This window comes from Etheostoma spectabile, chromosome 18 (genome assembly GCF_008692095.1).
Source record: "Etheostoma spectabile isolate EspeVRDwgs_2016 chromosome 18, UIUC_Espe_1.0, whole genome shotgun sequence".
In the NCBI taxonomy this organism is placed as follows: domain Eukaryota; kingdom Metazoa; phylum Chordata; class Actinopteri; order Perciformes; family Percidae; genus Etheostoma; species Etheostoma spectabile.
Genome location: NC_045750.1, coordinates 7,640,191 through 7,744,802, shown reverse-complemented (window position 1 = coordinate 7,744,802; position 104,612 = coordinate 7,640,191). Strand labels below are relative to the sequence as shown.

The window sequence follows — 104,612 nt, the reverse complement described above, 5'->3', positions numbered from 1 at the left end:
TGTACTTTGATAAAATATGATGCAGGAAGTCAGGTTTGAGTGACAGATCCGGCACAAAGTTGATAATACAATGGGACAGGATTTTACAACTCTGGAAAGTATAATAATCATAAGCTGAACTTTAGAAATATGGTAAAATGATGGAATGTGCGCTTTGACTTATTTTATCAGCCAAAATTCTTGTGTTTTATCTATTTTATGAATTTATTTTAGTTAATTATTTTTAAAATTTTATTTTTATTTTTTGAGAATACTTGTGTTTTATCTGTTTAACTGAATTTGTGTAAAGCACTTTGAATTGCCCTGTTGCTGAAATGTGCTATACAAATAAAGCTGCCTTGTTGCCAGACATGGCAATGCTTTCCAAGAAAGTTGAGCTAGGTTCAACTGTTTTTCAAATGTTTTTAATGTTTATTTTTGTTTGTTTGTCATATTCCCGGAGCATGGTCTAATTGAAATTAGTGTCTCTTTGCCAGACCTTTCTCCACAGCCCTGCGGAGGAGGGTCTGAATACTCACTAGGTGCCGTATAGAGCAATGGCGGTGCTGCAAGATAGCCTCGGGAAAGAACCTGTGTACGTTTAAAGGTTGTTTTAGTCGTGCAACAGAAAACTCAGATTGGGCAGATAGTCTAGCTAGCTGTCTGGATTTCCCCTGCAGAGATCTGAGGAGCAGTTAACCATAGTCCTCAGAAATCCACCGGAGTTTAAAATCACAAGGTAATTAAACGTAATCACAAGGTAACGGACATCTGGCCGAAAGAGGGACATTCTGTGGAATTTCCGGTGGCACCTGAACAATCCCGGCAGTGGTACGTCGCGTATATAAACTACACTGAAATAATAAATAAAAGTTGGTCTCTTCTCTATCTGACAGAGTCTTGATCAGAGGGGCTACTGAGTTGCATCATTATAAATGTATGATCCACAGTGAATTATAAGTGAAGTAAATATCTCAAGCTATAGCTCAGTCACTGTAACATTTGTTTTTACATTTCATGGAAGTTCTTTTTTTCTGTTTGGTGAACACTGCACAAAGCATTGCCTTTGTTCCAGGAACATGAGACTGATCAACCTCTGCTGTGGGAATACTTAACAATAGCAAGTGGATTAAGAGCATGCTCCATCCCAAAAGCACCAAAAAGAATTTCCCAAAACAGCAGTCCTTGACTAACCTCGCGCTAAGTTCAATATTTCAAAGTGGAACACTGTTCTAATGAAAAATTCAGACCCCTGCAGAGAACAGATCTGATTGGTGATGCTGCACGAGCTCTCCATTCATGATCGATAAATGGATCTGTTGCCCGTGGTAACTTATATACCCTCCTGGGTGCCATGGTGACCTTGATTGACCTTGTTACCGACAATAAGGTTGTTTGGGTTGGAGTTTGTTTCAGATTGTGTTTGTTAGTCATTTGTTCTTTCTACTCTTTTTTTTCTCATCTGTCCGACAAAGCTTCTTTCATTTCTTTCTCTAAATTGAGACTTTTGCTGCGTTGCTGTTTTCTTGACGGTTTTGATTTTTGATAGAAAAAAAAAGGTTTTTTAAATAGCTCAGAGCAAAGAATATTCTCACTTACACAGAAAATCTTTCTCTTATTCCATCCTTTTTACCCTGTTTAATGCTATTCTTCTAATCCTTATGGCGGGAACTTTTTAATCAACTTCAGACTGTCTTGCTGAATGAAATGGGAAACGACAAGTAAAATACAAAAACAGGGCTGCAATGCAGCTGATTTGCTCTTCAAAGTTTAAAGCTGCTCTTGACAGGATTTTTCTTTTGCGTCCATTTTATCAGCATAACTCACAAAGAGCAGCAGTTTTTTAAACTAATTGAGATGGTGTTTGTTGCACACAATCCTAAAAGTTGCAGGGAGAAAATCCTCTCTACCCACGGAAAGTGAAACAATTAAACTTAAAATCTGCTTGTTGAGCAGAATCAAAGAAGGGTTCTGCCCCAAGGCAGCTGGATAAAGCTGGTCATGAGAATCTTTTGTCTCTAAAGCATCAGCAAACATTTGTGTCTGTAAATGTTTGCTGTGTGCAATGAACTGGAAGTACTTTATGTCATTTCTAAGTAGTGAAATTCCTAAATTTCAAATGCTGAACCTGGATTAGATTATTCTCTGGACATCTATGTGCAGGGTCTCCTACTTTATGTACAACAGAAATATATAATAGTTGATATTAGTAGTAGTGCTGTTGAACAATTCAAATATTCAATCGTGATTAATCGCATTAATGACAGTTAACTCGCAATTAATCAAAATTAAATGCCCTGGATTTCTTTTTGTCCCATAATTTTTTCTCATTTTAATGCTCTTATCAACATGGAAAAGTGGATTGGCTTTCTTTGTGCAAATGCTTTTTTTTATTGAAAACACCATTGGGATATAGTCTACTGTAGTGTTCAATTTCACATGTAACATTCTCACTTTGAGCAAATGATCTCTCACACAATGTAACACTGTCCATCAATAAAAGGGTGAAAAAATTTGATTGGGGGGGAGAATGGGCATCAGCTGTGGGCTTGGCCATTAAGTGGTATTTCAGACTGGACGTACTGCGATGATAGCTTAACGACCAAACAAAGATCACTTTGGTCTTGTCAACTGAACATTCGGCAACTTTAAAAAAGTTAACTTTCCATTCAGAATCTTATTGGCACTATTTCAGCGTCTCACGTTCGCCATCCACTCAAAACGTAACGTTACTACTCTTTAGCTGGCTCGCAAGCCCAAACAAGTATGTGCAGCGTGCCGCTTGTTTTGTTTCCTGTCTAGCTAGATCTGGTGTGGTGTTTTTCTAACATTACTAGTTGTTGCAACAGCATGTGAAAAAACTACAAAGTTTGCTACGCCAAAAAGAACGGTAATCTCACGATAAAAATTTTACGCCGTTAAAAAGGGTTTGCGTTAATGCCATTAATAACGCGTTTAACTGACAGCACTAATCAGAAGTAAAAATAATTACTGGTATTACTATATTAATCCTCACATCATACAGCAGGTGGTCCTTTTCCTTTTCAGCCGGATGTCCGATACCTACCACATTCTTTCTGTTGGAATTTAAACTCCGGTGGATTTCTGAGGACTAGGGTTAACCGCTCCTCAGATCTCTGCAGGGTAAATCCAGACAGCTAGCTAGACTATCTGTCCAATCTGAGCTTTCTGTTGCACGACTACAACAACTTTTGAACATAAACATGTTCCACAACAACAAGTTCCTTCCCAAGGCTATTTTTCAGCGGCACTGGGGATCTTTCCTGAATTTAGAGATCAGATTGTGATTGGTTTAAAGAAATGCCAATAAACCAGAGTATGCTCCTCTCCCATCCCGGAATGCTGTGTGGACTAGCCAGACCCTCCATTGCAGCGCTGTGGAGGAGGGTCTGGCAATGCGAGACTAGCCTGGTCCTACCAGACTCTCGTAGATTTCATTAGTCCAGAGAGTCTGGCCACTCTCCATTGACAAGCGTTAACTTCCTTGAAGGTGGGTACTCTGTTAAGGTTTAAAACTATTGGATCTGCCCGGAGCCACTCTGGATCTGCCATAACCAATCGCTAACATTTGGTTGTAATGTTGGCTTAGCATCGCTAGCGTTAGCCGTAGCCAACTCCTTCATCACTAACGGAGCGAGCTGGAAAATCAAACGTTTCCCGAACCCCGTGGGAAGGAGGGCCACAAAATCATGGCCCCCAAAAAGACTTAGCAAAGATTGTTCTTGCTCGGGGCTTTAACTTCTGGATATTCTGCAACGTTGCTACAACAAATCGAATGACTTCGCTGGCATCTTTCTCAGCCGCCATTACGGAACCCACCGAAGGTTACCAAACCTCAACATCATCGTTCTCTGCCACGCCCTCTGCTGATTGGACCGCCAAATATTTGGCCGGAGAAAACCAAGAATATACAGCAAACCCAGACGTAGTACTGGAGGAAAATGAAAATTGAGTGGAAGTATGTAGGAGGGCGGAGCCTGGCTAATGCGAGACACTACTTTTCTTTGCAGGTTTGTTGTTGCCCAAATGTATTTGTAAATTTGTCAACAACTGAGCTGGTTTTCTTTTTGGTGCAATTTCCTGATGTAATCTTAATTAAAAATATTTTTTTTAAAGTTCTCTGTATCAATATACTAGAACATGATCTCCAGAATCTCCCTTGACTGGGTCTTGCAGATCTACAGATTATCATACTTAAAAGAGGCGGCGGAGTGGTTTGGAGACAAAGTAAATTGGATTTGGTGGCAAGTCAGGAAGGAGGGGGCAGCTTTTGTCACAGCAAAAGTAATTTTTCATGTGGTAGCCTATAGCTGCAGGACTGTGTGCTACTGCTGTGTATGAAAATAATGGGAGAGGGAAAAAGAACAAGTATTTGCTCACTGGGCACATCCATATACTTTACCTTTTCCTTGACAAACTTTCATCGTAAAAAAGCTAGAAGGTATAGTCTCATCTTGCCACGCATCATTATGTTCGTGGAAACAGCAACAGTGAGGGGTGGGGAGGGTTGGTGTGCGTCCAATGAGGAGCCATAAAGGAAATGGACTCGACAAAGGATCCTCGAACAAGACTGCAGTCTCAATGAGCGATTTGAGACAGGAGAAAATACTTTGGTGTCTTAGGAGAAACTGTCAAGTCATTCTGGATTGCAGTAACTCACTTTGCCAATCTGAGACGTTAAATAGCTTTACATATTATATATATATTGTTGATATGTCTGTACACGCATTTCACCCCGATTCGATCTCTGTTTCTGAAGCTCCCTTGACGTTCCCTCTTATGAACAGACAATGCTGAATGCAGCCTCATTTAAAACCGCAGTCCACTCACCAGCCGGCTGATGTACAGTAGATCGGTCTCAATTTTACACTGATGCAGAATCAATGAAAAAAAGTGGAATGGAATTGCATGTTTGTCTAGCTCTGCATGACTAATTATCATATAAATGTATTCCTGCGTGTTTTATTATCAGTGCTGCAGACACAGCTTACCTGAGCCTCGTCACCAAATCACCAATAAATAGCCAGTGTTCCCATAAAACTGCCATTTGTGGTCAGATTGAATAGATTCATTATTCCACTTCATCATGTGCAGACACAGAAATGGTACTGCTCATGATTATTCCATTTACTGTCATGCATAAGTTTATGTGAGATTTATAAAAAATGCAGTATGCAGTATGTAGCTTCCATACCAAACTTTCACTTGCACTAAAATGACTCTATTACAAAACATTAAAGGGGGAATCTGCCCATTTTTTACATCTATTATGAACCTTGTTCTTAGTGATACTTATAACAGTTCTCAAAGGGATTATTTCTTTGTTATTTAGTAAAGCTGTTAACGTCACTTCCAAGTGCAAAGACCAAACATGAAAGATTACCTTACTTATTATTGAACAGTGTATTGAATGAAAGCTATCAGCTATAGAATCAGAATCAGAATCAGCTTTATTTGCTATGAGATATGAGGATACATACAAGGAATTTTGCATTGGATTATACATTGCTCACAATGTGCTTACTCATACAAAACAAACAATATATACACACTATAAACAGAAACATATGTATATATATATATATATATATATATATATATACACAAATATAGACGGGTTGAGGCAGTAGTGCAATGAAGAGTGCAAATTGTGCAGGAGTAAATTATGTTATGATAAATTATTATAATTTTTTGTGGAATAAATAAGTTTTATGCTAATAAGTAAGTATTATATTACAATATGAACAGTATGAACAGCGGGAAAAGTTTGTTTATGTGAATGTTTAGTAGTAGTAATTACTTCAGATGCAATGTGGTGGAGCCTCAAATTTTCATGCAATTCCCTCTTTTCCTACACAACAAGGATAATGTTTTGCTTTTAAACCTGCCCTGCTTCCATTAAACCATCCCAGCACCGATATCACCCACATGTGCCTGCAGCCAGAGCGAATGAATGTGCAACAAAATGTATTAAGACGTTAAAGTGCAAAAGTAATGACTATGGCTTTAGGAATTTAATAATATGAGTGTTAGTCATGAGGATTTGTAGAGCTGAGTGTTGTATCGTTACTCATGTGTTATCAGATCATTATTCCCAGTGTTAGCAGATCAAATTGTGAGCCCAAAACACTAAACAGGCATCACTCATTCTGCGGTACATTTAGTGTGTTCTCTTGGACTGGTCGAGGTGAGATGTTTTTATGGAGGTCTCGACTGGCTGGTGTACAATAGCTACACTCTTGGAAGACAGATTTTCAAAGCCTTTGCATCCTTTCTAGTTTTGTCTCATAACTTACAGCTGAAAGGGTGTTTGTTTTACTGCCCTGAACTTCAAAATGACAATGAGATCATTTTAGTATAACATGTAAGTATTTTGCTAATTAGTGTTGATACAAAGTAATTATCTAATAATGGTAAGTGCATAGAAAAAAACTACTCACACTTATTACAATTTGTCCTGAAAAGGGACGTTAATGTGTAAATCCAGGGCGATCCATTCAAATGTTGTTGAGACATTTCACTACAAAACACAAATGTAAACCTAATGGTGGCGCTAGTGGAAAAGTTAAGGGATCACTAAAGTCGGTAGGATTCATCATCTGGGGATCATCAACTTTTGCACAAAATTTCACCAAAAGTCCCTCCAATAGTAGGTGATTAGAAGAAATATCTTCTAATATCCTACTATTGGAGGGACTTTTGGTGAAATTTGGCTAAAATGGCCAAAGCGATCAGTATTAGTGTGTTTGTTGGGGACTATTTTAGCGGTGAATTAGTACACTTTTAATGTACTATTGAGGCATGTGCTGGATTGACTCAAAACAAACTTAACAGTGCCCATCATCATCATCATAATGAAGAAACATTTCGCCCAGGGCGACAGTGTGGCTCACTGATGGTGTTTTTAATAGTTTTGGACAATGATGGAGCTCTATGGCACAAAGAAGCTTTGACTACACAGACAATACGTGTTAGTAGTATCAATTCATTGGTGGTTTTGGTGATGTCATGAGTAACAAGAAAAATACAGAATATGATCAGACTAAGCCAAGAAAGCCATTAACTAACGGACAGACTTTGCCTGATGATGTGTCTTCCATTTACTGTTTCTGTTGAACCTCTAATCAGCTAGCTTGCTTGCCTCTAATTTGAAAATACAACTTTATTTCTGAAGTCAATTATAGGCCCATACTGCTCAAAGTGAGGGGACATTTTGGCCAATCCTGTCGTACTCACTCCCAGCTGCTTTCTAAATGAAATGTAGCAGCAGAAGTGTTGCTACAGAAGTGTCTTGGTGTTGCTGCGCTCAGCCTCTTACAGCTGTCACCACAGGGATCTTCGTGATTTCTAAAGGCTCCGCCTCTGATCGGCTTCCAGCTACACTAATGAGACGTGTCATTGGCGAAGCATTTAATAGCTGAGGATGAGACACTCCGAGCTTCATTCAGCCAACAGCCCTGCTTATATGACACTTTCCAAAAGGCCTGAAACAGAGCGATTGACATGTGAATGAAAATGTACAACAGTGTCTTTATTCTGTTATTCTGTCCTCCAGAACCACAAATTATGATTCACGCACACACACATACACACACATAAAGAAACACAATAGTAGTAACATGTTACAAATTGCTTTTCCGCTACGAAATTGGCCTTGAGGCTGTGTAGGAAAAAGATTAATCCCTAGCAGCTATTTGTCCAGGGTTTAAAGCTGTTGGATTTTTGAAATCCACGAGCAAAAAATCAAGTCAGGATTTAGTGTGAGTGGATGTTTGTAATTGATATGAGGGAGCTAGTTGGAAAGCTTTGAAATTAGAGCTTTAGCAGGAGCAGGGAAAGGACTTTGTGCTGCCGCACAGCTTCTTTGTCTATCCGAGCAGAGGCAACACAAAGCTGATCTGAGTTACAGCATTATTTTGTAAGAGGCTAGATTCTACAACAATATTGGCCTCTGCTACATCAAGGGGGATCCTCTAACTCAGAATTAACAGGATGAGTGTTGTTCGGCAACTGTGGTGGTTTAATAGTGCACAGCATTCATGACTGTCAGAACATCTTGGGATTACCACCTTCCTAGAACAACTAAATCCTTCAGATAAAGGACCACATATTATACAGTCAGTCGGCTCTGTTTCCAGCTGAGTGATGCTCTCAGATCTGAAACTGCTTTCGGATAACAGCAGTTGCATGCTGTTGGATGGTGGATAAATGGTTGGATCCCATCTGCAGCAATGATTGGTGTTGTGAAATACTGGATACTGCACTGAAAGTACTGATAAAAAGGAGTTGTGGTTAGGTCAAGGACATTAAATTACCAACAACTATTTGGGCTGTTCCAACAACTAACAGGCAACATGCACTGGGCCCTCAGTTATCAACAACAAGAAAGGGTGAAGGAAGAAGTGTTATCATTTATTGTCCATCACTGCCTCAACAAAATACTGTAGTTCCTCACGTCTGCCCTCTGACAGGATCATTTTTGGTAAGACCTGCGCTCTTAATGTCTGGCAACCACTGAAAAAGAGAAATGGCATCATGAAAAACCACATCGCTAAACAAAAATGCAGATTACATTTAATAACAACATAGTTGTAAGTCCAATGCCAGCATTTTTAAAATGTGTGCTTTCTACAATATCTGCACATGCCATCTGTATGGGTAAGATTTGTGGAAAAATCTTGGTTACAGTTAATTAAAAAAGTGAACACTGATTGCAGGTCTGTCGCCAACACTGTCTCCTAATAAAAACATCAACTGCATTTACAATTTTGTTTCAAGGGAAACATATTTTCCAGCAACCAGTGCACGTTATGAAACAGTCACTGTTTTAAATATGTGGTTAACAATGTGGATAAAAACTAAAGAACTTGGTTATTAGAAAAGATGATGGTTTGGGTTCAAAAAAGTATGTATGCAAGTTAAGTACGTCACGTAAAGTATGTAGACTAGGTTAAGTTACGTAGGTTATGCAGGTGAAGTGCGTTAAATAAACAAGTCAACGTTGACTATTGGTTTCATACAGGACAAGGCAAGGCAGCTTTATAGCACATTTCAGCAACAGGGCAATTCAAAGTGTTTTACACAAAATCTGTTAAAAAACAGTTAATAAAAAAGATAAACCACAAGAATAAACAGTTAAATATAAAATAAAATAAGAATAAAAGTTACAGTGCAGTTTAAGAAATTAAACATTAAAGAACAACGATGTAGGCTATTGGGTGAAAGTTTGACCCATCCATCCACCTGCAACTTCTCCCTATCTGGACTTTTTGCAGACTTTGATTAGAAACATAATCTGGACCTGACTAAGTTTCCCTAAGGAGTAATGCAGGTTTGGGAACGTAATATTTCGGAGGCTTCTGTAGCAGAACGAGAACTCGGGTATCCTGCTTAAAAGTTTAACACCCAGCACATCCTCCTCACCCTAACATCCAGATCCTTACTTTCAGCACACTACTTCTGTCATTGGCACTGAGTGTTAGCAATGCATTGTAGCCTACATAAACCAAGAGGTGAGGAATTGTCCAATATGACATAACTCCTAGGGACACTGCGCTGGGATATCACTTACCTCTAACTTAATAACTTCCCCGCCTCCAATAAAAAGCAGTGCTTCCCTGAGCTTTTCTCTGTGAAGCATCTGAGACTCACTCAGTGGATGAGACAGTGTAATGGGTCCGGACCACAGTACAGCTCAGACTTGTGATTGGGGGTCACAAGTTGATTTTGCTTCATTATAAGGCCAAAAAGGTTGGGAAGCCCTGCTGTGGTTACAGGCACAGAATAGCTTGGGAGAATGGGGAGAATTCCTGGTGGTTTGGCTGGCTGATTGGCCCAGAGTAAACTGAAAAAAGGTTTTAACAAAAAGGGTTACAGTATATCTGTTGTGAATGTGTGTAGCTTGGCTGTTTGGCTTTTAGCAAACTAAAAGGAAAACAGTCTGCAAGTAGGCCCTTCTAAAAAAAATTAAAGTTTGTTTTGTAGAAATAGAGGAATCTAAAAATCTGGACAGAGATGAAAAAAGGTTCTCACATGAGGGGAACGACAGTCAATTTTCATATCGAGAGCAGACGAAAGTCAAGTAGAGGGACCCAGGGGGTTGAGGCTCAACATGTTGTTGATGAGGCATGGCATGGCTGCATCTCTCCCCCCCCCCGAGGTTCAGTGCTGGGAGAGAGAAGAAAAAGGCAAAAGGAAAGGGAACACGGTTGAAGAGGGAAAGATGTGAGAGGGCAAAGTGAAGGAAAAAGGGATTATATACCTAAATACTGCAGGTTGATAGGGAAATGAGGCTGGTTTTTATGCCTAAACTCCGTTTATAAGCATGTTCTTTGTATTCATCTTGTGTAGATGCTAGAGGTTTTAACATACCACATAATCCAGAGTAATGAGATATTGACAGGGCTATGCTTTATCTCCTAAATTAGACAGTGCTTTAGATTACAAACACCTCAGAGCTCCTGTTTAACTTTATGCCTGATTCTGTACTTTAAGTACGGTGCCACGGTGTGTTAGGACACAGTCTCCTTATACTTCTGGACATGTTTGAGGATCAGATTGTCTGTCTACATGCATTTTTAAAAGCTGAAACTGTTAAAATTCCTTTTAACAGTTTCAGTTTCAGTTTTTATCCATTGCCAAGCCTGTACACTGTTACCTACTAATTGAATATCTGTGTATCTTCACTTTTTTCAACACGCTTTGATAACTGTGTGAAGCTTTCACTATAAGGATTTACAACATTATTTCTATCACAGTTTTTAGGTCTTCATTTTACCCTGAGCATAACATAAAAGTAGAAAGCAATCTCACTCTACACCGAGAGAGAGAGATTACTGTGTTGCTATATTTCATATTTCAAACTTTCAATTTCAGACTTTTTGAGTATCCGCCGCATGTTGTTCGGTTACTGTGTTCCCCTCACTAATACGTCTCTATCCTCGGATAACAAGGTGGCATCTTTCTTTGCAGAAAATTTTAATAAGCAGAAGCTATGGTGCTGGAGAACTTCAAATTTAAAATATATGCCTATACATGCCTTAATAATGGCTGACACTTCCTTTTCACAGATTTTCTGTTCAGAGTCTTGACAAATGAGCACCCTTGAGTTTTTTCACTCCTTGTCAGCTCAGTCAGAGCTCTTTGCATTATGTCAACCCTCCTCTTCCATTAAAAAAAGAAGAAATTAAAGAACGAAAAAATGACTTTATTGTGACAAGGTTAGTGTGCATAAATAGCCCAAGGGGGAGAGAGATGACAGTTGTCCCTCCCCTCCTCCATCTTGTCTGTCAGTCAACATGCTCAGGCTTCTTCCCACCGGCCTCCGTCAGCCTGCCTGCATCACTCAACATGAACTCCATTTTAGAAAACACCTCCCACCATCTGAGACAGTATGATGTTTTCTGATGCACCGCTTGTACAAACTGCTCTTTCTCTCTCTCTCGCTCTCTCTCTCTTGCCCCCTCCTTCTTTCTCCCTCACAACACACACACACACACACACACACACACACACACACACACACACACACTGCCGTTACAGGTCAGTGTTCTGGGTTCATCTGCAGACCAAACGAGTGCCTACTTTCTGAGCTGTGCTTAAGTTTGCATTTGTGTACATATTTGCACACCACTTGACCTCAAATTTATGATAATTTTAGTCATCTTTTGTTGTTTGTTTTGGTGGGATGCATTTATACACTAATTTGGATTTTAGACTTGTTGCTAAGCATTGTTGTTCCTCAGTAAATTCATGTCTTTCTACTAAATGATCCTGAGCTGAAGTTTTGTTACACTAGTCCACTTCCAAATAACCATAATTATTATTCATAGTTTTCTTTACAGTGTGGTATTATTGCGATAGCTGCGGCATTCAAGTTATACCCAAAGACGTTAAGTTTCCTCCTGTCTTATCTTCATCTGTTTTTTAGCGGAGAAAATTAAGATTTTAATGTGGATGTGTACGGTAAATGCAATCTGTGATAAATCAGGTCACAGTTGACGCAAAGTGAATACTAATGATGGTTGTGAAGATAAGCTGTAATGTCAGTGGAGATTAGATTTTCACATTTTTATCATCACAGATATACATTAATGGAGAGCTAACCTAAACAGTATTCTTAGGTTAAAATGTTAAATTTAAATGAATAGTTTGACATTTTGTGAAACATTTTGACTTTCTTGCAGAGAGTTAGATGAGAAGTTTTAAACCAGCAGGTGGTTAGCTTAGCATAAAGACTGTAATCGAGGGGAAAAGCTACCATGACGAAAGTAAAACAAATCGGCCTTCTTGCACCTTTAAAGCTCACTATTTGTCACCTTATCTGGTTAGTTGAATCCATAAAAAGGATCACATCCCAAACTATATCCTAATGTGTCAGTTTCTGTTTCTTTACATCGATTTGTAAGGAACAGTCAAATGATGTTGTCCTGCCGATAGGGGCGTAAGATCAGATCAGATTCCATGTGTCGTTCTGAGGGCACGAACAAATGGGGTATGTGGAATAAGAAAAATTGTAAGCAAAAACACAGCCTTTACTTCAAGGTGAGGCTGCAGCTGAGAGAAGCATCTCACCCCCAAATAGCTGACGTATCAAGCATTCATTCTCTTTTCCCAAATCTAATTCTGGATCTGGGTTTGAACAGCTGGTATAATGAAACTGAAACACAAAATGTCTCCCCACAGCAGTTACTGTGAGCACCGTCAACTAAAACCCGGTAAACATCAGCAGGTTGTGTGCATTTTGGGGGTACTGAACTCTGAAAATTACCCTCTCTTTGCCATTTTACAGCTGCCAAAGTGCAAATAATTATACTGTTCAGATTTGAAGCAAAAATGTGTGAAAGGGTTTTGGGCAAAGTTTAGAGTCAATGGTTTGATAATCACTGTGCCCACCTGTGTGTTCAAACTGAAAGCTTGTGTAAGTGTGAGTGAGCAGAGTCGTAGTGGGGAAGGGGATAAGTAAGTTGGTTTGCTAAATAACAAAAACTGAGAAGCATATGTGGAAATGACAGTTCCCTCTGTTAAACTGCCTTTTTCTCATTATATATTATTACCTGATGCTAATAAAGCAGCACATGTTTCTTGCATGTGTGTTACTGTATACAACACCACTCAACACACTGCAGTCTGAGCAGTGTTCTTTGCTATCAAATTAACTACGTTTGGGTTTTAGACTTTTGGTCGGACAAAACAAGCAATTTCAATGTGTTTACTTTCACTTTGGGAAATTGTTCGTTATTTTATTTTTTTAACACTTTGAACCAAAGAATGTCTTGAGTTAGTTGCACCCCGCATGTAATGATTAGTGGTTTGTCAAAGTTGGGAGAGGTTGTGCTGAGGGGATTTGGATTCCTGACCTCAGTATCTCCAAAATCATCCTGGCTAATGCCCTGATAGTAATGACAGACAAGCATGAACTTTACCTCCAGTAAGATTTTGCTTCAGCAGAGCTTCATTGATTTTTGTCCTTTTTAAGTTTCTGAAAAATAGAAAAAACTAAATTGCTCTGTAATGCACGGATAGACATTTACTTGTTTTTTCATGTTTGAAAAACAACAAAATCCACTCATTTCTATTCAGGATTGTGACCTGATGGCCACACTGTAGGTATTCAAGTTTAACCGAAGCGAGACAGGATGTAGCACCTTTTATGGACTGAAGGTCTCAGCCTGTCTCAGTAAAGGTTGTGTGTCTTGTTGCACAGGGTTGTCTGTCTCAGGGGACCGATGTCCAACAGTTGTGCACATGACTGCACCCCCTCAAACAATATGGACCGACCGCCTTATTTATATCTTATAGCTTTTTACACACAATACTTGCACTCATTTTAATGAGGCTTCGTAACCAACTGCATGAGTTTCTGATTTAGAAAGATCTGTACCATGATTAATCATATTAAGGCTTATACTATATCTTGCAAAAACAGAATTTCTTCCATGCATGTACAGACTATTTAGAAATCACACACACAACTATCTAGTAAATAAAAAGTATAAATTATACATTAACTGACACTAGTTTAAGTAGCCTTAATTTTTTAGTAAAACATATATTGGTGGTCAGCAACAGGAGTTTTAGCAATTGTACATTACTGCCACCTAATCATGGATGCTGCACCAACTGTATAACTGCGATGCATTGTGGGTGATAGCCACCTCTGGAGTTATCATCGTTGTTAACATGCTCCCTCAGCCCTCCGAGGATCGATCTCACCAAGTTTATTTCAGTTTTTCAGACAAGTGGAACGACACTTAAGATGGCAGCGGGGATTTCCCCAAGGGCGAGTGCTTAGGGTGCGTGAACGGGGTCGTGTTAAAACACTAATGAAACACAGCCCATATTTGTGCAGAGGCCTGCTATTCAGCCACATGATGCAGCAACATCTCATTCAGAGAGGGGATTCGAGGGATGCAGTTGCCATGACGCCCATGCTTAGCCTTGGTTCAGATAGCACCTGTTTACCTTTTTCTACTTATGTTTTCTGTTGTTGTTTGTCTTCTCGCCTTTCCTCAAGTCATGCACCATTTGAACGCGGCTCAGTAACAATTGTGGGATCAAGATGTGCTGGCCAGCCAAACGCACTTCAGCTCTGTTGGACAGCAGTGGAGGCATTGCTGGGGGTCCCTTTATTGGCACAAAAATCTTGTTACGGGCCCCCCCCTTTTCTTTTTGGTGCAGTGCTGTCTGTTGTGAAGTCTTTCCCAGTGGAAAAATCTTCATGTTCTCTTTGTCTGTGCTCAACCTTGGCTGTGTCATGTGACTAGTCATTTCAATCCTCACTGGTTGTCATGCCAACAGTATATCTGAGCGTGCCAGTTCAGTGGTGGAGAGATGAGATGTTTGCACTTTACAGACAGGCAGGTAGATGCTTAAGGTAGGTCATGGTGTATGCTTTGATATGGCTGGTACAGTCTTTTTTATTTCCTTTTCCAGTTTCATCATATTACAAAATATTTCATTATTATGATCTGGAGTACATTTACAAGCCTGCTGTCTGGCCTTAATAAGCCTGTGAATCTGCAGTGAGTTTTAAAATGATTCTTTTGTCTTCCTGATTGTCTGATGAACACTCTGTTTCCATTTGGACTTTTTTCTAATATTTTCCCCAGGAAGGGATGGGATGGAATGTCACCTCAAGGTCCATTTAGAAGCTGTTCTGGAGCTTTTGATATTATATCATACGAGCTTCATCAGCAAATGGAGTCTGCTCAGTCAACATGAAAAGGTAGATGTTTAAAAATGTCCATAATTTTCAGAGCATTTGTCCGAGATGATTAAAAAAAATGATTGAAAGCTCCAGAATTGCTAAATGGACATTGAGGTGACATATGTTGTGTGACACAAACACTGCACTGGTCATCTTAAACTTAATGTTAAACAAGTATTATATTTCATGTGTTGCATCCACTTCCTTAGGAAAATACAATTTGAAAACGAGAAATGCTTATTCACATTCTTGCCAACAGTAAGATAAGAAGATGTCTGTACATCAAATATGCTATAGCCAGCAGCATAAAGACTGAAAACCAAAAGGGGAAACAGCTAGACTGGCACAAAAGTCCAAAAGTTTAAAAAAAAAAATCCACAGCCAACTTTTAACATGAAAAAAAGTGTAAAAACTTACAATCCTGTAAAATACAGCAATCTTTCTGTACATTTACTTTATATTAGTTGCACACATGCTTCTTTCATTAGGATTAGGATGTACATACAGCCGATAAAGGCCTACACTTGATAACATTAAGTATGTATGAACCTTTTTTTGCTCAGTTCAAATGTTCAAGGATGCTTGCAAAGGCAGTAACATCCATCCACAGACTGCAGCAGAGAGCTGCAGTGTTCATCCATGTGAGACATTCCATATTATTGCATTTTGTATAAGTTTAGCAAGAACAGAGAGATAAACAAATGCTGACTTTCCTTTTTTCCTGTGTGCAGAGAGTTAACCCCCCCCCCCACCCCATTACCATTTGGGCCTACACTGTCAAACTTTCTGTCTGTGTTTTATTGTTTTTGTTTTGTCGTATTTTTTATTATTGTGAGAGCAAGGTCGCTTGGTTTGTACATTAAAAAACAAATAAACCCGACCGACAGAATTTCAATATGTGGTGTCCTTCTAAAATTACTGAGGCTTTTAAGGAGGAAGAACTAACAATGAAAACATCCATCCGCCAATAATTTCACACACAATGTGGTGGCGTTACTTTCCCAGCCACAGTAGACATAGATGTGATTCATTGAAAATTGACCCTTAAAACTAATCAAATATATTCATCACAATGCTGATAACTAGTCATTGTAATTAGTTATGAACCGATGATGCACATGTGGATAATTAGCTCTAACTTACTAGAACTGCATACTGGCAAAAGTATCTGCTTCAGCACATACTACATGGCCTATTTTCAGATGGGGTTGACTCAATCATAGAGAGGCCATGTGATAACCTTAATCACTAGCCTATTTAATAACAGCATGAGCAACTGAACTCTCATGTTTCTCAAGGAAGCCGTGATTTGAAACTTCAGATCAGGGGAATTCCGGTGGGAAGCAGAGCAGAGATGAATGCAGAAATCCTAGACAGATTTAGTTTTTTCAACCTTAGCCTATCATATTGACAAGCTTGTTACTGATCCATTAGTGAGGTATCTGGGAAATTCAGGTTCAGATTCTGTCAGTCAGAGCTCCTTCCTGAACAAGCCTTGAATGTGGAACAACTTGCAGGAAAGAGGCAGGATATTAGGCTGGTGCAAAATGCATTATGAGCCCTGAGTGAGCTCATGTTTGCCTCTCATCCAGGCAGCATCACTGTAACGTGAACCCTGTGAGGCATGGACGCACTCCCTTCACTGAGTCTATGTGTAAAGCCGTTCCTAAGTAGTTGCAAAGAAAAAGCTATCTACCATGTAAACAGGAAATCACTGCAGCAACAAGCTTGAACACAACTTTCAAAAATGATAGGGCAAACAAAATACACATATCGTCAATTGCCAATCCTTTGACTTTGCTTTTGCTTTATTCTATTAAATCTTCACTAGTACACTTAAATTCTAATGGCGCAACGGTTCTTGCACTTTAATGTGAACAGAAGGTACATTTGTCCTCTATGCATGTGCTTAAATGGCAAAAAGTGTGTCAAACAGCCCTAAACTGGGGAGTCTGACATTTGGCACTGAATAGTGATCAGTTAGTCAAATTACAACTGGAATAGATACTTCTTTCTGACTGCAAGTTTTTATTTCCCAACCCTGAGCTCTTTTCTCTGATCCATGGACTCAGTGTGAGTCACTGGAAGACAAAATGTTATGTACCACAACTAACACGCAGATGGCCATCAAGTCAGAGAAAACTGTCACAATACAGCAGTCAGTTTGGCCAGCCCTGCTGCCTAAAGTCTAACTGCTCCATGTGGTGGATATTACAAAGTCTCAGTAACTGGGATCAGAAAAAAAAGCGGATGAAATTCAATTACATTGTTACTGATGGCCAAAACAGTGAACTGCTGTTACTGATGTACTTGTTGAGTCCTGTTTTGTGATGAAAATGTTGGTCAGTCAGTCTGTTTCGGTTAGTCCACCACAATGGTATAGACTGAAATATCTCAAAAAAACATTCACTTATCTAGCAGAAAATAACATAATCTTCTGGATTCGTTGACAACTGATTTCATACGCACATTCCACACATTAATTGTAAATATTTGGTGACCACTGATCGTCAATCTCATATGGTCAACATTATAATACGTCCTATTATGGTTTTGTTGTTTTGTCTTATTTTGGTAGTCTGTTTTCTGTTTTTGTCTTTTGCTCAGTTTCCTGTTTTATTTTGACGGTCTGGTTTTCTGCATTGCTTTACTTCCTGTCTTTTGGTTTTCCCTGCTCTTGTGATTGCCTGATGTTTTTTACCTGTTTCCCAGCCCTTGTGTCACCTTCCTCCTGTTGCCTCGTTACCCTCTGGATTTAGGCTGCATCTTATTTCTCTGTCTTACCCCTAACCCTTCCCCCTTCCCCTAGGTTTTGCACGTTCACGCGAGAGTCTTTGTGTTCCCCTTGTCCTGTGTCAGATCATTGTGTTTTGTCTCCAGGTTGTAGTCCTGTGTGTTCCTCTTAGTGTTTCTGTGTTTCTATTTTTTTACTTGGATTTTATTTTGGGTTACCTTTTTGCCTCCCTTTTCTAGGACTCCTTTGGTTTTGTATATTTTTATGTTTCATAAAATCGTCATACTATCCCCTGCTTCCGTCTCTGCCATTCACCAACCTTCCATAACAGTCCAGTGCTTTGAGTTATGATCTAATACCTGTTAAACTAATTGTACTTTGTCTTCAGTGCTAAATAACACATTTTAGCATGCTAACATGCTAAACTATGATGGTAAATATGGTAAACATTATACCTGCTGAACATCAACATGTTAGCATTGTCACATTTTTGGTATGGTGGATTTGGCAGTGTGTGTATGTGTGTGTGTGTGTGTGTTTGTGTACATACATACATACATACAGTACATACATTTGGCAAGTTATGATGGTGAAAACAAAACAGCCTAATATTGTACAACACCATATACCATAAATACACATAATAGTGCTGTCAAAAGATTAACATATTTAATCACGATTAATTGCATTGTCATAGTAAACTCGCAATTAATCATACATTTTTATCTATTCTAAATGTCCCTTAATTTCTTTTTGTCCCATTATTTTTTCTCATTTTAATGCTCTTCTCAACATGGAAAAGTGGATCGGTTTGCTTTGTGCAAATGTTTTTTTATGGAAAACAACATTGGCATATAGTCTTGTATAATGTGCAATTTCCTAACATTCACCCTTGGTAGACACTGTGTAGAATGCCGACCGTAGTGGTCAACAAGTTTGGGTCCCCACAAAAGGGTTAATTGACTAAGCAATGAAAAGGGTAAATTATCATTATTGTCGGCTGAAACTAATATTGAAGGGAAGTGAGTGACTTGGTACCATTTGGGTTGGTTTTGGGAGATTAGGTTTGGGGCCATTCTGGGGTTATTTCTGAACAGGAAATCAATTTGTGAGAATTTCTCCAATGCAGGTGTGACATAGATTTTATGGTAAAATCTACAAGAAACACTTGAAGCTGTTCAGGATTTTGCAAAGTTTGCCGTGATTAAACTAAGCCTTATAGTGACGACTATATAGTAGAGAGAAGTTCTTCCACTCTTGGTTATGGGTAACCAAGAGTGATGTGACGTTACTACTCTTTGGCTGGCTCACAAGCCCAAACAAGAGTGTGCAGCGTTCCGCTTGTTTTGTTTCCGGTCTAGCTAGATCAGGTGTGGTGTTGTAGTTTTTCTAACCTTAATAGTTGTTGCAACAGCATGTGAAAAAAAGTACAAAGTTTGCTAGGCCAAAAAGAACGTTAATCTTGCGATAAAAAAAAATTAAGCAGTTGAAATGGGTTTGCGTTAACGCCATTAATAATGTCTTTAACTGACAGCACTAATATATTTATTGAAGTTAGGTATTATTCTCTTTCCACTGGTGGCGGCAGATGGCCGCACGCCTGTTAAAAGGAAGTTTTTCCTTACCGCTGTCACACCAAAATTGAAATTGAAGATAGAGGATAGAGTTCATTTTTACGTGATCTCATTTTGTTGTCAGTCCCTTATAAAACTTTTTTTTTTTTCAATAATCCAATTCAAAAATAACAAGGACCCTGACATATGATTAATAGAGAAATCCATCATGAAGGTGGCAGAGATATGGATTTCTTCATAAAGGTTAACTTGCATAGATACAGTGTTATTTGGCTTACTGGCTAGACTACACGTACCCACCTATGAAGTTAATTGCATGAAATTACCTCATGAACTTCACAACCCTTGCTCAGATAGTCCCAGAAATGTAGGAAACAGAAGTCGACACAAAACATTGAACTGGAAGATCATGACTTCAGGCTTCTGTTAAATCCGTGAAACTCTAAAGAAAGGAAGTGATCCAGTGTTTTTCTGTGCTCAGTCCTTTGATGTTTCCTAGAAGAAGGCATTTATCTGCCAGTTACTTTGCTGGAGCTAATCAGTCATCAACAAGGAGGGCTCTTATTTTTGGGCCGCTCTCAGGTTTGAATCAGTTTGTGGAGGGCTCAGCTTTTATCTGTATCTAGTCCTGCGGATCATGGCTGTAAATAATGTGCTCTTTCTCAGTTTGCCTCAAGATTGATGATAAGATTTAATAATCAACTCAGCTGCTTATTTTGCCACAAAGAGGAAACAAAATCAATTATAAATGAACCTGAAATTAGTCAAGTTTTATGTTTTGATAATAATAATAATAATACATTTTATTTATAATGCCCTTTACATTTCAAATGAAATCTCAAAGTGCTACAGTAGCAAGGAGTTAAAAAAAAGTTCCCAGAATATAACAAAATCAACAAATAACAATAAAACTCAAACTCAAACTATGACTGTTTTTGACGGCAAAGGTCGTCTGATTTTGGGCAGTAGAACATTTTGGTCATTTCAGACAGAGACAGCAGCCATGGCTGAACGATATTAATAATCACACCTGTGATGATGATAGAGTTATAGCCTCATTTCAGTCCCTGAAGTGGCATAAAAGTTTTATGTCATCTGTGGCCGCTAAATGTCACATTACTGAATCTATTCAGATTTTATCTATGACAATGCAGCCGCTCAACTCCTGCCTCCTTGGCCATTTATTCTGCCAATGTGGAAGACAGTGTGAAGAAAAAAAACATCACTCATGTTTGCAAGGATGTGGCGAAATGAATACATGCAAATTAGATCACTCATAATCAGTGAATTTAATCTGTTTTATTAAGGCCAGGCAAAGGCCGTATCAATGCTAATGTGAATCATAGCAGGATCTGACTCGTTAATTTGGTGGTGTATAATCTGATTGAATGTGCTGATAACTAACTGGTTCATCTGAGGGGAAGGGACATCAGAAAAAAAACACATAACAATATGCGTTAATCATCTTGTGTGGTCACATCACTGCTCAGCTCATTTCAATTTTAATTTCTTAGTGTATAAATGACACATTTGGCCTCTAAAATGCACTTTTCTTTTGTATTTTAATCCAAATACAAACACTGACTTAGTTTGAAGTACAGTAGGCTTCTCCAAATAATTGTTTTTTTATTTGACAATATCAGGGAAGTGAAAAACTTTATAGGTACAAAGTCAACAAACAGCTATTCAATGGCCAAAATTATAAAGTCTTTATTTACACAATAAACAGACATGCACTGACTAGCAATTAAGTCTGCAACCTCTATCTGCCTTTGAATGCATGAAAAGAAAAAGAAAAGCCTAGACAGAAAGTTACCTTTATGTGGGGATTGCATAGCAGAAATGTAGCTTTTTGTCCTGCAAAATGTAGAAATTGTCTTCACAATTACCTCATGAATTAGGAATATGATATTCAAAGCTATTGTTAATCTAGGTTTTTGTTGCTTTGTGCTGTGTTGAAGCCGGCTCTTTGTCCGAGCTTTGGGAATTCAAATCAGATCCTTTTTATACGCCTCCACCACGCACCACCACTGTCGTCTCCCTTGTTCATTTGCACCGCACTTGGCAGTTTCATGGGTTGGGCAGATGAAGCTATATGAAAACACGTCACAGAGCTTGTAGCAGCGACGCTTCATAAGTGAAGACACACAGAGAGAAAGAGTGGAGAGACGCGGGAGCAGCCTGTGTCCACTAAGCAGGAGCGCACCTCCAAAGCGAAGACACTTCAACAGCTGATAAACTTATGTTACGTATAGAATTTGAAAAAGAAACGAATAATGATGATGATAGTGGTGGTTTCATTCTAACACATGCACACTGGTGTGTCTCTCTTTTTTATGTGAGATCTGTGTTGGTTGGATGATGCGCTTCTGACTTGGAATAACGCGCGGTGATAAAGGACGATTCTGCGCACTTGGAAAAAATTATGTAAGGTAAAGATGCACTTTTCTTCTTTTAAATGTTTAAATGTTGCTTTCAATATTGTTTTCCTTCTTTTATTAGAAGTATAAAATGCTTTCTGTATTTTGTCCCAACACGAAGTATTTCGGATTCCTGAATGCAGTTTTGCTTTTCGCACCATATCAACGATAAATCGGCACTACTGCAAAAAAGACTTTCTAAAAAGACAAATATCTAAATCATTTTCCAAACCTGCATACATTTACATTATTTAAAAGTAATTATGCCGCTTTTATATCTTACTCTTACAGTAAATTAGCATGCGTATACTGTATAATCTTTTAATTAGATTTTAGTTGTGTATCTGTTTTGCAATAGTGTTCCAGTCTGTACGGGTAGAGATACATTGCATTGTCTAATTCTGCACCTCATAGAAAAAAAAAATAGGCGTTTTTATCATCACCCTCATGTTTTTTAAAATTGGTTTTCAGTTCTAAAAAGAAAATTGTATGTGTGTTGATAAGGTGCATGATGCGGTATTTAAGTAGCTACACCAGCTCTCAGAGAACAAATGTGGTTTATGCCCAATTCAGGCATTCTATAAAGTGTAATAAAATCCATATCTACAGTTGTACAAAATATTTCCAAATATTTGCATAATGTGAAGGTTATCTTAGGTTAAAGAATTTTTTTATATCAAGTGCTTGTCTTCCATTTGCAGGTTGTCTGGGCATCTGCAGCATTACCCTCAGACACAGCCATGAAATCTGTGCTGGATGGTGTGGCGGACACCACCTTCCGGACTATTACATCTGGTTTACAGTATCTGGGCTCCAACGACGCTAACTATGACGACCCCCTGAATGATGTAGACTTCAAGGTGGGTTTCTCTCTGCAGAAGCCCTTATCTGCTTTCCGCAGCAACTCCTTCCCAAACAAAGTACCTGCGGATGAGGAGCTCATTCTCAAGGGCATCCCCTTCTACCCCACCAATGCCACAGACTTGTTCGGCAACAGGAGCACATTCAGAGATGAGACTAACAATATACAATGTGGGGAGAACTTCATGGACATGGAGTGTTTCATGATTCTGACCCCCAGCCAGCAGCTGGCTGTGGCTGTGATGTCTCTGACTCTGGGTACCTTTACGGTGCTTGAGAACCTGGTGGTGCTCTGCGTCATCTTCCAGTCCCGCACCCTCCGCTGCAGGCCATCCTACCACTTCATCGGCAGTCTGGCTGTGGCTGACCTTCTTGGAAGTGTCATATTTGTCTACAGTTTTCTGGACTTCCATGTCTTTCACAGGAAGGACAGCCCCAACGTTTTTCTCTTCAAGCTGGGTGGAGTCACAGCGTCGTTCACTGCCTCTGTGGGGAGCCTCTTCCTCACTGCTATTGACCGCTACATCTCCATACACCGGCCTCTTTCCTACAGGCGCATTGTGACACGGACCAAGGCTGTCATTGCCTTTTGTGTGATGTGGACCATCTCCATCATCATCGCAGTGCTGCCTCTACTGGGCTGGAACTGTAAACGTCTCAATTCTGTTTGCTCAGACATATTCCCTCTGATTGACGAGAACTATCTGTTGTTCTGGATCGGTGTAACCAGCGTGCTGGTTCTTTTCATTATCTACGCCTACATATACATCCTGTGGAAAGCACACCACCATGCTGTGCGCATGCTGAGCCGCACCTCCCAAAAGAGCCTCGTTGTTTACTCAGCAGATGGGACCAAAGTGCAGACCACCCGCCCTGAGCAGACACGCATGGACATCCGTCTGGCAAAGACCCTGGTGCTCATCCTGGTGGTGCTGGTCATCTGCTGGGGCCCAGTGCTTGCCATCATGGTCTATGACCTCTTCTGGAGGATGGACGACGACATCAAGACAGTATTTGCATTCTGCAGCATGCTCTGCCTGCTCAACTCCACTGTCAACCCAATCATCTACGCCTTGAGGAGCAAGGACATGCGGCGTGCCTTCCTCAGCTCCTGCCATGCCTGCAAGGGCAGTGCCCAGCAGTTGGATAACAGCCTCGAGTCAGACTGCCAGAACAGAAATGCCAACATTTCTGCCAACAGGGCTGCAGAGAGCTGTGTGAAGACCACTGTGAAAATAGCCAAAGTAACAATGTCTGTATCAACTGAATCTTCTGCAGAGGCTGTCTAATTGGCCATCAAGGGAGAAACTGTGTAAATGTCATCCTCCCCAAACAATGCCATTCAACACAATAAAGCAGAAGTTAGATATCCCAGAAGAAAAAGAAAATCCTCTCCTGAAAGTATTGACTTACACATCCTCACATAGACGCTTTATTGGTTGCATTATTTTACATTGGTTTGTGAGTACATGGTTTGCCAAAGTGCCAAATGATATTGCAAGTTGATAGGAAGGACTCACGATTTGAAAGGATTTATCAGAGACTATCATAAGTCTGCTGTTTACCATAGACTTAGTGATATCCAGTTAGTGAAGGCATATTATATTTTTGTACTGTGAATTCAGGTTTTGAAAACAATATATCTTCATTTATGGGATAAGGGGCTATTGACATTTTTAATTCGAGATGTTTTACTGTGTCATCTAGAATACGTCTTGCACCAGACTTTCTACAGGCTTTATGTTGCATATAGACATTTCTACGAGGGAATGATAAAAAAAAGTTCAAATGACTGATTGTTTATCCAAACTTACCATTAAACATGTCACTTTTGTACTTATTTATGACAACACTCAGTGAGTGGCAAAATGTGTTATGAGATTTTGAAAAATGAAAGGTGATTCATGCTCAACATATAGAAAACAACAACAACAACCGTATTTATCACTATCTGACAAATGAGAGGTGATTCATGTTCAAGATAAGAAAACAACCATATGTATCACCATCACAAATAAACTCTAATAAGATGGAGGTAAAGGGATTTACAGCTTTTGAGTGTCAAATCTGGAATGGCAATTTCTGTGGCAGTGACGATTGTCCCTGTTGTCCATTTCTTTACACCGCTAGCTGTTAGACGTTTAGAGTAATGTGTCTTTGTTCAAATGTATACCTAACAATTGTACAGTGTTTTCTTGCTAAATAATGTGTTCAAATCCACTCCTTCAGCTATACAGCCAACACGACAACAACAACAACAACAACAACAACAACAACAACAACAACAAGCTCTTGACCAAAGCTTGAACACATCAAAACTGCATTTGGAAGCAGTGTGCTGGTCACTACTGTAACAAACTGAAGTGGTTTTTGACTATAGCTGCTTTCATCTAATGTGTGGTTTTACTGGATTCAGCCTTGTATGTGCGTGATACCTTGTGACTTGGTGATATATTTCCAACCCCAAGCCGTTTGATCAATGCAGTGAGTTGTCTAAGTGCTTCTGTTGCAGCGGGGCATCATTTCGGAAAATAAAAGCAACCCATGCACAGGCCTATTGAAGTACTTTTGGCATAACTCTAAATACAAATATGTCTGCTGTTAATTTTACTTATCTAAACAAATAAACAAGGGTCTTTTCATTGGCTGGCAACTTGGATGGACGTCTGTGTGTATGCATTGTGTGGATACTCGACAACAGACCTTGTAAAATAATCGGAGATGTGTTTTTTCTAATAGATGATGTAGTACTTTTAATCTAGAAATCTCACAGCACAATTGTTCTCTAGACATTTATCGTGTTGTAAAGTTATCCAGACAGCTGTTTATCAGTATGCTTTGCTGCCTCTTGTATTATTGAGTATTGAAGATCAAAATGTCAATTGTCAAGTGGCTTCTGTACAGTGGTGGCTTAATGAGGACTTAAAAACCACAATCAGTCAAGTGTTTTTATTAGTATTGCTGTTTTCAAACTTTTGAATAAAGTTGCAGCTGGTTGTCATTTCGCCTGCAGTTATTTGATTGACTTTTTGATGACGGGAAACAGGAGGTTGCAGTACATGATGCTTAATTCATCCAACAATCACTGATTCAAGAGAGAGGAAGCCAAATCCGACAGCAACCTAAAGTCATCAGTGAGGTTTTAGTGCCCTCATGTGGTAAATCGTACATTGTTTGTAGTGGCAGCCTTTCGGAGGAAAAAGAACATTTCTACACATTGATTTTAGCTTTCTTAGTATTACTGGGGTTACTTCTTGTAATCCCGACAATTTGCAAGAGAATGCTACATCTTCTGACACCACTATCTGCTTTGTTCTTTATTTTTTATTTTATTTTTCATCTCTTGTCTTAGAGAAGTAAGAAGATGCAACATCTGTTCCCACAGATGTCAACAGGGCTGTATTCATTTCTCTGCCAAATGCTTCCATCTGTGAAAAGCCATGAGGCGGATTTACTCCACCATGTGTGAAAGTCTTCAATTAAACTACTCACATTTTCTGAAATTGAACCTACCAAATGAATAACGGAGAAAACAATTGGCAGATTGATCAATGAAAATAATATTTTGTTGCAGGCCTAGTTGGGACCAAGATGCTGGACATTGCTGCAGTAGGCTATTCTGCACGTCAAAGTATCTCAAACCTTGACTTAACTTAAAATAAAAAATCACTTTGTTCATATAGTCCAATACATTTGGAAAACTTTCTAACTCCATCCTGCAGAATAATAACACAAAAAGTACAGTTTAGTATAGTCCTGAAATGTTTAGCTCTTTTTGGCTGGAGAACACCAATCATGGATGTATTAAGAGAACAAATATTATACGTAATGTCAAATTGTTGAAATACAAGCGGCACTCATATTCTCCTCCATTTTTGTACCTTTAAAAATACGTTTGTGTACAGGGGTGGTTGAGGAGGGGGTAATGATGGAAGGGAAAGGACTGGGTGGCTACTTCAAAACAAAAGCTACGACACAGACAGGGAGTTTTGCAGCCTTAAAACAGGCCTGGTAGCTACATGTCTAATCACGCCTGCTAAACATAGACAGTTAAAGAAAGCTACTAAATCATGCCTTGACTCACCCCCCCCCACCGCAGAACTGTCTTTACTTTATCTTTTGTAGAACTTTCATTTCCATTTTAAACTCGGACCATGTCTTTTCTTACGTTTTGTGCATTTGAAAAATACATTTTAACAACCGTTTACAGTGAAGTCAGATAAGGTATAGTTTAGTTTTAGAGAATCTTTAGTGAAACTGAAACCTAGAGGTGGTTTGCTGGATTTTGTTAGCAAACAAAACTAATTTAAAAAAGGGACCGTTTCAAGGTATTCGGGAAATGTAGTACTCAAGTTAATTAAACAATGGGCCCGAAGGGCACAAAAACTACAAATACCAACATACCACAATCTCTTTGCGCATGCTCATAGCCGATCATGTTGAAGGGAATGAAATATAAACCGTTGTGGGTGCTAGTACTCGGAACTTGTGCAGACAAATCTGCAATCATCCGATTTTATAGACAATTTACCCGAGATCATTTTAGCCAGATCATCTCAATATATATTCAGTAACGTGATCTATATGAGATTTATCAGCAGAAGGCAACGAGAGACGAAAATAGTGCGTATTTGTCTGCCGCACTGAATTGCAGCCGCCGTTTGACTTAGCTAACGTTAGCTAGCACTAGCAGCACAGGCGACGGGGCCCAGGTCACCGACTTTCCCAAATAACAGGGAGTTTTAGCTTTTGTGTTTTAGTTTTTTTTAAGACACATTTTAGCGTGATGGCTTGTGGGGCTACTCTGAAAAGGACTCTGGACTTTGATCCACTAATGAACCAGGCTTCACCTAAAAGAAGGAGGTGCGCCCCGATCATGTCTCCGGTCTCTTCACCTCAGAAGTATTTGCGTATGGAGCCCTCTCCGTTCGGGGAAGTGTCGTCCAGACTCACCACAGGTAACGTTAGGGATTTTAAATCCACATGTTATGTCAATGTCATCACATTCTGTATGGTAAAACAACTTCTATTGTAATCTGGACAATGTTAGCATCACCCCGTGTGGAACTTTACCGGTGTCTGTGGTAGTGGTGTTTAACCCTTGTGTTGTCCTCGGGTCAAATTTGAACCATTTTCAGTTTTTTCATCACAAAAAATGGCCGTAAAAAATAAGCTGAAAATGTCAACATTAGAAATATCAAATAACTTTGGAAAAAACATCAATAAAAGGACCCAAACATTGAAAAAGTGACAAATGTCCGAAAAAGCGATAACTTTTCTTCAAGGTTGACGGGAAGACATCACAAGGGTTAAAACAAGTTTAAAGTTATTTATTGTCAGATACACAACAGTTAAGTTACAGAAGCAATTATTGTCACCGTGGGTGTCCGCCTCCCCCCAACAATGCTAATTAAAGTAGTTTAAAAGCAGAAAATAACAGTTAAAAACTAGATGTGATTTTAAGACTTATGTCTAAGTGCATGTTAAAAATGCAAGTTAAAGTATAAAGATAAAAGTATACATAATGAAATGTGAAATAAGCTAAAATCAAATTTATGTAAGACCCTAATTGCATATGAATAAGATGAAATGATCAAAACTCCACACGTCTGCCAAGGTAATTGAGTGTTGTTAATTCTCCCTGTTGGTTTACATATATTGTTGATGTAATGTAGTATTTAGTGCCCTTTTTATAGGATTTCTTTAAATTTTATGTTTGGTTTTTAGTATTAGTTGACATTGGTTTGGGGAAGTAAAGTGTGGGAATAACAGGAAAGTCAGGTTTGGGATGCTTTTGTGATAGGCCTGCTTAATACATACAAGTATGCAGTATTTGATGCACACTGAACTTGAGAATGATTTACACTGCCTCTAAGGTCATGATGTACTGCATCAGCAAGGCCACATTAAATTGTCAAATTTGTGGATTATGGATTCTTCTCCATACAAGTGCAGCACCTATGTGTGAAGAGTTAACTGATATAATGGAGCTGATGTTATTCTTTCTGTTTCAGAGCAAATTCTACACAACATCAAACAGGAGTACAAGCGGCTGCAGAAACGAAGACACCTGGACACCTTCCAGCAGGCAGACAGCTGCTGTCCTCTGGACCTGCAGAATGTTCACAGTGGATCTGCTGTACCAGGTAGCTCCCATCTTAATGAGGATATTGACTAGTTTTCACAAATCATATTACTGATCAGCTCAAACACAAGTTTGTAATCTGGTTGGTTTAGTTCCTTGTTAGGACGACAACGTGCATACCATTAGCTAGCCACCGTACATGGTTACAAGCCTGATATTTTGACTAAATGTCCATCTTTTCACCACTTTGTAAGACTGACAATGCCTTCCTGTTAGCCATTTTCTCTTGAAGGGTCATTTGATTTTGGCTACTTAACATATCCATCCACATCAACAAGTTATGTTTTTTCAATTTTTGAATTTCTAACAATGGCTTGGCATTAAAGTTAGACAATTCAATTTCAATGTAATATCTTCTCCAATATGAGCATGACTATATTGCAATGCTGTTCCAGTGCATGTCCTGACTGTGGTATTAATAGTGTGATATTAACTCTTCTAACAGGTACGTCCTCAGGTGCCTCATCACCCACCAGAAAAGAGCAGCCTTTATTTTCCCTCAGACAAGTTGGGATGATTTGTGAAAGACTGCTGAAAGAACGAGAGGACAAAATCCGTGAGGAGTACGACGAGATACTGACAACAAAGCTTGCAGGTATGATTTTTTTTTTTTTTTTTAAATGGCATAGTAAACAATTTGTAGTGCGTAATCCATACCGTCTGCCAATATGTGTTTTACTCTTCCAACAGAGCAATATGATGCCTTTGTCAAGTTCACGCATGATCAACTCATGCGACGGTTCGGAGAGCAGCCTGCCAGCTGTGAGTATATTTATTTTGTAGGTCTTTTGTAGTATTGGCTGATTTAAAAAAAAATAAATAAAAATAAAAATACACTTAAGGATAGACTTGAGTGTTTTAGTACTGCTTCTAACTAATTTCAAATTTATAGTAACTGGACATTTGTTAAGAAACATGTTTTTTTTCTTATACATTCTGGAAGCCAAGTTTAATCCCACTGTTCTTCTATCTACATCAGTTGTTACACTTGACTCATAAGTCACTGCTGTAGCTTGCTGTTAAATGTGAGGCTAAGCTTCACAAATACCAGTAGTGGTACAGCAGAATGTAGTGACAGTGGACAGACAGGAAAGCAAAGGGCCGCAGGTTGGATTTTGAACCCGGGCCGCTGCCAAGGACTCGGCCTCCGTGAGGCTCTCGCTCTTACCGGGTGAGCCAGAGGCCGCCCTTATTCCGCCTGCTTTAAGCCAAATTAATGCAGTCTTTTTGCCAAGTTCAGTTTTTTTGTGATTTAACAATTTTTATTTATCTTTAACACAACACACCAAACATACAATTTGAAATATGAACATAACCCCCCCCCCCCCCCCCCCCCACCACACTAACTACAATATTCAAGACCATAGAGGTGTAACAACAAAGTAATAAATAGACAAACTATAAACCAAATTAACATGCATACACGAAAACACCGCAAGTCCATCATACACATCTCTCCCCAGCACAAAGCTTGTTAAGACCCTTTCAGAAAGCTCAAGTACCTTCCCCATTTTCCTGTGTGGATATCCAATCTGGCGAACTGTTTGAATGACACTAAGCTCTGTTTTGAGTTTGGGAATCTGCAGGATTAAACACTCCTGAAAGCCAGTCTGTCTATCCTGTAGAAGAGATAAAAGGTGGTATGTTACACAGTCAGTGTCTCTAAAGGGGTGCTTTATACTAAAATCCATATCTACTCTGGCAAGGGATGTCACCAGAACCGATACGGTACCTTTCGGTTCTAAAATGAGGAAACGGCAACAATGCCAGATTTGTTTTTAGGAAGCACTGTAATGTGGTGACGATGCCAGTGTTGGCAGCATCGGTGCTGTGCCTCTTCAGGAGCTGATGGGGGCGGTATGCGCTTCAGTGTTCTGTCGATACATTTAGAAGAAGGTCGTGAACAGGTGGCTACAGTTACGCCCTTCTACTTCTGGTTCATCTCGCGGTCCTCTCTCTCTGTTTTACAACCCCCATCTCTTGGCTTAAATGCGCTTGATTATGTTATTCTATGCTCTATTGCACGTTTTGTAAATCTTATGACATTTTTATATTTTTCAAATATTTTAATGAAAGAATATGTTTTAAGTTAAAGTACATGGAATCTTAGAAATTACTTTTTCCATTACCAAGGTATAAGTTGGCATTGAGAATCGTGTTATTTTACTGGTATTGTCACCAATCCAAACGATGCGCATCCCTAGTCACAACTACTGAATTTTTGTGTTGTGACACCCCTAACTCGGACTGACATACGGCCAACCTACACTCCTGTACAAGTCAGTGATGAGCTCTGTAGCCATCTCCTGGTATGATACAAATGTATTATTGACGTGTCCTCATGCTCTTGTTGCAATGTTTGTCCTCCACAGATGTTTCCTGAGTGTCAGCGTCTGATATTGAGGAATACAATTTGCTACAAGCTACTCCAGGGACTTGTCTAGACTTGGTCTAGTTGGACTTTTCTCCTAGCTGTGCTATATCGCCTCTATGTGGACTCAGTTTGTGGCATCCACGTTTGCTGTGTCTGCCAGAGTTAGGACTTCCTGCTGCCAACTTGTTCAAGGACTCTGACTCTACCAGTGGCCTCTTAATTGCCGTGTCCATATTTATTTGGCTTTGTTCTGATGCCTTCATAAAAAGGCTGACTGCCACCACACACTTGGCCATTTGATTTTACTGTGATTGATTATTTTTTTGGTCAAAATTAGTTATTTCACAGAGAGGATGTTAGTTGTGCAGCTTCTCTATATGTACATTTTTGAAAAAGGGATTGAACATTGAAGAGTGGACAAACCAAGACCGCCTTTAGACTGGACTCCAGGGACAGGCATCTTGGCTTTTTTCAGCATTATTTTACTGGCAATTACATTTGTATACACTGTATTTTTTTTTTTTTTTTGCTTGACTTTTGTTCATTGTACCAAAATTTCATGATTCTATTTGCTGTAGGTATAAAGAAGCTTTGATTCAAGAAAAGCAAACGAATAAAGTGTTAAGACAAATGTAAATGTTTGGCATGGTTTTTCTATTTTTGACAAAGCGATGTGTTCAGATCACCACAGTTGATAACCTTTTTGAAGGATCGGACACATCTCAAAAGCTTTTCCGTTTTCTACATGCTGGCACCACAGTGCGATGAAGGTGAGTGGAATTTAGTCTTAAATGTCCCTTTTAACAAAGTCTCTTTCCACAAACTGTCCAATATTATTTGTGATAAATCCCAGACCTTCCTGTCAATAATTGTTCCCAGTGGTTATTCTTAAAAAAAAAAAAAATTGCTTAAGACCACCAATATATATGCAAGGCTTCTGATTTCAAAATGATGCAGGCAAGTGGCTATGAAAGGAGCCAAGAACTTTAATTACAGTTGTGTTCAAAATGAGTCCAAAATCACTAACCTCATAAATAATTTTTTGGTAGAAGTGATATGTTTGGATGGCAAATAATTTACTAGCAAGTGTTGTAGAGTCATAGAAAACCAACAGTCATGACATGCAAAGACAAAACTGAATAGGTTGAAATTTGCTAAAGGAGACATTGACTGGCCAAAGGGAAAATAGCGCAACGTTCTCTGGCCTGATGAGAGCAAAATTGTTCTTTTTGGGTCTAGGGTCCGCAGACAGTTTGTCCGACGACCCCCATGCACTGAATTCAAGCCACGGTATACTGTGAAGAACGTAAAGCATGGTTGTTATTGGTATGTTTCTCATACTGTGGTTTTGGGCCTATTTAACACATACCAGGGATCATGGATCAGTTGCAATACATCAAAATACTTGAAGAGGTCATGTTGCCTTATGCGGAAGGAGGAAATGCCTTTGAAATGGGTCTTTCAACAAGACAATGATCCAAAACACACCAGTAAGCGAGCAAAGTCTTAGTTCCAGATGAACCAGATTAATGTTATGGAGTGGCCAGCCCAATCCCCGGACCTCAATCTCATGGAACACTTGTGGGGTGTCATCAAAAATGATTTCTGAGGTCAAACCTAGTAATGCAGAGGAATTATGGGATGTAGTTCAATCATCCTGGACTGGAATACCTGTTCACAGGTGCCGGATGTTGGTCGACTCCATGCAACACAGATTTGAAGATTAGGTTATACAACTAAATATTAGTGCAGTGTTTCAAAGTAAAGCAAACCCTTTTTACAGTAAGTGTTTGAGTTTGTAAAGAAATGTGCAAATACTGCTATTTTTTGAACAACTTTCTTTAAAGGCAGAACACAAACTTGATCCATTTTGGTCATGTTTTGATTTGGAATTGAATGTGCAGTGTTCCCAATGCATTGATATTATGGAATTAAAAACGATTTTGAGCATTATTCACTTTAAAACACAGCTATTATTCTGAACACAACTCTATAGCTGTAAAGCTCAGTTACTGCAGGGGGCGCCAAATAATTCATTTTCTGAGTTTTCTTCCTAAATTTAAAAATGTAACATGTTAGCAAAACATAAACAGCCTATTTATAAAAAGACAAAAAAAAAACAGTGATGATAGGCTTACTGGCCTATAGACAAAGTAGCCATCCACAGATACAGTTCATCTCAAAGGATTCACTTGCCACTTAATGTTTAATATTAAAACTTTATTTATAAAATCATGCCCATAACAATTAATTGAATTGTTTAGCTAGTATTCCATGCATTAAAAAGGCATGTATAAAGGCTTTAGACCGGCTTTAGAACTTATTTTTTTACAATATGGAAGAGGCTCCCTGCTCCGTCTGTCTTTCAGTTAATGGCTTATGGGGTTCTAGTTTAAACAAAAAACATTGAAAAGATTACATATTTTAATGCTTCACTGTCGGACTTTTCCTCAGTGTTGCTAAGGAAACGTCTTAAAGTTAGCTCAATTCGCACCCAACAGTACTCATTAAGCAGTTACGTTTGTTAAACCTTTAAAATAATGTTATTGCAAATTTCAAATTTAATGGTTACTTATTTATTAACATTTAATGTTCTTGGAACATTTTAACCTGGGTGACCGGACCAGTCGGGAGCAACGTAGACAGGAATCGAGCGAACCTTTTCTACTTGCAGACGTCGTTGGCAAACGAAGCCTGTGATTGGACAAGCCAAAAGGACGTTGTGTGGGTACGGCGGAAGTACAGTAGAATGGCTCATACAGCGTTTGGTTGTTTCTAATAGTTTATTATTACATTGTGTTTGCACGATTGCGAAACATGTCTTGTTTCTTCAGAAGTAGAATTGCCGAAAAGGTAACGAAGCTGAAGTCTGTAAATGCTAATGCTAACTTACAGCATGCCTTGACCCTGGAGCAAGTAAAAACAAGGGGGAGGCAGAACTGTCTGTTAAGTCTTCCTCATACCTGTTAGCCAATACTCTAATAACTTATCTCATCCCGTTTATTAAAATCTTCTACCTCTTTGTGTGTTTTGATGTGTAGCTGGGTCGGACTCTGCAGCAGTCTGAGGATGCCTTCATACCAGCTCTGTCGGCAGTTCCAGTTTTTAAGAAACAGTTAAGTGTGTTTACTCCTCTCTTTGAGTCAAATGCTCTGTATGTGTCTGTGTGTTAAAGCTCCCTGAACTTGTACTCTTCAGGCAGACTGCTGACTTCAAACTGTCAATCAGCACATTACGGACCAGTGGGATTTTACCATCCAGTGGGGACATTCAGCTGCAGACAGAAGACCTGGCCACTCGGGTAAGAATCCGAATCAGCTTTATTTGCCAGGTATGAGGACACATACGAGGAATTGTTCTTTGGAGCATCGTTTCTCACAATGTGCTTACACATACAAAACAACCAAGCAATATATACACACTAAATATATATATATATATATATATATATATATATATATATATTATATATATATAACACACTAATATATACATGCTCTAAACAGAAACCATATAGAGGCATGAGTGCAATGAAGAGTTCAATAAAAGTTATTTAAATGTGGAACATAGTGCAAAGGGTACTGGGATTAATAGTAATATGTTATTATATTACAATATGAACAGAATGAACAGTTCTGAAATAGTAAATGAGAATGTTGACTAAATAACAAAAAATAAGTGAGATATGAGAATGGGAATGATGAGTAAATGGTAAATAATAAGTGAGATATGAGAATGATATGAGAATGATGAATAATACTAAATAAGTGGAATACTAAGTGGAACCAGGAAACAGGGCTGTAGAGACAGTGTTGCGAGGTTATTGCACAAAATTTGAACCTGACATTTGGTCAGAAGTCAGCTGTTCATCAGAGAGATGGCTTGTGGGTAGAAAAACTGTTCCTGAGTCTGTTTTGGTTTTGGCGTACCGTGCTCTGTAGCGCCCACCAGAGGGGAGAAGCTGGAACGGTTGTGTCCGGGGTGAGATGGGGGCTGCAGTGATGGTCCTGCCCGTTTCCTGATTGGAAGCGCATATCATGACCCAAAGGGGAGGTTTGGGCCCAATGATCTTTTCTGCAGTCTAACTGTCCCTTGTAGTCTGTCCTGTCCTTTGGTGACGACTGGAGATGGCGTGTAAAGGGACCAGCAGCTCCTTAGGCAGTTGAGCTTCCTGAGTGGCGCAGGAATACTCCTCTGCTGGGCCTTTTTGATGATGATGGCTGTGTTGGGCTCCCACTTCAGGGCCTGGGTTATAGTGAATCCCAAAACCTGAAGGATTCCACAGCAGACACAGGGCTGTTGAGTTGGCGATGGGGGGAAGAGTGGGGGTCTCTTCCTGAAGTCCAAGATTCATCTTGGAGGAAGCATGGGGTAAATGCTACAACTAGTTTTGTCACCATGCTGTTGAAAACTCACAAATAGATTGCATTTTTGTATTACAAAGTATGGAGAACAGGGCTGCCAAATGTCACGCATTTGCCGTGAGACACAAGCATTGACTGGTTTTTTCACGCTCACATCACACCCTCCAATTTCTCACGCAAAGTGTCAGTCAAACTTTTAATCTTAGATCTACCTGTTGAGCACTTATGATCGACTAGTTGTGCTTTCAGAGGGCCCTTGGGGGGGGGGGGGGGGGGGGGGGGGGTTCTAAAACCGCTCTGGAATTTCACAACGGTGAAGACACTGCACAGCAGAAATAATTACTACTCTGCAAAATCAGACAACAGAGATGGGAGGAGTTATCTTTGAATGTGCACAAAGTTGTGAACTAAGCAAAAATGATGAAAAACCCTCGATATAGGGTCAGGGGGTTTTTAAAATTTATCAAAAGAACAAGGGTTTTCACATTAATAAATGCCACGGGGATTTAAAGAGATTTACTTCCCCAAAAAACCTAGGGGTTTTTTTTTGATATTGAATGCCCCTTTACGTAATACACACGACACCTGCAAGTTTTTTCCCTTTTTAGAAAAGTTTTAAAAAAGAGCCCTTTTTGAGCTCTCTAAATATTGTTCCCAAAATTTTTCCGAATTTTTAAAAAGAAGATTTTAGTTCCTTTAAACTACTTTTTTTTTAGTTGAAGGGATAGTGGGGGGAGGGCTATCTGCTGGTGTATGACAACTTTAAAGTAAAACGCAAGCTTCTTGTCCGGTTTTTTCTGTTTCTTTTTCCCCTTTTGGTAAAAAACTTTTACGTTTCTGGTGATTATTATCTATTACCTTCTGCATCTGTTTTAGAAAATGTTGGAGCCATTTGGAAAAGAGGAGGATGTGAAATTTGGATTAACTAGTGAACTTTTCAATAATCTCAAGAGAGGCACAACACTGGTTGAATTTAGGTATGTTTTTAAAGTGTTTGTGTAACTTCTTTAACACAACCTGCAATGTCTTCACCTTATAGATTGTCCTCAGACTGAATTGAAGTGTTTTTATCTTGCAGCTCTCCAAATATTGCCAAAAAATTTCACGCTGGACACTTGAGATCGACAATTATTGGTAAGTTAATTTATTCAGGAAGTGAAGCCAAAATAGTTATATTGATTAAAATGCATGTGAGTTGAACATTGAAGTAAATATCGGCCGGTAATAGCTCATTGCAGAAATATTTAGTATTGCGTGTATGTCAGCCGATAAATGACAAGAAAGTACAGAAATGACAAATATGTTTATTTTTGTAGTTTTACCTCCAGAGAGTATTGAAATTTATTTTTGAACTGTAACATGTTCTGGCCAATATCTTCATATAGGTTAAAAAAAATGAAATGCATAAAAATGTTTATTTGTACATCGTCCAATATATCATTATCAGATTTTTTTTTAAACCCTCAAATAAGTAAAAGTAATAAGTATTTGTCTCAGAAATCCTGTTTTTGTTGGGCTATGTGATTCACTAAATTGGATCTAAATGATCATTGTGTGATTTTTGCAAGGATCTGTACCCAACAATGATTTTTTTTTTTTGTATATTGTCTGTATATGATTTGTAGGCCAGGACATCTCTGCAGCACCACAATACTTAATTCATTTTGTGATTTTGACACATATTGTGCCTTTTAACAAATAGTTTTGTCTTTGATAAAATTGTGATTAACTGTGCAGCCCTATTGTAAAATCATAGTAAAGTCAGTCAACTGCACTAAAAAATATAATCCCCATCTCCAGGTAACTTCATTGCTAACTTAAAGCAGTCCCTTGGAAACAATGTCATTCGCATGAATTACCTCGGTGACTGGGGTATGCAGTTTGGTGAGTAAACATCGTGCAAAAAAATTCAACAGTTGTCCTCTGGTCTCATAAAAGTGTCTCTTTGAGTGAGTTGTATTGACAAAACTAGTTTTTCTTCTCTAATTTCAGGTTTGTTGGGTGCTGGGTTTGGTCAATTTGGATGTCAGGAGAAACTGAAACAGAATCCCTTACAGCATTTGTTTGAGGTTAGTTTGCATAGTTGGATAAAGACACATAGCCACAATAATCTTTATAATTCACCGGCTATCACATTATGTTAATCGTTTGCATAAACCATTGGCCGACAGGCCACCAACAGCGTCATTAAGTGACTTTTGAATTGATAGTTTTTTGTTACATGGCTTATGTGCTGTTAAGAAGTGGGAGGGGGGGAGGCAATCTGTATCGATACAGGGACCCCAAGTATTGATCTTTTATTATAAATAAGTGTACATGACAACTTAAAGGGGCCCAATGTAGTTTTGGCCATTTATTCACTGTTTTCTTTGCTTTTTGCTCGCAGGTTTCTTTATAGAGCTCCACCTACAGCTTTCGGAATAGATATTTGGCAGCTCTTATGTTTCCTTGTGTCTGACTCCTCGCTCGGATAGTCTGCCGTTTCCTCTTTCTCTGTTCCTCCGAAAATGCTTTCCTAAGTTTCTGTTTCTTTATTGCTCAGCTATGACCATGGTGTGAAAAACTCTGACAAACTCCATCGCTACCTTGTTAGCCGGTTCGTGAATGGGCGTATGTGTGCAGTGCCGTGAAGCAATTCGTTACATCGCGAGACCTGATATCACGCAATACTTCTTGCCGTTGAGTCCGGCAAAAGTGGCAAGGGTGTTTTTTCCGCCCCCAGGCGCTAGGGGGGAACGAGACGACCACCATTCAACTCAAAAAAAGTTATGTAACAATTCCGAAGCTGTTCAGTTTAGGTAAATTAAGCTAAAAAAACTACAAAGTTCCTCTTTAACTTTTTGGAATTAGAGTAATAAAATCAATTTCCTTTTCAGTCCACTAGATGGTGCAGTTGAAGTTTAGAAATTTATCTTTTTAGATAAAACAGACGTTGATATAGTTTTGGAGACAATTTGGAGTTGGAAAAAAGGTACATAGCAATATATCGGTAATTTGCCATATATGGCAGAATATCGCAATATGTTTAAAGTCACAATAATATTGTATTGTGACACAAGTATTGTGATAATATTGTATCATAGGGCCTCTGGTAATTCCCACCCCTGTTAAGAAATGTGTTCTTCAACATTTACTCTGCCGTTTTTTTTTGCCAGTAATTGTTGTTTTTGTCTTGCAGGTTTATGTTCAAGTAAACAAAGAAGCAGAGCACAATGAGGATATGAAGCAGGCAGCCAGAGACTTCTTTAGACAGCTGGAGCAGCATGAAAGCGAGGCTGTGTCGTTATGGCAACAGTTCAGAGAGATTACAGTGGACGAGTATCAACACATTTACAAGGTTCAACCAGACTGACACCAATGGTCGAAAAAAACCTAAACTCTGAAATATAATCTAAAGAAAATATCAGTAGAATGAATATAATTTAATTTGTTTTTATGTCAAATTACATTTAATGACATTCATTACAAATCTTTTCAGCGGTTAGGGGTCCACTTTGATATTTACTCCGGAGAGTCTTTTCACCAAGATCAAGCCCAGGAGGTGGTGCAGCAGCTGCAGAGCCGAGGCCTGTTGAAAACCTCTGAGTATGTGACCGTATGTGATGGCCTTTAGGTACTGAGACAATGACTGCAGAGTGATGTACATACGTCTTATACTCTTGTTATGCTAGCCATTTCTAAAGAATATGGAGAAATATTTTAAGAACTTGCCAACAAGTTGTTTTTGTTGTCAAAATGTTTGCCTCTCTATGTTATCACTACTTAAATTACTACTTTAATATCAGTAGCATCTCTTCAAGACAAGATGGAGACAGATTTCAGGCATTTACAATATCTAGTGGCTGTGACATCTTTTTCTTGGTATCATTTTTTATGTGTGTTCATCTTACATGCACTTGTTGTATTTACAGGAGAGGAACGGGTGTAGTGGATCTCTCCCCTGCTGGAGACATGAGCAGCGCCTGCACGGTGCTCCGCAGTGACGGCACAACTCTCTACATCTCCAGGTCAGTGCTCGTACAAAAGGTAAACTAAAATCTGCTGAAAGAAGCTTAGTTATTAATAATTATAGTTACATTAATAATGCCTAAGAAATCAATTTTGAAAGCAGAAGTCGCAATAAGATCTTATTTTCTATTTACTGCATTTCAGAGACCTTGCTGCAGCGATTGACCGAAAAGCAAAGTACAATTTTGATGAGATGATTTACGTGGTAAGGAAAGTGGTGCACTCGAGCTCACTACATTTCTTTTTTTTAATTGTTACATTGCTGTACTTTAAAGACAGGGTGGAACAGGTAAGGGGCTTTTCTTTGTCTTTTTTTGGGGGGGGGGGTTAGAAAACTGAATATGTTTGGGTTTCCAACTGTTGGTTGGGAAAAAAAACCACACATGAAGATGTTTAGTGATTTAAAAAAAGAAAAAAATGTATGGTCGTCTTATAAATTGAACAACTAATCAAATGATTGGCAGATAGATAGCTAGATAATTGCAGCTCTACTCATTCTCAGTTTTGATTACCAAATGGGATATCCATTATGCTCAGATAAAGGCTTCTTGCCAAAAAATGTACGGTAGTTGTATTTGTACAAAAGTTTTGCCAAAATGAGGTGCCATTCTTTTTTAATACCACTGAAGTGCTGCCTTTTTTTTTTAAAATGTTGTCATTTTTTATCCTCTTTAGTTACAGCAAAAACAAATTTGCAAAATTTGCCAAGTAAAAAAATGCAGAACAGATGTGTGAATATTTGTTTACCCACAGTCTAAAAATCATTGATTTGAATGTCTCTGATGTGAAACCTCTAAGTCTGGTTTGCCCCTTTGATTCTGGTCTAATCTGAGTTTAGATTATATGTTTGTGTCACTGCTACTCCTCCTGGATTTTCGATCTTGTTTCCTGTCACACTCTACCCACTCCTTTTTATTGCTATATCTAATTTTTCTGCATCTGTCTTTGTTCTTCTTTTTAAGACGGATAAAAGTCAGGAAAATCACTTCCAGCAGTTGTTCCACATCCTGCTAGCTATGGGACATTCTTGGGCTGACAGGTAGAATGCAAAACACCTGAACACAACAAAACATGAAATTTCGAGGAAAAAAAAAGAAGTGTTGCACAGATGGCCTTTCGGCCCTCAGGCCTTCTTCAGTATCAATACTCACAGTCAGATACGTGCCAGAATATGTTTAATAGCCACTCTTCAATCATCTGATGGTGATTAGATAGGCTAATCATGTTCCTTTATTAGGGTGGAACATGGTGACTCCAGTGCAGTTTTTCCTGCTGTTACATCCAACATGATATGATTGCTGGATATACCAAACTAACTTACCTAGTCATAGGGCCACTGCTAGTTATGAAGAAGGGCGATTGAGAGCAGTGGCAAGTTTGAAGGAATAAAGATTATAATACTAGATTCCCGTTTTCCCTTATAAGTTGTGTTAAAATCATTGTCCGCGTCTTTAAATAAACTGTCAATGGAGCACTAACCAGTAGTAGAGTGTGGGCTAACCAGCCGATGGATTGGAGCAGCGCCAGGTAAGCAAGGTGTCAGGCCTATTCACCTTACCTTTACCCTGGCAGTTGAACACTAATCTCTGGGGATTTGTATATGCACAGGCAGCCAAAGCCTGGAAGCCCCTACACGAGTAATGATAGGCTCAGGTTTTCCCAAGGTTGTGGTTATGCCATAACAATGCCTATCTTTCCTTTTGATATTTGTACATTTTTGCAAGTTTAATACAACACGGTGTGGAACTGCTTTTACTTAATATATAAATGTGTATTCCACCACTGGTTGCAGGTGTAGGCATGTACCTTTCGGCCTGGTGCGGGGCATGAAGACCCGTAGCGGTGAGGTGGTGTTTCTGGAGGACGTGCTGGACGAAGCTCGGGCCAGGATGCTCCACAACATGAGCCAGTCTAAAAGTAAAGCCTGTCACACGTTAGGCAGCGATTTGGCACCACAGAACATGCATGACTCTGTGCCGAAAGTATATTGTATATATGTGTCCTCATATTTCCCATGCAATTTTTGAAATGCATTGTTACAAAGGGCTTCTCGAATAGGATATTTTTGGATGGACCTGTGCGTTTGTAAGTGGTGCATGAGTCATTTTAACATCACTAAAAACCACCATTGTAACGTTGACATGTGTATAATTATCTCTCTCTCTCTCAATTGCTGGGAGGTTATAATGCATACCAACAACAAACATTTTGAGCATGTGGTTGACAGACAATTTTCTCCCACAGTACAATGCACAAATGAAATGAAGTTGCTGCTCACAGCTGGGAGAATTTAAAACCTATTGTTGACATAAACCTGTTTGTATACTACTGGAAAGTATGTTGATTTCTTTTATGCTAACTGGAAAAACAGTACACTTACAAATAAGTGTGTTCAGTCAGTATGTAGTGTGGAATTGGGGGCACAGTCTTTATTAACACAACCACTCCAGCTCAACGTGGATTCTCCCAGTTGTCTCAAGCAGTGTAATATACGATAATTCATTTTTGCTTTATATCGGGATTTTGGTAATGTTACATTAGAAATTTCTTCAGCCAAGATATTGATGGACAAATCCAAACTATTGTGGTTGTCATAGTAATGGAAGCCAATGTGTGAAAGATAAACAAGCCGACCATATCAATCTCTTTAAAAAAGCAAAGACTAAGAAAATGGTTGGACTTGCTCTTTCCACAGCAACAAAGGAAATGGACAACCCAGAGGACACAGCAGAGAAAGTTGGTATCAGTGCCCTAATAGTGCAGGTGAATTGTTAGTTGTAAACCTTCCATCTACACTCTAGTATTCAAAAATTGTTGAATCAATTGTTTCTTTTCCAGATTTGTCTGCACAGTGTGATAGAAGAGATTCTAGTTTTCTTTTGACTGTTTCAGGACTTCAAAGGTCCCCTGCTGTCAGACTATACATTTGACTGGGACAGGATGCTGCAGGCTCAGGGAGACACGGGAGTTTTCCTCCAGTACACACATGCTCGACTCTGCAGGTCTGTATTGCTGAAAATAACAAAACTCTATTTCTCAAATTCTAGTAGTTATGTGGTCCCTTGTTCATTTTGTAGAATTAGTTATGTAAATCTTTATAGTGTTGTTTTATTATTGGAGGTTTGCAACAAATAATTGTTTTTATAATTATTGATTGATCTATAGTCTTTAAAAGTCATAAAACAAAAGTCATACAAATGTCCACCAAACATTCCTAGAGCCCAGGGTAACATCTTCAAAAGTCTTGTTTTGTCCGACCCAGATGTAGAGCTCACAATGGTTTTAAAACCGAGAAAAAACAGATCCTCACATTTGGTGTTTTTACTTCATAAATTACTTTTGTATTGTTGATCTAATTTTCCTTTGATCACCTAATCAATTAGTTGACTATTTTTTTTTTATTAAAGGCAATGTTTTGTTCAGGTAGGTAGCGTATCAGTTAAATGTTTTTAACCAAAATACTAATGACCCCATTTAGAGTATTATTTTATTTAATGGATTATTATTACTGCATTATCATTTAAGAAGAACTTTATTGCTGTAATTGATTGAAGGCTAAATTTAAGTACTTAAACAGGAGGAATTATTACAGTTAGTAAAATCTGTGTTAATGTTTATATGGGCACCTGACTGAGACAGATCTGAAAATGTGTCCTTTAATATGCTGCCCGGTTGTTTAATAAGTAAAATTGCTTCATACTTTATAAACTGATCATGTTAAGCATGTAGAATAATTTGAATCTGCAAAGTAACTATTAACTACAGCCGTCAGACTAATGTAGTGGGGTGAAGTAAAATATTTTCCTCTCAAAGGTGGTGTGGAATAATTGTAAAGTAGCATAAAATAGAAATAAAGTTCAAGTAATTAGTTAATAACCATCAGGTTACCAAACCTTTTTTTTTTTTTTTAAACACTGTACCAGCTGACTTCAGTTCCTAAGTCTCCTCTAAAGTTGGTTTTGTGTTAGTTTGCAACGTCTATATGTATGGTATTGGATATGAATACTGTCCAAATACATATATACCAAGAAAAAACGAGAGCTGACTCATAAAGTTGCTCGTTTAAACTTTTATTGTGGTGTTTGTACTGCAGTTTAATAAGGAGAAATGACGGTGCTAAGGCAGCTGTATTTGATCCATCCCTTCTATTTGACCAGACGAGCATCACCATCCTGCAGCACCTCCTTCGGTAAGCAAACCACTTTGAAACCTGACAGGACTTCCTTTGTTCTGCATAATTTCAAACCGACAATGCAGAAAGCTGTCACAGTCGGCCGGTGTTGTATCAATATTTGCACTCCGTGCTCTTTGCAGCTATGATGAGGTGTTGTTCAAGTCGGCGCAGGATCTGCAGCCCAAACACCTGGTCAATTTTTATGAAGCTGTGGTAAGAACAGGATGTTAGTCTTGAGGGGTTGGGAAACTCTCGCTGCAATGTTTAACTGGCACATTACAGTCAGTGCTACCATAAAGGTGTAGGTAATTCAACTCTATACTCTGTATTAACTGTCTTCCAGCCACCTGATTGCCTCAGCACATAGAGAGCTGCCAGTCAAAGGAAGCTCACAGGATATTGCACAGGTAAGAAGATTGATTATACAATCAATAAATGCGTACCACACAAGACATAAGCAATTACCATGAATAAACAAGACTGTCTCCAAACACATGGGGTGCCCCTATCAGTCTGCAGTGTATTAAAGATGTTCTGTCACAGGTTTCCATTGGAAAAGCATCAAATATTTGATTCAAATTGGGATTATTATTAAACTATAGGTCTGTATTGGTGGTCTTAGTTGTATATAAAGCAAGACATCACACAACCGTGAGTCAGCAATGTCAGTTACACTGCAATAGCAATCTAGAGTTAGAGCACAATATCAAGTGAGGCTAGTGCTGGGCAACATATTGATTTTATATCCATCTCGTGATATGAGACTAGATACTGTCTTAGATTTTGGATATCGTAATATGGCTTAAGTGCTGTCTTTTCCTTGTTTTAAGAGCTGCATTACAGTAGTAATTTTCTTAACTTACTAGACGGTTGTAACTGTTCTATTATTTGCCTTTACCCACTTAGTCATTATACCCACATTACTGATGATTATTTATCAAAAATCTCATTGTGTAAATATTTAGTGAAAGCACCAATAGTCAACACTACAGTATTGTTAAGGCATCAATAGCGGTATTTGTATACAATTATGATATTTGATTTTTCTCCATATCGCCCAGCCCTAAGTGACGCTGTTATTTCTTCTTTCAGTTATATACAGTACCATTGTGTACCAAGCATAAGAAACTTATTTCTACAAGAAAACAATCTAATGAAGTGATTTAAAACCAACCAGCTGGAGAAAAGTCCATTTACAAGTTACATCAATTAGATACAGAACAGTGCTGCCTTTTTAAGGAAGCCATCTTTGGTCGAGTATACACAGTACACACATTGGCATGTAGCGAACACATTTACCCGTCAACAGTCTAGCTTTTAATTTTGTAGTTGTGTGTTAATTAGCTGCAGCTGAATACATTTGCTGGAAACATTTATATTTACAGGTGGTTACAGATTTAGTTTTCACAGTATAAGACATTGCTAATAATATAAAAGTGCTAGTCTTGCAATTTGAAAATAATCACTCCTTCAGATTTTGATGTACATACAAAAATACAAGTAACCCAACGTCCGTATCATTATATCAATATCGGCTTTTTAATGCATTTAGGAGAAAAAAGCCTAAAACACAAATACAGATTTTTTTTGTTTTAGATTAAGCTAACATCAGTGAATGCCTGTAAATTAACTTAATTTAAAAATCTGTTAATTGCAATAATAATAAACCAAAAAATTCTGATTTGCTAAATGTCAACAGGCAAGGTTACGACTGTTCAGTGGAGCCTGCTCAGTGCTGGCCAACGGGATGAGGATCCTGGGAATCACACCAGTTGATAAAATGTGAAACTAATTACTTTGTTTGTTTGTTTGTTTGTAACTGCTGTAGGTACGTACCATTCTGCAAATAAAAAGCATTTTCAAAATAAATTCATTATGAGCATTTGCTTGTCTTACAATTGTCTCAGGTATTTGCCACTCACAGATCGTGATTAAAGGAAGTCATTCCTTAGTCACGAGGTTGTGATGTAGAAATCTGATGGATGATCAACAGATACAAATTCCATGGTTGGCCAATATCTATTTTAATACTGCAAATGGCAGCCAGCCAGAAACCTATCAAACGTCAAAGTTTCTATTGTGCATCTTCAGTGACGTAAATGTCTAGCTGTAGAACTGGTGCTGTTGCACTTAGGCAATGTTATGCGTCTTGTTCTTAACAATGGGGCCAAGTTGAATCTTAACCTCTCTTTAACAAAAACTGAACATTATAACTAGAGAGACTAGATATTGTCCTAGATTTTGGATATATTGTAATATGACATAAGTGTTTTATTTTTTTCCTGGTTTTAAAGGCTAAAGTAAAGTGATGTCATTTTATGAACTCACCAGACTGTTCTCGCTGTGCTATTGTTTACATTTACCCACATTATTGTTGATTATTTATCAAATCTTATTGTGTAAATATTGTGAAAGCACCAATAGTCAACACTACAATATCGTTGCCGTATCAATATTGAGGTATTTGATCAAAATTATTGTGACATTTGATTTTCTCCATATCACCCAGCCCCAATTATCACCTTTGATGGTATAATTTACTTTAGGTCTTGTTAGTATTAGTTTTAGCTATGTGTACCCATATAAACTGGAAACTGAATAATCATGACATTGTGTGGTAAAAGAGACTGAAGCTGCATGTCCAAGGCAGAAAATCAGCATCTTCACCAGGTTACTAAGCTATGGTTGAATAATCACTGTTTGAGGGAAGAGTTGAACGGAATTGAAAAGTTCATTCGTAGTATGAAGAGCATGTCGCTTTTACTGTATTTCCATTAATGGAAGCTCCAAAAATAACTTTCAAAACAGAATGCAACCATATGTGATACAAAAGACACTGAAGAGATATTATAAACATCATACATGCAGTCATCTTTCTTTCAGGTATGTTTTCCTACGAGTTGGGCACATTCAGAATCCACACTATGATATGGACATATGACACAAACACTGCAGTGGAAAACAGACTCATTACTGATTGGGGAAAAAAAACCTACATAACACTGAGTTGGGATATTTACACGCACCCTTGAATGGATATATAGAGGCATTTAAATAAAAGTAACAAAGTCCTGTTACTGCTATTTGCTCCAGCATGGCTGAAGCTGACTTGGACTACCAGCAAAGGAGACTCCTTCTGCAAACCGATGACTTACACAGTGATCAGTCTCTGTTTGGATTCCGTGTCTGTGTCTTTATGGCTCAGCTTCAATGTGTCCTGCTTTGGAAGTCCATACAAGTAGATGGAAACACACACCAGCAGGGCTCCTGAGGCAAACGAGAGTGCTGCACAAAAGGGAAAGTAAAGCAAAATGAGTCATTTACATAATGTAAAAAAAAAAAAGAAAAACGACATTTGTGCACTGGTAATGTTTGTAAATTGATTTGATCTTTTTTTATTGATTTACAAAAGATTTTGTATAAAACAATCTGCATTCTTGAATATGCTTTGAAATATTCTGGTGTCAGTTAAGTGGCAAGCATTTACGTGACTCAGATACGCTCTGCTAAATGTTAAGCAACTGGGTGGCTTCAGTTTCAACAAAACTTCTATTAAATGTACGCAAATATACAAGTCATTAGGATAGAGGGCGTGGTATGCTGTACCTTGAGGCAATTTTGTGAAATTGGGCTATTCAAATAAAATGGACTGACAATCATAAGCCACAAATACACATTACAGACTGATGAGCCAGAAGGACTGAAAAAACTTGAATAACAAGTCAATACACCAATTGAGAATGTTAACATGCACACCAATATTCACTACTATTCCAGTTTGATATTCTGAATATAGCATATTCCAATTAAGACATGAGGGGTATTCCGGTATTACTCAGGTTTTAGAAGCATGTAATTGTTGGACATGTATACATATATAGTGCATTAGAAATATGCATCTCAATCAGGGTTTTTTTTTAACCGCAGTTTACGGCCTTTTGGCTGTTTACACCATATGGTCAGCTCTGTGTGTTACTATGGTTGATGTACACAAACAAACCAGCCAACAGTTTGCGGGGCTGCAAACCCGATAAGAAGGAAAACCGCTACTTTTTAAACATTATCAAAGACTTTGATATCAACAGGTTTTTGGATATGCGCATATCACTACATAAAACTTTTTAAGAAGCTGGTTTAGGAATGAAAGAGGGGCGCTGTGTTTGCACGTGTGTCAGCCTATGCTGGTAAACTTAGAAAGAAAGAAAAAAAAAAAAAATCTTACGGCTACATGTAAACGGGAATATTAGTTGAATATTCACTTTTATTGGCAATGTAAACAGCTTAGTCGGAATATCGTCTTTTTCGGAATAAGGGCAAATATGTCCATGTAAACATATTTAATGTGGTTTTGAGAAACAAACTTACTTATCTGTAATCCAAACAAGAGGACAGACGCCACAGTTGAAAGAACAATGGCGGCTGCGGCAGAGAAACCCTTCATGATGTTGTCTGTGTACTTCACCACCACCGACGTGTACAGACCACCCACACTGGCCAAGACTGGAAGCAAAAAGAGCAGTGTCAAGCTAAAACACTGTGAAAAAAAGTGAATTCAAATAGAAAAAGGTTATGTCATACTTACATACTACAAAGAACACCCAGGGCGTATAACCAAAAAAGAATCCTTTCTCCAGGATCTTCTCGCCATCGTTCATAAAAACACCAATCAGGGTGACCACAATGCCGGACAGATACATCTGGATGTTTCTCACCCACAGAGACGTGTCTGAGCTCTTCAACACCTTCTCAAAGTACACACCTCAATTTAGAAAGTAGACACAAAACTGTTAGGACAAGTAAATACTCATATTTTTTTAATGGGTATCTCAAATCTTAAAGACATGGTTACAAATGCCTTGGCAGTGTTTGTTTATACCCCTCAGGGGTCAATCAGGGTTGACATTGTGTTTGAAAGGGTTAACCCGCTTTGACAGATTCCGCTTCACAACCCAGGTTTGGAGGAGGGTCAACGCAGGTCGATTTCAATGAGAATTGCATGGGCAAATTATGTCAATGGTTGGAAAATGAAGCGCACAGTCATGGCACAGTTTTGTGTCACTATGCCTTTTCTCCCTCATAGCACTACAGCCCTTCTCTCTGCTCGCACAAGTCTCTCTCTTTTGTCTTGGGAAGCCAACGGCAAAGCCTAACTTTACTTTTAATGTTATCAAACAAAGAGCAATGTTCTCCACTTGTCCTACTACTAGATACTAGAGTGTAAGTTCTTGTTTATTACTTAATCTGAAATGAATGAATTCCAGAGTAGAAAAGTGCATCTTTCACCACCAAAATCATCTGTTGAGTGTTTGATGGTTAGTTATTTGTGCTTTAGAACGTTACTGCTGTGAAACTATCACAAAATACAGTTTTATTTTTCTCATTCAATGCTTGTTCTGCTCTCTCTCTCTCTTTTTGATCTCTTGCTTTCTGAGCTTGCAGTGCAAAGTTGAAAATTGTTCACAGTCTTTTCCACAGTATCTTTTGCAGGTTTTACCTGCAAATCCAGAACAAATGACAGCAATAGCGATGGCGATGAACCCAACAAAAGGACTTTGCTCAATCTGGGGGGGGAAAGAAATGACATGAGCCACCAGACAGGAATTACCACCTGCAGTTTAAGGCAATACAGGTAATAAGCCAAATCCATGATATAGTAGGTCACAGAATTATTTTTTTAATTATTGAGACATCAGGATGGTTATTACATTTAAATTTTAACTTATGCCCCCCCCACCTGAACTTTAGTGGCCTCTGCAGGCTTCCATTGAACGAGTGTTACGCCCCCACAGAGCATGAAGACAGAGAACCACTGCAGCCGGCTGAGAGAGCGGTTCAGCATGAGGACTGTACACAAGGCTGTGCACGGGATCTTCAGCTGATAGGTGACCTACACAGGAAAACACAAGTTAGGTCAAAAATCTATTGATTTTTTAGAGCGAAGGTGGACATTACTTTTCAGTAACACACCGATACACCTTAACACATACTGTAGATATTATGAAGACTGCTAAAATGAACCACTCTTTACACTAATTTCCCCATAAATAAATAGTAAAAGAGCTACTAAACAGTTGTGTTTATTAGAACATATCTGCACCTATTTTGTTAATAGACTGGTGGTTTTTTGGACAAAAAATATTTTCTGGCTCCTCCAGAAGATTTGCTGCTTTTATCTTTTTACTGTCATTGTGTTTGAAACAAGACAGAAGCATCACAATTCAGCAGTTTCATTGAGTTTTAGCTCTCAGATTTATTTTTTCCACTGATGCAACTGTAAAGTAAGTGGGTGCAGCAAAATCACAAAAGGTTTACCAACAATCCACACCCAGCAACTATTAAGTGTACATATTAAAAATAGGATTCAGTGCATACCTGATAAACCGCTGCATCAAGGTTACTCAAGGCAAGAAAGGCCATGTTATTCTGAACTGCATACACTATGGAGGGCACGCTCAGCTTCAGCAGTTCTTTTGGGCTAAAGAAGACATGTTCCACTAAAGCGTTCTTCAGTCTGGTGAGGCTTCCCGTTTCTCTGGCAGAGAAGGCATAAAAAACACACTGATGAGGAAGAAGTGTAAATACTTAAGACTATTCAATTAAATAAACACGAATATTGTCCAGTGTTTCCTCTATGTTGATGGCAGCCCACCACGGTAAAATTTCTGCCGCCATAGTATAGGGCAGACGCACAGGGTTTCCGCTTAGTACACCGTGCACCCCTGCTCCTTTAGCAGTTTATGAAAAGTCATTAAGTAATTACACAACTCTGCAGAGCTGTCAGCTCTACTGAACTCAAGCAAACTGTCATCCGCTCTCCCCCTCGAGCAACTGGAACAGTGAAAGGGCGTCATCACTTGTGAAGTTATTGCAACCAAGTAAACAACACTGTCAGCACTACTTGCCACTCAATCTTAGGCAAAGAGACTAACACTTTTTTCCAAATTTAGAGTATTTTTTTCAAGTACACTCTGTGGTGAAAGGTGTAAACGTGACCAACACTTACTTTGTCAGCATCCCCAGACTCAGTATTAATTTAATGACCTCAGTGATGCACACGGCAGTTGTGGAGAAGTACAGATCTCCTGATGAAATGGTCCTTGTGTACCGCAGCGACACTGTGTATGTAGCTGCCACCAGTGTCATCACCGTCAGACAGTACAATTTGAAGGCCACGCTCACATTTTCTGAAGAGAGACAGGGTGAAAATGCTTATGAGTTACGATGGTAACTTATTTTTTTTTCAGTTTTGGGCTATGTTGCTTTCATAATATGTCTTCTTTCAAACTGAAAAAAATTACATCCAAAATACACATTTAGGGGTTTATTTTACCACACTATTTGCGCCTATAGATGTTCTTTAAAAGTTAGCATTAGATAATGCCTCATTTCCATATTTAAACAACTTAAAAAAAAACTTGTAATACAAAAATAAATTACCTTAATGTAAGTATCCAACCGGGGAAATGTCATAGTGAGGTTTGTTAAAGTTAGTTTTTTTTAACCTTTTTACCTGTAGGTTTTGATCTCATATTTTGAGCCAGCAAATCTCTACTTGAGTAGCACGTACTTTTCTTTCACATTAATTCCTATCTCTACTCTGAAGGACTTTACAGAGGGGTTTGTTCATATATACTTTATAGCCTGATTTATGTAGCTAACATTTTATTATGGCTGTTGACAGTATTTTCTTATTTATTGAAAAATAAAAAATAAAATCCCTCTGTAAATACCTAATATATCATCAAACTAAAACAAGAATATTGAACTTGGTTTAATATCCCGTGTTTACATTTTTGTGAAATGTAGCAGTTTTGCACATTTTGTTTTAAAAAAGGGGAAGATTCATGGTGCTATAAAATGTTAATTAAAATAATGTCCCTATTAACGTGTGGTGTCTGCTCTCATTGTGGCTAAATGCCATTTCCATACAGTTATTTATTATCACTTCGCTTACTGAAAACAACACTATATAACTGACCAGCAGCTCTTTAATTTAGCTCAGTTTCTTTTCCCGTTGGTCCCGTAGCGGCCAACATTAGCCTAGCATGCTAAACTGGGTAAACTCACCGACAGCCATCGTTGCTCTGCTTTGTGTCCGTCCAAGAGGCAAGGAAGTCGATTATCCTGCTCACTTTACATGCCGTCAAAACTAACGTTAACCAAAGTTTCCAGTGCGGAAAGCGTAATGTGTATCTATGCTAGCTACACATACGTCAAGTTGCCTTCTACTGGCGACATTCATAGACAGTTATACTACCTTAGTTTCCCAGAATGCAGCGCGAAACGACTTTACGGAGAGGTACATACCCATGCTTAAGTTGACTAAAAAGAGGAATAAAAAAATCATCTTTTGTAAATAGATCTTAATGCCTTAATTAAAAAAAAAGGAAAAAATCAACTTTTTGAGGACACCAATTTTCTTTGTGAATGAATCATGCATTGTAAATAAATAAATGTTCTTCTTTAAAATGCAGAGGGCATAAGTATACCTACCCCTATGTTAAATTCCCATAGAGGCAGGTAGTTTTTCATTATTAAAGCCCAGTTATTTCATGGATCCAAGATACTATGCATCCTGATAAAGTTCTCTTGGCCTTTGGAATTAGAATAGCCTTCCATCATCACATACCCTTCACCATACATAGAGAGTGGCATGGGATGCTTTCCATAAAATCATCTGTCAATGCAAATCAAACCGGCTATTAGTCTAACTGAGATAAAACCATGTCAGTCTCTATGTATGGTGAAGGGCATGTGATGATGTGGGACTATTTTATTTCCAAAGGCCAAGGGAACTTTATTAGGATGAATAGCATCCTGGATCCATGAAATAACTGGCCTTTAATAATAAAACTCTGCCCGCCTCTATAGGAATTTAACATAGGGGTATGTATACTTATGCCCCCTGTATTTTAAGGAAGAACATTTATTTATTTCCAATACATTGTTCATTCACAAAGAAAATTGGTGTCCTTAAATGTTGGATTTTACCTCATTTTTTAATTAACGAATTAAGATAAATTTCCAAAACATGATTTTTTTATTCCTCTTTTTAGTCAACTTAAGCATGGGAATGTAAACTTATGAGCACAACTGTATGTTTGTTTTTGTGCCCCGATATTCCGTTAGTCTAATAGTCTTTTATCTATTTACTTATTAAATTATTTATTTATTTTAACTTTATTTAAATAACACAACAGTATGACAAATTATTTTTCTATTGGGTCACGGCCATTTAAATTTGTAAAAAACCTAATGATAACAGCCACACTCATCATCTTAAACTTGTAGCCTAGTAGAGTCTAAACCGAAGACTAGAGTCCACAACAGTAGTTTTTTTTCTACTCAATAACAAGGTCTATGCTTTTATTTTAAATACGCAGACTCTTTTGTATTATCCATTGGTATTTTCTTTACCTGTTTATGGTATTTTCCGTGAATCTCTAGAAGCTGGCCACTAGGGGCAGCAGAGCATACTAACCCACAGATGTGGAATTCCAAGGATGGTTATCTACCCACAATTAAATTTTATGCAAATGTAAAAACATGAACACTTGCACAAACTGAAGGAAGAAGGAAGAAGCTTAAGTGCTTTAATCCCAGATCATATCAGGCCCATCAGTTTTTATTTATTAGTGGAGATCACAATGATGGCAAGTCATGGAGATTTTACATATGCAAAACTGTAACTACAGAACATACTGTTCAGCCAATGTAAGCCTGTTCAAAGATTAGAGTAGATCAGAGCGATAAAAGACATGCTGCAGCAGGTGGTTCATGAAGAGTAAATGTAGTTGAGGGAAGATAACAGACAGTAAAGGCAGCGCAACCTCATATATGAAGGATGACAGTCGACTCTTCGGTTAGAGACAGACGGTTAGAGTTCGTAGTTCTGCAGGCTTTAAGATCTGCTGGGAGCCACAGGGGCACAGTGGAGAGATCATGGTTGCACATTTTTAAATATAAACTAAACCTCAGCTAAGTCCTTTAAATGTTTCTAGTATGTGACTACAGCTGTTCAATAGATTTAATAAAGTACTAATGCTGGCAGAACTAGAGGTATTACTTATGTCTGTAGTTCAGGACATAAGAACAGTAGTAAAAAATCTGGTGAGTTGTTTTCTTAACTTCTTTGCCCTTCCTTTGGGCTATCTATCACATCTCTAATCAGAGAAGAGATACAAGATAGTCAAGTTATATAAAACCGAAGCATTATTGTTATGGAACAAAAATAAACATGTTTCATTGGCTGCCTTGTCATGATGACATTATTAGCAAGCTTATCATCTTTATGCACAGTGAGATTGAAAAGAAAATGTACTTTTCAGTCCACTGTTTCAATTAGCTTGACATAAATACAAATGTTTATTTGAATCATGGGACAAAATACCTAACACAAAAGGTTAAGTAGGGAGTTGTAGCATCACACAAAAAACTCATTGGACATCCACTTTCCAACAAATTCTTAAATGTACGCATAAACATTTGCCAAATTTACAAATGTTTTTTCTAATCCTTTCTAATGTCAGACCATTTTCTTAAAAAATAAATCAAAGTGTGTGTAGAAATCTTAGTCCATTTATTATAAATGTATGTAACATATCTAACATGAAGCCAACAAGGAGCCTGGTTGTAGAAAATGTGTTGTTTTCGGTCATTAAAATCCTTCAATAGAAAAGATGCAAAAGAGATAATTACAACTATTGTGCTATTGACCAAGATATTCTTCCTGCCCTTGCGCAGTGGCGTTTTGCCCTGTCACACAATGCATCTGTTGTTACAGTCAGCCCACAAAGTGACAGGACTCCTGTCCATATATGTATTTTATATATTGTAATGGAGAGGTTCAAGGCAACACGCCAAGGACTTATATTTGGTGTTTAAGAAATAGTAAACCTACGTAAAAAACAACTTGTCATTTTTACACTTCAGCTTTGGATCATATAGTATCCGAAAAATACGCTGGATGGCAGATTTTTTTGGACAGAGCCAAATTAGCTGTTTTCCCAGTTTTTTATGCTCTGCTAGGCGAAGCAAACAGTGTGCTGGCTCCAGCTACGTGTCTACTTCTACTGTACAGAAATGAGAGTGTGTGCAATGTGTGTCAAGCCAATATTAGCAGGAATAGTCTGATTAAAAATTTCATTAAGTTTTAAAGCAATCATAAATTACTTGTTTGACAGAATCAGAATAAACTAGAGGGGCCTCAAGAAAAACAGATTAATGTGCATTGTAAATAGTCAATAGAGAAAGACCTTAGCCCCTTCTCTTATCTAACAGCAAAACATATAATGCAGTGCCCCTTTTAGCAGAGTAATGTTATAGAGCCTTAAAGTTACATCTTTTTGCGACGCTACATGTCTTGATTATCTCTGTCGTCCCTGTCCAGTAGTAGTAGTAGTTGTAGTAGTAGTAGTAGTACTAGTATATTACAGTGTAACTGCAGAATTCCTTTAGCTTACCAACAGCAATGTTATTTGGTAAACCCAAAGATTATAGTAATGTTATTATGTTGTAATGTAAATTATATCTGTAGTTGTTTAAAGCAGATATTCTTGGATATTCCGTAATTACAAATCACAACAACACCCTGACGTTAACTCTCCCTCATAATTACTTTAAAAGTTTCATTATCAATCATTGTTTCATTACAAAACCTTATGGCCGTGTCCTTTGGAGGCAAGTCCCTCCCTTCTGTGCATATTGTTGATTTGTCAGTATCAAATACCCTGACCAGGTATAACTGATAATGACATAGAAAGACAGATAACCACCAAAATAAGGGAGCAGAGATGAAGGAAGGCTGCAAAGATCCATGAGGACCAAATCTGAGAAAATCAGAGAGATGATCCTTCCACAGCTGCTTCTGATCACAGTCCTGGGGCTCACATGGACAACAGGTTTTCGACATTTTCCTAATTTAACGCTCTTGTCACTGTGCTGCGGGTTTTGAAATCAGATATAGGAGAAATTGATTATCCCTGTTTTACACTTCTATAGAGGATGTCAACATTATAAATCGTGTAAGTGAACTTTTTAAGGATCATTTAGGGGTTGAAGCTGGAACAAAAGGGTTTGAATTAAAAAAAATCTGCAGCATTTAAAAGTGCTGAGTGTTTTAGAGTGGTGTTTGATCCACTAATATGGCAAATGCATATCTTGTTGTAATACATTTGTGGGCCTCTGAAGAGGAGTGGGTTGAACGTTTTTGACCTCAGCACATGGAGACATACGTTTTGATGTGTCTTACATGTTTGTGGTGTGAAAAGTGTAAAGGTCAAGTTGAAAAAAAGAATACAGTGTAGTATGTGCTTTGTGCTCAGCAAGCTCATTAAAATACTCTACATGGCTGTTCAGTTGTTAAAAGTGATATTTGATCCAGTATATTATATACAGTACATATTCATAATGGTGTACTCTTTCTGATTTCAGTAACTGGACTGCCTTGCACTCAAATGTTCCCCTCTCAGTCGGCCCCTTCAAATGGTAAGTCAGATTATTAAAACCTGTTAATGGCTACAAGTTACAAGTGTTGATGTTCCCAATTGCTTATGTGCATCAAAATGTGTACATCATATACAAAATTATATGTTAGATTTACAAAACCATCATTGGTTTTCAATGGATTATTCAGTATTCCTAATTTAGTAATGTATATTCTGTGGCTGGATTAGCTCAATGGGTAGTGCAGGCGCACATATGAATAGTGATTTATGCCTCAATGCAGAGGTCAAGGGTTCGAGTATGGCCTGTGGCGATTTCCAGCATATCTTCCCCCCCCTTTTCTTACCTAGCTGTCCTGTCCATTAAAAATACATGGTTGAATTTATCTTTAATACATGTATTCAAGTACCAAGTAAACTATACATTTGAGCTACTTGTACGTTACTCAGGTATTTCCCTGTCATGCCACTTTATACTCCAACTCCACTGCCATTCTGAGGGAAATATTCTTTGTTACTACATTACATTCATTTGACAGACCTAATGTTACTTAATGTTACTTTTGGTACTTGCTTATAATTCTTTTACTAAGTAATATTTTCGGTGCAGGACTCTTACTTGCAATGGAGTATTTCTATAATGTAGCATCGCTACTTTTGCTGACATGAAAGATCTGAATACTAACTATCACCTACAGATTATCAACCCTTTTTTGTATTTTCCCCTCAGTTCTCCACTAGAAACATATTTTATTTTTGATTTATATTTTAAAATCCCCTGTGTCTCAGTGCTGAGATTTGATTAAAATGTTTTTTTTTTAAATGTGTTGCAGCTGAAGAGGACCATCGTCAGTATTGCATTGTGGGATGGAGAGCATGGTACTTTCCACAAAAAGTGAGTTCAAATGAGATTTGATGCTTATTTTTTAATCTAAAAGTGGTAATAGTAATATACATATAACGTTTTAACAATCTGTTTTACTGACAGGACGTGTCGATGCACAGAGACAAACAATGAAGGAGAAGACAGACTTCAGAGGGTCATGTTGAGTCATGCTCTGCAGGTTTGTCCATTATTCATACCAGAATATCTGATTGTTCAGTCCTTTTTTTTTTAAGCTGCTGTGAAAGTTTCTTCTCAACTCCTTTTTCACTGACCAGGAGTCTTTGGATGAGCTCATGGTAAAGAAGCGTTGGTTTCGTGACAGAGATGACTTCACTGTCATTGTGCAGGACGCACCTTTAATCACACACCTTTCACCTGTCTCTGTGAGTTTACTCGCACAACTTGCATCCCTTGCATCATCTTTCACAATGACCATTAGTCCCTCAAAAATCTGTGATGAATAAAAGGACATTCAATTCAATTCAATTTTATTTATAGTATCAAATCACAACAAGAGTTATCTCAAGACACTTTACAGATAGAGCAGGTCTAGACCACACTCCAGAATCCACAATGACCCAACATGTGTCCTTTGACTCCTGAGTCATTAATTATTAAGCGCCAGATCTGAAATAACAAACATCAAAATGTGCCTTTTAATTTTTTTACCATGAGAATGATTCCTAGAATAGGAATTTCTCATAGCAGACATTTTGACTTGTCATATCAAGAAAAGCATGCTTTTATCATTTGAACCCTTTTCCGACTACGACACGTCAACATGTTGTGTAAGACAATAAAAAAATGTCACAAATGAAAACAAACAGATTGTGACAGTAACAGATACACAGTTGTGATCATCTTACTGAACATGTACTTTATGTATCTAAAGTACAGTACAATGTTGTTGATGTTCTTTTTTCTAACAGAGTGGGAAGCATCTCTCTAAGTCAGCATCACAACAAACTGATAAGCTGATGGTGCAGCTGTGGACTAACCTGCTGAGACCTAAAGCAATCTAATCAATCCGCCGCTCTCTCTTTCTCACACACACACACACACACACACACACCACACACACACACACACCACACACACATACACACACACACACACACACACACGCACACACAGTGGTGGAAGAAGTATTCAGATTTTTTACTTAAACAAGTAATAAATTCTCCACTAAGTAAAAGTTCTGCATTCAAAACTTTAACTAAAAGTATGTAACACATTTTATTTAAAGTATAATAAAGTAAAAATAGTCATTCTGCAGTAAAATATTACTTGTCAGTGTTTTACTTTTATATATGATGTTTTTGGAATAGTATTACTGCTGCATAAATGTGGATGTTGCATTTTACTGCTGTAGCTGTTTATGCTTGTGCTAATTTTAACTCTTTGTGTGTGTCTGTGTCTCTGTGTCTAAAGTAATGCACTGCATTCTACAAGCTCATTATATGTTCGTAACATTGATTTTTAAATTCTTTAGCTTATCAAATAAAATTCAGAATCACCTAATCATAGAGATACATGGTTTTAAATAGAATGGTAGGAAAAATGGGAAACTCAGAAGTAACTAAAGCTGTCAGACAATAGTAGTGTAGTGCAGTAAAATGTAGTTGCCTCTGAGATGTAGTGGAGTAAAAGTATAAAGTTGCATGCAATGGGAATACTGAAGTAAAGCGCAAATTTACTACTTCAAATTTGTACAGTATTTGAGTGAATTGTGACCGTGTAACTTCCTAAATTCGACCACTGCACATATATACGCAGATATTCAGAGTCATTGTTCTCCCTGTAGCAAACATGAAGACGATGAGTTTTCTGTCTTTCAGCTGCAGCCAACAAGTGGCCAACATAACACAGAAGACAATGGGAAGATTATTGCATTGCCATGTCCAACTGAGGTAAGTAACTGTAATACAAATTCACACACATGCAGTTAAATCAGCGTGCTAAAATGCGCAATTAGATGCACTTTAGTTAGTTAGACAGGTTTCAACCTGCTAAACTACAATTCTACACTACTTTCTCAAATGACTTCTTTTATCTCATTCCTCCTCCTCTCTCCGGCTATCTACCTCCCTCCACAAGGACCGACCCTTCTTAAGGACGGAGGGAAACTCTCCTTCACATCACTACGGCGACGCTTCTTCTCTCCTCCTCCCAGTGAGTCTAGTGTGGTAGCTGGAATGGAGCTCGTGGCCGCATTGTACGCCTCCTGTTTAGTTCTGACTGTGGATTTGCTCTGTGTGTCCGGTCATCTTACAGGCACAGAGATGCCCTGTAAGGACTTCAGCCCCTCACCCTCCACACCCACCTCAGGTACAGTACGATGGTTTGCACTTACATGTTAGGCATTTATCAGGTGCCGGGGTGACTCTTAGTTGACTGAAAAAAGGCAAATATTGTTTTTTTATGGGGACTTAACACATTGAAATCAGAGGGAATGTACTCATAATTTGTATTCATGTGTAATTTTTTATAGACAGGCTTTTCATGTTGCAAAACCAGCAGAAGTATTTAGTTACTTGAAATATGAAACAAATACAAAACGAAGGTCTTACATTGACATACAATTTATTTGATGTATACTATATAAATGTATATAAAACGCACTTTGTATTTCTTTCATTTGTCACTAAGCTGTATATTTATCACTTTTTAACCATTTTATCATTTTCAGTATTGTGCTCATCTCTGTTTAGGTTTTGCTTAAGTTTTGTTTAACCTTGCTTCTGATAATCTTCTTCTTCTTTTAAATAGTACTTTACTTTTGGATCTTACTATAAAGTATTTTTAGCTAGTTATATTGCCATATTCATATCATTACACACATTATATACAAACATTATTAGTTGTATATATACAGTCCTTTTGAAATTCCCATGCTGACTGCTCTAAGATGCCTTTTTTTATTTTCCCAGTCCATGAACTTAGGCCTGGAGATATCAACGTGGTGGCTGCTTTGGGAGACTCTTTGACAGTGAGTCATTTCGTAATTCTTTCAAGTGGATAGAAAGTTATGACAAAAGACATTATCTCGGAAGTAGGATCATGATCTTCAACTCAAACATACCCTAAATATGCAGTGTAGGACCAGTAAAGGGAGTTTTTCCTCGCCACTGTCACATTAAATCCTTACTCTTGGGGGAATTAATGGAATTGTTGGATCTTTGTAAATTATAGAGTGTGGTCTAGTCTTACTCTATCTGTAAAGTGTCTTGAGATAACTATTGTTATAATTTGATACTATAAATTGAATTGAATTGATAATTGAGTTGGATAAATATATAGTTGTATATATAGATAAACAAAGGGTCTGAAAAATGCAAGAGAACAGCTGATTACAAAGACACAACAGATGGATGTGTGATTTAATAGATATCTATGATTGCTAATAAACATTGAATGACCTGACATTTATTTCTGAAAAACAGAATCTTTGCATTCATTAATAATGATAATAGTCAGATTTACTGACTGTTTAACAGTTGGCTTAAGTGCGTGAACAATCCAAAGATCTCATTTATCAAATCACTGTATTGGAGAAATGAAAAAAATGGACACAGTACAATGGTGTAACAGTATGAAATCACACATTTTTTATATTTACATTAAAAGAAGAGACAAATACACTGGTGTACTGTAAAATATTGAGAATTTATTCTTATTTATTCTTATTTTATTGTGTTACTGAAACACTGTCCTGTTCTGTCAGTCAGGGAACGGTATCGCATCCGGCCCTGGCAACCTCCTGGACGTCTTGAATCAGTACAGAGGTTTATCCTGGAGGTAAGTCAGGACTTTCCAAATAAATAACACACTGTAACATTGCAACATAATGCTTATGGTATATGTCTTGCAGTGTTGGTATAAACATGGCTCCATGACCATCATTCCTTTAGTTGGAAAGTGATTTTAAGTCATTATTTTTCCGTTGTATTCTGTGTTTTTTGCAGTATTGGTGGAGATGAAAACCTCACAACTGTCACCACGCTGCCCAGTGAGTCTTCCTAATGACTTGTTTCTGTTTCAGATAACATGTTAAAGTTAGTCTTTGTTGCTTTTTGATTTTATATACTTATTTTCTTTGTTATAACAGACATCTTAAAACATTTCAACCACAACCTGATGGGCTACTCTGTTGGCAAGGGCATCCAGCAAACTCCTCAGGCATTCCTCAACCAGGCTGCAGCAGGAGCTAAGACCTAGTGAGTCCTATCAGAGGCAACTTTTTTTAATTTGATTTTAATCATATAATACCTGTTCATGTTTTAATCATTAAGCTGACTTGAGCTTAGAAACTTTAGAGACATGTATAAAAGCTATTAACCTAATCTATTGGACATATCATTTCTTGTTAATTGAGAAGTTTAAATTTTTAGATCGCATGAAAATTCCTTGCACTATTAAATGCAGCTTAGTGAAATGACTCAACTATTATGAAAAGACACACCTTACAATCCTTTGGAAGTTTATATTAGTTGAGTGCAAAAGTTCATATTTTAATACTTATTTTTAAATTTTACACACCTACATACTTTAGTTTGAACAAAAACAAGTCTTTTATATTTAATAAACAAGGGGAAGAGAGGAACTATATTAGACAGTATTAATCTTGCCTTAAGGTCTTCTTACTACTGTTTCTTTTTCTGGACCTTGAATCAAAATTATTATTATTATTATTATTATTATTATCATTATTATTATTATTATCATTATTATTAATAATTACTTATAGCTGAAAGGAAATAGAATTTGCATGAATATATTTATTAAAAATAAATGTGTTTTTACATAACTGAGAACAATCTTTGGCATTTCATCATGATATTTTATGTTGTGTGTGTTTTAAGTGACATACCAAAACAGGTGCGAGCCCTGGTGGCAAGGATGAAGAAAAACTCTGTAAGTTTTATAACTTTTTATTTATTGTGTTACCTATTTTTAAATTTAAATACTCCACTATAAATCTTCTTGCACTTGCATATGTTACATCTGCTTTGGACAATAACAATAGTGAAGACATTTTCGTTTTGGTAAATATTCCTTAATGATAAAAATTTGGCAAATCTAGGAGACATGCATGTAGAATTTGATTCTTACTTCCAACGAGGGAAATGTACTTACTCATAGACTAGGACAGAAGAATTTTCCTTTTTAACAGTGCCACTGTACCTACTACTCACGCTCACTCACATTCTTCTTTCTTATACAGAGAATCAATTTTGAATTAGATTGGAAGGTGATTACCCTTTTTATTGGTGGAAATGACATGTGTGTCCACTGCTTCAACTCTGTGAGTACTAATGTGAAGTAATCATATATTAATCATTTCTTGGAGGGGCCAAAAGACGCAACTTGAAAATCCTTTTTGTTTCTTTACAGCTCTTTTACTCTAAAGAGAATTATATTCGCAACATTCGAGACAGCCTGGATTATCTACACAAAGAGGTAAAAAAATGACAGACATGCAGCTACATTTTATTTACTTCCATAAATTGTGAGTATTATTTGAGATTGTCTTTGTCAGATACCTCGGGCTCTGGTGAACTTAGTAGAGCCTCTCCATATTGTACCACTGAGAGAAATGCACAGTGACACTTCACTGAAATGTCCAACTTGGCTGCTAAAGTGAGTATCCCTTTTTTCTATGCTTTTTCAAATTCTCACTGAGATATTAAAAAATCTAATACATAATCACAAACAGTGGTATAACACCTTGGTATCCCTTCTTTGCCAGAATACTGTGTCCTTGTGTTATTTTGCCAATGCCCAACTCTAAAGCTCTGCAAATGATGGAGGACATCAATAGAAACTATCAGGTATTAAAGACAAAAAAATGGTTGTGAAACAGCCCAGTTCATCATCAGGCATTGACACATTCCCTTTCTTTCTTTAAGCGTTCACTGCATGAGCTTGTGGAGTCAGGCCGGTACGACACTCGCTCAGACTTCACTGTGGTCATCCAGCCTTTTTTCAGAAGCGTCGTCGTCCCCAGACTGACGGTCAGTAACAAAGCTCTGTCTTTCACATGTGGACTGGCTGCACTGACTTTATGAGAGTTCGGTATATTACCTTTATCCAATGCTTAACCACAAGTTTAGCACCAGAATAATGAGAGTGACTTTAGCATACAACATATACATTAATTGTGAGCAGTTAAGTCTAATCCAATTTTGAAATTTGTTGATATTCTGTTTTTGCCATTACTCCAATCTAAAGTCAATGTACAAAACCCTTTGCTGTCTGGCTAGCTCACTTTCAAAGGAAATTTTTAGAAATACACTTATAGTATTTGCTTTCTTGCCGAGAGTTAAATGAGAGGATTGTTTCTAGCACTTAGATGTTAGTAGCTACATCCAGCCAGTTAGCTTAGCACAATGGCTGGAAACCTGGGGAAACAGCTAGCATGGCTCTGTCTGTACTGGTTACAGTTCTTTGTATGGATTAAATAAACACACTTTGACATGTTAATTAGTAAGTGTGCTGGTCGGCAGATTTTTTTGCTTTTGGACCGAGCCAGGCTAGCTATTTTCCCTGTTTTCTCCATTTATGTTAAGCTATCTAGCTGCTGGTGTTAGCGTGGTGTCTAACTCTTGTCAAGACAGCAAATTTATTACTTCTGTATTTCCCCAAATCTTGAACTATTCCTTCCACATTATCTAGTTAATAGAGTTTAATTTGAGACCTTAAATTCCAAAGACAAAAGAGAGATGGCTTTTTTTATGAAGAACTGGATTTTAGGACACAAGCTTAAAAAGTTGTGTAGTGATTGCCATAAAGTCCTTTTCTCTTTTTTTTCTAATAATTACTCAGTTAATAGTTCCTTTTTTGTAGCCTGCATCATATTACATTGGTCAAACTCCTAACTAGTGCAGTCCTACATTTTACAGTTCTGACTGATAAAGAAAAGTTTGTACATGTAACCTTTTTCACAGGATGGTCGTGTAGATCGCTCCTTTTTCAGCGCTGACTGCTTCCATCCCAGCCAGAAGGCCCAGACGATGTTAGCTCGCTCCCTCTGGAACAACATGGTAAGTATCTGACAGAAAGGAGAAAATGATTGCACAAAAAATTCAATGATAGTGATTACAAATTAGAAAAAGCTAGAAAAAGACACTATTGACAACATTTTGACATCTGTAGCGTGAAAAAGAACTGGGGTAATAACAAGAAAACTTGATGCACAAAAGTGTAGACTAATGTTCATATCATATTGGAGTAATAGATCAACCATTCAACCCCCATAAGAAGTACAGCACAGTAATTAATCTGGTAAACATATGAATTGAGTACACAAAAGTAACAGTAAAATACAGCTCCACAGTGAATTAACACTACAATTATTATTATTATTATTATTATTATAACTACATATGATGGTCCAACAAGTGCCTTACCTGTGTAAATAATAGTTAAATAAATATATACATATATATGTGATTATATATTTACATCATTTTTAAAGTCACAGTGTAGGCCTATTTTAATTAAACATGCTCAATGATACTCAGCCTCACTCTGACTCTGGTTTCCCCAGCTGGAACCTCTGGGCAATAAGACTACCATACTGGATTTTACTGTAGCCCTTGACTTGAAATGTCCAACTACGGTGAGAAAAAAAAAGAAATTGTTTTTAAAAAAAGAGTCAGTGCTTTAAATGCTGGTTAATATTTTTCTTTTTTGTAAATCTTATGATGGTTCAATCCTGTGAGAAACAAGACATAAATGAATTTCGAAAGCTTCTGTTATTATAAGTCTATAGTGTTTCAGCAATCTGTTTTTTTAGTTTTCTTTTTGAGGCCATCATGTAACATACGTTCTGTCCTTTGCTTACAGACTTCACCATTCATCCGTACCTATAACAACAGCAATTACATATATGGTGACCCCTCTCCAACACCTGGACCTATCACAGTAAGCCTTTAAACTCTGTCTGAGAGGCTGAGAAGTGACTTCTGGTACAAATAAAATAAAAAATGTTAAACCAAAGACCTGAATGAAGCTACAATTTCACAGAAAAAAAATATGTCACAGCACTAATCACACAGTTGGAATGAAAATAAAATAATAAAAGCAATTACTGTTAATGTACATCCATCTATTTTCTCAAATCATTTTACACATTGACCATACCTTCAGATGTTTTATTATGGGCTGAAATATGTGCCAACAGAAACTGAATTTTAATCATGAATTTTAATTGCTACACTTGAATAATTGCATTGAAAAACTAAATTTGAACCACATAATTTGAAATTGTATTGTTTAATTTTAATCATTGCATTGAAAAACTGAATCTGAATAGTACAGTTTGAAATTGAATTTATTCATTTGGAACTCATATCCAATAAAATATGACCATCAAGGAAAATTCAACTCTCTAAATATCTTCACATTCAGTTCTCCCAATTCAAATTCAGTTAAGAAAATTCAATTTCAAGTTAATGTGACAGACATCCGGATACTTTAAGGATGAAGGACGAGCAACCGAGTGCAGATCAATGTGTATCTTTCGCGCTCTCAAATCACCCACAATCCTATGTGCGCGGCTTTGCCGGCTTTTTTCCAAAAAGCAAACAATGGTCGAAGTAAGCGTAGCAAAGCAGAATTGGAGCGGCATCGCAGACAGCGCAAAAATCATTTAAATGTAAGTATCTTAAGTGTTTGCTGTACATTTGTTGTCACCGTTAGTGTGTTACATTAATGTAAAGCTAAACTTTGCTGGTACAATTTGCTATTAATAATAAGGTAAATCACAAGCTAACGCTATGCTAACTGAAACTATCATTTACCATTAGGATGTCAGCTGGTTTGCTGTATTTTGTGCCATTTGTGTTTGTAAAGTTTAATGTCCGGTGGCAGTTTCATCTCTTTTTATATGCCCTTACTGTATATGCGTAACGTTAGCAGAGATTTAGAAATTGGTGTGTTGGTGTGTCAGTTGTAGCTAAGGATTGTAAGTAAATCTGGACCTTGTTTACTTTACTAGCAACGTTAAATGAAAGCTAAAATGTATGAGTAGATTTGCATGTAAAAAGTGTAACGTAACGTTACATTATAGCATTCATAACGGTAAACATCTTTTCCTTGTGTTTGCTGTCTTTTAACAATGACTAAGGAACAAATGGAGGCGGTCACGGAGGATGGAAGCCACAGCAGCAAGTTGGCCCTGGTTGGTCAACACGGATGGGGCATTAGGGCAGTCTGCAGCAGTCTGATTGCCCCAGGCGCTGCACTAGCATCACCAGAAGGGAGAGATGAGGAGGAGAGGGAAAGCAAAAGACAAGAGAACAGAGAGACAGAGGCCACAGAGAGATGCTGAATAGATTATACACTATATTAGAGATTGGCATTAAAAAAAATGAATGCATCAAATGAACTGCTTTGTCGGCGTCTTTAAGTTTTTAGGTGTGCATATCATATAAACTGTTTTTCAATGTCTATTTTTTCTAACTGAATAATTGTATTCAGATGCTACCTGTTTTAATAACAACTCGTTAGGTATACGAGCTATAAAAAGACATTAACAATATGTGTATCTTCATTAAAACATTTATTGAAACATTACTATGTACACACAAGTATATTTAACATGAAGTGCCAATCAGACAGCTGCCGATGATGGTTTTTGCTTCCAGACTGCAGACAGAAGCAGAAAGCTTTTGGTTAGTCCTGTATCCGACCTGTCCTGCTAAGATTAGAATTGTATCACAAGTAAATTTAAGCATACTGTCCCATGAAGGAACTTTCCAACTTCCAATCCAAGTTTATTTTTTAAACACTTTAAAACAACCAAAGTTGACCAAACTGCTGTACAGAAAAATACAACATTATAACACGAGTAAAAATAATACCTGCGCAATAAAAGCAAATAAACTAAATAATTAAAAGCAGTAAATTAAGTCGACATCTTATTAGGTGTCAAAGGCCACAGAAAAGAGGTGGGTTTTAAGACGTGATTTAAAAACAGACAAAGAAGTTTAGTTTTGGGCACACTCAGGAGCAGCTGATCATGTGACCTGAGAAAGCATGTCGGTACGTAAGGGTGCATAAGCTAAGCGAGCTAGGGCAGGGCAAGACCATTCAAGGCTCTAAAAGCAAATAAAAGAATTTTAAAATGGATCCTAAATTCAACAGCCAGTGGAGTGAGGCCACCAAAAACCATCACTTCGGTCTTTTCATCATTAAAATTTAAAAAGTTCAGAGCCATCCAGGCCTTTATGTCTTCAAGACACGGAAGTAGCAATCTGACGGAGTATGCATCTTTCTTTTTAAGAGGCACATAAATCTGACTGGCATCTACGTAACAGTGGAATGAAATACCTACTTCCTTAGTATTAAACCATTTAAGTGCAAATAGAAAGAGAAAAGGAGAGGGCCAGGAACTGAGCCCTGTGGGACCTCACACGAGAGAGGAGCAGTGGAGGATACACAGTCACAAAGGCTAACACATAAAGTTTGATCAGTCAAGTACGATTTGAACCACACCAAGGAACTTTGTGTAACTTTGTAGTGGTGTAGTTTCTTCATCATAGTCTTAACTGACAACTGTTGACCATTTAACACGTACTTTTACTGTGTTAGTGGGTGTTTATCAATGGTATTGTTATTATGACTTTTCATATGTTGGTTGAAGCTTGTGTGTCTACAGTTCTATTTAACTTTTCTCACATGCATTTTACTGCATATCATGTGGTAGCTCATTAGCTGGTAGCGTTTAGCTGGTTGTAGTTGTTGATCAAATTTTGCACTGCTTTTGTTTAAAAGCTACAATGAGCAAACGGTACATGTATGCAGTAAATTACAAGCTAATGTAAACTGTTAGCTACTGTAAGCTTAATGTAATTAAGATTAATTAATGCAATTCTCCTTACCAGTAAGTGTTATGACTCCTACAAACATGAATACTCACAAGTTTTCAATTTATTGACAAGGGATAAATAAGATCATAAATCATAAATCATAGCCTATTAGTGTTGGTAATGTTACCTACCATCGCATGTTGCGGGCAAAGTTGCCAACAGATTCTCCTCCTGCAAACAGACTGACACTGATTCACCTTCTCCATCTCAACAAAAAAATTGAACAGCACAGTTCACAGTTCCACAACCATTTCATCCAGTGTTTGGAAATGCAACGTGCACAAATGACGTGCACTTGCTAGCCCGTTCCATTTAAGTGTTCTCCAAATGCAACAGAGGAGCCTAGCCTAGCCTCTGAAGGACCAGTCCTACCAAAGAAGGATCCTTGACTTTGAGAAACGTTGTCTATCTATTGATCTGCGCTCGATTGCTCTTCCCTCATCCTTCAAGTACCTGGATGTCTGTCACAGTAACTTGAAATTGAATTTTGTGAACTGAATTTGAATTTTGTGAACTGAATTTGAATTGTGAGAACTGAATGTGAAGATATATAGAGAGTTGAATTTTCCTTGATGATCATATTTTATTGGATTTCAGTTCCAAAACAATAAATTCAATTTCAAAGTATACTATTCAGATTCAGTTTTTCAATACAATTATTCAAATTAAGCAATGCAATTTCAAATTACGTGATTCAAATTCAGTTTTTCAATGCAATTATTCAAGTTTAGCAATTCAAATTCAAATATAAATGATTCAAATTCAGTTTCAGCACATATTTCATCCCATATTTTATTCACACCAGAACTGGGAATCTGATTTCTCCTGTGTGGACCTTGCTCCATCTGACACTGTGCCAACTTCAGGTGAGACAGACCGTATCAGTCAATATGAGATTTGATCTCCTCTTTTATCTATTGTTAATATCGGAAACAAATACAGCTATGCACACCACCAGAGATCAACTGCACCAATTGTCATCTGGATTGTTTCAATGTCTCATCAAGATAATTTAACAGATGCTCTATTCAAATATACAGGGGCTGCAGAAAATAGGAGCTGGTTACGTCCCTAATAATACATTGTATAGTGATGATGTTTGCGGTCTTGATTTCAGTAGGATGAAACTTTTTTATGTCTTTTATTTATAGTTCACAAGCTGAGACTAGCAGACATCAAGGTGGTGGCAGCACTAGGAGACTCAACAACGGATTGATTTCCAGTTTATAAGTACAAGGAAGGACACATGATGTACAAACAAATGTTAGAAACGCCCACATCTTCTACCTAACTTAATCAACAATAGACAATGACTACTTGCCAGGTAATAAATACCTTCTTTTTAAAAAGATTTGGAACACAATATGGTATATGTGTCTGTGTGTCTTGACGGGAAACAATTAGCAATAAGCACACATTGTGAACCTGTTGTTATTAGCTATTTAGTGTCATTGACCAACAATCTAATCAAATTGTTATGAGCCAGATAGCTTGCTCACCCATTTTGACCACACACACTGCTACATTAGAATTATTGTATTCATTCTTATGTGACATTTTTGTTAATGACGCGCTACTCCACAAATGGTAGCAGTTAGCCTTATAAATCAATATGTGGACACTGATTTGTTAATGCTTATATTTCACTAATACGCACCAACTCATGTCAAGGTGGCATTCATCAGGTTGAAACAAGCAGTTATTTATTATGAGTTTGTGCAGTTGAGAGGGTTTGGTCTAGGAACAGACTAGGAAGACTTGCACAAGTAGAAGTTCAAGTTCACTGTCTGCTTAGACATTCCTATGCGGGAGTGACTACATGCAGGCTTCACTTGCAGACAGTGGAAGAGCTGTAATGTGGCAGGAGAACTTTTACTAATTTACTAGTTGTTAGAATGACAGAAACCAACAGTACACTACTTCTCAGCTGGAACGTTTTTAATTTTTTCTACTCAGACATCTTGAAGAAGTTCAACCCCTTCATAAAGGGCTTCTCCATGGGCCAAGGTTCCAGCCAGAAGTTCTTCAACACGGCTGTACCTGGAGCTGAGACTTCGTATGTGCATATTCTTTTATTTCCTCCACCCCGGTAAAGCATTTGAGCAACCCATTGTTATCTCTCTAACACATATTAACTGTATTCGTTCTGTAACAGAGATATGGCATTACAAGTCCAAGCTCTCATTAAGGCCTTTAAAGAAAACAAGGTAAGACTTCTCCAAAGATAAGTAATTTCTGAGTTGGTTCTATTAGTGTCTGCCTCTTTCATGCTCTCGTTCTGTACACGTTACACAGGAGGTGAATTTTAAAAAGGACTGGAAAATTGTGACAATATTTGTTGGAGGAAATGATCTTTGTAATTACTGCACAGACCAAGTAAGTGTCCTTATTAAAATTAATATATTGTACTTAAATAACCACACACTTCTGTATGTTATGGAACTGCAGTAAAAAAACATACTTTACAAATCTGCAGAATAATCTGTCACCCAAGAACTACAGCCACAATCTGATGCTCAGTTTGGACATGTTATACAAAGAGGTGAGATATTATTTGCTTTAAGTAATTGTCATCTGTCCTTGTCAGTAAAAGTGTGTCATGTTTGCTTATTATTCACTCTCTGTATCTTTAGGTTCCAAGGTTGTTTGTCAATGTTGTGGCAGTCTTGCAGATAGATCCATTGAAATCAGTTAGGTTTGTTTTTCCCGTTTTTCTCTTTCTGTTTCATCATCAAACAGCAGACAGACCATTAGCAACTAGCTGGGGAAAAATTAAGCATCTAAAAAAAGCCAGATATGTACAAGAAGAATGAATATTAGATTTACATTTGTAGGGTGGACACAAACAAGATTCCACTTGAATGATATTTATCTGCCGGATGTGTGATGCTCTGCAATATCAATTTAAAAGAAAATATGTCATCGCTGAAAAAAGCTTGTTTCGGCTTCCCCCAAGTGGTAAAAAGAAATCAGGAAATGCAGGTTTAAGCCTTCAACAATTAAGATTGGTTGTTTCGGTGGTGTAATTTCTTTTTTCAAATCTAGCTAAGACACATGTAATTCATTAAGCATCTGAGAAAGAGCAAGATTTTCTCCAGCAGATGTAAGGATTAAAAGAGACAGATTTTCCAAATTACAAAAAGTGGATTTGATTATCAGCAACATTTTGATATGCTCACATCTCTCACTCTAACGTATCGTTATTTTGTCATTAACACTATGTCAACGTCTCATTATTTGACATTTCCTCTTGAAGCTACTACAAAAGCTTCAGTGAACATAAAGCAGGGGTTCATGGGAACACTTGAAATGTTGCAAAATCCTCTGGTTCAGTTGTTTTGATGCATTGACAATTACTTCTAATAGTCTTAACTAATGTTAACCTCTAGAACTATTTATTTTTACATGATCACTCAATGATTGAAATTCGGGATTCAAGGATTTTGTCATGGAAGTCTTTGCACTGATTTTTTGATTTAGAAGCATCTCCTTCCCTTACCTCGGCAAAAGGAGAATAAACAGAAATCTTATTTTTTTACAGGGCCAGCTGCCCCTGTGTTATCAATCCAGCTGTAAACTCCCTTGAAGAGATAAAACAAATCAATCGCAAGTATCAGGTAAAAGTTGAAAGCTAATTTAACCATATAAATATATATTTTTTTTAATTCTTTTTTTAAATTGGGTTCCTTTTGTCATTCCTCCAATTTCTTTATTTTTTCCCCCAGGCTGAGATCGAGCATCTTCTTTCTGGAAATCGCTATGAGGGAAAAGAAGACTTTGCTGTTGTCCTTCAACCCTTTTTACACAATTCCTTTATCCCTTATATTGGAGTAGGTTACAGAGACATACAAATATAGCCAAACAAGCACCATTACACAAATAATGTAACATACCCATGCTAAAAATCTACTCTTTTTACCAGGAGGGTGAGGTTGACTCAAGTTTCTTCTCTGTGGACTGTTTCCATATCAGTGAGCGAGCGCATGCTGAGATGGCCATTGCCTTGTGGAATAACATGGTGAGCATGGACCAAACTGTGACAAAATGACCAGGGCCTCCAAGTGCTTTTTGTGGTTTTACAGTATTTATCTTTCTTCTTCTTAACAGTTGGACCCAGTAGGCAGAAAGCAGAACTACAACAACTTCACATATGACCGCTCAAAGATCCACTGTCCCTCTGAGGTATGTGTGGAGATTTTTAGAGTCTGGAGGGAAATCCCACTGCTCACAACTATTGGTTTATTTCCTATCTTATTTATTTAATATTTAACTCTTTTGGTGTCCAGATTACATTACCCATTAACCCTTAATCTGGGAAGTTCATTTCTTCAAGTTCAAGTTCTTCACTGAGACATGTTATGTTTCCTATAGGCCAATCCCTTCATCTTCGCTAAGATCAACAGCCTACCAAGTCCACCAGTGAGCACCACCAGTCCTGCACCAACCATCCCTGTGCCAAAATGTCCCTCCTCCATGCCTGTATGGGTGCCAGTAATTGTGGGAATTGTTAGTTTACTGGCTGGCATTGTTTTTGCCTGGCTAATTCTCTCCAGCTGTCAGTGTCGGAAAAACAAAGTGGAGAAAGATGTAGAAATAAAAGGAACTAGTTTTTAATGCAGTTGTTGTTGTGATGCTGTATTTATTGTCAACAGTATATTTAAACCAATTTTACAAATTTAAGCGGTACTGGCAAACTGTTCATGTATAGAAAGTAATGTGATTATAACGTTAGTAACAAAATATCAAACAAGTATATAAAACATGTATAATTTTTTTTAACTGCACAGAGTTTGTTAAACCAGAATTTGTATTATTTTCTCTTTTCATTTTTATTTATTGATGAAATAAAATTGCAACAACATTTAAGCCATTGTTGATTGACCTTGTAAACAATAGTGTCCTACCCACCGATGTGACTTTGTTTTAGCCATGCTCTAGGTGGCTCTAGGGGTTTAGTCCAGACTGAAATATCTGAAATTTTGTCCAAACATGCGTAATTCCCACACTTATTAGGACATTTGTTTTGACTTTTGCCATTGACTTTTATGCCTTTTTTTTGACATATCAACATACGATACGTTGACTTTTTCAACATACTATGACTTTTTCTGACTTTTTCGACATACCATACTGTGACTTATTTGTAATTTATTTGATATGCTATCTTATGACTTTTTTCAACATACTATACTATAACTTTTTATGATTTTTTTCGACATACTAGACTATAACGCTGTTCATGACTGTTTTTCGACATACTATACTGACTTTCTTTTCGACATACATTACTATACTATGACTTTTTTAGACATACAATACTTTGACTTTTCATGGTTTTTACAACATGCTATACTCTTTTTTAGTTGACTTTTTCAACATACTATACTATGACTTTTCTCAACATACTATTCAACTTATTTGTGACATTTCTTGACATACAATAACTTTTGGACAAATTATCCTATGACTTTTTTCAACATACTATACTATGACTTTTTGTTTTTTGACATAATATATACTATTACATTTTTATTATTTTTTCAAAATACTATGTCTTTTTATGACATATGCTATGACTCATTAATCAATCAATCAATCAATCAATCAATCAATGAATTTTATTCATCACATATACAAACAAAGTAAAATGTTCCCATTACAGTGGTGCTCAAAAGTTTACATACACATGCATTACCTCATTTTTTAATTTAGGTATTAAAATAAATTTCCAAAACATGATTTTTTTATTCCTCTTTTTAGTCAACTTAAGCATGTGTATGTAAACTTTTGAGCACCACTGTATCCCATCAACTTCCACTTGTGCATGATTCATTATAAATCAAAATGTGGGCATCAGATTTGCACACAGAAAAATTCTCCCAGTTGAAGGGCACTGGCACTCCAGGGTCCAGCCAAGTCACTATGAAAGGAGTCCACAGCACGCAAAATCCTGTTGGAAACTGAAGGAAGCCACCAAGCTCACTGTCCGAAGCCTCCGAAGATTTTTGGATCCAGATGCAACACGCCATCCCCGCCTAACATCATCTACATAAAGCACAACTAATATTTGTAAAATAAACAATTCAACATACATTTTGCAGAGCTGATGGAGCGGTGATTGATGTGCTGAAGATTTGCTGTTTGTTGGTTGGTGTAGCCTTTACACTTTCCAGGTTACATGGTAGAGACGTCAACAGTTTGGCGACATCTGGAAGGTGCTTCTTGATGCATTTTCCTCAAATGTTTTACATGTTACATTTTATGTATACTTTAGTCAAATGAGCTATCGATAGTATTATTTCATTATGTTGGCTATTCTGTAAACTCGCCATTTTTTTCTGTCCGTCCTTTTTCCTCAATTTTTCTTCCTGAGGTTTCTTCCATGTTTTCCCATTAAAAATTATTTTTGAGTTTTTCCTTAACTGTAAGAGTTCTGAAATAGTCATAGTATAGTATGTCAACAAAGTTTAAAAAAAAAAGTCGCAGTATAGTATGTTGAAAAAAAGTCAAAAAGAGTCAGTGTAGTATGTTAGTCATAAAAAGTCATGATGAAAAAAAAGTCCCAAAAAATCATGAATAGTCCTAGTATAGTATGCCCAAAAGCTATAGTATACTAGTTTGAAATAAAAAAGTTTTTAAAAAAACATAGTCATAATATAGTATGTCAAAGGAAGTTATAATATAGTATATTGAAAAAGTCACATTAAAAAGGTCATAGTATAGTTTGTCGAAAAAAGTCTGAAAAATATAGTATAGAATGTTGAAAATTGTCATGTTGTAGTATGTCAAAAAAAGTCAGATAGTATAAAGAAAAAGGTCATAGTATGTTGATAAAAAGTAAACAAATCATAGTATGGTATGTTGAAAAAAGTCAAAGTCATAGAATAGTATGTTTAGAATATATCAAAAAGTCATAGCATAGTATGTCAAAAAAGTCATAGTATAGCATTTCAAAAATATTTTAAAAATCATAGTATAGTATGTCTAAAAAGGAATAGTTTAGTATTTAAAAAAAAGGTCATAGAATAGTATTTTGAAAAAAGTCATAAATAACTCATAGTTTAAAAGATACCAATAAAGTCATAATAAAAAAGTCAGTATAGTATGTTAAAATATATCAAAATGTCATAGTATGGTATGTCAAAAAGTCATAGTATGTCAAAAAAGCCATACAAAATTCATAGTATAGTGAGTCGGAAAAAAGTTGAAAAAAGTCACAAATAAGTTATAGTATAGTATGTCGAAAAAAAGCCATAAAATGTCACAGTATATTTTGCTGAAAAAGTCATAAAAATCCATAGTATAGTATGTTGAAAAAAGTCACATAGTATAGTGTGTCGGAAAAAGTAAAAATAATTCAGTAGAGTATGTTAAAAAATATCAAAAAGTCATAATATATTATGTAGAAAAAGGTCGTAGTGTAGTATGTCCAAAAAATTGCCCATAAAAAGTCATAGTATAGTATGTTGAAAAAAGTCATAGTATAGTATGTTGAAAAAAATAAAACATAAAACATGCATGCTATAGTATGTCAGAAAAAGTAAAAAACGTCAATATAGTATGTTAAAAAATATCAAAAAGTCATAGTATAGTATGTCAAAAAAGTCCCATAAAAAAGTCAAAGTATATCATGTCAAAAAACATAAAACTTTCATAGTATAGTATGTCTAAAAAAAGTCATAGCTTAGTATGTCAAAAAGGTCATAGAAAAGTTGGTTGAAAAAAGTAAAAACAGTAATAAGTAAGTCATAGTATAGTATGTTGAAAAAAGTCATAGTATAGTTTCTCGAAAAAGAATCATAAAAAGTCACAGTATAGTTTGGTGAAAAAGTACAAGATAGGGACCGTATTATAGTATGTCAAAAGTCATAATAACTTATAGTATAGTATGTCGGGTTAAAGTCCCAAAAAATGCATAACATACTATGTTGAAAAAAGTCATAGTATGTCAAAAAAGTGATGGTATAGTTTGTTTCAAAAGTCAGAAAAAGTAAAAAAGTAATACTATGGTATGTCGAAAAAGTCACAGTATGGTGTGTCAAAAAAAGTTGCAAATGAGTCATAGTATAGTATGTTGAAAAAAAGTCATGAACGTCATAATAAAGCATGTCGAAAGAGCCATATAAAAAAGTCAAAATATTCATCCTATTGTTATTGGAAAAAAAGTCAAAGAATTCATAGTATACAGTATTATGTTGAAAAAAGTCATAGTATAGTATGTTGAAAAATAGTCAAAAAAGATCATTGTGTAGTATGTCAAAAAAGTCACAAATAATTCACAGTATAGTATGTCGACAAAAAGCCATAAAAAAGTCATAGTATATTAGTATGTCAAAAAAGTTAAAAAGAATTCATAGCATAGTATGTTGAAAATCACAAACAAATCCTAGTATAGTATGTTGAAAAAAGTCATACAATTTCATAGTATAGTATGTCAACAAAATGTCAGAATTAAGTCACAATATAGAATGTCAAAGAAAGGTCATAGTATAGTACGTTGAAAAATATCAAAAAGTCAAAGTATAGTATGTCAAAAAAAGTCAAAAAGTCATAGTATAGTATGTTGAAAAAAGTCATGGTATAGTATCTTGAAAAAAAGTCCAAGTTTAATATGTCAAAGTCTTCTAAACAAAATAGTACAGGTCATAACATAGTATGTCAAAAATAAAGTCAGTATAGTATGTCAAAAAAGGCACAAATAAGTCACAGTATAGTATGTAAAAAAAATCCTAAAAAAGTCACATATAGTATGTCGAAAAAGAAGTTGAAAAAAGTCATAGGATAGTTTGTCAAAAAGCCATACAAATAGCATAGCATAGTATTTTGAAAGAAAATCACAAATAAGTCACAGTATGTTGAAAAAGGTCATAGTATAGTACGTTGAAAAGTCACAAAAAAGTCACAATATAGTATGTCAAAAAGGTCATAGTATAGTACGTCGAAAAAAGCAATAAAAAGTCATAGTAGAGTATGTTAAAAAATGTCATAACAAATTCATAGTATAGTATGTCGAAAAACATAATATAGTATGTTGAAAAAAAGTCAAATATAGTCAAAGTATGTCAAAAAAGTCACAAATAAGTCACAATATAGTGTGTCAAAAAAAATCTTGAAAAGACAAAGTATTGCATATCCAAATAAGTCATAAAAATTTCATCACATAGTTTGTTAAAAAGAAAGTCAGTATAGTATGTAGGAAAAAAGTCATAGTAAAAGAGGTCTTACTTAGTATGTCCCAAAAATTCCCAAATAAGTCACAGTAGAGTACTCTATGTCAAAAAAACAATAAAAAAAGTCATAGTATAGTAGTATGTTGAAAAAAGTCATAAAAAAGTCACAATACAGTATGTCGTAAAAACTTGAAAAAAGTCATAGTATATTATGTCAAAACATTCATATTTTAGTATGTTGGAAAAAGTAAAAAAGTCAAAGTAGTATGTTAAAAAATATCACAAAGTTCAACAACTTTGTGATATTTTTTAACATGTTGAATATACAGTATATGTCAAAAAAAGTCCCATAAAAGTCTTAGTATAGCACGTTGAAAAATATAAAAATAACCATAGTATAATATGTCTAAAAAGTCATAGTACTGTATGTTGAAAAAAGCCATACAAAATTCATAATGTAGTATATTGAAATAAATGCCAAAAAAAACCTCATAGCAGAGTATGTCAGGATTAAAGTCACAAAAAAAGCATAATACAGGATATCGAAAAAAGTCATAGTATAGTATGACAAGAAAGTCATAGTTTGTTGAAAAAAATCATAAAAAGTCATAGTATAATGTAGTGTGTTGAAAAAGTCATAGTATAGTATTTGGAAAAAAGTAAATGTTGAATATACAGTATATGGTTGAAAAGAAAGTCAGTATAGTATGTTGGAAAAAACTCATTAAAAAAAGTCAGTCTGGCATGTCAAAAAGTCTTAGTGTACTATGTCGGAAAACAAGTCATAGTATAGCAGGGGTCTTCAACGTTTTCTAGGCCAAGGACCCCCAAACTGATGGCGAGATGGAGCGGGGACCCCCTAATTATATATATTGTATAAAATTGTGTTATATCAAACTGGTCCTATAGTGCCATGTGTGCATTGATGACTGAAAGAAATCTTCTGCCTCCATTTATCTGTTTTCTACAGTGTGTTGAATTCATGTTAATGTGTATTTAAAGACATTTCAATTAGTGGGGGGGAATATAAAAAAAAGTCTAATCAACCAAAACTTTCGCGACCCCCATGCAGTACCTCCGTGGACCCCCTAGGGGTCGCGGACCCCCTGTTGAAGACCCCTGTAGTATAGTTTAATATGTCAAAAAAAAAATGTTTTAGTATAGTATAGCAAGTCAAAAAAAGGAAGACAGCAAGTCACTGACCTGACTTTGGTATCACTTGTTGGACAACCACATATAGCATCTAGGTAGTATTTGGGATTCATTATGTAACTGTTAAATAACATTGTCTTACTGTCACTAAAATTTACAGCTTTGTACTGTTAATGCTAAATAGTATAAACTGTTTTTTAAATTACTTTCCCGGCATTCAGCAGTTAACTAAAGTTGAAAATACATTACATAGCTGCTTTTTCTTTTAAAGTTACATAATATCAGTTACACAACATATAACTAAAGGCACGTTTGTGACATCAATCAATTTTAGGTTAGGTTTAGTTCTGATGTCAAATGATCAGAAATGACAATTACATTTTGACATTATTCATTTTTTAAATCCTAAAAGGTCAAAGTTAATTTTTTTGTAACAATGCACTAGTTTTCTATCAAAAAACTTATTTTTTTTATTGTTTTGACGACTTAAGAAAAAGTATTTTACAACGTTGACAAGTTTTCGATTGTTGTGCTCAACCCCCATACTAATTACAGGTATAATTGGAACCTGACTATAATTCAATATTCCAACACAACTTTGAGTCTGTTATTAGCCACTGCGTGTTTTAGTAAAAGTTTATATTTTCATTTTTCTTACATTACTGTATTTCATCATTATTTAATTACTGTGTTTTGTTGGTACATATTAAACTTAATTATGGAACGGTCGATCACTGCTGGTAACAAACCGAGCCTACAAGTCAGTATTCAGGGACACATTACCCAGAGAGCCTGCCACTGTGAGAGTATCAGAAACATGGCGGAAAGCGAGTTGAACGTTGACAGCCTCATCTCTCGACTACTGGAAGGTAGGGTAACGTTGCGATAATTTGTCAAGAATTTACTAAATGTACGCTCTTGTTTTTAACCGGTAACTTCACGATACGTTAAAAAAAACATTTTACCATTTTGTGTTCTTAGCTATCAGTAGTGTTCACCACCAATCCGTAAGCTAACGTTAGCCGTTGCGTTAAAAGCTCTCTACTCCAGAAGGAATATGGACGTTAGCACTTGTTATTGTGATTTCACAGGCCCCTGTGACTGTAGCTACCTAATCGGTAATGTTGGATTGTTAGTTAATGTTAGTCGTGGCACTGTGCGTTAAAAGGGATAGTGGCGTAAAAATTAGCCAGATAGAGAGCTAGCTAGCTATGTTAACTGGTGATATAGCTAACTTAACGGTGACGTTATAATAGCTCAACTAGCTGTGTGGCAGTCCGGGCAGGTTAGCTAGAGTTTTTCATTAAAGACATAATGCAATGGAAGGAGAAAGAACCGTGAAATTCTGTGGTTGCTTAGTAACATTAACTGTTGTCGTTGGCAAGGCAGGTAGCTAGAAACTCTGCTACCAACCAGACACGCCCCCTTACATAGGAAACACTAAAGCCTGCATAACCTATTTAGGCTAACTTTACATATCTGGCGGATTTCTCGGACTAAGATTCCGTTTTGGCCAGTTAAAAAGGGTTTAAAGTTTAGAGTGTTTAACTCAAATGGCACGTATGTCATGTTTGGACCAGGAATATAGGATAAACTGGAGATTTGCTGATTTTACACAATTCTGATAATAACAAACGTAAAATAATTTCTGAAAACACCACCACATATTTGTTTTTATTATAACAAATTCCAGTTGTACTGCAAATATAATCATTTCAAAACTGCAAAACAACTTTAATTTAAAATAGAATTTAAGGATTTTAAATCACATTTGTAATGGACTATTTTCATCAGTATTTAATATTCATATTAGTGAAAGCATTTCATATTTATCTCTCAATCGTGTATATATACACAACACACACACACACACACACCACCACACACACACACACACACACACACACACACACACACACCACACACACACCCAAAGTTTGAACATACCTTCTCATTAAATGCGTTTCTGTTATTTTCATGACTATTTACATTGTAGATTATCACTGAAGGCATCAAAACTATGAATGAACACTTGTGGAATTATGTACTTAACAAAAAAAGTGTGAAATAACTGAAAACATGTCTTATATTTTAGTTTCTTCAAAGTAGCCTCCCTTTGCTTTTTTGATAGCGCTGCAAACCCTTGGTGTTCTCTTAATGAGCTTCATGAAGTAGTTACCTGAAATGGTTTTCACTTCACAGGTGTGCCTTGTCAGGGTTAATTAGTGGAATTTCTTGCCTTAATAATGGAGTTGGGACCATCAGTTGTGTTTTGCAGAAGTCAGGTTGATACACAGCCAACAGCCCTATTGGACAATTGTTAGAATCATGAAAATAAAGAAAACACATTGAATGAGAAGGTGGTTCCAAACGTTTGGCCTCAAACTTTTGGCCTCAAACGTTTGGCCTGTACTATCTATCTATCTATCTATCTATCTATCTATAACTAGATACTTTAGCCACCAAAATGCAGTAATAGCAGATAAGACATTGCTAAACAAGCATGTTGGTTTTTCATTTTACATGAAGCTGCCCTCTAGACTTTTGCCCTGCTTGGACAACACCGCCCTAACTCAGTAACTTACAGCTGAGCCAACAAGCTGTTCATTCCTGTACTTGGCCCTTTATAACAACCTGTGTTGGCTGGAGTAAATTGCATGGGTGGCCAGTAGCAAAGCAAATGCAATGGTCAGCCCTCTTTGATGGCACACTGTGCATGCAAATGTAAACAAAAGGTTAGCTTACCCCACTGCTAAAAGTTAAAAACACATGATTAAAACATGCTATCACTCACAAAGTAATTGGTAGGTATTTTATTACAAGGTCTAATAGACCGTAAAAACTAAATCTAGTTGACCATTTTATATATATGTTAACAGTCTAATACTTACTCACTGTTTAAGAATTGGCTCATGCTAACCTCCTTGTTCTTTTGACTTGCAGTGCGAGGATGTCGTCCAGGGAAGGTCGTACAGATGACGGAGGCCGAGGTGCGGGGGCTCTGCATCAAGTCCAGAGAGATTTTCCTCAGTCAGCCGATCCTGCTAGAACTGGAGGCTCCACTCAAAATCTGTGGTGAGAACAGCCGTCCGTGCGTCCGTGCGTGTGAGATTACATACATTCTAGGATAGGAGAAAAAAATGCTCTGGGTTGTCAGCATTTCTTTAAACCAATCAAAATTGTCTTGGGTGCCGCTAAGCTTTGGACACAGCAACCGTGGCTCTGCAAAATGTTCTTGGGAAGAAACACCACCAAACAAAATGCAGTAAAATGAAGTTAACTGTTCACACAATACAGTAACGTGAGCTATTTAAATTGCCTGGATACATGGTTAAACGTAATTTGCTCTTACCAGTGTATCGCTGTGTACTTCGTCCATAGCAATTCCCGTCAATTGGTCCCAAAGCGTCTTGGTTAAATAGTAAATGCCGTAAAAATATTCTTTGTAAATCTTTACAATCATTCCCGATAGATCCGAGCAGGCCTGCTTTGTTGCACAATCCAAACTTTCTTCAAAACTTGCCATTGCCAGCGTGTAGCTAGCTTCTAGTTTGTCGTGGGTTTCTTGTAGTGAACAGAGTTTGAGAGTGGAAGGTGAGGGACATGTGCAACAGATGAAGTTATACTGGAAATGCACTTCTGTTGATAGCGATATAGCGATAACACCATTGTAAAATGAGATGCACATATCCTTCCAGGTGATATCCATGGACAGTACACAGATTTGCTGAGGCTGTTTGAGTACGGAGGTTTCCCTCCAGAGGCCAACTATCTGTTCCTGGGAGATTACGTGGACAGAGGGAAGCAGTCGCTCGAGACCATCTGCCTTCTGCTCGCCTACAAGATCAAATACCCAGAAAACTTCTTCTTACTCAGGGGGAACCACGAGTGTGCCTCCATCAATCGTATCTACGGCTTCTATGATGAGTGTAAGTTGGAAAACACACCTGTTTGTTGTGTGCTAGCTACATGTGTATACTGTTGACCGTAGTGATTGTCAGATGGCCTACTGAAAAAAACAGTAATATTTAGTCAAAGGCCTCATTTACAATTGCTAAATGTCTTTGTTCTTTGTCTGACACATTTATTTATTTTTTCTCCTCAGGCAAGCGCAGGTTCAACATAAAGCTCTGGAAGACCTTTACAGACTGTTTTAATTGTCTGCCCATTGCTGCGATTATTGATGAAAAGATTTTCTGCTGCCATGGAGGTTTGTGACGCATCTGTTATGTAGTAGCACCTTTTAAAAATATGTATAATACACATGTCTCTTGTAATTTAAAAAAAGATAATTATTTATCTATCAGTATTTAATAAGGGAGATGATATTTTATGTAATACCAATATTGAATTGTATAGTATTTTAGGGAATAAGTAGAGTAATCTTTTAGGTTTTATGATCTTTCTATATTACTAAATATAATAAAATGTATATAAATCTATAAGACGTAACAAGTGTTAATTGTGATGTAAAGTTATTCATTATATTATGCTGCTATTAAGAATTTACTGTTTAATCCCATTTTTGTCACATCAGTAAATTAACTTTAAGTCAACAAATTGCCATTTATTTAGAATGAATGAAAGTTTCCCCTTGTACTGATTTACATAGGATGTCTGTAGTGTGCATTACTTATAGAGCAATCATCTGTTCTCCTCAGGGCTCTCACCTGATCTACAGTCCATGGAACAAATTCGACGCATTATGAGGCCCACTGATGTTCCAGATACAGGTCGGTTGTGTTTGTGTTACTAAATTAAAAAGAGACAAAATCTTAATCAGCTGATTGCATCTTTTACAAGTTGTAGATGTTTCAATATATGTCTGTTAATTTAGGCAAAAAAAGTTGTTCCTTTATCTAGACCTAAACTGACACAGCTGGTAGTTCAGAGAAATCATTTTTTTGTCTGTTGTCCTTGCTCCTACTGCAATACTGTAGTGTCAGGGATTCCAAAAACCTACAGTATAAAATAATGAAAATTACATCTTTGAGAAACAAATTTGAGCAGTGCTGCTTAGAAAGAAATCCCAACACTATTCCTTACCACGTTACTTTGGTGTATTAATATTATAAGTGGTCTTAATAAACTTTCATCAGGGAATGATGGCTTGACTTAACTGTATGTGTCAGGCTTGCTGTGTGACCTGCTGTGGTCAGACCCAGACAAAGACGTCCAGGGCTGGGGGGAGAACGATCGGGGAGTTTCCTTCACCTTTGGGGCCGATGTGGTCAGCAAGTTTCTCAACCGACACGACCTGGACCTCATCTGCAGAGCACATCAGGTAACACTTGTACCGTGGATAGTTAAACTTGACTTTATTAGGGCATATAAAGTGGAACAACTTAATTTTACAAATTAAAATGTCAAATTCATCCAGCAGATACAGAAACACACAAGATAAAATGTTGTTAATCCGTTCTATTTAAAGCATTTATAGGTTTAGTTTTCTGTTAAAATACACAATGTAAAAATGAATGATTAACTATGATAAATAAAAACTAATCCAGTAAATTAAATACTTGGCAAATCAAGGTACTTCATCACCAATATTGGTATGAAGCAAGCAGACTGGCTGTTGGATTGCACGTAGTGTAAGTTTAACCACAATAGTGCAGACTTAGTCTCCTGTAGCTTCAGTGTCACATCAGTACTACTGGGTATACTGTGCTTTGTACTGAGTTCATTCTTGCTGGGACTTTAGGTAAATAAAAATAAACCAGACATTTAAATAATATCCTGCTAAGGGCTGCAACTGATTTATTTTTAACTCTTTAAATTATTTGCTGATTATTTTCTTGATCTAGTCATTGTTTGATCTTTAAATAGTGGAGCCCATGTTTACTTTTAAATTGATTATTCTGTCTGATCAAATGTCCTAAACTCTCAAATATACAGTTTCCTTCCACAGAAAGCTAACTAATGAGAAAAAAGCAGGATTTTTTTTGCGTAAAACATGATGGTGATGAATCATTTTCTGTAGATTGATTGATTCCGATCCAATCCTGCTACCTTACAGGTTGTTGAAGACGGCTATGAGTTCTTTGCCAAGCGACAGCTGGTGACGCTGTTCTCTGCCCCCAACTACTGCGGGGAGTTTGACAACGCAGGCGGCATGATGAGTGTGGACGAGTCCCTTATGTGCTCCTTCCAGGTAGAGAGCTCTGTTTGATGTACAGTAACATAAATCCTGATTTCATTCAATGTATTTATCACTGCCATCATTTCTTTCTTCCAGATCCTAAAGCCGTCAGAAAAAAAAGCTAAATACCAGTACGGAGGGGTGACTTCAGGGCGCCCTGTCACCCCGCCTCGCACCACTCAGCACCGAAAAAGAGGTGAGCAGCTGGCCCTGACTCTCCTGTTCCTCCCCCGGCTGGCGTCTGGCTCACCTCCCTGCAGGCTGCCTCAAACACTCCAGCTTCTCTCAGTCAGCTTGTTCATGTGTAAACAAAAACTCCGCGAGTTTTTTTTTTTTTTTTCTGTTCTGTGGGTATTTTTATGAACATCTGAGTGGTATTTTTTCAATTTCTTTTTTGATGCCATGGTATTAACTCAGCCCTCACTTCTTCTACTCACTCCATTCAGCAATATTTAAACCAAACTCTTGTGGAATAGCAGAAAAGATGCTTCTCTCCCTTCACATAAACAATTTCAATAGTAACGTTGTGAATGCATGCACGCTTGTCAGATTGAGATGGGTTATTTGCCCTAACTGATGTAAAATCCATAGATTCTCATCTCACCTTAATTTGTCTAATGTTCATGTAATTAACTGAATTACTGCCATACATTGGCTGAAGTAGTATACGGCTTAAAGGAATCGCATGACATTTTGGGAAATATGCTTATTTGCTTTCTTGCAAAGAGTTAAATGAGAAGGTCGACACGGTCTATCATATAGTAAACTACCACCAGCAACTGGCTAACTTAGCTTAGCACAAAGAATGGAAACGGGGGAAACCGTTAGCCTTGCTCCGTTAAACAACCCAAGATATAACATGGTAACGAGTGAATAGATCTTCCCATCGAACTCTCGGCAAGTAAGTGACTGAGCGTACATCCCAAAATGTCAAACTGTTCCTTTAAGAACTGCGAGTTAGACATTGCTAACCTACCCTATGACTTAAGAATGTTTTTTCTCCCCAAAGAGCTGTCAATAAAATCTTAAGATTTTGAGACATAAGTGCAGGAAATAATACTAAAATCTTGCCATATCCTTTTAAAAAGGACACAGTCAATCTATGCTGTACCTTTACTAGGACATTCGTGTACAGTGGATGCTCTTCTTTAGATTAGCATTCCAAGCTCAAACTTTTTAATCCCTCACATCACTAAAGTACCATTTGTATTGGGGAAAAAAGCATTTCCATTGTTGATATAAACAAATGGGAAAACAGAGTGAACTGTTTCATTTTCAATTCTGATGTGAATTCTTGTATGTGAAAAATGTGGAAAACCAACCACCAGTGAGCACTTTGAGTATGTCCTTTAGTCTGGTGAGTATAGTAGGTGTGTAGAAAAATAGAGATGCCAGTGCAAGAGAAGGTAAATGAAAGAAATATGAAGATCCCAGAAACCGATGTACAGTATGGAATTAATAGTTTCCAGTATATTCATCTTCACAGTTGTAGATGTGGACTTCTCACACACTAAACATTGTTGCACTTCCCGTCATCGCATGACATTGTAAAGAGGTCCAAGTCATCAAGGCAAGACGATGGCATTTTGTTTGTTGTTGGCTAGTTAAATTATAGTGTTTCCACTAAGCAGTTATTGAATGAAGTGAATCATTTCCAACTCCTTAATAAACATTTGACCAATGTATTATTTATTTAAATCTTGCCTTTTGCCTTGTAAATCTATTGGTCTTCAAGTTGGAAACAATATGTAAGATGTTTTGAGATTTGTTTGTTTGAAAAGGGTGAAATAAATGGAAGTGCTCTTAAGCGTGCTCTGTTTGTGGTTAATTACTGTAGGGGATAAGTAATGCTGAATGACACAAAAACATGTTAGTTCACTATGTTCAATGTGACTTTGATATGATCATGTTCTACTTTTGTTCTGATTTTATGGCAAAATTTCTGGATGATATTAAAGTGCTCATATCATGCTAATTTTCAGGTCCATAATTATATTTAGAGGTTATCAGAATTAATTTTCAAAAAACACCATATTTTAGTTGCACTGCAGCTCCTCTTTTCACCCTGTGTGTTGAGCTTCTAATCCATCTTTGTTGGGAGTTGCACATGCTCAGTAGATATGTACTACTAGCCAGTCAGAAGCAGAGCATGAGGGCGTGTTACGCTAGCAGCTAGGCGAACATTATAACGTGTGTTACAAAGTGACGGCTGGACTACAACACAGCTGTTTGGAGCAGTTTGTGAACTGTGTTTTCTGTTGGAGGTGACGAGTGCCTTTGGGGTGGACTTTGGGCTTTTTCACTTCCTAAACCTATAAAGTGCACAAAAGATTTAACACAAAGGAAAGGGTAACATGAACACTTTAATTACTAAATATCTGAGCCACAGAGGGACATTAGAGTGATTTCTGATGAAGACAGACCTTAATCCGACTTGAGGGCTTGCAGCACTGACTGTGGTACTCTGCTGACGTAGTACTCGTGGTTGCGTAGTGTAGCAAGAACGCCAGCAGAATTCATGTGCTTTACATTAGCATTATAGCAGTATGCATTGCCATGCATGTCAGTCAGTTTACCTGCACCATATAAGGAACAGATGAGTAATAAAAAAAAAAAACTTAGACACAAAAATCCTAATTTTGAACCTACAGATACATGGCCTTAAATTTACTGGTTAAAAAACTGTTATAGCTTGTACAGAGACACATTTATGCATTTTAAAACAGAATTGATGGTTCTTACCTCCAACAGCATGCAAAATGGCTTCAGGAGCACAGGTGTCCCACTTCTTGCACCCTGGACTGGCGAAGACATAAGCCGAAGCTTTTCCTTCAACAAGCTGGATTATCTGCAGAGAGATGATTTGATTAAAAAACAACAGGCTCTTTTACTGATGTGCTGGTAGTGTTATAGCTATAAAACATCTTTATCTCTTGTCGTGAGACTCCAAGTTCTCAGCCTACTTTGGCAGACTACCCATTCAGTTTGGGGTTAATGAAAAAACAAAGGCTTTCGAGCTACAGTAAGCATTTACATTTTGAAGCCACAGAATGAAGGTCACTTAGTAAATAATATATTTTCCATCAAAGCGCTGGATAAGGTTTTTAAACATTAACATGTCCAATCCTAAAAAAACAACTAAACTAGCTTACATGCTTTATGTTGGTCTAGTTTTGATTTTTTTACACTATCACTGATTTATTTCACAAAAAGAAATTATTTAATGCCACAAACACAGGGCCCTGCTTTACTAGCACATACTGATCTAAAGCTTTCAGAGATTCTTTTGATGCCAGTTGTTAGGAGTAGAAAAGGTTCATGTTTTAGCTCAAAGTCGGCTTCCAATTATTTCAGAAACATGATCAGGCTTGCTGCTTTATGTACAAGTCACCCCTACATAAGACCCTAATCAACTCTAAATCCACCTCACCTTGTTCCCAGCACCTCCCACTTTTATAATTTCATGAGGCTCCATGGCGATTACACAGTCCGTTACCAGCTTGTTGCTATGGGAACGTGTGGTGGTGACAATGCGTTTGTCACCCGGAACTTCCTGCAGCTGAAATCCAAAAGCGCCCAATCCCAGCATTCCCCATATGGTTCTTCCTAAAGATGCTCCTGCTCCAAGCTGAAGAGGAAAAGGTTTGAATTAACCCGAGTGACAGCTGTTAGCACACGGCTACAAGTTCATTTAGTTTGGTAAGTACCTGGTAGTTGAAGAAAGGCTGGTTGATGACGCCTGCAATTGCTCTACCTTTGTATGCAATACCAATAAGCACTGTCACATTATCCAGGAGCCCTTTAAATCAGAAAATAGTAGGATATCAGCTGGAAGCCTTTTGATGCTATCAATTTTAATGCACTTTAAATTATAAGCAAATATTTGTGATGTGGTCATGTAATTGTCATTATGGAAATGACATGCTGGACAGAGAAAATGACAGAAAGTTATAGTGAGGCTTCCTTGTTGGTGCAGAATAATTTCTATCAGTTTCCATACAGAGAGCTGTGCTGTGAGGCCAAGAGGTGTCCGACCCTTTGTTTGGTATTTGGGCCTCAGTTTGGTGATGGTGACACCTCAACGCTGGGGTCAGCAGAAACAGAGAGAGACAGACACACACAGAGACAGCAGAGCAAGGATACACAAGAAGTGAAAGAAGAGGGTAAATAGTAGTGAAGCTCTGAGAGCTTAAAGCCAGAAAGCAACCCAACAAATCAGTGCACACAAAACATTTTAAAGCCAAATAAATATTTCAATCAAAGGCTATCTAGCAAAAGTGGCTGTGTTCACTGTCAGAACAATAATTTGTTATTAATTATAATGAAAGGATGAATCGTTCGTCACATTCTACAATGTCCGCAGAAAATACTTGTTTCTGCTTGTTGCTTAGATAAACATTTTTAAAGTAAACCACTGTCGTTAATCTGCGCTGACTGATGATATTTAGTGACGGACAAATCAGACCTTTTCTGTCCTGACCTCTGCTACCCACCAATACAGAGTACTGATCAGATACCAGTGATCTATTTTCCCCACATTTGTAAAATCTGCACCACACTGAAACAGATCTTGGTCACTTTTATGTTAAGTAACATGAGGTAAAGGATTGTTGTTGCCCTAAAAACTGGGTGGACGGTCCAAGGAGACTAAATCAACGTAACCAAGAGCGGAAACCAAATACATTCTAATAGAGATCTTCTGTTCTTGCCTCTTTTCATGGTTGATTCTCACATGCTGAATGGAAAAAGTAAGCTTGAAATCTTTTATGTGACTTTTGTTTTACGTACGGGACTAGATAAGGTACAAGTGCACCGTAAACTCTCTCTCCCCCTTTGTTTCACTCTCAGAAACACTCTGCTGCTACAGACACTTCCACAACAATACTTAATAATATTACACCATTAGTCAGTATAATTATTACCTGATCACTTAAAAAAATTTCACAACCCTGATGATGCTGTGCCTTTATTATCTAGTAAATTTTATATATACTGTATATAAAAACTTTTATTTTTTACTTTTTCTTACCTGGGCAATACACCATATGCTACTGCTGACAATAAAAATAAACGACTAATAGACGAGGTTCAGGGTAGGCTTGGACGCAGTGACAACACGTTGCAGAGCCAGAATGTGGTAGCTTACTGCATGTACAAGTAGGTGGAGTCACTTTAGTGCTAAATGCATTTGTTCAGTGTGTTTATGACAATAATGTCTCAGCATACTGTACATTGAAGAATTTGCACTTAACACACCCACAGGCAGAACCTTTAAAGAAGCGTATCTGAAGAGCTTACCTTCAGTATATTCCTTCGTGCCATCGAGGGGATCAACCCACACAACTAGCTGAGATTCAGAAAAAAGGAAACTTACATTTATGTACTGTGTATATATAACTTTACTGCCCCTCTCTATAACAATTAAGATTATCTTAACTAAAAATATTTGTTTTTGTGATTCTATATATGGTTACCTCCTCCTCTTTCAGCCCGCTATATTCTGCTGGACATGTCTTCTGGAGGATTTCCTCTGAGTGGCCGCCCTCAATGAGATCTTCTTTTATCTCCTCAGCTGGAAGCTCCTAATAAACAAGTAAGGCACATGATTATCAGACTCTCACTCTTTCTAAAAAAGCCTAATACTAGAATAATCTTATATGTGTGTGACCTAATTTTGACAACACACTAAACAAAGAGTCTAATGTACTCACCTCTTCTCCAATGATGGTGATTTTGGGGAAACTTCTGGACAGTGACGCACAAATGCTCTGCTGTGCCAGCCTGTCTGCCAGTGTCTGCAGATCATTAGCTCCCGTCTGTGCAGGGGCGTGGAGGAAAGGATTAAAACAATTAATTTCAGACTATTCCCTGTATTTTAAATTGCCTTAAATATCCACAGTAGGTCAGTATTTTAATGTTGTATAATGTGTCCATCTGGGGCAAGCTATTGTATTTTAACCTGTTCTGGGATTTATAGATTAAACGTGAATTCCCACTATTACCTTTTCCACAATGCCAAGTTCTCCACTGTGAAGGACCTTCCTCACAATGGCCCCAGCCTTTTCAGCCACAGTGTGGGCAGAGGCCACTAGCCGCATGACCACAGCAGGACTTCCAGACATTGCTGAAAGAAAGTTCTTAGTTAGACAGCTGTTAATGGACACATTCAAAATCATGACCAAAACCTAAATGTAATTACATCTAGAGTTAACGATGAAGTGCTGAGGACATCGTTCAATAGATTGATCTGGAGACCCAATTTGTCTTAAAATGTCAAAATATTACTCTTCTGTGAAACTTTACAGTAAGTGGCAAAGACTGCAATGACTGTCTCACCTACTACTTCACAAAATGAACTTTGCCATATACAAGGTCCATCCGTGAATGATTTATATATTTTTACAGCAATTCGGCTATCTATCGTTAGCTAACTAAAACAGCTATAAACAGGCCATGAGTATCTGCTCGTCCGGCTAATTAGCTATAACCATACAGTAGAAAAGAAGTGGTGGTGATATGGTTAGTACTTACTGGTGATGGTAACCCAGCGACGAAGCAAGTTTCACCTCACGGGTTCGTATTTTAGATACAGGAAGTGCAAGACCTTTGACCCAAGAGCCAAATGAATCGACAAGATAGTTAACTACCCATGAGTGAGCTAATGCAGCTAGCAAGCTAGGTAACACCTGCTAACTAATGATACCTTCAACACTCATTAATAGGACGCTAACAACGGCTAAAATATATTAGTGATAGTAACTAAAACGACGGTGGGTTGGTCTTTTTGGTGCGGGCTAAACAAAAAAATTATCCATGCGATCTACGGCGCAGTCTACGGGTTTTAAGTAAATACGGAAGTAGATGGGAGTGAAGCCTCTCGCTCGCTTATGCTTTGTCAATAAAATTGTTCTCGCTGTGCAAAAAGGCATACGTGGATCCACGTTTCATTTGAAGGAAAAATGACAGAAACTTACTTTTTTTTAATTCACTTTCCTTTCTAACTATATACAGTATATACACATGTATCCTTTCAGTGTATGTGACTCAGAATGAGCCATCTGTTTCACCAAAGCCCGTCTACGGAAAGCCTGTTCACTCCCTATTTAGCAATGGGTTCACTCTTCTTCTTTGGATTTATGACAGACTAGACGCTGCAGTGGCGCATTGCTGCCATAGACCGTAATCAATGTATATACAGTCTATGATTGGTGCCCCAACCCACATTGATCAGCACAGGAAATGGAAGTAAGGGTTCAAAATGAAATACAGATTTTAAGGAAAATGTCATCTGTTATATTGTGCACTAAGTGGCTATTTGACATGGCATATCCCTCTTCCACAACATTAAGTGATGACACTATTATACTGCTTCAAAAAAGAAACAAAAGGAATAAAACTGTAAGTAGACCAATCTCAATTTAATGTGTTTTACAGGAATGACACATTGAAATTACTACTGTGTAAGTCCCTGTATGTTCTTGAATAATGTTAACATTTTGATAGACCAAAACATCTGAATATTTAATACAAATGTGCAAATCACAAGCGCTTCATCTGTTGGCCAGAGGTCTGTAACCCATCTCTCCCTCCAGCTGCTCTGCAGTGAGAGAGCCCAGCAGAGGCTGACAGTCTGGATTGAAGACAGAATAAGCGCTCAGTTCTCCGGGCTCGCGGTCAGCTGGGCTACGGAGCCCCTCGTAGAGCCAGTAGAAGAGAGAGATGACGAAGAAAGGCAGGCCAAACTCCAGTTCAGCAAACAGACCGAGCAGCACCAGCCAAAGCAGCACTTTAAGCAAAGTAAGGTTTGAGAAGACAAGTTGTCTCGAAGCCAGCCATCTTCCCAGAGCGTTGTCCAGCAGCCAGTCGCTACTGTCCTGCAGCAGAGAAGACACAACAGTAGGTTCAATAAGCTCAATAGGTTTTAACACGACAGGCATGCTGCTTACAGTGTGTCTGGGCACAAAACAGGTCTCCCTCTGCTGGGTGCCCACATGATGGGAGAGTGTAGGCATTTTAGGTTAAGAGCAAAGGACTTGTACTTTGATACATTTCCAACTACGCCCATCATAGATCGACTGGTATTGATAAGAGTTCTCCAGAAGCCCCGCATCAATTACTCACTGGTCTATGCAGTCCATAAATAATGGAGTCAGATGCCCCTTTTACTTATACTAGTACTGTACTGTGGAAGTTAACCTTCCATTTAATATCAAGTTGTTTGAATTAAGAGGGACTTTTAGAGTATTATGGAGTGACGTGATTGGTTATTGATTGCATTTGATAATTTCTTTGTTTTTACTGGGATTCATTGTGTATATTTTTTTCTGGTCTAACGTAGAGCTGAAACAGTTAATTACTGAATTGATGTCAAATTCATAGCTTAGTTTAAATATGAGGATTGATATTATGTTATATTACTGTAAATTTAATACATTTGGGTTTTGGGGTATTGTCAGACAAAAACAAGCAATTTGAAGATATCACTTTGGGTTCCGGGTAATTATGATGGGCATTGGACATTTTGTAGATAATTTAAAGAAAAACAAATGATCAGAATGGGCATATTAATCAAATTATTAGTTAGTTTCATATTGTGTGTCTTAACAACTTTGGGACGTGTGTTTCGTAAGTAATCTCTTAGATCTAGTATTTTGTGTAGCTCCATAAATAAAATAAAAGTATTATAAATAGATGTCTCACTACCAACTGCAGTGAACAGCAGTAATGAGTGATCAGTAAAACTACAGAAAACATTTAATCAGAAAGGTGATGATCTTGTTGTGACCTGTTCAAACTAAAATCCAGCTGTCACATGACAAACTGAGTGATGTCTCACCTTCCTTGGAGAGCTCTGATTTAAAGCTCTGATGTCTTCTGTCTCTTCTGTCTCTTGACTGTGAGCTGCTGGTGTTGTTTCTGTCTGAGCAGCTGTGTCCGCTACTGTTTGTGCACTGCCCTGTGGACCGGCACTCTTATCCTTTTTCCCAGCACTTTCAGCCTGTCGCCTGGCTCTGAACTCTGCTAGCTTTTGCTCCATCAGCCCAACCAGCTCCTTACACTGACGTATTATTATTATTATTATTAGGTGTACGTGGCAAAACAGCCGCTAGTACAACTCATTTAAAACTGCTTTATGTCAGCGTTGCTCCAACAAAGCTTAGCACTATATCAACTGCAATTACGTTGATTATTCACTTTAGCATTAACTTTAAAACTATTTGGAAATACTTCATTATGCTACTAGCTTAGCGAGACGTTTGTTTACCTTTTACTTCCGCGTCTATCTGAAAGAAGGAAGTCGTGTCGCAAAAAGCTTTCAATTGTCGTAGAATGCGTCGTTTTCCAGCTAATTTCCACAGGTCTGCTACAAGCTAGGTTGTGGTTGTTTTTATGACTGGTGAGTTTTTAAACCGCTATACTTTACTGTTTAGTGGTTAGCTAATCCTGTCGTTAATATATGTGTTTTAGCTGTTGTTGGTAACCTTAGCTAAGCTAACGGAACAGTCAGAGATATCGATAGAGAGAATAAACGGGCAATGGTCAGACGTTGAACCTACGTCCAGCTCATCATCACAACCAGAATGTTCTTTATGTTGTCATTGTGGAAGACTAGTCAGCGTTAGTTCGGTTAACTATCTTTTAGTGAGACTTCAACGATAGATAGATAGATAGATAGATAGATAGATACATAGATACATAGATACATAGATACATAGATAGCATCATCTTACAGCAGGTTAGCGTTCAAGTTTAGGACCTTTAAGGTAATTCCAGTAACTAACGTATCTAAATACCACACTGCCTTACAACATCATTCTAAGGTTTAAACTAAGATAACTTTTATTTTTACAGAACATCTGTCTTACATCATCAGTGGTCATTGATCCAACGTTGGATATAGCTAACCCGAGATATTTATGGTATATATATCTATTATTGGATCAGTATCACGAGGATTTGTGTCGTCTCGTTTTCAATCTTTTAACCAGCAAATATCATCAGTGAAGAGCAAAAAAACGACTGAAACGATTATTAAAATAGATTAATTGATTAATTTCGATCGACTAATCAACTAATACTGAGCTCTATAACTAAGGTTACTTAATTTTCATCTTGCATCTAGTTTAACTTTCTGTTGTGTTGTTCTTTTTTCTCCCCAGACATGGCCTCAGCTCCAGCCCAGCAGCCCACCCTCACTGTTGAGCAGACTAGAGGTGAGGAGAACTGTTCATATTGTGTTAAGGTTACATTTTCTAGCTCTTCTAGTCTTTTATATGACCCTCCACATCATTTTTGCTGAATAAATATTGGACAAACAGCATGTCAAAGTGTCTGATGTATGTTTGTGTCTGTGGGGTGTTTGCATGTGCCTTTCTAGCCCATTGAGTTATCTTGTGTTTTCCAAGATCCTGTCTTTACAGGATCTTTGGATCTTCACATGCTACATAAAATAAATCTACTTGCTTTGCAGTTGACAGACGCAGAGCAACTACTGAGGTTTTGTTTTTCTTCCACAGTGGTACTGAGTGAGGTGATCCAGGCCTTCTCAGTACCTGAAAACGCTGCAAGGATGGAGGAGGCTCGAGAAAGTTCCTGCAACGACATGGGCAAAATGCTGCAGCTTGTGTTGCCTGTTGCCACCCAGATTCAACAAGAGGTTATCAAAGCTTACGGCTTCAACAATGAAGGAGAAGGTAACTATAAGGCAGCATTAAATTCTAGTCCTAATGTCAAGATTTACTTTAGGGCTAGAAAATATTGATGTGTCATGCAGAAAGGAGCTTATAGCACCATCATGTAAAGGGGAACATTATGCCATAGATGTGAACTTCCAGAATGTATTCTAGAGTTTGTCATGATTTGAAAGTTAACGTTGTCTGGGATTGTGTTATTGTACAGTTCAATTACCCAATCTGTTCAAGCTGAGTGAAATGAATACATTAGTTTTTTTTCTGTAAACATTGACAAAACAACCCTCAATAATTTCACATTATATCAAACTATATGTAGATATTTAGGTACTGTACTCACAAGACTGCATGTCCTTCAGAGTAGATGACATTTGATCACATTGATCTTGGCTCTACTTCACTTTCAGGTGTCCTAAAATTTGCCAGATTGGTGAAGATGTATGAAACTCAGGACCCTGAAATCGCAGCCATGTCAGTTAAACTGAAGTCTCTCCTCCTGCCACCACTGTCAACACCACCTATAGGAGGCGCCATTCCAGCCTCATAGGGCTTCTCCATGGTCAACTGCAAGGTTATTTTCATCTAATGCTTTAGATTAACATAAACAAACTGCAATTCCAAGATCTTGTTATCTACTTTTCGTAAGAAACTCATGCCTTATCTACATTATGGTATATCTTAAAACATCCTTGCTAAACCCCGTTAAATTATTGCTTTTTTAAATGTGTCAGTATTTATTTGTTACAGATTACATTATGATCATTTTCTTATGTTACTGAACCTTGCACACCTTTCCTTTTAAAGCTTCTGAACACCCACACATGTGATTTCTGTTATTCTGGCTGATCAGACCTCTGCTCAGGTGGAAGGTGAGCCAGAGCCCAGGTGGGAATTTATTAGATCACAAATCTTATCCCTATCAGGAGACTCAGGAAGATCTCTATTAGCACGCACGCACCCACCCATACCTGTGTGGGTGTTCAGGGCCTTTTGCCATCTTTGGTTTTAAAAAATAATTTTATACCATTTTGATATGCTGTCAGATGTATCAGATTTCATTTTTTTATGTATTAAACAATTTTCTGTGAACTTCTGTGGTATTAATTGAGAAAATGTAGGGGGAAAACAACTCTTATACATAACTTTATTATTGCAATAGTGCTTTGACAACAACATCTTCATATGTTTACCATGTTAAAAATACTTAAGCGCTTTACACACATTTTCATAAATATTTTTCTTCAAAGGCAACTTCCCTTAGACGGGTAACTGTAGCATTTAAGGTTAAAACATCCTTTTTCCAACAAAATCTGGATTCACGTCTGCCCCTCTTTGTTTTGTGGTTTTAGGTTTGGGTGCATGCAGCCATGATGACATTGGATATGATTTAAAAAACAAACAAAAAAACAACAACTCTTAGTCAAGATAAATAAAACTTAAAGTGCCCCAGATTCTGAAATCATCCACTTAAAAATAACAAATTGACAAAGTGCTCATTATTTTTTGAAAAGGCAAACAGTGGTCCCAGCACCCAGTAACATAATTAAAAGTAATTGATAAGCAGGTGTTCATATTTCTGTAATTAAAAAAAATGTTTATGTCTTGTGCATCATCATTCGGTAGCTATTTGGATCTATATAGATTGTATGTAGAAAATTAAAAATACTGCAAAGTTTAAGTTCCCCGATCGGGGTCATTTCTGTGTGAAGGACATTGTATCGACACGTAAAATCAAGTCAAAGTCTAATATTGCTGACACATTTTAAATCCCGTTTGTTCCAGTTCATTATGAGTAGAACTCCCTCTTGTGGGAAACAGTCCTTCAGTCAATGATCGAAAAGAACCAGGCACAACAACAAGACGATAGGAAACAACGTCACATCTCAAAGTGGCGGAAAATGCTTTCGACATAACCCAGGACCCTCTGCCAGTCCGGCCCGTCTGCCTTCAGCATCTCCTCCACTGTCTGTCACACAGTTAACATGTAAAGATGGGATTATAAGACCAATGGACACAGCTGGTTTAAGTTGCACAATTTTTCCACAACACATTTGTAAAGAACATGTCTCACAAGTGTGGCTGGGATTCCCACGCCCTCTCCTGTCTTAAAAGCAAGGTCCAGATTTTCCTTCTGTAAAAACAGAAGCAGCCTTTACATCGTCGTCATCATCATCATCAATCATCATCATCATCATCAGGTGCACAGTTTTAAAGACATACCTTATAGTCATGGATTGTTATAAAACAACCAAAAAATCCAGTACACTGTCGACCACTTCTACTCGTTTTATTAAAGATAGGTTGGTACTCAGACCTTTGTCGTGTTTAATAAAGTAAGTAGAAGAGATTCTTTCAAAGGAGTGACTTTCTGTAGTACACAAAATTAGATTTGATTGTTAACCGGTATGCTAGTTTTGTGAGTGTAAAGAGCAGTATTTGTAACTTAATATCTGATGTTTTTTTTCTTCTTTTCTGTCTTTGTAAAAGCTTGTGAGACTTGCTTAAGTCAAAAGTCTTTGTAAATAAAATAATTAAAACAATCTGCACACAACGTGTTTCCTTGTTTTGAGTACCAACAGCACCAGTTTTACCTTGTCGGCTGGGTTGAGGGTGTCGTACGGGATGCGAGTTGGTAAATACGTGTGATAAACGGCGCAGAATGCCAAGCCGTCCTCCCAGCTGCTGCTGAAGTTTGTGATCTCAATATTCTGCACAAAACATACTTGGTGAAGACAAAATATAACTAGTACAAGGGTAATTTTGTTGTCCAGCCTGAACTCCTCTTAAACTTTAAAGATTGTGACAAATTTCAAACTATTTCAATAATGATGAAATGAGCATCCTGCTCTCTTACCTTATAACCTTGGGTACGATTCTGGCACCAGCGCAGCAGGGAGTTTCTCCTGGAGCCACCATGACGCCTCAGCAGAGCACTGAAACCATCCTGAGGTCTGGGAAGGCAAGAAGCGCTTTCATCACAGTTTTAAGAATAACTTCATTTGCTACTTCAATACACAGTAAAGAATTAAACCACATAAGGAGATGAAAGAATAGAGGGAGCGCTTCTTTCAGCAGATTCAAACGGAGCTGGTGATTAAATGTGATTTCATGGTTGATTTGACTCATTCACGGTAAACATTTATCAGCCTTTCCAACACACACACACACACACACCACACACACACACACACACACACACACACACACACACACACACACACCACACACACACACACACACACACACACACACACACACACACACACACACACACACACACACACACACACACACACACACACACACACACACACACACACACACACACACACACACACACACACACACACACACACACACACACACACACACACACACACACACACACACCACACACAATGTCAGTATCATCAAAGAGAAGGGCCTATAGGTTACTTACTTGATGGAATCTGAGCTTTGGTCCTCATCCGGTTTTCCTGCGATACAAAATTGCACCCACGGTCATGTACTGTAACCTTCCTAAGCTGTTTAAAAGAACATAAAAGGTGGTTTGGTGCTGTAGGCTTAAACTTACCTGGGTAAAAGCTGGACCAGCTGTCCTGCCGCTGTAAAATGCGGTCCATCCTTCTCTGTTTTGGTGGCTCTTCTTTCTGGAAAAGTTTAGAGCCTGGTTTTACAAATGCCTAATGTGATCCCACAATAATAATAGTGTTTCCCCAGATATCCATCCATACAATCATGATAGTTTGAAGAAACTTTTCATAGCAATTCAACGAGTGTTGTACCTTGCATAGCGGCAGTGTTGTGCTAGTGTTTTTTGAGGTCCCATTTTGGTTGGAGGAATCAGTTGGGAGTGGGAGACGAGAGAGACTCCTACAAGACATTTTTGCATGTTTTAAAATACTGTCTTCTGTAAACGGGTGAATGTGTTGCGAGTGTTAACGTAGACTCACCAAGATCTTTCTGACAGCATCACAATCCTCCTTGGATCTCTGCCTTTCTTCTCCAGCACAGCCAAACTACGAATGTATCCCTCCGCCACCCCTTTCCCTGTCAGCAGCATGCTTCCTGATCCATTTGCCTCCTCAGGATCATGACCTGCAACTTGAGCATCCACCTCTTGATTGGTTTCATTTTCATTCTCCTGTTTTTCAACATTTTTAACTTCAGTGTTAGCTTCAACTTCCCTGGGTTTTTCCTCCAACACATCCTGTATTTCCTCCTGCTGCTTCCCCTCAGAGTCTTGTCTCTCTGCCCGTTTATCCCAATCAGCTGTGTCTTTCACCCTGCATGCGTTCCTCAGAGTGTCCAGCTCGGCTCGCTCCTGCTGCTGCTGCAGTGTAAGTTCAGTCAGTTTGCAGCAGACATCTCTGTGCTCAGCCTTCAGACTCTCCAGCTCTCCGTCCTTCTCCTGCTGTCTGCTGAGGGCCTGAGCCAGCTGCTCCTCCACGGCCCTGTGGCTCTCCTGGAGCAAACCCAGAGCCTGCTCCGACTCGACCCGCAGCCGGTCGGCCACAGACACCGCGACCTGCAGGTCACACTGGAACTGATGCCACTCCGACCTCTCTGTCTGCCATGGAAGGACAAAAGGAGGAAAAACAAATTTAAAAGAAACACTGTGATCTGAATTTAGAAAACTCCTCTAGAGTCCTGAATATTACTGGTGCCTCTGATCTCATATCATGTGAATATTTGTTTAAATTCGGTACTCTAACGTGAGTAATTGATGTAACATTTTCAGCACGACCATGGCTATTTGGAAATGTATGATTTGGTGATGTCACATTAAATTATAAATAGTTATTAGGCACAATTTCTAAAGAAAAAGTAAATTAAATTTCTCAAGATTTTATTCAAGTGTCCTTTGTCTAAAAAGTGCATCTCCATTGCACAGCAAATACATGTTTGCGATTCAGGCCTAAGGATGTCATGTGACCGGCAGCTCCAACTCACCCTGAGTGTCTCCCTCAGTGTGTCTACCTCTTCAACCAGCTCCTCTCGCTCTGTTATCAAGTGCCTGAGCAGCTCTGAAACACATGTTGAACATAAAAAGCACACAGGGTTGAATGAAAATAGATTTCAAAGTCTGACAACTGCAATCAAGATAGGTGATTAATTCGTTATTTACCCAAGACGAACAGTTTACTTAAAGTGTCTAAGAAAATAAAACAGTAAAGATGGAGGACCTACCTACTGCTCCAGTGGTAACATCCGTGTTGGGGGTCAGGCCAAGTGAGGCCCTGTAGTGCTCCATCAGACTGAGTAAGACCAGGGTCATCTCCTCTCCGGCTCTCTCTGCTGCAGCCTGTGGCTCCAGTCCACTATCCCGCTCTAGCCAGCTCTGCTCTGAAAGTGATCCTGTGGATGGAGGCAGGGACGTAGGACTGCCCACGGGCTTCCCATGCCTCACTGCTACATCGCTCACATTTGTCTCTGAGGTGATGCTGTCTATGCTTATCACAGCCCATTCTGTGGGAGCAGGCAGTTTCTGTGTCCAGTCTGTGAATGGAGAGGTTGTGGAGGGGGTGGTGCTGCCGGCTGGTGATGGCGTCTGTGCCTTACTGGAGGAAGCTGCGGAGGATAAGGCCATGGCAGTTAGCTCTGCCTCTGAGGGTGTGGTAGGAGGCGTGTGGAAGAAATCTAAAGGAGAACCTGAGAGAAGGAAATAAATAGTAAAAACAGATGAGCCTAAAAATCATCTAAGTTAAAAAAAAAGAAAAGTATGCTGAATACAAAGCTGCCCGACCCCCCTCCTCTTCTTCTTCTTCTTTTCCTCGTTGCAGATGTAAGCAGTGCTCTCTTATTTACTGTCCTGGGCTCACTGATGCAGCAAAAAGCCTCTGCTGCCAGTGTCTTGGCAGGCAAACACTCACACACTGTTTCCCAATGTGTCAAGATCCAGGAGGAGAGGCGATTTTACCCTGATCCACCATCTAGCAGCTGCTCTCATTGGCCCATGAAGTTATTACATTTATCATCAGGGCCTCTGAAAAACAATTTTTTTTTTATAAAAAGGACTTAAGAGTGATCTATTTTTTTTTGCAGTTTGGCTTGGCTTCTGTATTCTTAAACCTCATCTCAAGCTTCACCTGTCCGTGAAAAATAAGCTTAGTGATTTCTGTATGGTGTTGACAGTACTTTGTTTATGGTGCACACTTGTTCAGCAGGTTACAAGGATCTCCACCTCGTTCGACTCAGATCCTTCCATGCTTGCCCTCCTTGTCCTTGTGTTGTGCTGCAGGATTCTGCAGACTCATCATTTCCCTGGCAGCAGCATGATGTAGTCTGCTCAGCTACAGCATTGGAGCTATTTTCATGCTCTAGCCTGAGCCTACTTCCTGCATACTGACAGCCAAAGGAGGGAAACAAGGGGCAGCATTTTAAACAGCTGGAAGGGAGAAGTAAACTGAGCAAGCGGGAGAATGAACTCCCTCAGTATGAAGGCTGCAAAGGGCAATTTCACAGTGATGCTTTTAACTGAAGGACACTGAAGGCATGAGAGAGGTGAAAGATCTGATATTGCCGGAGCCAACTTTCTCTGCATCAACTGGCATATAGTTTGTATTATTTCACAAAGTTATGATTCATCACTTCATGTGTGCCAAGAGAGGTTTCTGTGATCATGCAGTACCTGACAACAGATTGTTTTTTAGACCAACAGGGTACATCTATAGAGTGTCAGTGGACATGTGATGCTCACTTCTACAGCAGCCCCACTTTGAGATTCAGCCTTGAATATTGTAAACTGGTCCTTGAGTATACATTTACACAAAAATGAAACATTGTTGGCAGTATTGTTTACTTCCTGCTTAATGCTTCAGTTGAGAACATGCTTTGTGCTGCCTTAGCACTATATCAGTGTGTTTTAAGTAAACAAAAGCTTATGTTGAATAGTCTTTGTTTTTACATTTTCTTAAAATTAGAGCGGATGCAAAGAAAAATCACTGCACTCACCATTGTGCTGAAGCCAGTAAAATCTGCTATTCCAATTGAAATTAACTGGTTCACACAATAGTTTTCTGAAGTTGTCAATATTCTGTATGCATGGTTTTTTCATTTGTATTCGTTTGTAATGTAGAAGAGTAACAAGTACAAACGTTGCAGCTGATGCCTTCCTCAGTGTAAAGGCTCTTGCTACTCCACAGCATCACAAAAAGAATTGATTTACAAAGTTCTGATTGTAAACTAGTTTATTTTCATTTTTTGTCTTTAAACCAGGAAGACATTATTCCTAAAAGAAAAGTCTGTCTTACAGTATAATTATCAGAAGGTGTAAATTTGAGAATGTGTGAGAATACTGGCCATATACAGTGCAGAAACTTGGGACTTTTGTCCACAGGTACCTGTAGGGCCGTGGTTGTCTCTGCCAGTCTGGTTACCCATGATCCAGCAGGGGTGGGTATCTGAATAGGCCAGTGTCCTTCACTGCGTCCTCTGTTTTGTGAGGCCCACTGCTGTCTGGACGGGAGGGAATGAAGATAAATATTTCATGCATATGACTCACTACTGAACTTTTGATCAGCAGAACAAAAGGAGTGAAAAATGTCCAGCTAGATCCTCACAAGACTTTTACTCAGGAAATATTAAGTGCTATGCTTGGAGCACAAACATGTCCACAACATGGCAGCTGGGTTTCTATAGGATTAATGTTTTTTTTATAGAACATATTTCTACTACAGTAGCCTACAGCAGTCACTGTGTCACCTGCCTGCAGTTTTGGTTGACCACACCACAATAGCTATCAGATGTTTTTACTAAAGATTTAAGGGCTGATAATTTACGTATTTGACATAAAGTAGGCCAAACAAATGTGTTGATAAAAAAAGCCACTGTATGTTAAAATAATAACATCCTTTTTAACAATTATACACTGGCTCTTCTGCAGTGTTGTGGCATTATATCATTTGTAACACATGGCCGAGTCCCCTACCAAAAAAACAAAACAAAACCCGTTAAATAATCTAGTGATTTAAAGTTACCATGGTTATTGAGAAAAGACACATACATTAAACGTCATAACTAACCTCAGGAAGAGCTTGTTGCTATCCCGAGGGGAATTCGGTATGCATATGATTTCCTATGACGCATTACATTTCGAAATAATCTATTTTGTCTTTTTTAACCACTGAGTCCATCTGCTAACTACTGGCCTCCGGTTAACATTTTACGTGATATGAAGCTACCAAGGGAACTCTAAAACCAAGATTAATCAATCAAGGTGTTGCAAGCGAATGCCGTAACGAGTAATTTATATCAATTTGTAAACTTGTCTTACTGTGCTACACGTCCCCGCTTTTTTTTTTTCTCCAAAAAGAACAATCCCTATCGGGTGGGGTGATTTTTGTTAAACTATTCTTACCGCGACATACGTTGCATCCGACCAACGACTCTTTACACACCTTAACCTCCCAGTTTTATTCATCCTACCTGCTCAACCTGCCAGCTGGAAGCCTTCCAGTCTGGTGGTCCCCGGTTGTCCGGCGGGTTTCTTCTCCGAGTGTCTCGACTTCCCTCTCGGCGTTTTCTGCGTCCCGTCTCCCAAATTCCCCGGATGACACTGTTCAAGTTACTGTGACAATCACGTTTCCAGATATCCCATAGTCACCACACAGTTGCAGAAAGGCAGCCACCATCTATAACTTGGGTCCAATTCCCAATAATATCCAACTGTGCTTCTCCTTTAAAATTCAATGCGACAAAAAGAGAAGGAGGCAGAAACAAACCGGGTGCGCAGCTGCACGTTGGATTGACGACATGAGTGTTGTCAGTGTCGTCATGCATGTTTGAAACTGTTTTCGCACAAAGTAACGAGTCAAAACCATAAATAATGTGACGTAGAGTATATTAAATAAAATGTTTTGCTGCTGAGTAAAAGAGCGGGAAGAAGCAGTCACACCTCGAGGCTAATTATCTTTAAATGCAGGTGTGGCGGCACGCAGCTAACAGATTAGGCCGAGAGCTTCAGGTGTGTTACGTCTCATAGCAGCTGTCAAAGCACATGCGAGAAAATAAGATAAGTCTTTATCGTCTCCCATAGGAGAAATGTGTCTCCTAGATGTGAAAGAAGAACCGAACAATTCAAGTAATCTTTAGCAGACATGACTTTACTAATCCAGGTGAGCAGGTCCAATAGTTGGAGTCTGATCTGGGATTTCCGAGTGTCATTGAAGAAGTTCAAGTGGGGCCACCTGTTTCGTACTGGTCCATGTTGGTCAGCATGAGGGGAGCTCTAACTGTACCACTATTGAATGCAAAGCATTCAAAAGTCATTGTAATATTGAGTGGAAATAAGATAACTTTTTTATGTTTTGTACTCACAGGCTGACGAGCATCACTAAGACTAACAGATATCCTCTCCGTTTTCTAGTTTCTGTCAGCAAGAACCAATATTT

The 104,612-nt window shown here is 37.8% G+C and overlaps 10 protein-coding genes and 1 long non-coding RNA gene across 18 annotated transcripts; 7 read left to right on the top strand and 4 right to left on the bottom strand.

Moving 5' to 3' along the window:
• The first annotated feature begins 21,558 nt into the window (after positions 1-21,558).
• cnr1 (cannabinoid receptor 1) lies at positions 21,559-25,802 on the top strand. 2 transcript variants are annotated; one of them, XM_032543270.1, is made up of 2 exons: positions 21,559-21,943; positions 22,638-25,802. In XM_032543270.1, the coding sequence occupies exon 2, from the start codon at positions 22,677-22,679 to the stop codon at positions 24,084-24,086; it is 1,410 nt and encodes a 469-aa protein (XP_032399161.1). In that variant the 5' UTR covers positions 21,559-21,943; positions 22,638-22,676; the 3' UTR covers positions 24,087-25,802. The 2 variants fall into 2 exon arrangements, with proteins under 2 accessions (XP_032399161.1, XP_032399160.1); XM_032543269.1 differs by having other exon boundaries at positions 21,560-21,948.
• A 1,428-nt stretch (positions 25,803-27,230) lies between these two features.
• On the top strand, positions 27,231-31,913 carry akirin2 (akirin 2). 2 transcript variants are annotated; one of them, XM_032543278.1, is made up of 5 exons: positions 27,231-27,755; positions 28,812-28,943; positions 29,388-29,537; positions 29,633-29,725; positions 30,763-30,806. In XM_032543278.1, the coding sequence occupies exons 1-5, from the start codon at positions 27,584-27,586 to the stop codon at positions 30,789-30,791; spliced, it is 576 nt and encodes a 191-aa protein (XP_032399169.1). In that variant the 5' UTR covers positions 27,231-27,583; the 3' UTR covers positions 30,792-30,806. The 2 variants fall into 2 exon arrangements, with proteins under 2 accessions (XP_032399169.1, XP_032399170.1); XM_032543279.1 differs by lacking the exon at positions 30,763-30,806 and adding an exon at positions 31,315-31,913 and having other exon boundaries at positions 27,232-27,755; positions 29,633-29,704.
• A 2,094-nt stretch (positions 31,914-34,007) lies between these two features.
• rars2 (arginyl-tRNA synthetase 2, mitochondrial) lies at positions 34,008-45,727 on the top strand. Its single transcript, XM_032543268.1, is given in 21 exon segments — positions 34,008-34,169; positions 34,358-34,431; positions 34,515-34,617; positions 36,397-36,469; positions 36,555-36,657; positions 36,759-36,814; positions 37,481-37,564; positions 37,673-37,749; positions 38,859-39,017; positions 39,159-39,265; positions 39,592-39,687; positions 39,833-39,893; positions 40,651-40,727; positions 41,481-41,605; positions 42,384-42,451; positions 42,581-42,690; positions 43,782-43,877; positions 44,003-44,062; positions 44,064-44,075; positions 44,206-44,269; positions 45,562-45,727. Coding segments are annotated over 17 exon segments (1,437 nt in total). The 5' UTR covers positions 34,008-34,169; positions 34,358-34,431; positions 34,515-34,617; positions 36,397-36,469; positions 36,555-36,559; the 3' UTR covers positions 45,649-45,727.
• Positions 45,041-52,161, bottom strand: slc35a1 (solute carrier family 35 member A1). Its single transcript, XM_032543273.1, has 8 exons — positions 51,930-52,161; positions 50,866-51,046; positions 50,235-50,394; positions 49,597-49,749; positions 49,357-49,423; positions 48,445-48,621; positions 48,228-48,362; positions 45,041-47,147 (listed from the first exon to the last, which is right to left on the bottom strand). Exons 1-8 carry the CDS (start codon positions 51,937-51,939, stop codon positions 47,014-47,016), a joined length of 1,017 nt encoding a protein of 338 aa, XP_032399164.1. The 5' UTR covers positions 51,940-52,161; the 3' UTR covers positions 45,041-47,013.
• Positions 52,162-57,135: 4,974 nt separating this feature from the next.
• LOC116706440 (uncharacterized) lies at positions 57,136-58,195 on the top strand. The gene is made up of 4 exons (XR_004336234.1): positions 57,136-57,200; positions 57,294-57,369; positions 57,467-57,574; positions 58,121-58,195. It is a non-coding gene; the product is annotated as an uncharacterized LOC116706440 (long non-coding RNA).
• Positions 58,196-59,230: 1,035 nt separating this feature from the next.
• LOC116706685 (phospholipase B1, membrane-associated) lies at positions 59,231-72,722 on the top strand. Its single transcript, XM_032543631.1, has 23 exons — positions 59,231-59,519; positions 60,122-60,180; positions 60,916-60,989; positions 61,157-61,200; positions 61,300-61,408; positions 62,054-62,105; positions 62,416-62,496; positions 62,586-62,651; positions 62,731-62,831; positions 62,941-63,022; positions 63,101-63,205; positions 64,139-64,234; positions 64,741-64,812; positions 65,040-65,117; positions 68,871-68,931; positions 69,217-69,279; positions 70,022-70,121; positions 70,699-70,706; positions 71,588-71,682; positions 71,791-71,895; positions 71,988-72,083; positions 72,173-72,247; positions 72,437-72,722. The coding sequence occupies exons 1-23, from the start codon at positions 59,231-59,233 to the stop codon at positions 72,677-72,679; spliced, it is 2,154 nt and encodes a 717-aa protein (XP_032399522.1). The 3' UTR covers positions 72,680-72,722.
• Positions 72,723-79,032: 6,310 nt separating this feature from the next.
• LOC116706431 (serine/threonine-protein phosphatase PP1-beta catalytic subunit) lies at positions 79,033-86,341 on the top strand. Its single transcript, XM_032543272.1, has 8 exons — positions 79,033-79,256; positions 81,331-81,462; positions 82,086-82,316; positions 82,493-82,597; positions 83,049-83,120; positions 83,520-83,671; positions 84,407-84,541; positions 84,626-86,341. The coding sequence occupies exons 1-8, from the start codon at positions 79,106-79,108 to the stop codon at positions 84,890-84,892; spliced, it is 1,245 nt and encodes a 414-aa protein (XP_032399163.1). The 5' UTR covers positions 79,033-79,105; the 3' UTR covers positions 84,893-86,341.
• Positions 86,342-86,449: 108 nt separating this feature from the next.
• bpnt1 (bisphosphate nucleotidase 1) lies at positions 86,450-91,331 on the bottom strand. 3 transcript variants are annotated; one of them, XM_032543274.1, is made up of 11 exons: positions 91,061-91,331; positions 90,532-90,653; positions 90,241-90,345; positions 90,004-90,111; positions 89,828-89,876; positions 88,530-88,613; positions 88,237-88,328; positions 87,960-88,157; positions 87,272-87,377; positions 86,898-87,105; positions 86,450-86,486 (listed from the first exon to the last, which is right to left on the bottom strand). In XM_032543274.1, the coding sequence occupies exons 2-10, from the start codon at positions 90,649-90,651 to the stop codon at positions 86,954-86,956; spliced, it is 1,014 nt and encodes a 337-aa protein (XP_032399165.1). In that variant the 5' UTR covers positions 90,652-90,653; positions 91,061-91,331; the 3' UTR covers positions 86,450-86,486; positions 86,898-86,953. The 3 variants fall into 3 exon arrangements, with proteins under 3 accessions (XP_032399165.1, XP_032399166.1, XP_032399167.1); XM_032543275.1 differs by lacking the exon at positions 91,061-91,331 and adding an exon at positions 90,866-90,888; XM_032543276.1 differs by lacking the exon at positions 88,530-88,613 and having other exon boundaries at positions 91,061-91,329.
• A 592-nt stretch (positions 91,332-91,923) lies between these two features.
• saysd1 (SAYSVFN motif domain containing 1) lies at positions 91,924-93,624 on the bottom strand. The gene is made up of 2 exons (XM_032543280.1): positions 93,366-93,624; positions 91,924-92,403 (listed from the first exon to the last, which is right to left on the bottom strand). Exons 1-2 carry the CDS (start codon positions 93,564-93,566, stop codon positions 92,080-92,082), a joined length of 525 nt encoding a protein of 174 aa, XP_032399171.1. The 5' UTR covers positions 93,567-93,624; the 3' UTR covers positions 91,924-92,079.
• Positions 93,625-93,687: 63 nt separating this feature from the next.
• Positions 93,688-96,309, top strand: grcc10 (gene rich cluster, C10 gene). Of its 2 annotated transcripts, none has more exons than XM_032543281.1 (4): positions 93,688-93,926; positions 94,690-94,743; positions 95,047-95,223; positions 95,628-96,309. In XM_032543281.1, exons 1-4 carry the CDS (start codon positions 93,920-93,922, stop codon positions 95,765-95,767), a joined length of 378 nt encoding a protein of 125 aa, XP_032399172.1. In that variant the 5' UTR covers positions 93,688-93,919; the 3' UTR covers positions 95,768-96,309. The 2 variants fall into 2 exon arrangements, with proteins under 2 accessions (XP_032399172.1, XP_032399173.1); XM_032543282.1 differs by lacking the exon at positions 93,688-93,926 and adding an exon at positions 94,431-94,449.
• A 42-nt stretch (positions 96,310-96,351) lies between these two features.
• LOC116706427 (cytospin-A) lies at positions 96,352-104,170 on the bottom strand. 3 transcript variants are annotated; one of them, XM_032543267.1, is made up of 12 exons: positions 103,648-104,170; positions 102,564-102,678; positions 100,411-100,872; positions 100,174-100,247; positions 99,174-99,790; positions 99,006-99,093; positions 98,795-98,870; positions 98,660-98,696; positions 98,075-98,171; positions 97,812-97,942; positions 97,292-97,351; positions 96,352-97,186 (listed from the first exon to the last, which is right to left on the bottom strand). In XM_032543267.1, exons 2-12 carry the CDS (start codon positions 102,601-102,603, stop codon positions 97,168-97,170), a joined length of 1,701 nt encoding a protein of 566 aa, XP_032399158.1. In that variant the 5' UTR covers positions 102,604-102,678; positions 103,648-104,170; the 3' UTR covers positions 96,352-97,167. The 3 variants fall into 3 exon arrangements, with proteins under 3 accessions (XP_032399158.1, XP_032399156.1, XP_032399157.1); XM_032543265.1 differs by having other exon boundaries at positions 97,812-97,928; positions 103,648-104,168; XM_032543266.1 differs by having other exon boundaries at positions 97,812-97,928; positions 102,564-102,684; positions 103,649-104,168.
• Positions 104,171-104,612: the final 442 nt, after the last annotated feature.

What these genes read in the sequence shown, in the direction of transcription:
- cnr1 (XM_032543270.1), top strand. Translation starts at nt 22,677, where the DNA reads ATGAAATCTGTGCTGGATGGTGTGGCGGACACCACCTTCCGGACTATT.
- akirin2 (XM_032543278.1), top strand. Translation starts at nt 27,584, where the DNA reads ATGGCTTGTGGGGCTACTCTGAAAAGGACTCTGGACTTTGATCCACTA. An exon ending in CAGTGGATCTGCTGTACCAG is followed by an intron (nt 28,944 to 29,387) that starts GTAGCTCCCATC and finishes CTCTTCTAACAG; the next exon opens with GTACGTCCTCAGGTGCCTCA. An exon ending in ACTGACAACAAAGCTTGCAG is followed by an intron (nt 29,538 to 29,632) that starts GTATGATTTTTT and finishes CTCTTCCAACAG; the next exon opens with AGCAATATGATGCCTTTGTC.
- slc35a1 (XM_032543273.1), bottom strand. An exon ending in TTGATGCAGCGGTTTATCAG is followed by an intron (nt 49,750 to 50,234) that starts GTATGCACTGAA and finishes TTTCCTGTGTAG; the next exon opens with GTCACCTATCAGCTGAAGAT. An exon ending in CAGAGGCCACTAAAGTTCAG is followed by an intron (nt 49,424 to 49,596) that starts GTGGGGGGGGCA and finishes TTCCCCCCCCAG; the next exon opens with ATTGAGCAAAGTCCTTTTGT.
- LOC116706685 (XM_032543631.1), top strand. Translation starts at nt 59,231, where the DNA reads ATGACTTCTTTTATCTCATTCCTCCTCCTCTCTCCGGCTATCTACCTC. An exon ending in AACTGTCACCACGCTGCCCA is followed by an intron (nt 61,201 to 61,299) that starts GTGAGTCTTCCT and finishes TTGTTATAACAG; the next exon opens with ACATCTTAAAACATTTCAAC. An exon ending in ACATCAATAGAAACTATCAG is followed by an intron (nt 63,023 to 63,100) that starts GTATTAAAGACA and finishes TCTTTCTTTAAG; the next exon opens with CGTTCACTGCATGAGCTTGT.
- LOC116706431 (XM_032543272.1), top strand. Translation starts at nt 79,106, where the DNA reads ATGGAACGGTCGATCACTGCTGGTAACAAACCGAGCCTACAAGTCAGT. An exon ending in CACTGATGTTCCAGATACAG is followed by an intron (nt 83,121 to 83,519) that starts GTCGGTTGTGTT and finishes TGTATGTGTCAG; the next exon opens with GCTTGCTGTGTGACCTGCTG. An exon ending in TCATCTGCAGAGCACATCAG is followed by an intron (nt 83,672 to 84,406) that starts GTAACACTTGTA and finishes GCTACCTTACAG; the next exon opens with GTTGTTGAAGACGGCTATGA.
- bpnt1 (XM_032543274.1), bottom strand. Translation starts at nt 90,651, where the DNA reads ATGTCTGGAAGTCCTGCTGTGGTCATGCGGCTAGTGGCCTCTGCCCAC. An exon ending in AACTTGGCATTGTGGAAAAG is followed by an intron (nt 90,346 to 90,531) that starts GTAATAGTGGGA and finishes GCCCCTGCACAG; the next exon opens with ACGGGAGCTAATGATCTGCA. An exon ending in CATTTTGCATGCTGTTGGAG is followed by an intron (nt 87,106 to 87,271) that starts GTAAGAACCATC and finishes TATATGGTGCAG; the next exon opens with GTAAACTGACTGACATGCAT.
- saysd1 (XM_032543280.1), bottom strand. Translation starts at nt 93,566, where the DNA reads ATGGAGCAAAAGCTAGCAGAGTTCAGAGCCAGGCGACAGGCTGAAAGT. An exon ending in ATCAGAGCTCTCCAAGGAAG is followed by an intron (nt 92,404 to 93,365) that starts GTGAGACATCAC and finishes TCTCTGCTGCAG; the next exon opens with GACAGTAGCGACTGGCTGCT.
- grcc10 (XM_032543281.1), top strand. An exon ending in CACTGTTGAGCAGACTAGAG is followed by an intron (nt 94,744 to 95,046) that starts GTGAGGAGAACT and finishes TTTCTTCCACAG; the next exon opens with TGGTACTGAGTGAGGTGATC. An exon ending in CTTCAACAATGAAGGAGAAG is followed by an intron (nt 95,224 to 95,627) that starts GTAACTATAAGG and finishes CTTCACTTTCAG; the next exon opens with GTGTCCTAAAATTTGCCAGA.
- LOC116706427 (XM_032543265.1), bottom strand. Translation starts at nt 102,603, where the DNA reads ATGGGTAACCAGACTGGCAGAGACAACCACGGCCCTACAG. An exon ending in AGACAACCACGGCCCTACAG is followed by an intron (nt 100,873 to 102,563) that starts GTACCTGTGGAC and finishes TCCTTCTCTCAG; the next exon opens with GTTCTCCTTTAGATTTCTTC. An exon ending in CCCTCAACCCAGCCGACAAG is followed by an intron (nt 97,352 to 97,811) that starts GTAAAACTGGTG and finishes CTGTTTTTACAG; the next exon opens with AAGGAAAATCTGGACCTTGC.